At 45.3% G+C, this 144179-nt stretch overlaps 2 protein-coding genes across 2 annotated transcripts; both read left to right on the forward strand.

Moving 5' to 3' along the window:
• Positions 1–10214: 10214 nt before the first annotated feature.
• Positions 10215–74018, forward strand: PDX1 (pancreatic and duodenal homeobox 1). The gene is made up of 2 exons (XM_068265012.1): positions 10215–10672; positions 73384–74018. The coding sequence occupies exons 1-2, from the start codon at positions 10273–10275 to the stop codon at positions 73791–73793; spliced, it is 810 nt and encodes a 269-aa protein (XP_068121113.1). The 5' UTR covers positions 10215–10272; the 3' UTR covers positions 73794–74018.
• Positions 74019–119824: 45806 nt separating this feature from the next.
• Positions 119825–140039, forward strand: LOC137543953 (homeobox protein CDX-2-like). Its single transcript, XM_068265013.1, has 3 exons — positions 119825–120347; positions 133876–134027; positions 139213–140039. The coding sequence occupies exons 1-3, from the start codon at positions 119921–119923 to the stop codon at positions 139387–139389; spliced, it is 756 nt and encodes a 251-aa protein (XP_068121114.1). The 5' UTR covers positions 119825–119920; the 3' UTR covers positions 139390–140039.
• The last annotated feature ends 4140 nt before the right edge of the window (positions 140040–144179 follow it).

Here is a 144179-nt window from a genome sequence, read left to right on the forward strand (position 1 = left end):
GTGATGTGGACCCTTTCACCGACCGCGTGCTCCAGCTCTCGCTCCACATTGGCCATCACAAAGCGGTGCAGGCATGACATGGCGGGCAAAGAAGTGTCTGCTGGGGAGCTGCCAGTCTGGGGCTGCACAAGCAAGCAGCGCACGCATGTCGCTCCCCTCCTGCACGAGCGTGTACGGCAGGAGTTGGGAGCACATGGCCCGTGCCAGCAAGCCGTTCAGCTCCCGCACGCGACGGCTGCTGGGAAGCAGAGCCCTAACCACCCCCTGGAAGGACTCGCTTTTGCTGGTACAGGAATCACTGGAGGGAGCAGAGGAGGCCACTGAGGACTGGCTGCCAGAACAGGCCTCAGTGTCGGCAGCAGGAGTTGCAGAGGGGGGAGGAGCAGTGCGTTTCCGCACTCCTGCTGATGGTGCTGGAGGAGCAGGAGGGCGGGTGCTGCTGCTGAAGGCTGTGCAGTGGTGGGTGTGGTGCCACTGCCAGCGCCAGATGCCTTCAGCCTCTTGAACTCCTCATGCTGGTGGTAATGTTTAGCAGCAAGATGGTTCAGAAGAGAGCTGGTGCTGAACTTTAAGGGGTCTGCACCTCTGCTCAGCTTCCGCTGACAGTGGTTGCAAGTGGCGTACTTGCTGTCAACTGTGGGCATGGTGAAAAATTGCCAGATTGGTGATGTGAAATACCCCCTATGGACTGGAGCCGCTGCTGCCTGTCTCCCTGTGGTGGTTGGGGGGGGGGGGCTTGGGTTTGGCTGGTGGTGGTACTGGCAGATGCTGCTGCTGCTGCTGAGCCTGAGACACCAGCAGGCTGTGGGACCTGCCTACTGCTGCCAATGCTTGCAATGATGCGCCTCCTTGCAAGGCCCACAAGCGCATCCTCCTCCTCAGAGCTGCTGATGATGACATCTCCAGGAGGTGGTGGCACCCAGTCTTTGTCCGTCACCCTGTCGTCATCATCATCCTCCCCCTCCTGAAACATGTCCTGCTGGGGTGATGACCCCCCAAACTCCTCTCCTGATGCCTGGATGGGCTGCTTGACTATCGCCACAGTCTTGCTGTCCAATCCCTCCTCCCCCAAAGTGCCCATCAGCATCTCCTCCTCAAAATCCCCAACAACAGCAGACAATTCCCTCATGATGCCTGGGGTCAAAATACTGCTGAATGACAGGTCGCCAACTTGTGATGGTGAACTGGCCTCCTCCCCAGGCCCTGCTGGGCGGCTGCTGCGAACAGGGGTGGTGGTGAGGGTGGAGGCCTCGGATGCAGAGCTGATGGCGGGCTGCTCATCCTCCGTCATCAGTTGCATCACAGTGGCTGCATCCTTTTCCTCAATGGGACGTTTCCGACCCGGCTGGAGGAAAATAGGAGCGGGTACTACACGCTGCTGCTGCTGCTGTGTCTCTGCAGCGTGAGTTGCAGATGGTCCTGCTGGGCGACCAAGGCGTCCACGGCCAGTGGCTATAGGCGGAATGTTAGCCACTGACGCAGCTGCTGCTGCTGCGGAACTGTGCATGGTGGCGCGGCTTGCCACAATGCTGCTCCCTCTCCTCCTGATTCCCTTGCTGCCCTTCCCCTTGCCCAAACTGCGCTGGCTGCCACTTCTCCTTAGATGTTTTTGGCCTAAACAAAAAAGTTTTTTAAAAGGGCGGGTGAAAAAGTCGGGTACTTTAATGGAGTGGGTTGGTGGGTGAGGTGACACTAATCACTAAGTGATTAGATCGCTAAGTGATTACTTACAAAATACAGTACAAATACAAAATACAATAATCAGTAATCAGTGAGTGTGAACAGTGAACAGTGAGTGTGTCCCCTAGTTCACTAGTACAACTAGAAAATACAATAATCAGTAGTAATCAGATTCAGTAGAAGGAAATAGAGTGTGTGTACTGTACACTACAGACAGTGCATGCACACACACACGCAGGAGCTATGAACAGTGACAGTGAGTGTCCCTAGTACAGTACAACTACAAAATACAATAATCACTCAGTAGTAAAGGACAAGACAGGGTAGAATACACAGCAGAAACACAGGTATAGATGAGAAATAAACAGAGGACAGGAGGACAGCTGCCCACACAGGCAAGGCCCTGAGGCCTAAAGCTGTAAGCTTGCCTGCAGCAGCAGCTGTCTCTATGTAACACACGAGCTACTAACTAAAATACAATCTCTATCTAGCTAACAACAATATAGGTGTGTATAGCAGGTGTATGTGAGCAAAAACGTTAGGTGATTGACCACAATAGAGCACTTGCTAAGCCAAAGCACAAAGGAGCAGTTATCTCTGTACAAGTCTCAAGCAAGGACGGAAAAACCTAACATGGCAGCCGCTATTTATAGGGTAGGGGATGGCCAGGGTCCCCCACTGTGATTGGCTGCCGTCAGAGGGCCTGGGAGCCCTCTGATTGGCTCTAAGGACATCAATCTGGGCTATGACGCTATTCGAGCTCGGTATTAGAGCTCGAATACCGCTGTTTGCTCGAATAGAACGAATAGTGAATGGGAAATTCGAGTTCACTCGAATAGCCCATTCGAATAGCTGCAGCTATTCGAGCTCGAATACCGAGCTCGAATAGCTGAAAAAGAGCTCGAGTATTCGAGCTACTCGAATATTCGAGCTCTGCTGAGCATCCCTGAAAGGGACCCAAACTGAGGAGGATATGGATTGTTCCTTTTAAAATAATACCAGTTGCCTGACTCTCCTGCTGATCCTGTGTCTCTAATACTTTTAGCCACAGCCCCTGAACAAGCATGCAGATCAGGTGCTCCGACTGAAGTCAGACTGGATTAGCTGCATACTTGTTTCAGGTATGTGATTCAGCCACTACTGCAGCCAAAGAGATCAGCAGGAGTTCAGGAAAAATATCCTGCCCCATGATATACTTACCCGGGGCTTCCTCCAGCCCCCTTCAGCTGACATGTCCCGACTCCCACACAGCATCTATGCACGCAGCTGACATGTCCCACCCTCTCACTTAAAAAGAAACCGTAACCAAGAATTGAACTTCATTCCAATCAGTAGCTGATACCCCTTTTACCATGAGAAATCTTTACCTTTCCTCAAACGAATCTTCAGGGGGGTCTGTATGGCTGATATTGTGGTGAAACCCCTTCCACTGTGTGATGTCAGGACCATGGTCCTGACAGTTTCCTGTCTGTGAACCTCGTTGCATTGTGGGAAATAACAGCTGTTTACAGCTGTTTCCAACTGCCAAAAAAGCCAGCAGCATCTCCTTCCACTGACATCACCTGCCAACAGTAAAAATATCTCCATGTGATAAATGTCAGAATGTTAATCAGGGAGAGGAAAGATTTTACAATGGGCAAACACTGACTAAATCAGTTATACATTATTGCAAAAGCCCTTTTTTATTACATTATTTTCAGTGGAGTTCCTATTTAAGCCCGCTTGCAACTCTGCAAGGAGAGAGGAAGGAAAAGAGGAGCGGAGTGAAGCACTGCCAGTGCCAGGACCTGGCCCTGCCAGTATTAGGTAGCAAGATCTGTGGCAGATTTCTAACAAAGTTAGAATATTAAAGTCTTGCTAATCATCTTTTATCCAACAGCTGAGCAGATCCCAAATCTGAATAGCCAGACCACATTTTATGGTTCCTGTTGAACTGGAATTTGCATATTTGTCTACTTTTCTGATCATCGTCACTAAAAGGAACCTGAAGCACGGAGGCTGCCATATTTATTTTCTTTTAACCAATACTAGTTGTTTTGCAGTCCTGCTGATCTCCTGCCTTCTAATCCTGAATAAGCAGGCAGCAGATCAGGCGTTTCTGCCATTTTTGTAAAATCTGCCAAGATTAGCCGCATGCAATAGCACCTTCCAGGCGCCCAATTCCATCTAGTACCTCCAATCGTGGTTTTCATCAGAGAGGGAGGTTAGGATTTAGGCGCCACGGGGGCGGGGCAGGGAGGGGGTTAGGGTTAGGCATCTGTGGAGCGAGGGTTCTGTGTGAGAGTAGGGTTAGGTTAGATCATTGTAAAATATCAGTGAAGATTACAGATATTTTACTATTGGAAGAAAGTAGAAGAATATCAGTAAATTTTCAAATAGTTGCAGTCCCCTGCACCTTCTTCTCCAGACGCCTTTATTACATGTATGCCCCAGGGGCCCTCCATAGATTTTGCCAGTGTAGCGACTTACCGGTCCTGGCTAACACTTTCTACTATAAGTCTGGAGGTTCCCATATTTATTTCCCTTTTAAACAATACCAGTTGCCTGGCAGCTTAGCTGGTCCATTTGGCAGCCTCCATATCCCCTTCACTTCAGTTGTTCTTTAACTGGGGGGTGGGGGGATACATCTGATGAACTATACTGCGGGCTACATCTGGCTACCTATCCTTGGGGAGCTGCATCTGGCTACCTAATACTGGGGCTCCTCTAGCTACTTATACTGGGGGGGGGGGGGAGGCTGAATCTTGCTAACAGTGGGGACACTTCTGGCTACATTTAGGGCTGGTTCAGACGGACGCTTGTGGAGCGTTTACTGCCAGCGTTCGGGGCTTGGCGTTAAACGCTCCCATTCAAGTGAATGGGAGCGTTTCTACCAAGCTTTCACGCGCGTTTACACGAACGCGGCGTTCGGGTCCCGATTTTCACTGGCGTTCAAGGAGCCCCTGGAAGCTACATGTTGCTTCCAGGGGCGGTTAACCGCGACGGGTAATGTCCCCCTAGGGGAAGAAAAAACGCGACCGCATCCAAACGCAATGCGAACGCTGCTGAAAGCACGAACGCATTGCCACCGCGACGCCAATGAACGCGACGCCTCCAAACGTCCGTCTGAACCAGCCCTTACTGTGGAGCTACAAATGGCTACATACTGGGGGATACAACTAGCGGCTATGTCTGGCTACCTATCCTTGGGGGGCTGCATTTAGCTACCTAATACTGGGAGCTCCTCTGGCTACCGATACTGGGAGTCCCATCTAGCTACCTATACTGTGGTTGGAGGAAGGGGGGCTACATCTACATAATATTGGGGACCCCTCTTGCTACCTATTACTGGGGCATTAAATCTAATAGATTTCGCCTGGGGGACTCTCAGGCTACAAAACCTCCTGAGCGGCGTAACGCTCAGGAGGTTAAAGTGGCAACAAAAGTCAGGGCCGGGCCGAGGCATAGGCTGGAGAGGCTCCAGCCTCAGGGCGCAGTGTAGGAGGGGGCGCAGAATTCATTCAGCTGTCATTCCGAATTGTGTTTGAAGCAGAAAGAAATAAGAAAAGGGGATACATGGCAGTGACCAGGGCCGGATTTACCATAAGGCACTGTAGGCACGTGCCTACAGGCGCCTGATGATGGAAAGGCGGCTCAATTCCCTCCCCGAGCCCCTCCTTCCCTATGCAGAGTGCTGATGAGAGTGTAAATGAGAGGTTACTCACCCTGCTTTTGGCATTACACCGTCAAGATCTCCCTTTAGTCAGGGGCACCACTAGCTACTTAATACTGAGGTTCCTCTAGCTACCTAATACTTAGAGGTACCTCCAGCAACTTAATATTGAGGGTACTTCTGGCTACCTTATACTGATGGGCACCTGTAGCTACCTATGACGGGTAAGGGAAGTAAGGGAAAAGTGACAGCTGGGCCTGCCAGCACACTTGCGGTGCAGTTCGGTGGGGGTTTGCAGGTTCATGGAGGGCGAACTCCAAGGTGACAGAACATCTGTGCCTACAGGCTCCTGTGAGATAAATCCGGGCCTGGCAGTGACTGCAAGCCATATAACTAGAGATGAAGGTGTTGGGGAGGTTGTGGGCCCTGGGGCGCCTCTTAGTCTAATATCAATCAGTGTGTGATGGCTGGGGTGGGAGGGATGGAGGGGCGCACTTTGCTGTCTCAGCCTTGGGTGCTGGAGGACCTTGTCCCGGCTCTGACAAAAGTTTGCAATATGGTCCTTAAATTGGAAGCCTGTCCAATATCTAAAGCTACGAACACGCATGTGATAACCATTGACTGAAATAGCCGATAACTGCTATTTCAGCCAAGGATCGTTATGTGTGGACAGTGTCCACTGAATCATTTTGCTTAGGCATCGTTTAAGGATCCGTCCTGATGGTTCCTTAATGATTGCCATTGCCCAAACATGACCAATTTACAATGCTGTTTTCAACCCCAGCACTAGCAAGAAACCTCATAGCGTCTCTCGCCGCCGGTCTTTTCCTCTCTGCCTACACGCTGATACACACGCTGCTTCCGGCAGCGTGTGTATCAGCGTGTATACAGAGAGGAGACCGGCGGCGAGAGAGCAGCGCTTGGAGCCAGGGAGGTGAGTTGTAAACAGCGGCACTTCCTGCCTGATTATGCATCTGAGGGGGGAGCACGGAGGGCAGCCCAGGAGAGGGAGGGAGAGGTCGGGCTGCCCTCCCCGCGGCTCCGGCTCCCCCCTCCATTACAGCGCCCCCCTCCCAACAGCGCCCCGGGCGGCGGCACGCCCCGCACGGCCCAAGAAACGGGCATGCCTCTTTTGTCTGCCTCTGTTCCCCCAGTGTCACCTCTTGTCTCCTTCTGTCTCAGCTTGTCCCCCAGTCCCCCTGCCCTAGCCAGGTATAAATGCCCCAGTATAGGTATCCAGGCATAGGTGCCCCCAGTATAGGTAGCCAGGTATAGGTTCCCTCAGTATAAGTAGCCAGCTATAGGTGGTAAAAAAAAGAGACACCGAGAGCCCAATATAGTGTAGTATGTACTGGAATATGGAAGGATGAGAAAGTATAAGTGTGTTATACTCACAAACATGGGTTACCTCCAAGGCAACAATTGTATAGGCAGGTGAGGAGTTCAGCCTGTCCCCACTCAGGATTAAGAAGTTGCTCTCTGTAGATAAGAAAAAAGGGGGATCCCCTCCACCAAGGGTGGATACAAGCTATGGGTGGTGCCCAAGTATAGGTAGCCTGGTGTAGATGCCCCCAGTATAGGTAGCCTGGTATAGCTGGTGCCCCAGTATAGGTATTCAGCTATAGGTGGTGGCCCAGTATTGGTTGCCTGCCGGTAGCCAGATATAGGTGGTGCCCCAGTATAGGTAGCCAGGTACAGGTAGTGCCCTCAGTATAGGTAGCCAAGTATAGGTGGTGCCACAGTATAGGTAGCCAGGTATAGGTGGTGCCCCAGTATAGGTAGCCAGCTATAGGTGGTTCCAGCCCCAGTATAGGTAGCCAGGTATAGTTGGTGGCCCAGTATAGGTAGCCTGTAGCCAGATATAGGTGGTCCCCCAGTATAGAAAGTCTGCTGTAGCGGGCTCACTCATCTGCTCCCCATGTTCAAACGCTGATGTCACTCTTCTCTCAGTGCCGGAACGCGGTGTGCTGGTTAGTGAACCACAGGCCCAAAACGAGCACAGCGATTCCAGTGCTTTAGGTAGGACCAGGGCCCCCAGAAGCTCTGGGCCCCTCACTGCAGTGTCAGTTGCCCCCCCCCCCCCCCCCCCCCCGATGGCTGCCCTGAGTATGGGTGTAGTTTACTACAACCTATTAGTAACCTTAGTAACCTAGTAGTTTGAGTGGGTTCTGTCCATCCACTCGAACTGCTAGGTTTCCAATAGGTTTTGTTGTCCACCCAGTCACTGAATTTCTCTTTGAAGCTTCCAGCTGGTTCCCCTAAAGTAGACTAGCACCTCACCCCCTGCTGACCGATTGAAAAGCGGATGACGCTAACTGATTCAATACGCTCTGTTGTCCGCCGATTGCCGTCCCTCTGCCCCCCTACATCACAACAAACACTTCATTAGCCTCAAGGCTAGGGATATGTCTGCACAGCATTGTTCCCTGAATTGTCTCAGAGGAATAATTTCTCAATCCCCGATCGGGGAAAATTGTTGCATGTATGTACTTAGCTTAAAGTCGGTCATACACTTATGGATTTTCAGCAGATTCGACCTTCAGATAGATTTCTGTCAGATGCCTGTCAAGTAGAATCTGACAGGAATCTATCTGATGTGTGCCACACACTAGGGACCGATTTCCAATACATTTCAGAATGAAATCTATTGGAAATCAATCTAAATGCATTATTGGACCATTAAGCCCCATCTACACCATACAATTTTTTGTTCGATTCAATGATTCGATTTGATTCAATCTGACATGTCCGATCAGGATTCGATTCCATTTGATTCAATTTGCCATTGTTTTGCAATGGCAAATTGAATCGAATCCCGATCGTACATGTCAGATTGAATCAAATCGAATCAATGAAGCGAATCGAATTGAATCGGACAAAAAATTGTATGATGTAGATGGGGCTGTATGGTGGGAATACACGTTACGTTTTTCACGTTCGAATCTCCGCGTGATCTATTAGCCATTCGAGACTCTGCTCGATTCTTTTTTCCATTCACTTCTATGAGAAATCGAGCGGTACAGAATCGAGCGGAGAATCGGACATGTCTGAATTTTATAATCGAAGGCATCTATCAGAACGATTCCCCGTAAAAAACGTAACGTGTATTCCCAGCAGTAGATGCAATGCAACTCTATGGGACATCAATCTGCTGCCAGTAGTAGATCGACCTAGATTTTCCATCTTGTCAGATAGATCAAATCGATTGAAATCGGCCGCAAATCGATTGATAGATTTGATAGAATCAATTTCCGATCGATCAATCGATTCCATAGAATCGATCGATCGATGGCTGAAATCGACCAGTATATGGGCCTCTTAAAGAGAATCTGTATTGTTAAAATCGCACAAAAGTAAACATACCAGTGCGTTAGGGGGCATCTCCTATTACCCTCTGACACAATTTCGCCGCTCCTTGCCGCATTAAAAGTGGTTAAAAACAGTTTTAAAAAGTTTGTTTATAAACAAACAAAATGGCCACCAAAACAGGAAGTAGGTTGATGTACAGTATGTCCACACATAGAAAATACATTCATACACAAGCAGGCTGTATACAGCCTTCCTTTTGAATCTCAAGAGATTATTTGTGTGTTTCTTTCCCCCTGCATCTCTCATTCACTGAAGTTTCAGGCTGCTTGTTTCTTCCTGCAAACAGCTTTGCCCTTGTCTGTAATTCTTCAGTATGTGAAAGCCCAGCCAGCTCAGAGGACGATTTATCCAGCTTGTAAAAGATAAGAGAGAAGAGAGAAGCTGTTCTAATCCTAAATAAAACACAGGCAGTGTGCATACAGGGGCCTGGAAGGGGGAGTTCATAGCAGAACCACAACACTGAAGAACTTGGCAGCCTTCCAGACACAGGCTGACAAGTCTGACAAGAGAGAGATAAGTTGATTTATTACAGAGATGGTGATAGTAGAACGTGCTGCAGTAAGCCAGAACACATTAGAATAGCTTTTTGAACTTGTAGGATGATAAAAAACAGAATGCAATTTTTGTTACGGAGTCTCTTTAAGTTTGTGAGATATAGAGTTCCCACACACCATCACTTATCCCTGCATAAAAAAACATACCTGTCATTACAGGGATAACACTAAGGGCCCTTTTCCACTTGCAATCGCTAGTGTTCACGCTGAACGCTAGCTATTGCTGAATCGCAATTACCGGCGATTCCCCGGCGTTCGCCGCCGCGATTTTGCTATGCTATGCACTGTATAGCAAAATCGCGGCAATTATCGCTCCGCCGCGCGTTCGCGTTCCCGACAAAAGCGAATCGCGGTAGTGGAAATGACCTACCGCGATTCCTATGTTAAAAAGCAAACCGTAGCGATTGTAAAATCGCTAGCGGTTTGCGGTTTTGCGATTCAGCCAGCGCAAACGCGCTGGTGGAAAAGGGCCCTAAACACTCCAACAACAAAAAAGTGTTTTCAGCCACTCTGTTATGAACTCCAAAGTAGTTTCATTGACAAGTTTCTCAAACAGGGTGAAGGACGCTAGAGCTGGCAGTTTCAGTGATAAGCCAGAGCAAGTTATCATCCATCCTGATAGACCTCCATAGCTGATAATAGGTTTATGGATGAGGTGTGGAGAGGGAAGCTACCTGGCCAGATCTGAGGTCTCATGAGGTGTTTGCAGTGTCTAATCACAGCAATCAGTGCACTTTCACAGGCTAATCCCGGCAGGCAGCTCTCAGCACAGACTGATAGTCAGATCAATGCAGAGAAGTTATAGCTGAGAATGAAGGAAAAGGGCTACACTTACCTTGACTAAGCCACTCCTATCTGATGCCCATGGCCAAATCACATGAGCCTCGGAGTGACCAATGTGATAGGAGGGCTGAGGCAAGAGGGCCATTCCCTTCAGGTGAAGCTTACCTGTCATCTAAGCAGTAGAAACTTCAGAGAGGAGGACTCTGCGAGCCCTGATGTTATCCGGCCACCGCCATGAACGCGGAGGAGCAGTACTACTCGCCAGGTCAGCTCTACAAGGACTCTTGTGCCTTCCAGAGGGGCCAGGACTACAGTCCCAGCCCCCCAGCCTGCCTGTACATGGGCCCCCAGCAGCCAGCCACCACTTACTCCAATTCCATGATGACCCTGGATGCAGGAAGCCCTCCAGATATCTCGCCCTACGAGGTGCCCCCCATCGCTGAGGAACCAGTGATGCCCCATCTCCATCATCACCACCGCCACCACCACCCAGGACTCCACCACCCCTACCAGCAAGCCATGCCATTCCCTGAGGATGCCGACCCCGGACTGCTGGACGAGAGGAACAGGACCATCTTACCATTCCCCTGGATGAAATCCACCAAGTCACACGCCTGGAAGGGGCAATGGGCAGGTGAGAGTCCGTCCAGAACAGGGCATGTGGCTGAGAAGGGTCGGGGAAGGCTTTGTGTGGGGTAGGTGGGAATGTAGGGGTGCTCATATGGCATTGTGATGTGCTGCCCCCGGGGAAACTGGCAGGGGTCATACCCACTGAGAGCAGGGTAGGAAGATGGTGCCCATACCTTCCAAGCGGTGGTACAGAGCCTGTGGAGAACAGGAAGACAAGTGACACTGGTATCAGATACTGGCAGGCTGGTTGTGGTTCTATAATGAATAGGGAGACCTGAGGTTCTGCACTGAATATGGAGACCAGTTACTGAGGTTCTGCACTGAAAAGGGGACCAGTGAGGTTCTGGACTGAATAGGGAGACCAGTGACTGTTTTTCTGGACTGAATAGGGAGACCAGTTAGTGTGGTTCTGCACTGACCAGTGACTGTGGTTCTGTCCTGAACAGAGGGACCGTTACTGTGGTTCTGTACTAAATAGGGAGACAAATTACTGTGGTTCTCTCCTGGATAGGGAGACCGGTTATTATGGTTCTGTATTGAACAGAGGACAGAATTAGACTGATAATTACCAGCCCAGTGCAGGACAATAAGACAGGCATCACTGGTACCAAGGTCTGTGTAGCCTGCAGCAGACTGGTACAAGCTTATGCAGTGGGACACAGTGATTAGTACAGTGGGACTTAAGTGAAAGTAGAGGAAGTCATATATACAGAATATGACACTGCAACCACATAAGAAGTTACTTTCACTGGAACTGGCTGGTCTGTGCCTCTGCAGGCGGTCATTGCTGCTGCTGTATAATGTTAGGAGTATTTCACAAAAAGGGTCTTCTCCAAATCTGGTACCTCTCTTCCCACCTAGGGCAGCAATGGCTCCCCAATACTGAATAAATACCCAGGCCAGTACTGTGGAAACACACAGCATGTGAACACTGGTTGCGGTTAAGCAATACAACCAAAGTTCCTCTCTGTACAATGAAACACCATTCTATGTACAAAACAGAGCAGGGCTGGAACTAGGTGCAGCGTAACTATGTGACACTATTATTCCTCTGTGTATGAACATAACACACGTGAGAGTCTTATCATCCGTATACTGGCCTGGGAACTGTGATACGGAACTAGTGAGGAACAGTGACACAGCACAGAGTCCCAGCCGCCTGCATTGCATTATATCCGCCCAGAATAGTGACAGGTATGCCTAGGCTAGTATATTTCCTCTGATTCTTAATGGCGTGGAAATACAGAATGAAACCACATGGTGTAAAGTTCCATAGAGCAACCATCAGATTTTAGCTGTTAAAACAAGGATTCTTATTGGTTGCCCTGGACAACTGCCCTCACTAATTATTTTTAGTTAAAATGTTTGATACCTTTAATGACTTACTGTACAAGATTTCTTTGCAAGCTTTCGAAAGTTAAGTTTCTTCTTCAGGCATCATACAGAACTGGATCAAAATCTACAAAAGTAAAGCTTGGTACACACTTTCAATTAAAATTGGCTAATCGCTGACCAATTTTTCCACCTCCATGTAGTATGAGGTTCAACACATATTAAATACTATAAGTAGATTGTGTAGGTAAATCTTCATATTACTTGGAGGTGGTAAAATTGGTCAGTGGTTGGCCAATCACAATAGTGTATATCAGGCTTACCTTTTGTATGGATCTGATCCAGTTCTTTATGATGCCCAAAGGAGAAACTTTAAAAATCTTGCAAAGAAATCTTGCACAGTCATTGAAACAACTTTTGTTATTTCTATGTACTGTATGAGCTCTGAGTACACGTGGCTTTTAGAACTCAATTTCTTCACATCAGGAATGTTCTATGAAATGCCATTCATTGGTGGTATTTCATTGCAGATGCAATTTTCAATGTATGCTCCCTTATATGCAAATGTAATGTGGTTAAAAAAAAACCTCGACTAATAAAATGACACCGCAGCCAGCAGATGCTTCCAATATCTTCAATTCCATACCCCTTTACATTTGCATGATATTGGCACCAACACGGAATTATTTGTATGCCAATGGCCATTGGTAATTACCACGTGACTGGTATACCGTGTTGGACACAACTAGGAGGTAACATGTGGTTCTACTCTATTGTACAGGTCATCAACACGAATGTCAGAATAGTCATTTATTATACAGGGAAATGGATAATATATGTGACGTTCGGATTGGATGATCAGATCGTTTATTAGCGTAGATCTCGCACACATAAGCTTTTTATGACGGGGTACATTATATATAATAGGGTTATGGTGGGATTGTGGTGAGCATGGCAGCAGTGCTGAGCTCCTGTGTCTTTCAGGAAATGGCTGGAGTGATTGGCAGCTCTTAGGCCCATAGTCTGTCCATAGAGAGGGCACAATATGCCCCTATCTAGCCGCACAATGTTATCTCTCGGCCTATTATGCGCTTTTTGTCACACCTGTAAAGTCAATATTTTTTAATCACCATTGTGCAAACAGGACTGTTGAAAATGTATATTCTAGTAATAGTATTGGCAGATATTTCTTCCATCCCCTGCCCTACTACATGTTCTGCTTTGTTCCCTTTGCAGCTCCATCAGACGTGATGGGCAGGCAGGCCTGGGACGTGGAATCAAATAATACCTTCTATATATCAAATAATAGCTTCTTATGTTACCATTTTACACTCTATAAACATAGTATACCGAGCGAACGGGTACAGATTGTATTAACCTATGTGGGTTGCAGATGACCTGAAACATTTCATTTTACATTTAATTTGTATTATTCACATATATGATTTTATCTGATTGCCATCTGGAGTCAGGAAGGATTTTTTCCCTTTTGGGGCTAATTGGACCAGGCCTTGTAAGGGTTTTTTCGCCTTCCTCTGGATCAACAGGGGTATGTGGGGGACGGGCTGGTGTTGTACTTTGTACTGGTTGAACTTGATGGACGTATGTCTTTTTTCAACCAAAATAACTATGTAACTATATTTAACTATGTGTTATTATTTCATGCAGAAAGTAAGTTCCACTGATGCATTAAGTAATACGTATACTTTAAATAATATATATTTATATTAGAGAAATATTTGTAATAAATATGGCTAAATAAATAATATTTTCTACCACCTATTTAGATTTTCCCTTGTTTGGGGGTAAATGGATGACGTGGATTATATAAAATGATTCACACTACAATCATTAGTTTGTGAGATCACTTTCCAGTGTGATTGTTCACAACTTTATGACATTTGTGTGTTTATTCATTTTGGGTTACCAGCAGTGACGCTGCCCTTGTCCAATGCATAATATTATTATTAATAATAATAATAATAATAATAATAATAATAATAATATTCGCACAGATTAATCATTTGTCCAGGTATGCTATAATTCCACACATCACAGGGTAAGAAAATTGGAGAAAGTTTCCTTTGACAATGTTGCTTACAAACAGCAATACCCTGCAATGTAACTTATACATAATTCATGTGGAAAAACATCTAAACAATTCGTGTTGCCAGGCTCGTGTGTATAGTAAAGAAAATATAAATACATTGTATTATTTTTTGTAATAATAATAATAATAATAATAATAATAATAATAATAATAATAATAATAATAATAATAATAATAATAATAATAAAAATAATAATAATAATAATAATAATATTTTTTTCATTCCACACGAGCACTCACATGTATGATGGCATCATCTACAACTGAACTGACAGCCCTTATTATTACTAACACCACCATAGTCATAGTCAGATGATACGTCTACCATGCTGGGCTACTGATTTTTGGACCACTCACTGTACATCCAGGGGCCAAGTTCCTAAATGAGAAGTTTGAAATAAAATTAAGGACAGGACAAAATAAAACGAAATAAATCAATTACAGGCGTCCACAAGCCCTCCCAGACTATTACAGCAGCACAACTTGCACTCCCTATAGAGAAAGTGATATGACTTCCTGCCCTCATATGTCGGCTTAATTATTCAGCTCTGTAAAAATCGCTGTCCAGTCCAAAAATACATAAATAAATACAAATAAATAAAACAGAAAAAAGGAGAATTAATAAAGCAAGTTCTCCTTTATTGTTTATAAATATTCATAAATATTACAATAAATAAAATGGTAAAAAATCTATTTCCCAGAGCGCAGACTGAATGACCGTGACGTCAGCAGCAGAGCTGTCTCTGCAGGAGCTGGGGGTCGGCCAGCAGGCTATAGACCAGAAGTATCACGTGATTTATTCTCAGCATCTCTCTATACTATAGTGTATAGAGAGATGCTACTGAGAATAAATCACGTGATAATATGTTGCCGCTTTATAAATCAATAATAATAATAATAATAATAATACTTCTGGTCATTCCAGTATAGCGCCTCAAAGTAAAACTCAAATGGAACAAGCAAGATGATGAGAACATGACATCACTATTCATACTCAAACTATTCAAACTATTCAAACTCAATTCAAAGGAAGTGCAGAAGCGATGTTTAGTCGGATTCCTATAATACCAGTATACTTATGGGCTAGGGCTACTCGATATTAATGTAAGACATGATGGGTTTGTATAGTCAGACATATATATATATATATATATATATATATATATATATATATATATATATATATATATATATATATATATATAATTATATATATATATATATATATATATATATATATATATATATATAGATAGATATTTATTCCTCATATCAGAGTCTTCTACCAGCCGTTTGTGTGTTACAATTTTAGCCATGCACGAGGCTCAGTAATGATAGTTTTTTTTTTTTTTTTATTTCTTACATACTTGCCAAATCCATATAGCAGAGGGCTAAGCTAATATAAAGTACTTTCTATGGATACTTAGCTTGTTCCTCATATTGCATAGAAATGGTAAGAATGTACAAAAAAATTGTATCATTCCTGGGTATCTACTGCTAGCTATGTACAATCCTCCAATCCTTAAAAAGGTGCACACATAGCAGATACGCTAGCGTTGTAGAAAACCCTGCGTTTTTGCCTCTAATGGAAGTCTGATAAGGCCGCAGGAAAAACTCATATGCGTTTCTGATGTGTGCGTTTTTAAAAATGCTGGTTTTGTTGCATAATCTTCAAAAATGCATGAAAATCGCACATAATGAAAGGGAACGCAATGGTATGTGTTTTTCATACTTTTTTTCCCTAAAAAATTGTTTTGTGAAATATTTCCGCTTCCTGTTGTATTCCTAGTGATTTGCATAAATAGAAATTTAAAAAGTGCATGAAAAACGCATACAAAATGAATATTGCGTTTTGTATATGCGCACCGCAAATGCATTAAAATGCATGCAGAAGCTTGAAAAACGCATCTGCGGTAAAAAACAAACAAACTATAATACACACCAAAAATGCACAAAAAAAACCGCACACAACATTAACATAAAACATGACATAAAAAGCAGCTTTTCATGCTATGTCATTTGTGCACCCAGCCTAAATATAATGACATCTCACTAGTCCTTTAAATATTAATCACTAAACTGCAGTATGCAAAATAATCTGTGTAATTAAGTCATACTGCACAATGGCCCATATATGTGATTCACTTTTTTCTTGTAAGTTTTCTCCTAGATGATAATTTTTAACTTTCACATTAAAATGGCTTTTTGGCCACCAGCGAGCAGGAAAATAGTCTGAATTATTTTGACAGGACTTGTTCACCTACTTTTTAGTATGTTTTCAATTGCAGAATGCTAAAAACTTATTTTGAACATAAGATGAAAAATGATCTCCTAGGAGAAAACAGAGAAGAAAAAGGGAATTTCCTTTTAGGTCCCTGTCTCAGGCCTGGAACCCACTACTACAAAGCGCTATCGCTAATCGCAATGACTAGCGTTGTTAATGAGCGTTTTGTAAGCGATTTCATGAGTGTTTTCTGGTGATTTTACTAGCGGCTTTGGCAAGTGTTTTGCCAGCGATTGTGTAGCGATTAGCGTTTTTATTTCTGATTGGTACTTTCAATTAATCTTCATTTTTTAACAGTGTGCAGTCATTTAAAATCGCTCTGTGTAGGTTTTGATGAGCGATTACACCAGCATTTATTTACTTTGCAGAAACGCTAAACGCTAGAAATGCTGCATGTCCTGCGTTTGCGATTTTGTTAATCGCAATCGCTTCAGTGGAATTTGTCCCATCTATTAACATTAGCTGAGCATTTAGGGAAATCGCTAGCATTTTGAAAATCTCCCTGAACGCTCACAAAATCGCTCTAGTGGGTTCCAGCCCTTAAAATGCCTTTTTGACCATCAGCAATGAAAATACTCTATATAATTTCTCTATGAATAGAGCAGAATGCAGCACATTACATGGAATCCATTCATTACAATCTACTCATCATTTTGCTTACCACAGTTTAGTGAATCCACCCCATTGAATGAAATAACAAATCAGTCTTTTAACATATGGAATGAAGTAAAACCTTTGTGTACGGACGGACATACAATTGTGATAATATGCTGTCGGTAAAATCACTCCAGTGTACAAAAGAATCTAATTACGTGTCTGGCTGCGTTCACAACAGTGCGGTGTAATAGCCATATTGAAATGCAGCTGGCCGCTCTGCAATGCACCACCTGTGCAACGTTCACAGTGTGGTGTGTGAGGTATAACAGCGTGCATTATTATTATTATTATTATTTATTTATTTTTATTTATATACATCTTCCATAGCGCTGTACATAGTACAAACAAATAATGGGGAACAAATATAGATAGGAAATACAGGACACTGTACAGTCATGGCACTGAATAGTAGAGATACAAATACATACATAGTTGATGTGTAGTTGGTACATGTACATATGTTAAAATTACAGCAGTATGAGAAATACTAGGAGGAGGTCCCTGCCCTTGCCAGCTTACAATCTAGAGCAGGCAAGGACAAACTCGGCCCTCCAGCTGTTGAGGAACTACAAGTCCCACAATGCATTGCAGGAGTCTGACAGTCACAGTCATGACTCATAAAGGCAAATGCATTGTGGGATTTGTAGTTCCTTAACAGCTGGAGGGCCAAGTTTGCCCATGCCTGATCTAGAGGGTAGTCTGTTAGCATAAAACCCACATTAACCACCTTAGCGGTATGGACGAGCTCAGCTCGTCCATTACCGCCAGAGGGTGCCGCTCAGGCCCTGCTGGGCCGATTTTGATCAAATAAAGAGCAGCACACGCAGCCGGCACTTTGCCAGCCGCGTGTGCTGCCCGATCGCCGCCGCTCTGCGGCGATCCGCCGCGAGCAGCGGCAAAAGAGGGTCCCCCCAGCCGCCTGAGCCCTGCGCAGCCGGAACAAATAGTTCCGGCCAGCGCTAAGGGCTGGATCGGAGGCGGCAGACGTCAGGACGTCGGCTGACGTCCATGACGTCACTCCGCTTGTCGCCATGGCGACGAAGTAAACAAAACACGGAAGGCCGCTCATTGCGGCCTTCCGTGTTACTTTTGGCCGCCGGAGGCGATCAGAAGAACGCCTCCGGAGCGCCATCTAGTGTGCTTTCATGCAGCCAACTTTAAGTTGGCTGCATGAAATAGTTTTTTTTTTATTTAAAAAAAACCCTCATGCAGCTGCCCTGGCGATCTTAATAGAACGCCAGGGTGGTTAACAGCGACAGTGGCCTCAATTCACGGAGCATTATCAAACGTTTATCAAACACTTTATCAAACGTTTGATAATTTACCTCATGGGTAAAATCTCATTTTAAATTCACTAAAGTGTTATATATTTATCAAATGTTTTACCGATAAAACGTTCAACAAATATATAACACCTTAGTGAGATTTTACCCATGAGGTAAATTATCAAACATTTGATAAAGTGTTTGATAAACGTTTGATAATGCTTCGTGAATTGAGGCCAGTGAAGCATACTTTTAATTGACTGTATGTGACACAAGGTACGGATAATGCCCCTTACCTGTTCCATCGTGTTCCTGCTGTTATAGGAAATGTGACTCTCACTGTGAAACTAGTATATAGTCTGACACACATACAATTTTGTTTGGCCAATCACTGGTCTACTTTACCACCTCACAGCCTTTGAGGGCTGATACCCACAAGAGCGTTTTTTTGAGCATTTTGGCAGCGCTGAGATACGCTAGCGTTTTGCCAAAACGCTCAGCTGATGTTAATGGATGGGGCAACTTCCACAGGAGCGTTTGCGTTTCCCAGAAACGCAAACGCAGGACCTGCAGCATTTTGGGAGCGTTAGCGCTTCAATGTAAAGTATTGAAACGCTAGCAGAAACGCTCAGCAAAACCTAAACTGAGCGGTTTTGCTAGCGTTTTGCGGTTCAGCACACTGTAACAAATTTAAAAATAATTCACAGGACCAATCAGGATAAAAACGCGAAACGCAAAACGCTACACAACCGCCGAGGAAAAAAATACACTGTTGCAAAACGCGACCAAAAACGCACATGAATCCGCTTGCAAACCGCTCAGACAAAACGCTAGCGGTTGCGTTTTGCGTTTGCTGATTTCAGTGGGTTCCAGGCCTAATGCTTTGAACAGATTGTGTAGGTAAGCTCTTATACTGCATGGAAGTGGTCAAATTAGCAAATCAAAATTGGATGTGTGTGTCAGGCTTTGTAAATGTAATTAATTGTAATTGCATCAGGTTAGCAATCTTGTCTGACGCGACACACCATAACGTCGATTCAGCCCAATGTGGCTTTTTGACCCTCGGCCGCTCTCTCCAGCACTGATTCAGTAAATAAGGCTACTTTCATACTGACACGCTGCGTTGTGTCAGACAATATAATCGCATATCAATCTTGATATGATCATATTGTAATGGTGCGGTCATGTCGATACGTCAGGAGTGCAATGGAATCTTTCAGGATAACGTGAGGCATGCTACGCAGTACCAGGCGATGTTCGTATCCACAGTGGTGAAGCATACTTTTAATATGCTGTATGCTTTACTGTATTCCTTGTGAGTCGTAATACACGATATGACCTTTCCCCCTCAGTTGTGCTGCATTCTTGTTTCTGCAGGATGTGCCTCAGTGCGAAACTAGACTCAAACAGAACAATCGATAATTCCGTGACTGAAAAATCAGACAATATCGATCGTTTTACGATCTTGCACCTCTTGATACCCAACAGATTTCAGCAGAAAAAAGCGGTCACTTTGTACTGACTGATGCTGTGTGGATGTCAGTGTTCCTTACACTCCTGCAGAACTTTTATAATATGAACAAGCATTTCTGTTCATTATTTGATAAAACTGTTGTGAGATGCCTAGTTTTAAATACATTTTCATTTTATTTAGTGTTCTTTCCTCCCTTTAGGCTGCTTTCACAGTGCGATGTTAAAGGCGCACGTTATAAAAAGGAATAACGCAGACTAACGCACAGCAATACAAAGTCTGTGCGACATTCACAGTGCTCACGTTGCGTTGTGTGTGACGTGTAGCAATATTTAGAAAGTGCTGCTGTGCGTTCTCTGCGTTATTAGCTACGTTGGACTTTTTGCACATGCTCAGTAATGTTTTTTATTTTTTTTTAAATGTGACGCATGCGCCGTTTTCGTTCTATCAGTATGCAACGAAAACGGCGCACCAAGAGATGCATAACACAGTTCAATATAACGTCCAACTTCAAAACTAACATGCGTTGCATTAGGCCCCGTTCACACTTGCGTTTTGGCATGCAAACGGACCGGATCCGGATCGGATCAGCACCTGATCCAGATCGGAACCGTATGGTTCCGTTCCGGATCCGGTCCGTTTGCATCAGGAATGTATCAGGCTGCCATCCGGATCCGTGTGGTAAAAACAGCGAAATTACTAATAAAATTGTTGGGGTCAGCAGAAGGTGCACCTGATGCACCTGTAGAATCAGGTCCTCCGCTGTTTAGGCCTCACCTCCACCTCCGACATACTGCCAAACAGCTCCAGCACGTTAGTCACTGCTGCTCCACTGCTTCCCATGTGTCCCCATCCGAAATCTCCGCTAGAATACGCATAGGAAGTGGGGTAGAACGTCAGGTGTTTGTATCCTGTGTGTTCTGTGCTTTCCGTTCCCCATAGGTTTCTATTTCCGCATGGTGCAGTCAGGCTCCGGTCCGGGTGCGTGGGCCGGATGATCCAGACCCGAAAAATAGCGCATGTTGGAAAAGTGTCCGGAGTCCGGATCCGATCTGGCTCCGTTCTGTACGGAACGTACGCATGTGAACGTCCGCATAGACTTTGCATTGCTATGCGGAACGTACGTTCTGTTTGTACAGTATATGGTCCGGATCCGATCAGGCGGATCCGGGCAGGGAACGCTAATGTGAACCAGGCCTTAGGGGCACGTTGTGCGACCTTAACGTCGCATCAAACGCAACGTCTTAGTGTGAAAGAGCCCTTAATTTCGAAGCCTTTTTTATACAATTTTTCCCCAAATATAAGTCCAGGGCCCATGAGCAATTCACTTTTTCTCCTGGGTGTTCTCCTAGGTGAAATTTTCACATCTTGTCAATAAAATGCCTTTTAAGCCATCAGCAAGCAAGAAAATACTAGAAATAATTTTGGCAGCTCTTTTTTTACCAACTTTGTGTCACTTTTGCAATTTCAGACGAGGAGAAAAAAATAGGAGAAAAGAAGAATTACATATGGCCCAGGGTCTTCTATTAATATAATTAACACTCAATCTATAATTATTATTGGAAAAAAATATTATCATCATTTATTCAACTATAGTCATGTCATCACATTCTGGAACATCGTCTTAAAGTAAACCAGAGATCTTAAAAACCAAAGATTTGATACTTACCCGGGGCTTCCTCCCGCCCTATAAACACGTCTGAGTCCCACGCCATCCTCCTGCGGTCTACCGTTCAGCCGCGATCAGCCCCGGTAACTTGCTCAGTCACGTCAGTTTGGGTCTACTGCGCATGTGTGGGAGGTCCACGCATGCGCAGAAGACCCAGACTGGACCCGAATGAGCCTGTTACCGGGGCTGATCGCAGCTGAACAGCAGACCGCGGGAGGACGGCGAGGGACTCAGGCGTGTTTATAGGGTGGGAGGAAGCCCAGGGTAAGTATCAAATCTTTGGTTTTTAAGATCTCTGGTTTACTTTAAATCTCCAAACCCTGAATTTTATAATTTGATTTTTTTTTTACCATTTCCACGTACAAAATCTTTACAGAGAGTCTGGCACTTGCCAACCATTATTGTTTTTAGTTTTGTGGGGTCTTTTGATTGTGATTCTTTTGAGGTTGTCTGCTTTCCTTGGTTAAGGATCTATTCATTCTGCTGCCAATTGATTTTACTTTTTTACATGTATATCGTAGTTGCCTGGACACTATTTAAATTTACTTTTTAATTAACTGTAACTAGGTCTTATTTTTGGAATAAGGCTTGTATTTTGAGCATCCTCAAAAACCCTGAAAGAACCATGATAGAGATTATTTTTGGAATAGGTCTTATTTTTGGGGAAACAGATTATATTTAAAAAAAAATGCTTAGCAAATGTCCTAACTTCCCCATTAACTTTTGTGTCTGGTGCCTACTAAGGATCACAAATTGCCATCCCAAAAGGTTGTTGTTTCCTATCTGTTACACAGGACACCACAATTTTTGCTGCGATTTTATGCTTTCACCCTGTATTCCCTCACATGCGATTGCTCCACACACGCTGATTCGCTGAAGGCAGATCCCTAATTGCAAGTGCGGGCAATTTCAGTCATGATATCCCCCTCAGAGGGTTCTACTCTTGTAGCGTTTTACTGATCACAGGCAATCGCCCATGACCGCCAAGTGCTGGAACAGCTCTTCTAGTGGGTCCCAGCCCTATATCCATATTTTCAATGCGCTAGATTGTAAACATTTATTTATTGAAGTACTTATATAGCAACGACATATTGCGCAGCGCTTTACAGAGTATATATTGTGTTGTCACTAACTGTCCTTCAGAGGGACTCACAATCTAGTCCCTACCATAGTCATATGTCTATGTATGTAATGTATTGTGTAGTGCATGTATCATAGTCTAGGGCCAATTTTAGGGGAAGCCAATTAACTTATCAGTATGTTTTTTGGGATGTGGGAGGAAACCAGAGTGCCCAAAGGAAACCCACGCAGACACGGGGAGAATGTACAAACTCCTTGCAGATGTTGACTTGGGGAACCCGGGAGCCAGCGAGAGCACTACCCACTACGCCACAAGGAGTGTTCACGTTTGCCCCGTCAGGTGAACACATGGCGTGTTTGATCCGCCCCTATAAATCAACATTGAGCGAAACACAGTCAGCGGGCACATGGCAGCCAATCAGCTATCCCTCCAACCTGGACCGCCCCCACCTATCAGAAAGCCAGCACAGAAGCCATTTTGCAGTCTGTGTTTGGCTTCTGTGCTAGGCAGATGAGGGACAGTGTGTTGTGACAGGGAGAGAGTTAGGTAGGCCTGTGTTCATTGTCCTGAAAAGCTAAGCCCTTCTTGGGGGTGATACATTGTTTTTCTTGCTATTGTATTTCTCTTCTATGGCCAGTGCACAAGTTAGCTGTTGGAGACAGGTCTGCTGGTCCTAGTAGTGCACCGACCATAACCCACCTGCACACCACTACTGGCATCTAGTATCCACTGGCGCCTGTGTAAAACCTCAGTGCTGTAGGAGACATTTCCGCTGGTCCTAGTAGTGCCCCGACCATAACCCAGTAATCCTTCACTCCAGTACTGGCATCTAGTATCCACTACTGGCCCCTGTATAACACCTCAGTGCTGTTGAAGACAGGTTTGCTCTGCTGGTCCAAGTAGTGTACTGACCCTAACCCAATAATCCTTCACCACCACTACTGGCATCTACAGTAGTATCCACTACTGCCCCTGTATAAGGCCGCAGTGCAGATTCAGTGTTTTTTTGGTCACTTAACTGTCATTGAACTACCTCAGCCTGACCATAGAGGCTGGAAAACCGCAATCACCTGCACTCACATGATTGTGCACACAAGCGTGGTGGCCACTACACACCACTATCAAAAAGGTCGCAGCAGAGAGGACTAACATTTGTGTCCTGGAGGCGTCAACTGGTAAAAACAAAGATATGCTCCCCTGATGTAATCACTTAGGCTACTTTCCCACCAAGACGTTGCGTTTTGGGGGACGTTATGGTCGCATAACGTGCCCCTAACTAGAGTTGAGCCGAAATTTTCGTAATTTCGCATTACTAAAATTACGCATGCGAAATTTGCGATTACGATGCGAAATTACGGTAGCGTAATTGCCATTAAAATCGTAATTGAAAATACCGTAAGCATAATTTTCAACGCGTAATTTCGCGTTTCGTTCATGCCGTAATTTCGCATTAAACGCTATCGTAATTTCGCGTTAAACCGTAACGCTCCGTATAATATAAAAAAGCCGCCAACTTTAAGGGTTAATAGCAAAGCCCCCTTAAATGCTAAGAGCCTCAAATTTGGAGAATATATTAAGGAGATCAGGAGGAATAAGAGGAAAAATTTTTTTCAAAAAGACCTTATAGTTTTTGAGAAAATCGATGTTAAAGTTTCAAAGGAAAAATGTAAACATTTAAAAACCCGCCGACTTTAACGGTTAATAGCAAAGCCTGCTTAAAGTTTAGGAACACCAAATTCCCAGGGTATATTAAGGGGATCAGTGGGAATAAGAGGACATTTTTTTTTTTCAAAAAGACCTTATAGTTTTTGAGAAAATCGATTTTTAAGTTTCAAGGGCGAAAATGTCTTTTAAATGCAGAAAATGTCAGTTTTTTTTGCACAGGTAACAATAGTGTATTATTTTCATAGATTCCCCCAAGTGGGAAGAGTTTTACTTACTTCGTTCTGAGTGTGGGAAATATAAAAAAAAAACTACGTGGGGTCCCCCCTCCCAGACCTCTTTAACCCCTTGTCCCCCATGCAGGCTGGGATAGCCAGAATGCGGAGCACCGGCCGCGTGGGGCTCCGTACCCTGACTATACCAGCCCGCATGGTCCATGGATTGGGGGGTCTCAGAAGGGGAGGGGCAGCCAAGCTTTCCCCTCCCCCTCCGAGCCCTTGTCCAATCCAAGGACAAGGGGCTCTTCTCCACCTCCGATGGGCGGTGGAGGTGGAGGCCGCGATTTCCTGGGGGGGGGGGGGGGGTTCATGGTGGAATCTGGGATCCCCCAGATGCCCACCCCCCCTCCCAGGAGAAATGATTTGAAGGAACCCCATTGGTCTGCTAAGGACCAATGGGGCTCCTTGGAGCCCAATTACAAAGATGCTTAGAGAGCTCTGAGCTATATAGCTCAGAGCTCTGTCGGGTCCGTGCAGGACGCTAAGTCCCCGCCGGCTCCGCTGCCCTCCCCGCCTCTCCCACATGTCACCCACATGTCACCCACATGTGGGTGACATGTGGGTGACAGATGTGGGCGGGGTGGACGGCGGGAGCTGCGGGGACTTAGCGTCCTGCACGGACGCGTAAGTGTATGCGGCGGCGGCGAGTGACGTCGGGTGCGGCATAGTTACAATGTAACAAAGTTGTTACATTGTAATAACTTTGTTACATTGTAACTGATAGAACATTTCCGAGGCTATTTCGAGGGATCATTTATTTAAAGGGACAGGTAAGTATTAATGGTTAATTAAGAATATTAAAGGACTTTTTTCGTGGTTATGTTTTTTGTTCAATTAAAATACTTTTTCTAAGTGTTTGTGTGTTTATTTACTTTTAACTCTTAAAGGAAATGGGTAAGGGGTACAAGTACCTCTCTACTCATTTCTCCTGGGAGGGGGGGTGGGCATCTGGGGGACCCCTTTTTAAAGGGGACTCCCAGATTCCACCATGAACCCACCCCCCCAGGAAATCGCGGCCTCCACCTCCACCGCCCATCGGAGGTGGAGAAGAGCCCCTTGTCCTTGGATTGGACAAGGGCTCGGAGGGGGAGGAGAAAGCTTGGCTGCCCCTCCCCTTCCGAGACCCCCCAATCCATGGACCATGCGGGCTGGTATAGTCAGGGTGCGGAGCCCCACGCGGCCGGTGCTCCGCATTCTGGCTATCCCAGCCTGCATGGGGGACAAGGGGTTAAAGAGGTCTGGGAGGGGGGACCCCACGTCGTTTTTTTTTTATATTTCCCACACTCAGAACGAAGTAAGTAAAACTCTTCCCACTTGGGGGAATCTATGAAAATAATACACTATTGTTACCTGTGCAAAAAAAAACGGACATTTTCCGCATTTAAAAGACATTTTCGCCCTTGAAACTTAAAAATCGATTTTCTCAAAACTATAAGGTCTTTTTGAAAAAAAAATTTTTCCTCTTATTCCCACTGATCCCCTTAATATACCCTGGGAATTTGGTGTTCCTAAACTTTAAGCAGGCTTTGCTATTAACCGTTAAAGTCGGCGGTTTTTTAAATGTTTACATTTTCCTTTGAAACTTTAACATCGATTTTCTCAAAAACTATAAGGTCTTTTTGAAAAAAAAAATTTTCCTCTTATTCCTTCTGATCTCCTTAATATATTCTCCAAATTTGAGGCTCTTGGCATTTAAGGGGGCTTTGCTATTAACCCTTAAAGTCGGCGGCTACCTAACATTGATCCATGCGTCAACTTTTCCGCTCCGGGAGCATGGCCATACGCATTAATTTCATCATACCCGTTGCAATGCGAAAATTACGCGAAAATTACGCTTACGCGAAATTTCACGAAATCCTTCTTCATTGCGATTATGTACTTACGGCCATAAACGTAATTACACTAATTACGCGAAATTTCGCGAAATCGTAATTACGCCATTACGCTCATCTCTACCCCTAACGCAAAGCATGGTGGTGTTGAAGTTGGACGTCAGATTGAGCTGCGTTACGCAGCTCTCAAAGCAGCCGCTCCAGGTTAGTGATAGGAAGTCCAGATCTATTTAAGGATTCGGATCATTTGAATCGGATCATTGAAAAGATTCAGATCTTTGAACCGAATCACTTGAATCATTTTACTAGGCAAGCAGACTGGGTGAAATGACTAGCAGGACAGGACTTTCCCTTCCACTGTACATTCTGTATGTTCCTGTTTCTTCCAGACAGACATCCCTTGTGAACCGAATCTTTCATTGTGATGATCCGGATGATTTGACTCACAAAAAAGATCTGGATCAAATGAACGATTCGTTCATGATCCGGACAACACTACAGTCCCACCACGAGTCACCACAGTGCAGTGAATATTAATTAGTCATGTGGCTGGCAGCTGAGGAGGAGGGGAGACCTCCTCCTCCAACATTACTGAGTACAGTGCAAACAGTCTAACATGGCTTAGCCCAGTATAACGTACAGCATGCAGCACTTTGTTTAAACGTGCTGCGTTACTATGTAACGCAACGTGTGCACTGTGAACAGCACATTGATTTTACAGTGCTGTGAGTTAGGCTGCGTTACTGGCTGCTGTAACTTGGGACTTTAACGTCCCACTGTGAAACCAGCCTAAAGGTCTTTGCGGTTGTTTTCAGACTGCGGTGCGTTAAACACAGCGTTTCGTCTGTCAGTGTGAAGTGGGCATAACCCTTACACTACCTAATCGACATTTACACATGCCGGATGTTTTAAAGCACTTTTCTCCACCAGTTTAGGAATGTAATGTGATTTCTGCCCTTTAGCTATTAAAACACGACTCTGCGTCAACTCCGTAATTTTTGGCGGGACTTTTGGCATGCACCCCCATCCAGCATGCCACAGTCCAGGCGTTGCGCGGCTTAGGCCCCTTGAAACAACCTTCCCATCACTTTTGTGGGCAAAAACAGCCTTTGTAGGAATTAAAATTCTCCTGCCCATTGAAGTCTATGGAGATTTGCCATATTCGCAAACTTTTGTAGAGATTCGGATTCGAAATTCACAAACCCAAAATTTGATGTTCGGCCCAACTCTATGTATTTGTACTTGTGTTGCTATGGGTGGATGGGGTCCACGTTGTTGTTAGTACTGTACAGCACCACAGAATATATAAAAATAAAATAACATGAATAATGGATGGCAAGGTGGACAGCACTCTCATCACGGGTCTCAGGCTCATGCCATCATGCTATCTGCAGGGCACTGTGTTTGTGGCACCTTCCAATTGACACTTCCTCCAACATTCCAAAATCATACAGATAATTGGTATAACTCCACTCCCTGCATTGCGTTCTGATGTGACGCTAATGTTGCAATGCAAAATTACAACGCAACACAAGAAAAAGTTGTAATGCAGATTAACGCCGTGTTAATCAGGGGTGCTCGGATACCCCCGGATCCGGATACCCAGATATTCGGATCCGGATCGGATATCCGGATCCGAACTTTTGGGTATCCGAATAGAATCGGATATCCGACCCCAGTATCCGGGATATCCGGGCGGATTCGGATATCTGGATAGGGAAACCGGAAGTGGCCTTTAAATTGCTTTTAAAACATTTTTAAGGGTAAATGAGGCATGTAGCATCATGTTTTTTTAAAGGGAAACACAAACTGATGATGTGGGGACTTAAAATCCCCCCCCCCCAAAAAAAATGGCTGTCAATTAACATCAGGACTAGGTTCCAGATAACGGTCGTGCAGCCCACATAGTGTCCAAAGTCTAACCGCACATCTGGGACATGACTGTTTTCAGCCCAGACACCTCCAAAAAATTACACAACAATTGCAAAGTTCCAAGTGCAAAGTGTCATGTGCAAAGTGCCAAGTGCAAAGTGCCACGTGCCAAGTGCCATATGCAAAGTGCCAAGTGCAAAGTGTCAGGTGCAAAGTGCCAAGTGCAAAGTGCCACGTGCAAAGTGCCACATGCAAAGTGCCAAGTGCAAAGGGCAACGTACCAAGTGCAAAGTGCCACGTGCCAAGTGCCAAGTGCCCTATGCAAAGTGCCACGCGCAAAGTGCAAAGTGCCACGTGCAAAGTGCAAAGTGCCAAGTGCAAAGTGTAACGCGCAACGTGCAAAGTGCCACATGCAAAGTGCCACATGCAAAGTGCCACGCGCAACGTGCAAAGTGCCACATGCAAAGTGCCACATGCAAAGTGCCACGTGCCAAGTGCAAAGTGCCACGTGCAAAGTGCAAAGTGCCACGTGCAAAGTGTAAAGTGCCAAGTGCAAAGTGCCACGTGCCAAGTGCAAAGTGCCACGTGTAAAGTGCAGAGTGCCACGCGCAAATTGAAAAGTGCCACGTGCCACGTTCAAAGTGCAAAGTGCCACGTGCCAAGTGCAAAGTGCAGAGTGACAGTCAGACACACACAGACACATAGCAGCTGCAGCAGCCCTGCAGCACACACTCTGACTGTCACTCACTGAATGAAATCAAGCTAGCTGCTACCTAATTAGCAATATAACAATAGTGTAGTGATAGTGAAGGGGTTAATCACTGAACAGCTTCAGGTTTATCACTGTATACAGCACTTGCTAGGCCAGCAGCACTGGAGCTTGTCTCCCAGTGAGCATTCACAAGCAAGGACAAGATTTCTCATCATGGCAGCCCTCCTTATTATACAGGGGGGCCTTGCCAGGGTTCCTTCCTGTGATTGGGTGTCAGGGTTTAGGCTGGGAGCCCTCTGATTGGCTGAATGAGGTCAGGGGGGCTGGCCAGGGTTCCCTTCTGTGATTGGTTGCTAGGGCTTCTGCTGGGAGCCTTCTGATTGGCTCAATGATGTCATCTCCTTAGTTACAGTATTGGGATCCAGATATCCACTGGATATCTGCGGATATCCGGGTATGCGACCAAATATCTGCAGATAGCTATCCGGATTTGCACAGAAATCCGGAATCCGAATCCGAAATCGAATAGCTGAAAAAAGGTTGGATATCCGGGTTACCTGGATATCCGGAATCCGGATGAGCACCACTGGTGTTAATGTCGCATACAGTAGATACAGTGAAGCATACATGCAATGAAAAGTAAGCTTCCCTGTTTCTGTTAAGGTGTGTGTTTAGAGGTAATGCAATGCTGCGGTGCGTTACAATAACGCAACTTTTACAACGCAAAGCTAACATCGCACTGTAAACGTCGCATAGCCTTGTGATAAGCATCATTATATGACTTTATAACGCGGGATCATAACATCCCACTGTGAGCCTAGCCTCGATGTTTGGGTTACAGCCTATCTGTACAGACATCCTCAGATTTCTGCTGCTGCTCCAGCAATAAGCTGGATTGGATCTTGTTTACCAGATGCTGTTGTATTCCCCAGCAGTGGCTGTTTTGCTTGTCCTCCCCTCCCCCTCTCCAGAGCACAGAACATGCTACCTGCAGGAAGCCCAGCCATGTCCCCATACAGTGATGGCAAACTATCACCTTTAAAATCAGGACTGATCAGACAAGAAATGAATACAGTAGTTTGTATCAGGCTACATTCACAGTGGGAGGTTGCAGAGCTGCATTATAAAGTTTTATAACGCAGCTTACTGCACTGCAGTGATAAGCCTATGGCATAGCTCCCAACTGTCCCTCTTTTGGAGCAACAGTCCCTATTTAGGAACCCAATCCCTCTGTCCCCCTCATTTGTCCCTCTTTCAGGACTGATTTACAGATCTATGTAAATATATGTATTTTTCTACTGAAAAAATGTGTTGTTTTATTGTCGCATTGTAACGTAGCGTTATGGTAATGCACTGCTGCAGTGTGTTACCTCCAAACACACACGTTACCAGGTACAGGAAAGCATACTTTTCATTGCCTGTATGCTCCACTGTGCCTACTGTATGCGACGGTTATGCAGCATTAATAAGCTTTACCACCTTTTTTTGCGTTGCATTGCAATGCTGCGTTGTGACTTTAACGTCACATCACAACGCAATGTCCCGCTGTGAATAAGCCCTCAAGCTTCAAATTGTATTGTAGTGTTGATTGTAATGAGTCATTTAGGTTTTGTCAAATTTAGCGTCATTTTCACAATTGCGATTCCGATCATAATAACTATTTCGTAGGTAATCTTGATTTTGTGCAATTTTGCTGAATATTCATACAAACGCATTGACGTTTATGAGGCATATAAGATAATACTTTTTAGGATACATGCACTAGTTTACGGGCATGAGAAAGTTATATTTTTGCGAAGTTACACGTCATTGCGAAATTATGGATCATAATTAAGATTACATGTAAAATTAATTTTGCAATAGTCTGAAATTTCACATTAACGCTTTGCAAAGTAATGCAGACTTTTGCTGTGAAATAATTACTATTATGGAAACTTCGAGCTCATTGCTGCTGTATTGTGCATCGGGCAGGCCTGCTTCTCTGTGTCATGTATATGCATAATTTTCACCGCCTGGTATTTATTATCCAGTAGGGATGCTCCTTCAGGTTCCTTGGAAATGCTACCCATTGACAGCCCGCTGTTTTAGACTTCTCAGTCTTTCATCAAGCTGGACAGTCCCACGCTCAGCCCCATACTGCCTGCAACTTTTATTGATTTTTAAGCTGTTTTAATAAAGAGCTATGTTTTATATGTAAAAGACCATGCTCTGTACACACTGCTGCTCCATGCTCTGTACACACTGCTGCTCCATGCTCTGTACTCACACTGCTGCTCCATGCTCTGTACACACACTGCTCCATGCTCTGTACACACACTGCTGCTTCATGCTCTGTACACACACTGCTGCTCCATGCTCTGTACACACACTGCTGCTCCATGCTCTGTACACATGCTGCTGATCCATGCTCTGTACACACACTGCTGCTCCATGCTCTGTACACACACTGCTGCTCCATGCTCTGTACACACACTGCTGCTCAATGCTCTGTACACACGCTGCTGATCCATGCTCTGTACACACACTGCTGCTCCATGCTCTGTACACACACTGCTGCTCCATGCTCTGTACACACACTGCTGCTCCATGCTCTGTACACATGCTGCTGCTCCATGCTCTGTACACACACTGCTGCTCCATGCTCTGTACACACACTGCTGCTCCATGCTCTCTACACACTGCTGCTCCATGCTCTGTACACACACTGCTGCTCCATGCTCTGTACACACACTGCTGCTCCATGCTCTGTACACACACTGCTGCTCCATGCTCTGTACACATGCTGCTGATCCATGCTCTGTACACACACTGCTGCTCCATGCTCTGTACACACACTGCTGCTCCATGCTCTGTACACACACTGCTGCTCAATGCTCTGTACACACGCTGCTGATCCATGCTCTGTACACACACTGCTGCTCCATGCTCTGTACACACACTGCTGCTCCATGCTCTGTACACACACTGCTGGTCCATGCTCTGTACACATGCTGCTGCTCCATGCTCTGTACACACACTGCTGCTCCATGCTCTCTACACACGCTGCTGCTCCATGCTCTGTACACGCTGCTGCTCCATGCTCTGTACACACTGCTGCTCCATGCTCTGTACACACTGCTGCTCCATGCTCTGAACACGCTGCTGCTTCATGCTCTGTACACACGCTGCTGCTCCATGCTCTGTACACACACTGCTGCTCCATGCTCTGTACACATGCTGCTGCTCCATGCTCTGTACACACGCTGCTGCTCCATGCTCTCTACACACGCTGCTGCTCCATGCTCTGTACACACACTGCTGATCCATGCTCTGTACACACACTGCTGCTCCATGCTCTGTACACACACTGCTGCTCCATGCTCTGTACACACGCTGCTGCTCCATGCTCTGTACACACGCTGCTGATCCATGCTCTGTACACACACTGCTGCTCCATGCTCTGTACACACACTGCTGCTCCATGCTCTGTACACACACTGCTGCTCCATGCTCTGTACACATGCTGCTGCTCCATGCTCTGTACACACACTGCTGCTCCATGCTCTCTACACACGCTGCTGCTCCATGCTCTGTACACCCTGCTGCTCCATGCTCTGTACACACTGCTGCTCCATGCTCTGTACACACTGCTGCTCCATGCTCTGAACACGCTGCTGCTTCATGCTCTGTACACACGCTGCTGCTCCATGCTCTGTACACACACTGCTGCTCCATGCTCTGTACACATGCTGCTGCTCCGTGCTCTGTACACACGCTGCTGATCCATGCTCTCTACACACGCTGCTGCTCCATGCTCTGTACACGCTGCTGCTCCATGCTCTGTACACACTGCTGCTCCATGCTCTGTACACACTGCTGCTCCATGCTCTGAACACGCTGCTGCTTCATGCTCTGTACACACACTAATGCTCCATGCTCTGTACACACACTGCTGCTCCATGCTCTGTACACATGCTGCTGCTCCATGCTCTGTACACATGCTGCTGCTCCAAGCTCTGTACACATGCTGCTGCTCCATGCTCTCTACACATGCTGCTGCTCCATGCTCTGTACACACACTGCTGATCCATGCTCTGTACACACACTGCTGCTCCATGCTCTGTACACACACTGCTGCTCCATGCTCTGTACACATGCTGCTGCTCCATGCTCTGTACACACGTTGCTGCTCCATCCAAAGTCAACTGTAGCAGGGAAAGAAAGGGGGCGGGGCTGTGAGCTGCAGGATACCTGCAGATATTCTGGTGTCTCAACTGTTCCTGTCCCCAAACACTGCACTGGCCCCGGGCTGAAGGGTGATTCCAGGCAGCTACAATCCCCCCCCTGCGTTTGCCTATGAAAACGCTCCAAAAATAGCCAGGCATAGCTAGAAAATCACTAGCCACATGCCTAGAATCGCTAGCACTTTTAGGTGTGCACCAGCCTTAAGGTTGAAATTTTAGCAGAAAATGTGCATTAGCAAAATTCTGTAATTTTAAGCCAATCAGAAGACTCAGAAAGTGGGAATGAATAAGGCAATCAATCTTAAAATAAATAAACCAATCAGAGAATGCAGAAATTTTCGCGGAAGGTTGTGGCGGAAATCTACATCAGAATGCAGAAATACGCGGGAAGCAGAAAGCGGTCGCAGTAATCAGCATTGTTGGTAAGCGGAATTTCCGTGGATTGGGAAATTGTGATTGTTCAGCAGTAGGGATGGTGTTCATAAATGTTTGCAGTAGGATTTGCGCATTTGTGAAGTATTGCATGCGTTTGCTGTTGGTGAACATTTGAATTTGTGAACTTTGCAGAAGTTGATGTTCGCCTGGCAAACCACACTGTGACTGGCAGAACTTCAGCCATTACTATCCTGCACTCTGTGTTATGTTGGCACATAAGAAATAAATGCTGACTGTAATGAAATCTCCCCTACTGCCTCCACATGCTCTGGACAAGTGACTGAAGCTGGCTACTCTTTGGGAAGTTTTATCACCTAAAACAATCACTTGTGATCATTTCAGATGACAGTGAGCCAACATCAGGGCTCAGGGGCAAAAGTCACTTGGGGGCCCCCCCAGCACAGCCCCACCCCCACTCCCGTTAAAGTCGGCGGGTTTTTAATCACGAATACCACTCATGATTACATGCAGTTATTCGACTCAAAACCGCACTCGAGTTGCATATCCCTTTCTACTCATGATCAATTCGTAAGTGGGCGGAGTCTAATTCATGATCACTCGAATTCGTGATTGGGGGTATCCGAGCACCTCTGGTAGTGAGGCAAAAGAGTGATATGCATGGATTGAATACCAGTGAATTCAGCACTGTACCAAGTAACAGAAAACTGACTGCCATATTCAAACTTCAGTAGAGTATCAAGGAGGTCCGTGTAATAGTGGACATCTGCAAAATATAAAAGATTCTGAAAAACGACTTTTTATTTTTAAATTGCATAACTTTATTAACCTAATAAACCCCCCCCCCCCCCTAAAAAAAACCCCATTTGGCCTCGTTCACATTGCATTTCGCTTGCGTGGCCGCTCGTGTTGGCTGTTTTTGGAGGAGTCTTTTTTTCTCCCCCCGGCTGCTGTTTTTGTAAAGCGCTTTTTCAGAGCGATTGCGTTTTTTTTCACTCCCTGACGCAAGTCAGGAAGTGAACTCTTTGACCCAAAAAGAATAAATACTATGTATTTATTCTTCAAAACGCGAACACAATCGCTGCACAAAGCAAATTTGTGTGCGTTTTGCGTTTTTCCTATACCTTCCACTGCCCCGAAAATGGTCCCCACACCACTTTGCTGTCTGCACAGAGCACGACCCGCGCTGATATGAACCTTCTCATAGACATTCATAGCACAAGCATTCGGGGGGCGTTTTTAAAAAGCGCACGTGGATGGAAAAAGTAAGAAACCGCCTGCAGTGTGAACGAGCCCTCACTGTGGAAATCTGTAATCGGTATTGTAAAATCGGATCGCTGCAGAATCAGTAATCTGCAGTGTGAACGAGCCCTCACTGTGGAAATCCCCCACCTGCTACAACTCGAAGAGGGAAAAGTATTCAGCACAAGCCGGGAGTTCCTGTAGCAGCAGGGTGGGCCATCTTTTGGCTTCAACAAGCACCAAAACTACACTCTTATAGCTTATAGTGTACCAGAGAGGAGTAAGTATAAAATATTTATACATACCTGGGGCTTCCTCCAGCCCCCTCCGCACGGATCACTTCAATGCATCTTCCTCCTCCTCTTCGTTCTCCCGTTATCGGCCCCGAAAGTTTGGCCAGTTGCGTCCAGTCGGCGCATGTGCAATGCGGCTTCGCTCGCCCCCCATCTCGCTCCCTTGACTGGGAGCATTCTGCGCCTGCGCAGTGTGCCCCGACTCACAAAGCTATTGGGGCTGCTAATGGGAGAACGAGGAGGAAGACGTATGGGAGTGATCGGTGCAGAGGGGGCTGGGTATGTATGAATCTTTTATACTTGCTTGTGTCAGGGTCACTTTAAAGGAGATATCAGGGGAAAATGTACAAATGAGCTTTACTTACCTGGGGCTTTCTCCAGCCCCTTGCAGCCGACTGTCCCACGCTGTCAGCTCCGCTCTCTGCCGCTGTCCCGCTCTCGCTGCTTGGTATTCAGGCTGACCGCGGGGTCAGCATTACTGCGGCTGTGCGAATTGCCGCTGTCAATCATGGCCACGTGGGCCGCGGCGAACTGCGCAGGCGCAGTAGTTCTGCACCCGCGCAGTTTGCCGGGGCCCAAGTTGCCATGAATGAGAGAGGCAAAAGTCACTACATACCTAATAAAAAAAAAGTCACCACAAACCTAATAAAAAAATAAAATAAAAGTGTAGCACAGCTCCTGGGAGTGGTTATCCCAGAACTCCCTTGTTTCCCCGTTGTGTGCAGTTATGCAGAGAAGTGGAGAGTCCGGGAAGTGGAGAGTCCAGCGGCTGTGGCTGAGGATGAAGGCTGAGATCAGCCCAGAACAGGTGAAAATGCGCCTTCTCTGCATTACTGCACATAGAGGATTTGGGGGGGGGGGGGGGGGGGGGAAGCATTAGGGCCACCTTCCACCTTCCCATCCCACTAATCCCTCATCACGAACTCCAGGCAGCCGCGGCCCTTAATGCAGGGGCAGGAGGTAGTCCCGGGAAAAAAATCCATCCTCCCCAGTCCGCGACTGCTACAGTACTGTTTTTATCAATGTTATAAGGAAAATGGAATTTCCCTGTATGTTTTTACATTGCCCCATTGAAATGTTTCATGTTTGCTTCCCAGTTGGTGTACAAAATGTGCCCACCAAAGTCCTATCATCCTCCTGCATAGGTGTTTAGCTGCCCAATGCAGATAACATGAGAGCTGATTTCAGGGCCGGTCCTAACCCTGAACCCTCCTGCCTATACGTTTCATAGTGAATGTAGGAAGAATCGATGGGTAGGTTGTAACCCGATTTATCTGTTAGCACTCGGCACCCGGCTGAATGGAATTCACCAGACACTGACTCAGATGAAATTATCAAAGATTTATTTGTGACCTAACAGTGGTCACTGTAGAAATGAATCAAGCAAATACACTTCAATGTCACAACACACTTTCCTTGCACATCAAAGGTCAAATACAATCTCCTGGTCTTCACAGCGGGTGCACTGGTAAAAGCTGCGGAATAAAAAGGTTAGTTACATACAAAGTATTTGAGCTACAAAGGTCTTCTTGTACAACAATCCACTTTACAGCATATACACAGTACCGTTGTTGGGCGGGGCTGGGGGTAAGGGGCTGGTCTACTGAGCAATTCAGTTCAGTTCCTAAACAGTTCTCAGTCCCTTTTAACCAAGTCCAAGCTATATTGCTCAGCAAAACCTTGGGGGAACTCGTGACAGTTCTTGAGATGGTACTGAACAATTAACAATTTTGCTAGTTGGTCCTGAGTAGGACGTTCAACTTGTTCACAGATCTGATAGGCTCTTTACTCTTTGTATGGTAACACTCAGTTCACTCTATCTCCCAACACCTCCCCTTGGGATAGGGCCTCCCCAAAATAACAAAGAAAATAAAATATCAAATAATCAGAAAGGGTTAGAGCAAAATAAAAGCAAAGAAGATAAAATATAAATTGACCAATGCACCCCCTATACCATCAATATCACCCTCCTACAATATAACTTTGTTTAAGTGCACTTTGAAGTCAAGGCTGAATAAGCTCAAATTTAGAGTTGATGCAGCACACTTTAGTATCACAAGATGCATGTAACTCCTCCTGCACTTATCTTCTTTAGGGCTGACAGGTTCTCTTTAAAGAGAACCCGAGGTGTGTTTGAAGAATGTTATCAGCATACAGAGGCTGGATCTGCCTATACAGCCCAGCCTCTGTTGCCATACCAAACCCCACTAATGTCCCCCTGCACTCTGCAATCAGACATAAATCACAGCGGGCTGTGTTGACATCTGTAGTGTCAGTCTCGGCTGCTCCCCCCCCCTCCTGCAGAGCTCAGGTCCCTGCCCCCGTCCCTTCCCTCCAATCAGCAGGGAGGGAAGGGATGCAGGCGGGGACTGGAGTTCTGCAGGAGGCAGGGAGAGCAGCAGACTGACACTATAGAGATAAACACAGCCAGCTCTGACAAGCTGCTTGTCAGCAGCGTGGCTGTGATTTATGGAGGGATTGCAGAGTGCAGGGGGACCTTAGGGGGGTTTGGGATAGCAACAGAGGCTGGGCTGTATAGGCAGATCCAGCCCCTGTATGCAGATAACATTCTTCAAACCCACCTCGGGTTCTCTTTAAATATTAAACGCTTGGTAATTCTGCAGAACACATCAGTTGAAGCACTCATAACTTTATCTCCTGACTTGAAATGGACTTGACAGGAACAACGTCTCTTTATATACCAGGACTTAATGCAAAGCGGGGGCTGAGTCAGCTATGCGGGTACTTTAGGGAGGCTACTAATGTCTTTCAGCAGCAGCAAGGCCTGAACACTCAATACACTTCTTGTAATCAACAGTAACTTCACTTAGCACAATGTCGCTGTGCGTGGATAGCTTTCTCACACTAACAGTCTCTAGTAACACCACTTTAGAACAGAATTGGCCTCTTCAGGTTCTGGGCTATCTTCAGCAAGCCTCCACTGAACACTGGCTACTATCTGAACACACCCTGTGGCTTGTAGTTGGCACTCAGGCCTGTACTCATCTATCTGTTGCCTCCGGCCTAGCTCGGGTCTGGGCAGGGTCTGCTGCCTCCAGCCTCCGGTCACTGTCCAACCTGCTGCCGCTGTCCTAACTGGCTCTGCGCTGGTCACCGTATGGCCGCCGGGGCACCCTCTCACTCTCCGGGCAACTGCTACGGCCTCTCTCTCGGTCCACCTCCTTCCCACTCCGCACCGCTAGCTCCTGGCTCTAAGTCATGTCCTCTCTCTCTCCCAGCCACGCTCTCTCTAGCTTCAGCCAGTTCCCTCCAGCTACACCCTGTTATCTCCGCCCCCTGCGCAACAGCCTCTGACAGTCCGCGCAGGGCTTCTGGAAAGTTCCAGCAAGTTCCACTGCTTTGCATACTCTCGTCGCTTAGCAACAGTCTATGCGACCAAACTGACGCTTACACTCCTTTCTCATGCGCTGTTTTAGTTCCACAACCTGGTGTCTAAGGCTTAAAGGTGCTACACACATAAAAATACATTAGCACTTTGTAACCCTCTTTTGGGGTTTACAAGGTTATTTCGTCAGCGCAGTGGGCCAAGGCAGAGAAGAGAGAGGCTCGAGCCTCAGGGCGCAGTGTAGGAGGGGCCGCACAACTCAGCTATCATTCCCCTATTGTGTTTGAAGCAGAAACACGGTTGGGGGGCCCTGAGGCACCTCTTAGTCTAATAGCAATCAGTGTGTGACGGCTGGGGTGGCAGGGATGGAGGGGTGCACTTTGGAGTCTCAGCCTTGGGGGCTGGATGACCTTGTCCCAGCACTGGCTGATTTACTAATTGCTATTGCAATTGTTGCTTTCTTGTTTTTTCGGTGGGGTATTTTTTGGGTGGGGAGGACCACAAATTGCTGTTATCTTGTTTTGGGAGGTGGGAGGGATGGGGAGAGTCAGGGGACAACTTGCTTCATCTTGTGGGGGGTGGGGGGATTGAGAGGAGCTGAAGCTGACAAATATGTCCCCTTTTTTAGAGGATCCTCTGCTTGGCCCTGAATGTGTACGATAAGGCCCGGTTCACACTTGCGGTGGCCCTCCGGAATCGCCGTGCCGGAGCCGCACCGCTTGCAGAACGGACGGAACGGACGCACGGCATAGCAATGAAAGCCTATGCGTCCGTTCACATGCGTCCGTTCTGCCGAACCGGAGCCGGACCGGATCCGGGCCGGATCCGGACTCCGGCCTCCGTTCCAACATGCGCTATTTTTTCATCCGGCTCCTCCGGCAGCCGTACCCGGGGCGGAGCCGGACTGCACCATCCGGCCAATACACACCAATGGGAACCGGAGAGCGCACAACACACTGGCTGAGAAATCCGGATGTTCTACCCCACTTCCTATGGGGATTGTTGCGGCGATATTGGATGGGGACACATGGGCAAGCATTTTGGAGTGGAGCAGCACAGCTGGATCCGGATCCGGAGATGTTGGCAGCATGTCGGAGGTGGAGGTGAGTGCTAAACAGCAGAGGGCCTGATTCCACAGGTCCCCCTTCTGCTGACCTCCCAGACCCCAACATTTTTTTTGTTTTTAACGTACTTTTGCCAAACGGATCCGGATCGCATCCTGATGGACACCTGATGCAACCTGACCGGATCCGGATCGGATCCGGATCAGAACCGTACGGTTCCGATCCGGATCCGGTCCGGATCCGGTCAGGTCATCCGGTCCGTTTGGCAAACAACCGCTAATGTGAACCGGGCCTAACAGTTGCTGTGAAGCATACCTTGTATGTACTGTTTGCTTCACTGTATGTGTTGTGCCGCATATGGGCAGTGTTACGAGCCTGAACGGAGAAACTGGGATTGATCGCAGTTTGCAGCAACACAGACACTGAGACAGGAATATACTATGCAGGAAGGTTTATTTACAATCGTGCATACAGTATTATGCAATTTCAATGCAGCAGCATGCATAACAACTATGTACAGCAGTCAGAGAATATGGTGGCAACTATATACAAGAACGCAACCACCACATGCATACACACCATACAACCAAAGCAAGGTGCAAAACCCCCAAAACCCTATCTATCTATCTACCTAAATATATACAGGATATATATACACATATACACAGGACAAATATATACAATATATACACCAATCGCAGTACAAGGAGGCAGGCACAAAATCAGTGTCAGAACAAAGCATAAGTCGGCAACAATCGAGCAATCACGGTACAAAAGGAGCAGGCAGTAAACGAGGTCAGACAGCATGATCGACAAGCAAAGTCCATAGAGAGCAACCCTTGCAGTGGCAGAGCTGTCTCCAGCCAGCATAGAGCCACACAGTGGTGGAACAAGGAAAGTTCAGGTCATGCAAAGTCTCTAGAGCCACCTGCTGGTGGAATAAAGGAAGTTCATCAGAGTTCAACACGATGCTACCACCAGCAGGCAGGAAGTGGCATGACCATATTCCTAACAGGCAGGGGGCAGAGGAACAGCACCCCGTAGGTAAGTAATGAGGCTCGCCTCTTCTCCCCCCCCCCTTCCCCACTTTCCCCAATAGCAGACAACATTACATTGCTCGGGTCGCTTGTCCATTCTGGATTAGATCACTAGTTGCTGAGACCTGCAGCCAAACTATTCCTCCACTTCACCAACCAGCGGAAGCAGCAGGTTCTTCCCTATCTCTGGAAAGAGGATGATCTCTAAACAATAACAGAGATTTTACAACATGGAAAATCCCTATCGGTGATAATGACGGCTTCTGGCGCCTGCCAGTCCTCATTATCTCTCAGGAGCTTCTTCACCACCCTACCGACAAAGCTGGAAGGCGTCATATCAGGTGTACATATCAGGTCACGCAGAGCAGGCCTTTCTCCTGCAGCCTGCAAACTAGCAATGAGAATCCAGCTGGAGTGCATGAGGTTAGCATAGTTCCCAACTGTCCCTCTTTTGAAGGGACACTGCCTCTGTTCCCCTTCATCCCCATTTGTCCCTCTTTCAGGACTGTTGTACAGATCTGTGTAAATATATTTTTCTACTGAAAAAATGTGTTTAATTGACTCTAAACTTTATTTCTATCCTTTACAATATGATATATTTCCTATTTTCAAATGTTAATATAAAGGGAAATGAACCAGGTCGAGGATAGACAGAACCAGTGTCATGCCATAAAGCCAGGGGCGTTGTTAGGATCCTGGGAGATCCGGAGCACCCTTGGGCCCCAAGGGAGCGTGAGCATGCGGTACGTGTGGCCATTCATTGGTGTGGTTATGGGTGGGGCCAAACAGGGCCGGGCCGAGGCAAAGGCTGGAGAGGCTCCAGCCTCAGGGCGCAGTGTAGGAGGGGGCACACAATTCATTCACCTGTCATTCCTAATTGTGTTTGAAGCAGGAAGAAATAAGAAAAGGGGATACATGGCAGTGACTGCAATCAGATAACTAGATATTAAGATGTTGGGGAGGTTGTGGGCCCTGTGGCACCTCTTAGTCTAATAGCAATCAGTGTGTGACAGCTGGGGTGGGACCGTGGGAGGGATGGAGGGGCGCACTTTGGTGTCTCAGCCTTGGGTGCTGGAGGACCTTTTCCCAGCTCTGGGGCCAAATGTACATGAATGTAGCAGTGGTTTAACTTAAATATCATAAATAGGCAGCATTTCACCCAAGTAGGCAGAGTTCCCTCACCTGGCTTCTGTCTTGTCCTCGGCTGGCTGGCCTCGGTGCTGTCTTTGCAGTTATGCTGTGCTGGCGGTGATGCTGTGCAGGCTGGGCTGCTTGGCCTGGCTGGCGGTGATGCTGTGCATGCTGGGCTGCCTGCCCTGGCTCGTAGTGATGCTGTGCTGGGGCGGGTTGGTGGTGATGCTGGGCTGCCTGGCTGGCGGTAATGCTGGGCATACTGGGCTGCCTGGCCTGAGGTGATTGATGCTGTGCTGGCCTGGCTGGTGGGGATTCTGTGCTGGCCTGGCTAGTGGTGATTTCTGAGGCCTGGCTGGCTGGTGGTTATGCTGAAGCCTGTATGGTGGTTATGCTGAGGCTATGCTGAGGCATGGCTGGTGGTTATGCTGAGGCCTGGCTGGTGATGATGCTGTGCTAGTCTGCCTAGTGGTTATGCTGTGGTGATGGTTGCCTGGCTGACAGAGATATTGGGCTCAGGGCTGGCTGGCTTGCTGAAGGATACCTGCAGCGTGCCCACCGGCAGCAGGGCTAGATTTGTACTTTATACCACCCAAGGCCCACTATCACCAGCTGCCCCAAGGCAACAGCAGGGTTAGGATAGAGTTATTGGACATGAGAAAGGAGGGAGGTTAGGGATACGGTTAGGTCAGGGTTAGGCATTTACACAAAAAGGAGTTAATGTTAGGGGGGAGAAAAAAAAACATAAATGTGGTAAGAAAAGATTAAAGGCTAGACTCTAGGGCAATTTAGGGTGAGGCTAGGAATTTCATAGTAGAATTATGGGAAAAAGGAATGAAATTAAGTATCAGGTTAAGGTTATTGATCACGATGATTAAATTGACGAAAGACTGTCAGCGACATGACTATGTGCTCTGTAAAGTGCTGCTGAAAATATCAGAGCTATATAAATTCATAATAATAATAATAATAATATGGAAGGACATTAGACTATGACTATGGTAGGATTAGACTGTGAGCTCCTCTGAGGACAGTCAGAGACATGACTATGTACTCTGTAAAGTGCTGCCGAAGATGTCACTGCTATATAAATAAATAATATTGTATAACATAAGACTGACTAGAAAGGGAAGAAAAGGAACAGAATCAGAAAGAAGAGAGATGGCAGCATGAGCATAACAATAGCCCCCTCCAATACTGGAGGGCTCAGGTTCTCCATGGTTATCATTATTTAGTATTTATATAACTCCTGTCAGGGCCGTGCAGAGGGTCCTTAAGTGGGGGGTGCTCAAATTTAAAAACAGGGCCTGGCAATGCCTTCCCCCGCATGCCCCCCTGCTCCTCGTTTCTGGCTAGGGGGTGTGATGAAACGCAGAAAAGCAGCCGCCTCTGCTCAGCGTGAGGCGGCTGCTTCTATGGAGAACAGGGCGGAACGCGGAAAAACCGCCGCGTCTGACGCGGCGGTTAGCGCGCATGGCCTCGTTACTGACACTCTGAGGCCGCCGCATGTGCTGTGAGCGGTGCGACCAACCCCGCGCATGGAACCGCAGAGACATTGCAAAACAGTGTCGGTGTGGCTGGGACTCATAGTCCCTCTAGGTTCAGAATGACGCGCGTGCGCGCGGAGAGGCAGAACTTATATGGCAGCCAGAAAAAGGTCAGCTGACCTGGTCGGTCAGCTGACGACTCTGCTCCTTCCCATTGGTCCAGCACTTAGGGAGGTGCTGGAGAATGTCTGTGTATATATACTGCCGGCTGTTCAGTTGCTGGTTGTCTGGCGTGCGATCATTACGTGGTAGCACTCAGACCTGAGTCAGATCCTAAAGTGTGCCGGGACCAGCTGGAGCTGTAATCCTACACTTAGCTAGATTCTATTGATAGTATAATGTACTAGTTTGATTGTGATTATCTGTTATGACCTTCTGCCTGCCTGACAATTCTTCTGAACTCTGATCCTGTACCTTGCCATTCTGATACTCTGTTGCCGAACCCCGGCACGTCCTTAGACTCTGCATCTGCCTCCTGATTTTGTACCTCGATATTTCTGATACCCTGTTGCCGAACCCTGCCTGTACTTTAGACTCCGCCTCTGCCTTCTGAATCTGTACTTTATCTGTCCGTGTGTTTTCGACTTGGCTTGTCCGACCTCGAGAACTGACCTTACTGTTAGAGGCAGTTCCTAGATCTGTTAGTGACACCCCCTCCAGGGTGTCACTCCCGTTCTGTCCTTCCTACCTTCAGCCTGACTCCTCCCCCGGGAGAGTACAGGTCTACGGAAGGAATCTGTATTTGTGCAGTACTCCTTGCTGTACGGAACTTGTTCCTGAGGCTCAGTCCTCAAAGTATTACTGTTGCACCAAACACTCTTACTCTACTCAGGTGTCCAGAGGTTAGCTTATATATCTGATTATCGGTGATACTGCAGATCATCAATAATCTGGTATATATCTGTATTCCCAGTGATACTGCAGATCACCGGTAATCAGATCCTCTCTGTGTTACACCGATCGTTACAGGGGGGTATTGATTGTCATGCTGCTGAATGCAGATGATGGGTGCCATGTGGGTTCTGGGTGTAAGTACTAAGTGTCATGTGGGTTCTGGCTATGGTTGGGTATCGAGTGTCATGCGGGTGTTGATTGCGAGAGTTTAGTGACATGTAAGATCTGGGTGCATGTACTGGATGTCATGTGGGTGCTGGGTGCAGGTACCGGGTGTGACATGGGTGCGAATACTTGGCACCATGCCTGTACTGGGTGCTGGCTATGGGTGGGCTTTGGGCATCACATGGGTTTTGAATGCAGGTACTTTGGGTGCGGTTATGGGTTAAGTGGATACTTGGTGCAGATAGTGGGTGCCATGTGGAAGCTGTGTGCAGGTGTGAGTACTGGGTGCAATTTTAGGCCTGGGTGCAGATACTTGGTGTCATGTGAGTGTGAGTACTGGGTGCCAGCTATGAGGGGAAGGGGTGGCTGATGGGAAAAGTAGAGGTCAGTGTGGGTGCTGCAGGAAGGGGCAGGGCCATGCAGAGGATCCTCAAGGGTGTGGTGCTCAAATTTAAAATCGATAAATCGTGCTAAATTGTGTATGTAATACCCCCTCTCCATAAAGCATAAGGCAGTCTTACCCCCCCCCCCCCCACACACACACACACACACACCTTTATAGCACTCTTTTGGTGCCACCACCCTCAAATCAGCAGTGATAGGTGCCCACTGTTAGTGGGTTAGAGTGGGCACAGTAGAGCCCAATGTAGAGGCACAGACTCACCTTTCATTACTGGGACCCCTGTCCCTCTTGATCAGCACCCAAGTCTCTTTGCCAGACAAAGAAGTGGTTACCAATTATGCAGTGGTTGCTAATCATTAGTAGATGCAAAACTGCAGTAAGTGCCAAGGTGCAGTGGGTGCCAGGATGCAGTGGATGGTAAGACGCAAAGGTTTACTTTGTGGTAAGTTGCAGTGGGTGCCGAGATGCCAACGTAAAGTCTGTGTCAAGCTGCTTTGGGTACCAAGATCCAGTTTGTATTGGGTGGTTATTTGCAGTGGGTGCTATGCAGTATTGGGTGCTGAATGAGTAGCAGATGGTGATAAACAATAGTGGGTGCCATGTGAGTGCTAATTGATACAGGGAGCCATGTGAGTGTTGGACATGAGTGAGTAAGGAGTACCATGTGTGGTCTGGATCAGGGCCGGCCCTAGACTTTTTGCCGCCTGAGGCAAAATTAGAAAAAAAATCGCTCCCCCCCCCCCCGTGGGTGGGGGGTAGGTGGTGCCGCCGAGCTGGAGGGGTAGCTAGCAGAAAGGGGGTATTGGGCCTAGCGGCGGGGATGGGGGTCGGACCCCCCCCTCCCTCGCCTGGGTCCCCCGATCTGCGCTCCTTCTCCAGCGTAAAGTACCAGCCAACCTGCATATGAGAAGAGGCAACGGGCGGGGGAATCACTCACCTTCCGCGTTCCATCGTGCGCTCCACCGACGTCACTTCCTGCAAGGCCGTCCACTTACAATACAGTGGGCGGCGTTGCCGGAAGTGACGTCAGTGGAGCACGCGATGGAACGCGGAAGGTGAGTGATTCCCCCGCCCGTTGCCTCTTCTCATATGCACGCTGGCTGGTACTTTACGCTGGAGGAGGAGCGCAGATCGGGGGACCCAGGCGAGGGAGGGGGGGGGTCCGACCCCCCTCCCCGCCGCTAGGCCCAATACCCCCTTTCTGCCCGCTACCCCTCCAGCTCGGCGGGCGGCCCCAGCGTCCATGGACGGGCGGGTGCCGCCCCCCCAGATCTGCCGCCTGAGGCAAATGTTTCACCCCGCCTCATGAGCGGGCCGGCCCTGGTCTGGATGTGTGCCATGGGAGAGTACTGAGTCTCATATGGGTTCGGACCAAGGACGGGTACTGGGTGCTATTTCGGTGCTGGCCATGAACGGGTACTAGGTGCATATAATGACTTGGGAACTTGGTGATGTGTGAGTACTGTGCCATGTGGGTGTTGATTATGGGGGTATGTGGGTCTTAGGTGCAAATACTGAGTGCCAAGTGGGTACTGGGAGTGAGTACATGGTGACATATGGGTGATGGGTGCTGGCTAGTGGGATATTTGTTGTCATGTGGGTGCTAAAGGCAGATGCTGGGTGCCATGTGGGCACTGGGTGCTAGCACAGGGTGTCATGTGGATTCTGGCTGTATGGGTGTGTATCAACCATCATGTAGGTGTTGATTGCAGGTACTCAGTCCCTTTTGAGTTCTGGGTGCAAGTACTGGATGTCATATGTGAGTGCTTGGTGTGGGTGCTGGGCACCAAGTGGAGGCTTAGTGCAACTGGAACTACTGCAGATGAAACATGTGGGTGTTGGATGCAGGTACTGGGTATCGCAGAGGTGCAAATACTTGGTGCCATGCCTGCACTGGGTGCTAGCTCTGGGTGGATGTTGTGTGTCACGTGGGTTCTGAGTGCAGGTACATCGGGTGCTAGTACTGGTTATGTGAGTGGGTGCCATGTGGAGGCTGTGTGCAGGTGTGAGTAGTGAGTGACATGTCAGAGCTAGGTGCAAGTACTGTGCCATGTAGGTGTGAGTACTGGGTGCCAGCTATAGGGTGAAGGGGTGCAGGTATTGGGTGTCATGTGGCTGTTTGATGCAAGTACTAAGTGCCATATTGAGGCCAGATGTGAGTATTGGGTGCAGAGTGCTTGGTGCAAGTACTGGTTGCTTGCTATAGTGGGGGTTACTGGTTGAGTGTAATGTGGGTGCTGAATATTGATGGGATTGCTGTGGGTGCAGGGGGTGGGAGGTCACTGTGGGTACTGCTATGAATGGCATAGTTGCTGATAGGGGAGGTCGAGGTCAGTGTGGTTGATGGGGGAAGGGTAGGTCACTGTGGGTGCTGGGGGGAGAAGGAACTGTGGGTGCTGTGGAAAGTAGAGGTCAGTATGGGTGTTGGCGGAAAGGGAGGTCACTGTGGGTCCTTTGGGGGAGATCACTGTGGGTCTCGGCAGGTAGAGGTCATTGTGGGTGCAGGAGGTGGGAGGTCACTATGGGGGCTGCTATGAATGGCATAGTTGCTGCTAAGGGAGGTAGAGATCAGTGTGGGAGCTGGGGGAAGGGTAGGCCACTGTGGGTGCCGGGAGAAGTCAGTGTGGTTACTGGAGGAGGGAGTTGATGCTGGGTGTTGGGAGAAGCCACTGTGGGTGCTGGCAATGGGAGAGGTCACTGTAGGTGCTGCTTTTGAGATGGGAGGTCCCTTTGGGTGCTGCAGGGGACAGGAGGGTAGCCACTGGGGGAGGGAAAAATCACTGTGGGTGCTGGGGGAGGGATAGGTCAGTGTGGGTGCTGGGGTAGGCAGGATCACTGCTAGAGCTGGGAAGGGAGAGGTCACTGTGGGTGCTAGGTGGAGGGAGAGGTCACTGTGGGTGCTGGGGGAGGGAGAGGTCACTATGGGTCCTAGGTGGAGGGAGAGATCACTGTGGGTGCTAGGTGGAGGGAGAGGTCACTGTGGGTGCTGGGGGAGGAAAATGTAATTGTGGGTGCTGGGGGAGGGAGAGGTCACTGTGGGTGTTGGGTGGAGGGAGAGGTCACTGTGGGTGTTGGGTGGAGGGAGAGGTCACTGTGGGTGCTGGGTGGAGGGAGAGGTCACTGTGGGTGCTAGATGGAGGGAGAGGTCACTGTGGGTGCTGGGTAAGAGAGAGGTCTCTGTGGGTGCTAGGTGGAGGGAGAGGTCACTGTGGTTGCTGGGGGAGGGAGAGGTCACTGTGGGTACAGGGTAGGGAGAAGTCAGTATGGGTCCTAGGTGGAGGGAGAGGTCACTGTGAGTGCTAGGGCAGGGAGTGGGGTGGGGGAGCTTCCAGCGGGTGGGCGGGGCTTATCACGGCCGGGGGCGGAGCTTATTTTGCGCAGCGAGAGGGGCCTTTTTTGAAGATTTTAAAAAGGGGGGTGCCTGAGCACCCAGAGCACCCCCCTGTGCACGTGCCTGATTCCTGTACATTTTCCGCAGCGCTGTACAGAGTATGTATAGTCTTGTCACTAACTGTCCCTTAGAAGGGCTCACAGTCTAATCCCTACCATAGTCATAGTCATGTATGTATTGTGCTGGGAATGTGTATTGTCTACGGTCAATTTTTGGCAGAAGCCAATTAACTTATCTGTATGTTTTTGGGATGTGGGAGGAAACCTGAGTGCGCAGTGGAAATGCACATAGATATTGGGAGAACGTACAAACTCTTTGCAGAGAGTGCCCTGTCTGGGATTCGAATGTGAGAGCGCTAACCACTACGCCACCATGCTGCCCCACACAGCAGCAGTGGAGCACTACACATTACCTGCTCTTGGCTGCAGGACAGGGCCTGTTAACTCCTCTTCAGTGTAGCTCTTTGCCGCACTATGCAGCCAATCACCATGTTGCGCACAAAAACATGCATCAAGAGCCACATGGTGATTGGCTGCACAGCATAGCAATGAGTAACACTAAACAGGAGAGCAGAGGACCTGTCATCCAGCCTTTTTTTTTTTTGGGGGGGGGGGGGGGGGTGGATTGGAAGCTACTGCCATGTGGGTGGCGGTGGGCAGACTTTTTTTTTTTTGGGGGGGGGAGATATAGATATGCCCCTAGAGGGTGAAGGGGGGGAGAGAATGATAGGAGAAAGAGGATGTAGAGAGAGAGAGTGCAAGATGGAGGGGGAAGGGAGGTATAGGAAAACAGAGGGGGGGGGGGGGGAGGAAAGGGGAGAGAAAAAGCTGCAAGTTTTACCACCAGCCTTCACAACTGCACAATCTTCTTGTGTCACACAGGATGCAGAAGTGCAACAGTCAGTCTGCCTGTGCATCTGCCCATCTCAAGTCTCTCTGTCCTTGTACACTTTAGGACAGCTCGTTCAGAGGGGAGAGGGTGGGGCTGCACTGCACATTCTCTTCCCTACTAGCACAGTGTTCAATATCACGGCTGGGGAGAGAGAACAGGAAAGCCCCAGGCAGCAGCATCGGAGGAGAGCTCCAGAACATAGGGAGCTACACATCCTCCTCACACAGCAGGGGGGAGAGAGCAGAACAGCCTGCAGTGAGTGAATGTGCAGAGCAGCAGGGTGAGTGGAGAGAATGATTGCTGTGCTGCAGCTGGGACATTAGCAGGGAGAGGTGTCAGGATGTGTTTAGTGCTTCAGGAGTTGCCTGTCATGAGTAGCTATGTGCACTGGCTGCTGTAATACCAGAGTGCCCTAGACTATTGATTATTTATCCTGATCAGAGTAATTCATCAATAATGAAGGGCAGTCTGCTGTTGCAGAAGCCAGCGATACAGGTGCTGACAGATGACTTCTGTAGTGAGCAGAGAAGTAAGCTCCAAGCAATTTGGATGAGCTTGATTGCAGGTAATCTTAACTCTTTTTGCAGCTCCCCCTCCCACCCTGTTGTCTTCCTCCATGACCCTTTCCTCTTTTCAGATTTTAGTGGTTTCTTTTAGCAGCATGTCCCTGCCAAACAGCACTGGTGATGTCTGCAGTCCTGGTGAGAGGTCTTCCTGCCATTTCTCCTCTTCCACCAGGCTCAATGTCTTGTGCCTCTACCTCTTTATCCCCCTTTCCTCCTATGCATCCCCCTCTTTCGTATGTTCCCCTTTTTGGACCGTCCTCCTAGGAGCTCACAATCTAATCGTACCATAGTCATAGTGTAATGTCCTGCCACATTATTATTGTGTATTTATAGAGCAAGCCACTGACATCTTCTGCAGCATTGTATAGAGTACAGAGTTTCATAACGGTTAGCCTCGTCCACAACCTGATGACTCTTTTTAGCCAAAAATTCTGCAAAATTTGCAGCGACACGTTCGGCACCCTAACCTATCAACCCTGTTTTGGGGGAGGTGTCTGTAAATAATCAGCACCGGGTGTCAAATCCCCCTGGTATGTCACTGACTGAGGGCGTCACATCTGAAGAAAGGAAGTGCCCTAATTGATCTGTTCACAGGAAAAATTGATCATTATTGATTATTTATGGTCCCGCAAATCTGCTCAAATGATTGCATCTGAGAAAACTTTGTACCGTTAATGGGCACCTTAGTAGCCTTCTCCAGTAGCCTGGTTGCCATGCCTACCCATTGGTCTCGGTACTTTCAGACCTGACCTTCCTGGCTCCATATTTGTCCCAGGTCAGTGGGCATTCTGCAAAAGGATCATGACCACAATCTGACAACTACTGATCTCAGAAAGAGGTCAGCTATGACAGTTTCCATATTTGTATTATTATTACCGGTAATTTGATTTTTATAGTGCCAACATATTACGCAGTGCTGCACAATAAATAAGGTTACAGACAATGATAATGGGGGGACAGTTGGGAGCTATGAGCAAGATGCATAATTGGGTAGGATACAGGGAGGGAGGGCCCTGGCAAAGGCTAAATGCCCATACCCACCACATGATTTTGCTGTTGATTTTTCCAGTGACCGGTGAATTTTTTTTTTGAGCGGTCGTTTACAAGATCTAACGAACAATATTTGGTGATGTGCACTGATGACCGACACGGTCGATCAGATCTTTAAGATCCCCAATGACTCCACGCAAACTACCGCGACTTCCCGTTCGCGCCTGTCATGTGCCATCGTAAGCAGGAAGAGGAATCACTGAATGCTTGCTGTCAAGGGGACGTCACTGGGCCTGTCGTGTGGTGGTGAGTATTCAGGCCCATACACACGTCGGATTTTTCTGAACGACGGGTCGTTTGAACGTCCCGTCGTTCAGTCGTTCGCACGTGGAATCAGACGTGTGTACGGACTATCATTCGCGTGATAAGACTGGTTTCCATGGAAACCAGTCTTATCACCCGAACGATAGTCTGTACACACGTCGGATTTGACGTGCGAACGACTGAACGACGGAACGTTCAAACGACGGGTCGTTCAGAAAAATCCGACGTGTGTATGGGCCTTTCAGCTTTACAATCTAAAGGGAAGGGGTGGTGACACATTAGGAGGGGGTGCAGGTCTGTCCAAAGATAACACATCATTTTTTTAAGCACAAGTTTATTGATCTACAAAACTGTAAGAAAGACATATCATTATCTGGCAAGGTTGAATTTATTTGATCAAGTATTATATTCTTTGTAACAGCCTCCAGTGACTTTTCCATGCCCGTCAGCTCATGCTGCTCTGCACAGAGGTGAACAAGCATGGCTGTACAGGGGATCACCATACACACTTGAGATAAATTAGGCGTAATCTGACTTATCTAAAATAAGTAGACAGATTAAGGCAAGATCTATAGTCCTGTCACACAGGCTGTAAAATTACCCATTCACAGAATGTTACAGGATTATAAAGTTCAGTCATTACATATTGCTTACAAAAACTCACAAGAGTGGGATTTAAAGGAGAACTCTATAAAGTGTTATTTAATTATATAGGAATAACATTTGTAAATTATGCCTTTTTGGGGTTGAAAAAAAGTCCTTGTAAGATTTTAGCTGTAGGAGTTGGCAATGATCTTGATGGGCAACTCAACCGTTTGAGTCAGGGGAGAAACAGAGCAATAGATTACCAGAGCCTCCTGCAAACAAGGGTGGTCCTAAACGACTTGCATCAGACGGCATCTTTCAAGGGGAGGCATCTGCCTCCTCCCTCCCTGGCCGCCGTTCGATTACCTTCTCAAGTTGGCGCCCCTCCACCCGTGTCACCCTCACTAGTAGAGATGGGCCAAACTTCAAATTTTCAGTTCGCGAAGTTCAAACGCGAATTTCCACAAAAATTTGCGGGCTCCCTAGACTTTAATGGCAGGCGAACGGCCACCGACATTAGCGGTTAATAGCAATCCCCTTACGTGCTAGAAACACCAAATTTTCAGGGTATGTGGAGGAGGACAGGGGGTACGAGAGGAAATGTTTTTGCAAAAAAACCTTATAGTTTTTGAGAAAATCGATTTTAAAGTTTCATAGGAAAAAAAATTTAAATTTAGTAAATGACAGATAATGTAGCAAACCTAACGGTAGTGTAAATTTACATACAGTAGCAACAAAAAGTATGTGAACCCTTTGAAATTATATGGATTTCTGCACAAATTGGTCATAAAATGTGATCTGATCTTCATCTAAAGGTTGCATTCACGTCAGATTTTTCCAAACGACCGGTCGTTTGGACGTTTGAAGGTCCGGTCGTTTGGACGTCAAATCAGGCGTGTGTATGGTCGGTCGTTCACCTAATAAGACTGGATTTGACTGATCCAATCCGTCAAAACCAGTCTTATCAGGTGAACGACCGACTGTACACATGCCCGATTTGACGTCCAAACGACTGGACATTCAAACGTCCAGACGATGGGTCGTTTGGAAAAATCTGACGTGTGTACGAGCCTTAAGTCACAACAATAGACAACCACAGTTTGCTTAAACGAATACCCTTTTTTGAGGTCATGCCACAGCATCTCAGTCAGGTTGAGGTCAGGGCTCTGAACGGGCCACTCCAGAAGGCGTATTTTCTTCTGTTTAAGCAATGCTGTTGTTGATTTACTTCTATGCTTTGAGTCATTGTCCTGTTGCAACACCCATCTTCTGCTGAGCTTCAGCTGGTGGACAGATGGCCTTCAGTTCTCCTGCAAAATGTCTTGATAAACTTTGGAATTCATTATCAAAGTTTTGTTGGGGGGCCTCATCATTGCACTGTTTTCTCTGGACTGTTAAAGAAAACCTGCATTAAAAAAAGGGCCCCTGTGGGGTACTTACCTCGGGAAGGTAAAGCCTAACGAGGCTTCCCCCGTCCTCCTCCATCCTTCCATTTCAGTGCCGAGTTCCCCCGAATAGCGGCGAGGCAAATATTTACCTACCGCGATCCTGTGCAGGCGAACTACCACACTTCGTTAGGGTCTAAGGCGGAAATAGCCTTAGCTGATCGATCTGCTCTACTGCGCAGGTGCGAGCCCTTTGCGCCTGCTCAGTAGAGCAGATCCGGGTTTGGCTATTTCTGCCTTAACTTGAATAAAGCCCCTGCACAGGATCGCGGTACGTAAATATTGCTTGCGCCCGCTTGTAAAGCCTTGTCGAAGGCCTTTTGGGGGGAGCCATCGCTGGATACCCCCAAGCTATACAGGATGAGGAAGACTCATTGGGACCCTGAGCTGAGGCTTCCCCTTCCTGAGATAAATATATCCCCCAAAGGGTTTTTTGTTTTTTTATTACAGAGTTTCTTTAAACCTCCTCCTGCAGGTGCTTTTACCATCCATTTTAGATAAACAGATCTAGTTCATGTTTGTACAGTAAAAGATCCTCAAAGTCAACTTTTCAGACCGCATTTAACTAATAGAGGAAGTGAAAATCTTGTTTCTGTTGGTGTAACGCTGATTCCATAACTTGTACTTTCTCCTGAGTTATGGAACTCCCATTACATCAGACAGCCTGGATCGATGATCAACACCTTAACCAATCAGGGTGTGACTGCTTAAAACATGAAGGCAACTACACTGCTGTAGCTAAACTCTTCTGGGATGGACGAAATTTAGCTGCAGGATGTCATTGTCCAGCTACCCCCCAAAAACAAACAAACCTCAAAATTAATTAATTTAAACAAAGCCAACATGTGAGTTACTTTAAATTAGTGATCAGGCTACATACTTTGCAGTTTTAAAGGAATCATTACTCAGCTGGGGCCTTCTTCAGCCCCTTGCAGCCGACTGTCCCATGCTGCCGGCAGCTCCGCTCTCCGCCGCCATCCCTGGCTCCCTGCACGGTGCAGAGGCCGACCTCAGGGTTGTCCTTACTGCGCCTGTGTGAAGTGCCGCTGTCAATCATGGCCACATTGTCCGCTGTGTACTACACAGGTGCAGTAGTTCTGCGCCTGCGCAGTACGCCGCGGACAACATGGCCACGATTGACAGCGGCGCTTCACGCAGGTGCAGTAAGGACGACCTCGAGGTCGGCCTCTGCACTGTGCAGGGAGCCCGGGACGGCGGCATAGAACAAAGCTGACAGCATGGGACAGTAGGCGGCAAGGGGCTGGAGAAAGCCCCAGGTGAGTAAAGCTGCTTTTTGATTTTTTAGCTGATGATTCCTTTAAGGGGCCCATACTCTGGACAATTTCAGCCATCGATCGATTCTATGGAATTGATTGGTCGGAAATCGATTCTACCAAATTAGCCAATCGATTTGTGGCCAATTTTGATCGATTTCGATTGATTTTATCTATCTAACAGGATGGAAAATCTAGGTCTATCTGCTGCTGGCAGCAGATCGATGGCCCATAGAGTTGCATTGGATCTAATGGTGCAATAATGCATTTAGATCGATTTTCAATATATTGGAAATCTGTTCCAAGTGTGTGGCACACATGAGATAGATTCCTGTCAGATTTGACTTGACAGGCATCTGACAGAAATCTGATGGTGGAATCTGCTGCAAATCTATAAGTGTATGGCCACTGTAAAGGTGGCAACAGAATCGATTGATGGCTGAGATAGACCAGTGTATGGGCCCCTTCACCACCATACCTTCACAGCATTGTTGCTTGTGTGTAGAACTCGCTGAAAACCAAGTGATTTTGTAAGGTCGATTTGCATGGGCACATGTTGGGTAGATCGCAAAGGTCTCCTGGGTAGATCTCGCACCTCCCACCTGAGTGACATACACGTCGTACTCTGTCTCTTTGACTTGGATGAGTTTAATGTGATATGCTGTCTTAAAGTGTTCTACAGCAGTGTAGAGGATTACAATGTTGCAAGTAGTGTTGGGCGAACAGTGTTCGCCACTGTTCGGGTTCTGCAGAACATCACCCTGTTCGGGTGATGTTCGAGTTCGGCCGAGCACCTGATGGCCACATGGCCGAACTAAGAGCGCATGGCCGAACGTTCCCCGAACGTTCGGCTAGCGCTGTGATTGGCCGAACGGGTCACGTGGTTCGGACCCAAACGCGCTCTGATTGGCCGAACGGTCACGTGGTTCGGGTAAATAAATACCCGAACCACGTCATATCTCCGCCATTTCTCTGTGGGTTTAGCTTTGGGTAGGCAGGCAGGGTAGTTCGCTCTCCAGCCACACTAGCCAGGGTCCCCCCCAGTCATTGTGTGTAGCTGCAGGGAACAGTAGTACACCGCTCGCTCAGAACCACTATATATAGCATTGTTTACTGCCACTGTGTACCTCGCTCAGCCACACTATATATAGCATTGTTTACTGCCACTCTGTGTACACGGCTCAGCCAGACTATATAGCATTGTGTGTACTGCCACTGTGTACCTCGCTCAGCCAGACTATATAGCATTGTTTACTGCCACTCTGTGTACACCGCTCAGCCAGACTATATAGCATTGTGTGTACTGCCACTGTGTACCTCGCTCAGCCAGACTATATAGCATTGTTTACTGCCACTCTGTGTACACCGCTCAGCCAGACTATATAGCATTGTGTGTACTGCCACTCTGTGTACACCGCTCAGCCAGACTATATAGCATTGTGTGTACTGCCACTCTGTGTACACGGCTCAGCCAGACTATATAGCATTGTGTGTACTGCCACTCTGTGTACACCGCTCAGCCAGACTATATAGCATTGTTTACTGCCTCTCTGTGTACACGGCTCAGCCAGACTATATAGCATTGTGTGTACTGCCACTCTGTGTACACCGCTCAGCCAGACTATATAGCATTGTGTGTACTGCCACTCTGTGTACACCGCTCAGCCAGACTATATAGCATTGTTTACTGCCACTCTGTGTACACCGCTCAGCCAGACTATATAGCATTGTGTGTACTGCCACTCTGTGTACACCGCTCAGCCAGACTATATAGCATTGTGTGTACTGCCACTCTGTGTACACCGCTCAGCCAGACTATATAGCATTGTGTATACTGCCACTCTGTGTACACCGCTCAGCCAGACTATATAGCATTGTGTGTACTGCCACTCTGTGTACACCGCTCAGCCAGACTATATAGCATTGTGTGTACTGCCACTCTGTGTACACCGCTCAGCCAGACTATATAGCATTGTTTACTGCCACTCTGTGTACACTGCTCAGCCAGACTATATAGCATTGTGTGTACTGCCACTCTGTGTACACCGCTCAGCCAGACTATATAGCATTGTGTGTACTGCCACTCTGTGTACACCGCTCAGCCAGACTATATAGCATTGTTTACTGCCACTCTGTGTACACCGCTCAGCCAGACTATATAGCATTGTGTGTACTGCCACTCTGTGTACACCGCTCAGCCAGACTATATAGCATTGTGTGTACTGCCCCACTCTGTGTACACCGCTCAGCCAGACTATATAGCATTGTTTACTGCCACTCTGTGTACACGGCTCAGCCACACTATATAGCATTGTTTACTGCCACTCTGTGTACACCGCTCAGCCAGACTATATAGCATTGTGTGTACTGCCACTCTGTGTACACGGCTCAGCCACACTATATAGCATTGTGTGTACTGCCACTCTGTGTACACGGCTCAGCCACACTATATAGCATTGTGTGTACTGCCACTCTGTGTACACCGCTCAGCCAGACTATATAGCATTGTGTGTACTGCCACTCTGTGTACACCGCTCAGCCAGACTATATAGCATTGTTTACTGCCACTCTGTGTACACGGCTCAGCCACACTATATAGCATTGTGTGTACTGCCACTCTGTGTACACCGCTCAGCCAGACTATATAGCATTGTGTGTACCGCCACTCTGTGTACACCGCTCAGCCAGACTATATAGCATTGTTTACTGCCACTCTGTGTACACGGCTCAGCCACACTATATAGCATTGTTTACTGCCACTCTGTGTACACGGCTCAGCCACACTATATAGCATTGTGTGTACTGCCACTCTGTGTACACCGCTCAGCCAGACTAAATAGCATTGTGTGTACTGCCACTCTGTGTACACCGCTCAGCCAGACTATGTAGCATAGTTTACTGCCACTCTGTGTCTGCTGGGAACAGTAGTACACCGCTCACCCGCCACTGTATAGCATTGTGCTCTGTGTCGCTGCTGGCAATAGTGGTACACCGCTCACCCACCACTGTATAGCATTTCTGTACTGCCACTGTACTGCTGCCAGTCAGCGTGTACTTTAAGGATAAGTGAAATGAGGAAGAAATCCGGTGAAAGAGGGAGGGGCAAGGGAAGAGGTGTTTCCCCTGACGGTTCACGTACAGGCCACAGGGGAGCACCCAAGAAAACCCACTCAATACCGCCCATGTTGTCCTGGACAACAACCCTCACAGATCCAAAAGAACAGGACCAGATAATTACTTGGATGACCTCTCAAGCGTCCAGCAGTGGGTTAAGCAGCACCAGCACATCACGCACGAGGTCCGAGTCCTCAGCCAGTTACAAGGAGCCAGTGGGCACAAAGCTGACACAACCGGCAGCGACACCACACACACAACTGCCAGATAACCAGTCCGATGAATTACCTCAGGACACAATGGGGTATTCGCAGGAGCTATTTCCAGGCCAACAAACTTCCACCTTTGAAAGGTCAATGGAGGAACAGCCAGAAATGTTGTGCCCGGATTCACAACCATTAACTGTGGGAAATGCACCGGGCACTGAAATACAAGGCGAGTCCGAGGACTTTGAAACCCAAATCCCAGAGCAAGTTGGGCAGGAGGGGTTGCAATTGCAGGAGGTCGGCCGAGAAGCTCTGGAAGACGACGTTGGAGTGAGCTGCGCAGAGGTTGTTCTGGGGAGTTCTACTCCACGGCGGCGGCCCCCCACAATGACATATGACGAGTTTGAGGAGATGGAAGAGGAGGGTATGGACAATGTGGACAGAGACCCAGATTTTGTTTGTGAACGAGAACATCGCCGTCGTAGCAGCAGCACAGATGAGTCTGTTGAAGAACCCACTGCTGCACGAGTTCGCCTTGTGCCACAAGGTAGGCGGCGCGCAATTTCAGGCACCACAAGCGTGGAAGTTCAAGTGAGAGGCAAAAGAGGAGCAAACAGAAATCGCCAGCAAGGCAGGTGCTCCAAAGTCTGGGCTTTCTTTGAAGACTGCACTGAGGATGTTACCATGGCGATTTGCAAGGTGTGCAAGACCCGCCTGAGCAGGGGGAAAAGTATTAACAACCTCTCCACCACCAGCATGAGCCGCCACATGCTATCCAAACATCCCACTCTTTGGGCAAACGCGGCAGGACAGGGTACCAGCAACACTGCCTCCCTTGGGTTCACCAGACTCACCACCAGACCCGCCTCAGCAGCAGCAGTAGCCCAGCCATTGCGTGGTTCACAACATTCACAAACATCAGATGACGCTGACACTGTCACTTTCCGGAGTAGTTCTCTTGAGGTCTCCCAGTGTTTATCAAACACAACAACCTACAGCCCTTCCGTGTGCAGTGCTACGGTTCAGTTGTCTGTGTCGGAGATGTTTGAGCGCAAGAGGAAATTGCCAGCAAATGACCCCCGGGCCGTGGCAGTAACAGCCAGCATAGCCAAGCTTCTGGCCTGCGAAATGCTGCCATATCGAGTGGTGGAGACAAACAGCTTCAAGGGCATGATGTCAGTGGCCATCCCACGTTACGTGGTTCCCAGCCGCTACCACTTTGCGCGCTCTGCAGTGCCTGAGTTGCATGAGCACGTGGTCAGCAAAATAACCCGAAGCTTGAAGAATGCCGTTGCCTGCAAGGTTCACCTCACCACTGACACCTGGACGAGTGCGTTCGGCCAGGGTCGATACATCTCCCTTACCGCGCACTGGGTGAACCTTGTGGAGCCTGGCAGCGATTCCTCACCTGCTACGGCGCGGGTGTTGCCCACGCCGCAAACAGCTGCACCGCCGTCCCTCCCACTGGATAACAACAGCAGCACCTACCTCTCTGACTCCTTCTCCTCCAACGCATCTCAAAGCTGTACCTCATCCGGAAACGCTAACCCAGCAGCAGTAGGATCGTGGAAGCAGTGCAGCACAGCTGTTGGCATGCGTCAGCAAGCGTTGCTGAAGCTGATCTGCCTTGGGGATAAGCAGCACACAGGGGAGGAAATTTGGATGGGAATAAAGGAACAGACGGATTTGTGGCTGGCACCGCTGGACCTGAAACCTAGCATGGTTGTGTGTGATAATGGGAGTAATCTCATTCGCGCTTTAAGGTTGGCTAAGCTGACACACATCCCTTGCCTGGCGCACGTGATGAACCTAGTAGTTCAGCGGTTCCTGAGGACATACCCAGGCGTGGCCGATCTTCTGTTGAAGGTGCGTCAAGGGGCCAAACATTGTAGAAATTCCAGTACTGCTTCGGGGGCACTCGCCAAGATGCAGGAGCGCTTCAATCTCCCCCACCATCGCTTGCTGTGTGATGTCCCTACGCGCTGGAATTCTACGCTGCACATGCTAGCCCGCTTTTGTGAGCAGAAGAGTGCAGTGGTCCAGTACATGACGGCGCAGTACCGAGGCGCATCCGGACAGCTGCCAAGCTTCTGTGGATCCGATTGGGCCAACATGTTGTACCTCTGCCAAGTCCTCCAAAATTTTGAGCAATCCACGTTGCTTGTGAGCAGTGACAACTCTTCAGTCAGCATTACCATACCACTGCTGTGTTTACTGAAGAGGTCAATGTTGAAAATCAAGGAAACAGCTGTCATGATGCAACTGGGGGAATCTGAAGGAGAAAACGATCAGCGTGATGGTACCAACATCAGGCCATCCGCCTCAGGAAACGCTGGCCCCAGCAGCTATGACGAAGAAGAGGAGGAGGAACAGCTGGAGTTGGAGCAGGAATTTCATGCCACCACTGACGAGGGCCAGAGCGGTGCACGTTGGACTTTCACAATTCAGCGCGAATGCTCAGCAGAAGCAGACCAGGAGGAAGGTGACGACTATGATGCATCACAACAACTATCACAACGCTCACAAGAGGATGATGAGGATTCTGGTAGGACTCTGGCACACATGGCTCAATTCATGCTAGACTGCATTGAACGCGACCCACGCATTGTGCGCATTCTGGACAACACCAATTACTGGGTTTATACCCTTCTGGATCCACGGTACAAACACAATGGCCTCAATTCACTACCCTTAACTCCTGTCTTTAATAACTCTTCTGAGCTGTTTTACAGTTATCACCATGGTGATATAATTGTGATAACTGTAAAACAGCTCAGAAGAGTTATTAAAGACAGGAGTTAAGGTTAGTGAATTGAGGCCAATGTTCCAAAACTGCTTAAAGAAAGAGTCAGACAGGTCAAAATGGAAGAATACCAGCAGGCCCTTGTGGAGACTTTAGAGAGGAGATTGACATCCTCCCCCTCCTCTAGCCAGTTGTACGCCCACAGACTGACTTCCGCAAACCCAGGACGACCAGGAGGGCAGCAAACAACGCAAGCCACAGCTAGTGCCCAAAAGGGAATGGTATCGGCAGTGTCCTTGGAGTGGGAACATTTTCTGACACCCATGCAGCAGCAGCCCACTGAACAGCAAGCGTGCAGATCCACCTCCAACACCGATCGCCTGGAGAAGATGGTCAAGGACTACATGTCAGATGACGTAGCTGTGTCGAACAATCCATCTGCACCCTTCAACTATTGGGTATCGAAGCTAGACACCTGGCACGAACTGGCAATGTACGCAATAGAGGTGCTGGCTTGCCCGGCAGCCAGCGTTATGTCGGAACGCTGTTTCAGTGCTGCCGGAGGCATCGTCACAGATCGGCGTATCCGCCTCTCCACAGAAAATGCAGACCGTCTGACTCAAATTAAAATGAATCAATCCTGGATTGGAAACGACTACGCAACACTCCAGGACCCCAACCAAGTAACATGACCAATGAACATCTGGGATGGTTTAGCGTTTCCGGTCCCTGTTTATTGAACCTCTCATCTGTATTACATTTATGACTGCATGGCGGTACAAAGCATGCTATCCGCACGCTTCTTGTCCTCATGCAAGGCCTGGGTTGTTGTGTCTCACAAAGCGTGGCCTTCTCCTCCTGCGCCTCCTCCTGTTCCATCACGTCTGCTGCTGCTGGGTTAGCGTTGCCGCGTGGTCCCTGTTTATGGAACCACTTATCTTTATTACATTTATGACTGCATGGCGGTACAAAGCATGCTATCCGCACGCTTCTTGTCCTCATGCAAGGCCTGGGTTGTTGTGTCTCAAAAAGCATGGCCTTCTCCTCCTGCGCCTGCTCCTGTTCCATCACGTGTGCTGCTGCTGGGTTAGCGTTGCCGCGTGGTCCCTGTTTATTGAACCACTTATCTTTATTACATTTATGACTGCATGGCGGTACAAAGCATGCTATCCGCACGCTTCTTGTCCTCATGCAAGGCCTGGGTTGTTGTGTCTCAAAGCGTGGCCTTCTCCTCCTGCGCCTCCTCCTGTTCCATCACGTGTGCTGCTGCTGCTGCTGCTGCTGGGTTAGCGTTGCCGGTCCCTGTTTATGGAACCTCTTATCTTTATTACATTTATGACTGCATGGCGGTACAAAGCATGCTATCCGCACGCTTCTTGTCCTCATGCAAGGCCTGGGTTGTTGTGTCTCACAAAGCGCGGCCTTCTCCTCCTGCGCCTCCTCCTGTTCCATCACGTCTGCTGCTGCTGGGTTAGCGTTGCCGCGTGGTCCCTGTTTATTGAACCACTTATCTTTATTACATTTATGACTGCATGGCGGTACAAAGCATGCTATCCGCACGCTTCTTGTCCTCATGCAAGGCCTGGGTTGTTGTGTCTCAAAAAGCGTGGCCTTCTCCTCCTGCGCCTCCTCCTCCTGTTCCTTCACGTGTGCTGCTGCTAGTGCTGGGTTAGTGTTACCGGTCCCTTTTCCTGGAACCTCTTCTCTGTATTACATTTATGACTGCATGGCGAAAAAAAGCATGTTACCTGTGCAAAGAAACATGACATTTTCCACATTTAAAAGACAGTTTTTCCTTTGAAACTTTACAATCAATTTTCTCAAAAACTATAAGCTCTTTTTCAAATATTTTTTTTCCTCTTGTACCCACTCCCAAGGTGCACATACCCTGCTAATTTGGGGTATGTAGCATGTAAGGAAGCTTTACAAAGCACGAAAGATCGGGTCCCCATTGACTTCCATTATGTTCGGAGTTCGGCGCGAACACCCGAACATCGCGGCGATGTTCGGTGAACGTTCGCGAACCCGAACATCTAGGTGTTCGCCCAACACTAGTTGCAAGGTAGGGAGCCATACACTTAAGGTGGCCACTAACGGTCCAATTTGTAGCGAAAAAATCATTTGATCAATCAGAAAATTCTGATCGGAAGAAAAATCGTTCACTACATCATCAACGAACCAATCTTTGCTTCCTATCTATGGCAACCAACAAGAAAATCCAAATTTTGATTTGATGAAAATCCAATCGGACAACCTTTTTTTATGATCGTTTGTAATCGATTGTGCGCATCAACAGAAATTAATTACAACCAATCCGATCAGAATTTCTGATCGCTCAAACGATTTTTCGCTAGAAATTGGATAGTGAGTGGCCACCTTAGGAGCATTTTGTGCTACTGCTGAGTACAATTTTCCTGGACACTGAGCATGATATTTGGTCAAGTAGCAAACACTGTTCTATTTGGATTACTGAGGAGGACTCTGATTTGCACTTAATCAAAATCGCCCCAAAAATGGAACAGGATGAAACGCGCTGATATTAACCTTCTCATAGAGATTTATTGCACAAGTGTTTTGTGGGTGATTTTGAAAATCGCCTGCGCTTGTAAAAAGGCCAAAAACGCCCTAGATGTGAATGAGCCCAAAATGTATCTTATTTGCATCATAAACATTTGTAATAGTGTGTGAAACCTGATACCAGAGCCATTGCATATAACTCTGCTTCAATATTACACTGTTCTTAGCATGTCAGACTTCAGAGATTCACCTATGCAAATGGGACATTCAGTGCCATGATCCATGTTTCAATTCTGTTCATTAAATGTCTTTCCCAAATCTACATGTACCAGAGTCCACATTAATTAGTTGAGACTGTCATTGAGGTGCAAAAAAAATTGAGATGATTAATAATTATTATGATTTAGAATTATGCTAATTATTATGAATATGTAAAATATCAATCAACTAATCAAATCTAGCAGTGAAAGCATTTGATTGGTCCATTTCAAACTGCATAGATTTGCATTTATTCAAGTACTGGGTATCGTACATGGAATTATTGTTGACACATAAGACACAGCAACTTACAAGGGCACACATATGGGTACATACTTGGGTACATGTTAAACAAAGAGATGCGCACACATTACACAGGGGGGATTGCTATTTGAGTGGGAGGGGCAAGGACAGCTTGGATTAAAAAAAAGTTCCTGCGCCTGGAAGGCCTGTTGGAGATGGTCCTGAAGCAGCGACCCGAAGGACATAGTTTGAGTTAAGGGGTCCTTTGCAATCCTGACGGCCCTGGATCTACAATGATAGAAGAGCAGAGGATCAACTCGATAGTGGCAGAGTAAAGGCTGGTCAGAAGTGCATGAGACATTCCAAACTTTTACAGCTGGCGACGAGGAAGCAGCTGCTGTTGGGTCATTCTCTGCATTTTGGAGGCGGTACCTTGAGTCACTGGAGATGGTGGTACCTAGGAGGCTAATGTTGGGGACTCTGACGACCTTGGTGCCCTCAATGAGAATTTGGGGGAGTTCGGAGTGGGAGGAGTGTTTACTGAAGTCGATGGTCAGTTTGACTGTTTTCGCCGAGTTGAGCACAAGCTTATTGCACCAGTTGCAGATCTTCTCAATCTCCTGGCGGTAGGCTTTTTCACCACTCTTGTCCAAGGGGCCTATCATGGTAATATCCTCTGCTGAAGTTCGTGTATAGGGAGAACAACATTTGGCGACAGGACACACCCTTGCGGGTTGCCTGTGTTGAAGGTTTGCACTTGCAAGGAGAAAGTGTCGAGCTTCACCACTTGGGATCTGTTTGAGAGGAAGTCCTTCAGTCAGAGGGGGGGATACATATTTTTTTGTACCAGTTTGTTGTCGAGGGTGTTGGGGCTGATAGTGTTGAAGGTGGAGCTGAAGTTGAGGAGGAATCTTTGCATAGGTGTCCGGAGTGTCTAGATGGGAGAGTATGTACTCCAGGCTAATGGTAATAGCATTGTTTTCAGACCTGTTTGTTCTGTAGGTGAACTGGAGAGGGTCGGTCAGGTCACTGGTGATTAGTTTCAAATGTTTAGAATCTCAAGCCCAGTAGAGTCTCCATTGATCCAAAACTTTGTACCAAACGCCTTTTGATATCCGTTTCAAAGGAATATGGGGAACAAAAACGCCTGAAGGAAATAGCTTTGTACCAAAACGACTTTAGGCCTGGAACCCACTAGGAATGTAGTGATTCCTAGTGCAATTGCGCTCGTTCTTCTCTAATGCTTAGAAACGCTCCAATTTGGCGATTCACGTTTTTTTATTTTTTTTTAAATAACACTTTATTATACTTACCAGGTTACATTTTTTTTTACATTTTTAGGCGGATTGGCCCTTTTAAATCAAGAATTGTCCTTGGTGAACATATCATTCAAATGTAGCAATTTTTAGAATTTTTGTATATGACCTTTTAAACTGATTTTCATACTATAAATAAAGAACAGTGGTTGAACAGCATATACTGGTAGTGTGTTGGTGTTTTGTCGTATACTTACCAGGTGTCTGACTTTCCGTCTGTAGCCCCGACTCCTAAAGGAAGAGGTCATTGGTGCTTCTCTATGACCAATTAGAATAGCGTCTGTGACCACTTCCTTTAGGGGTAGGGGCTAGAGACGGAAGCAGGCAATCCAGACACCTGGTGAGCATTATAAAGTTTATTCAAATCATAATCGCTTGGCTCCCCAAAGCGTTGCAAAATCACTTTGAAAAGCAATTTTTCTGTGCTTATATACTTTAGCATTGAACGCTAACAATTGCCCCAATCGCAATCAATTACCCCAATCGCAATCACACTAGTGGGTTCCCCACCACACACTTTCATTGGCCAAGCATTTTGGGGAATCGCTAGAGATTGTCGGCGATCCCAAAACGCTGCCAAAATTACCCTGGTGGGTTCCAGCCGTCAGACATAAGTGGCGTATGGGTGCGTTAACACAAAAATGTCTAAAGACAGCCGTAGCAGTCTAAGGGTTAATAATGGAAATACAGTGGCTTGCAAAAGCATTCGGCCCCCTTGAAGCTTTCCACATTTTGTAACATTACTGCCACAAACATGGATCAATTTTATTGGAATTCCACGTGAAAGACCAATACAAAGTGGTGTACATGTGAGAAGTGGAACGAAAATCATACATCATTCCAAACATTTTTTACAAATAAATAACTGCAAAGTGGGGTGTGCATAATTATTCAGCCCCTTGAGTCAATACTTTGTAGAACCACCTTTTGCTGCAATTACAGCTGCCAGTCTTTTAGAGTATGTCTCTACCAGCTTTGCACATCTAGAGACTGAAATCCTTGCCCATTCTTCTTTGTAAAACAGCTCCAGCTCAGTCAGATTAGATGGACAGCGTTTGTGAACAGCAGTTTTTAGATCTTGCCACAGATTCTCGATTGGATTTAGATCTGGACTTTGACTGGGCCATTCTAACACATGGATATGTTTTGTTTAAAACCATTCCATTGTTGCCCTGGCTTTATGTTTAGGGTCATTGTCCTGCTGGAAGGTGAACCTCCACCCCAGTCTCAAGTCTTTTGCAGACTCCAAGAGGTTTTCTTCCAAGATTGCCCTGTATTTGGCTCCATACATCTTCCCATCATCTCTGACCAGCTTCCCTGTCCCTGCTGAAGAGAAGCACCCCCAGAGCATGACGCTACCACCACCATATTTCACAGTGGGGATGGTGTGTTCAGAGTGATGTGCAGTGCTAGTTTTCCGCCACACATAGCGTTTTGCATTTTGGCCAAAAAGTTCCATTTTGGTCTCATCTGACTAGAGAGCCTTCTTCCACATGTTTGCTGTGTCCCCCACATGGCTTGTGGCAAACACTGCAAACAGGACTTCTTATGCTTTTCTGTTAACAATTGCTTTTCTGTTAACAATTGCTTTCTTGCATTTCTGATCAGCACTCTCCTTGTACGGCCTGTGAGTTTAGGTGGACGGCCTTGTCTTGGTAGGATTACAGTTGTGCCATACTCCTTCCTTCTGAATGATCACTTGAACAGTGCTCTGTGGGATGTTCGAGGCTTTGGAAATCTTTTTGTAGCCTAAGCCTGCTTTAAATTTCTCAATAACCTTATCCCTGACCTGTTTGGTGTGTTCTCTGGACTTCATGGTGTTGTTGCTCCCAATATTCTCTTAGACAACCTCTGAGGCCTTCACAGAGCAGCTGTATTTGTACTGACATTAGATTACACACAGGTGCACTCTATTTAGTCATTAGCACTCCTCAGGCAATGTCTATGGGCAACTGACTGCACTCAGACCAAAAGGGGCTGAATAATTATGCACACCCCACTTTGCAGTTATTTATTTGTAAAAAAAATGTTTGGAATCATATATGATTTTCATTCCACTTCTCACGTGTAAAGCACTTTGTATTGGTCTTTCATGTGAAATTCAAATAAAATTGATTCAAGTTTGTGGCAGTAATGTGACAAAATGTGGAAAACTTCAAGGGGGCCGAATACTTTTGCAAGCCACTGTATTCATGAAACCTGTATTTCCTCTATGAGCACAGAGGTGTTGATTGTATAGTGATGATATTTCATGAACTTTACCATTTATATTTATCTTGAAAAACATAAGTAAAACCAGGCAGAGTGATAAATGTGTAACTCACATCAATACGTCAAATTTTGCTAATAACTATAATCAAATACATGTCAGGCTCTGCAAAGATTTATTACAGAATAAAGTGTTTTGTAACCAGCATGCAGTACTTTAGAATTTATTGATTGAAATTAATAATAGAACTGGAACCTTGGACTGCTGTTTTCCAAGAATCTAGAACACCTACTGGCCGAATAAAATATAGAGAAACCGAGAGCCCAATACAGTGTAGTATGTTAAAACATAAACGAAGTAAGGCAAATCAGTGAGAAGAATATACTCACAAAAAGGTGCTACACCTGCTACTGCTGGAATTCTGTTTTGTCCCCACTTTATTACCTGATGAAGCGGGCTCGGCCTGCAAAACGCGTTGCACTTTTGGGGTACCATATAATAAATGTGATTACTATTATACAGACAGACTTTCGTGTCTGCTTTATGGAGGTAAGTCCACCACTTCCTCCAAGCAAATTTTAAAGCTTTTATCCACTTTTATTCTGCTGGCGCCTCTGTTCTCCTACTGCACCTACTGGCCGAAGGATCTGCCCTGTAGTTTTCATTTTCATATTTATATGCTATCAGCATATTCTGCAAATCATTGAGTCAGTCAAACCAGTTTCTGTACCGCTTAAAGGAGTCATCAGGGAAAATTTAATAGAATAAGTGCTACTTACTAGAGGCTTCCTCCAGCCCCAAGCTCCCAGCATGTCCCTCGCTGCAGCTCTCCCCGCACCCGTTCGCCGCAGCTCTGTCCCGGTCCCCGGCAATGACGTCAGGGTGACCTCCAGGTCGGCCTGTACTGTGCCTGCGCGAGCGGCACTGTCAATCACTGCCACGTGGGCCGGAGCAGACTGCGCAGTCTGCTCCGGCCCACGTGGCAGTGATTGACAGCGCCACTCGCACAGGCGCAGTACAGGCCAACCTGGAGGTCGCCCTGACGTCATCGCCGGGGACCGGTACGGAGCTGCGGCGAATGACTGAAGCCAGAGCTGCGGCGAGGGACATGCTGGGAGCTTGGGGCTGGAGGAAGCCCCCGGTAAGTAGCACTTATTTTATTAAATTTTCCCTGATGACTCCTTTAACCACTTGAGGACCCACCCTTTACCCCCCCTTAAGGACCAGCGCTGTTTTAGGTGATCTGTGCTGGGTGGGCTCTGCAGCCCCCAGCACAGATCAAAGGGCACTCAGAGCGATCAGATCGCCCCCCTTTTTTCCCCACTAGGGGGATGATGTGCAGGGGGGGTCTGATCGCTCCTCCTGGCTGGCATTTTGCGGGGGGGGCACCTCAAAGCCCCCCTCCGCGGCGAAATCCTCCCCCTCCCTCTCCTACCTGCCACCCCCGGGAGATCTGGGCTGCACAGGACGCTATCCGTCCTGTGCAGCCAGTGACAGGACGTCCCCTGTCACATGGCGGCGATCCCCGGCCGCTGATTGGCCGGGGATCGCCGATCTGCCTTACGGCGCTGCTGCGCAGCAGCGACGTACAAATGTAAACAAAGCGGATTATTTCCGCTTGTGTTTACATTTAGCCTGCGAGCCGCCATCGGCGGCCCGCAGGCTATTCACGGAGCCCCCCGCCGTGAATTGACAGGAAGCAGCCGCTCGTACGAGCGGCTGCTTCCTGATTAATTAGGCTGCAGCTGGCGACGCAATACTGCGTCGCTGGTCCTGCAGCTGCCACTTTGCCGACGCACGGTATAAGCGTGCGGTCGGCAAGTGGTTAAAGGGATCCCGAGGTGAGAGACATATGGAAGCTATTTATTTTTAAACAACGCAGATTGCCTGACTGTCCTGCAGATCTTCTGACCCTAAAACTTTTAGCCATAGACCCTGAACAAGTAGGGTCAAGCAGTTGGTAAAAACAATGCCTTTGGTGGTGAAAAAATGATCCCAGCCCTGCCCCAGCCAGGGAAGCCAGAAGAAATCTGGAATGAATATTAAACCCAACAGACTATTCTTCTCAGCAGTGCCAGCCCAACATGTGGTGTGAGGTTGATACCAATCAGGGCCAGATTTACCATAAGGCACTGTAGGCACCTGCCTACAGGCGCCTGATGATGGAAAGGCGGCTCACTCCCCTCTAGTGCCTCCCTCCCTCCTTCCCTATGCAGAGTCCCGAGCTGAGCAAAAATGAGAGGCTACTCACCCTGCTCTCTGCTTTCCACTGATGAGATCTCCCTTCAGTCTGGGGCATTTCCAGCAACCTAATACTTGGCTGTTCACCATTCACGTTTAACACAATTTTAAATAAAAAATAAATTGCATACGCATTTCTTACATCGAAGTGAATAGCCACCGAATTTAGCGGTTAATAGCAAAGCCCCCTTACATGCTAGAAACACAAAATTTGCAGGGTATGGTAAGAAGAACAGTGGGAACAAGAGGGACATTTTTTTAAAAAGACCTTATAGTTTTTGGGAAAATCGATTTTAAAGTTAGAGGAAAAAAGGCGTGATTTAAATGCGGTAAAATGACAGTTACTGTATTAACATGTATGTATTTTTTTCTATATCCATGCAACCAGTGTTGCTGGAAACAGACCAATTAGCCAAGGGTTTTGGGTGCCCTCTAGTGTAAAGAGTGCAATGCTGCACCATATGTATTAATGTAATTGTTTCAAGCAGTCTGCAGGACACAGCTATTGCAGCACTCTTCCAGTGCCTCCTATAGTTTAGTTCTTGGCTGCGGATATCTTACTTATCCTGAGAGAGAGATGTCACAGGTTGTAGTGTCTAGGCACCAAATAGGTTAACAACAGCCATTCTAACATTTTAGCAAACCTCTATGTCCAATATGAACAAGGCAAAGGTTATTTTTTCTTTTTTTTTACATTCTGCAAAATTCTTCAGTGTTCTCCAGTTCTGGAGGACCTTGGCAATCCTAGCATGGCCAGTGTGCTGTATCTGACATGTTCATCACAAACTCTATGATAGTGCAGACCTCTACATTATTATCCTTGCAGCAAGTATGTGGGGCAAAAATAATTCCTATTCTGGAGATGTTTTCTGCAGTACATTATTGCATTTGTACATCATTGCATTTTGTTAGAAAATGGTTAAGGCAAAAAGTTTTGAATTGGGAATATGCTATTTATTGGCTTATTTAAAAGATTCAGAGTGTCAGACTTTGTGCTTAGTGTCCTTAAAATCATAACCTATATGCAGCTGAACATCTAAAAGGAACACAGGACTTATTTTGCTAAGCACATAAATGTTAATAAGGTGTTGTAAAGTTAAAGAGAATCTGTATTGTTAAAATCGCACAAAAGTAAACATACCAGTGCGTTAGGGGGCATCTCCTATTACCCTCTGACACAATTTCGCCGCTCCTCGCCGCATTAAAAGTGGTTAAAAACAGTTTTAAAAAGTTTGTTTATAAACAAACAAAATGGCCACCAAAACAGGAAGTAGGTTGATGTACAGTATGTCCACACATAGAAAATACATTCATACACAAGCAGGCTGTATACAGCCTTCCTTTTGAATCTCAAGAGATTATTTGTGTGTTTCTTTCCCCCTGCATCTCTCATTCACTGAAGTTTCAGGCTGCTTGTTTCTTCCTGCAAACAGCTTTGCCCTTGTCTGTAATTCTTCAGTATGTGAAAGCCCAGCCAGCTCAGAGGACGATTTATCCAGCTTGTAAAAGATAAGAGAGAAGAGAGAAGCTGTTCTAATCCTAAATAACACACAGGCAGTGTGCATACAGGGGCCTGGAAGGGGGAGTTCATAGCAGAACCACAACACTGAAGAACTTGGCAGCCTTCCAGACACAGGCTGCCAAGTCTGACAAGAGAGAGATAAGTTGATTTATTACAGAGATGGTGATAGTAGAACGTGCTGCAGTAAGCCAGAACACATTAGAATAGCTTTTTGAACTTGTAGGATGATAAAAAACAGAATGCAATTTTTGTTACGGAGTCTCTTTAAGACATTCAGTGCAAGCACGTTGTCTGTTAAAACACAGCTTTTCTGAATTCTAGCATCACCTACAGTTATTAGCTGGTATTGCAGCAAAAAAAAAATTAAAGCAACACAGTGGAAAACGACTGTGGCTGATTAAAATGAATTTTGGGATAAAGACTATTTTTGCTTTTAAAGGGAAGGTCCAAGCAAAAAAAAAAAAAATGAGTTTCACTTACCTGGGGCTTCTACCAGCCCCATGTAGCCATCCTGTGCCCTCGTAGTCACTCACTGCTGCTCCAGTCCCCCGCTGGCAGCTTTCTGACCTCAGAGGTCAGGGCCACATTGCATACATTTTTACGCATTCCAGCTAGTGCAGGAACAAAAATTTACGCGTTGCACCACTAACGCACCACTAACGCGTAAAAATGTATGTGTTAATGTTTCTGCACTAGCGGGAATGTGTAAAAATGTACGCAATTCGTCCCTGACCTCCGAGGTCAGAAAGCTGCCAGCGGGGGACTGGAGCAGCAGTGAGTGACTACGAGGGCACAGGATGGCTGCATGGGGCTGGTAGAAGCCCCAGGTAAGTGAAACTCATTTTTTTATTTTGCTTGAACCTTCCCTTTAAATAATTAATATTACCCTGAGTATATTCCTAGTGTAGGGGATACGGTTTGCTACACTTTAGTTACAGTTTACCATAGGTAAAGCTCAAAACAATAATATGTGTTAACCTCTGTTATCAGTGACAGTGTATATGGTATTTGTTATAGAATGTAAACTTTTACTTTCTTTATTGGCAACTAACTACTTTCAGTTGCAAAATGTTTATTGCTTCTAATCAATTTACAATATATTAAAGAGGAAGTTTTGTAAAAGTGTTGCCTTTTTTCTATTTTAATTAATTCCTAAGAAAAATAAAGTGTAGGCTTTTTAATCTTCAACATGCATCCAAGAGCAAATTCTTTTTGTGTTGTTTCTATTTGATTAACCCTTGGCATGGTGCATGTAGATTGATTTATTATACATGGAACTTATAGTTTTGATGATAGAGATATTTAAAGGTTGGCACAGACACAGGATGTGGATTTTAATTTCATTTATATTACCTGCAACTGTGTCAAACTCAGGGCTTGTTTCTGTAAAGAATAGGAAAGGTTTGGAACTAATCAAAGGCATATTTCTGTTCTGATCAGAGAGCACTTACATCACTTCCTGTCCCAGACATACAATAGGAAGTTAGGACAAATTTTCTGAAAATGGTGAGTTGTCACAGAGACAGGTGTTCCATCTTGGGAGACTTTTATCCAACTGTTCTGGAGACAGCATCGCATTCTGGGATGTTGCCACAGAAATCTGGGATGTTGCCACAGACAGAACATCTAATTGTATCCTAAACAAGGATGCATTAAAACATTTAAGAAAATAAAATTAACCAAACTATGCAAATCCCAATAGCCAAGTGTTTATCAGCCCTGTAGTATATTTAGTTGAACACATTGACTACAGGCACTCCAACCTAAGATAGGCAATTTGGGTGCTGGAGGCTGAGGGGTACTTAAGTTCCTAAGTTAACAGCCACCTGCTTTTTGTAGCCGCAATTTGGGCAGCCCTGTGCCCAAATTACCACTTGTAGCTGCTAAACATGGCTACTAACATATGAGCAGTGCCTAAACTACTGCATTGCCTCTGGTGCCCGATATATTTGTAGCCACAGTTTAGTTAGGGTTAGTTATTGCTTGTGGGATTGGTTAGGGTTAAGCATAGGTTAGCGGTGTCAGTAAGGGTTAGGCATAGGTTGGTTGGTCTGTCAGGATTAGGCATCGGTTGGGGGGGGGGTCTGTTAGGGTAAGGCATAGATTGAGGGTAGGTTAGGTATAAATTGGACGGCAGGATTAGGCATCAGTTGGGGGGGGTCTGTTAGGGTTAGGCATAGATTGGGGGTAGGTTAGGTATAAGTTGGGGGTCGGTTAGGTATAGATGGGGGGTTGGTTAGGGTTAGACATGGGGAGGTTGGTTACGGTTAGGCATCGATGGAGAGAAGGTTCAAGTGAGAATGGGGTAAGGTTAGTGAAATAAAGTAAAATATAGTTTTTAACTGGTATTTTAAAATCGTAATTAAATAGTAGAATGTTGGCAATTTTACCGTCATTCCACTAGCCGCTATTTCCGGCACCCAAATTAACACGGCACCCTTTTCACATGTATATCTCCAACTATGTCCTTAACACTTGTGGCCTCCAAACACCATTGATGTGCCTGTAGATATCTGAGATTCCCTCTAAAAAGGAGTACAGTTTAAAAGCATGTAACAAACATGAAATGCATTTGAGACTTTCCATAAAGAGGTGCAAACAAAGTTTGAAGGTGTTTAATAAAATGAGATACTTGAGTTTCACTACACAAACTGGCGAGATTTGAAGAAGTCTGAGTCTTCCAAACCTGTCCTCAGGTGCCACCAACGTTGCATGTTCTGTTGAAATTCACAAAGGTAGTAATCACTGCATTGCTTAGAAGCTATCTACCCTATGTTTGTGTATTTGAAGTTACTGCAAACATGAATAGTTGATGTAGTCTGAGGACTCTTTAGGAAAACAATGAATTAGCAAAAGAGGAGAGGGCTTAGATTTCTTGACCAAAGACCATGAAACAATGTTTTTCTTGTTACTGCAGGTAGCTCTTACATGATGGAACAGGAAGAGAATAAGAGAACGAGGACAGCATACACAAGAGCTCAGCTTCTGGAGCTAGAAAAGGAGTTTCTCTTTAACAAGTACATCTCCAGACCTCGAAGAGTTGAGTTGGCAGTCATGCTTAACCTGACTGAAAGGCACATAAAGATCTGGTTCCAGAACCGTAGGATGAAGTGGAAGAAAGAAGAAGACAAGAAAAAAGGGAAAGGAAGTGATCCAGAACAAGACTCTGTGGTATCTTCTGGAGATATTATAAAAAATGAGTGTTTGGGGAACACACAACCTCCTCAAGACTTGGTGCTTTCACCTTCCCTGCCAACCTCCTCATCCCCACATGTCCATTCCTTGTCTTCTACTACTGGGTCCCTCAGACAAACTGAGAAACGATAGAAGGATCACAATGCTGTGGACTATAACAAAAGTATTATTTGTAGGGCATTGGTAATGCACCCTGGACTAGATTGCAAAATTGACATGTGAACTATGCTTTTAAGTTGTTTATAATGAAAAGACATTGCATTTTATGTACATTTTAAAAGGAATTAATGATGTAAGTAAAAATAGACCGTGTGTCACCTGATCCACCATGAAAGTGTTCTAAGTTTGGATGCACAGCGACTCATGGAGGCGGAGAGAACTCTTTTGTTTATTTACTGTAGCGAAAGGTAGACAGTGATGTAAGATGAGCTCTTCCTAATATCTGATAATTATATTTAAAGGGGCACCATGGCCAGGCTCATTCAACTGCATTCATGGAAACTGCCTACCGGTGGGGTTCAGATTAATAGTATGATGGGGCCTTAAAGCAAAATGAATAAAATACACCCACACTCAGCAACCTCTGTCTGCACCATAGAAACCTGCATACCGGTTCCTAAATAATGTTTTACATTTGTACAAGTTATTTGCCAAACCTTGCCAAAGCACAGTCACTACGTACCCATTATTGGGTCAGCATTGCATTTGGGTCATGTATTAGATGCATGGCTTGCTATGGCTATAGTAGCCCTTGATTAGGCCACATATGTAAGTACCTATTTTTTACATTGTTGCACCATTACGCACACTTTAGTGTATGCGGCAGAATGCATTGACAGGGAAATTGGAGGCACCCCACCTTCTAGAAGTCACACCCTTCAGTCACGTGAATAATGCTGGACAGGAAGTACGTTATCTGAATGTCTGCATCTTCTCATGTGCACGGCACACAGACCAAACTTTTTTTTAAAAACTGCACATAACCATTGACTTTAAAGGGACCCTGAGCTGTTGTTAAAAATGAAATTGGTACTTAGCTGGGGCTTCCTCCAGAACACCATAGGCCACGAGGTCCCCCGGCATCCTCCTGGATCCTCTCCCAGTCCTGCTGGTGGCTCCATTACTTTTGGGCTGAAAGTCATCTGTATACTTTCTGAAGTCCACGCGTTGCGTCATCACGCCGGCCTCTACGCTTCATCACGATTGTCACACTGGCCATCGTGATGAAGCGTAGCGGCCAGCGCGATGACGCGGAGCGTGAACTTCCAGGAAGTATACAGATGACTGTATACAGACGAAAGTCGCCGTTAACTGAGCCACCAGCAGGACCCAGAGAGGAGCCAGGAGGATGCCGGGGGACCTCGCAGCCTACGGTTGGCTGGAGGAAGCCCCTGGTAAGTACGTATTCAATTTTTAACAATTTTTTAATATCCTATGAGGATATACTGTATAAGATGTAAATTCTCAAGTGATAAAACATGGACATTGGCGCATTGTTCATGCAGTGATCATTTGTGAGAAGAATTATTTGGCAGTTGGATCATATTGCCACATCTCACACTCCTATTTATGGATAACTCAGCATCAGTGTCAAGGCATAATAATCTATAAAACTAATCAATATCACCTATTGATCACTTTCAACATGGATCCCTCTGTTATTTTCAGTCAAACTCCAGCACCAAAACTAAGTGACAACCATAAAATTGTCAGGAAGGCGACACATTATTGGGTCAGCTTTCACAGAAGGAGTGGTCAGGATGGGGAGGGTGAAGTAGAATAGCCAAAGCAGAGATGCTTCCATTATACTATTTGCATAGCTGGAGTCATGGAAGGTATTCCCTGTTGTGTCCCTAAACTCCGAACTCACTCTCCCCACCCATGCAGTAATCTCAGGGCAATACATACAGGGAAGCACTATGAGGAGGGAGGCTACAGAAAGCACAGCTGCCATTCACGCAAATATCTACTGTAGCTATCAATCTGGCTACCTTATATAACCTAACATCACCTGTCCAGCAGCAGCAGGGAGAGGGAAAATAGAAGAGAAAAGCAGTACATGGGATGCCTACACCTGTTCCCCATGCATTATAAAAGGAGTGGGCCATATTCCAGTAACAGTCATGATGAAGTAATGTAACATATTTAAAGCAAAGCTAAGAAGTAATATAAAAAAACACATACCTGTGGCTTCCTCTAGCCCCTTTCAGGCTAATCAGTCCCTCCCCGTCCTCCTGTACCACCTAGATCGTCTGGTAGATGCCCCATTATCCCCGACGGTTGGGGTGTACTGCACATGCGCGCCCCATCCATCATGCTCCCGTTTCCGGGAGCTTGCCGTGCCTGTGCAGTATTATTGCGCAAGCGCACGACGCTCCCAGCTACAGGATAGAGATGCGAAGTTTGCATCTTTTCAATGATCCGGATGATTCGAATCGGATCATTGAAAAGATCCGGATCTTTGATCCGAATCTCGGATCATTTTACAAGGGAAGCATTCGGGGGTGAAATGACTAGCAGGACAGGAGAAGGGGAGGGGGGTGGACACACAGAGAAGGGGAGAAGATGGACAGAGGGCAGGGAGTGGACAGAGAAGGGAGGAGGGATGAGCAGAGAACAGAAATGTTTGTTTGCACACAATACCCACATGCTGCAATCATAAGCTTTACATATATTTCACCTACATGTTCATCTGTGTACTCCCAACTCCCATTCACCAAAGCATTCCCAGAAGTAAAGTGCTGCTGTATAGAGCACGGCAGGAGGATCATATTGCACAGCAATCACAGTGCCTGCCCTGTCCTAGCCCAGCATGCTGCCTGTAACGTTACTGAGCTGTGCCAAAAGTTTCCAATGTGTTCACTGTGCACAACTACGGAACAGACAGCCTATAATGAGCAGCACATTATAGCCAGTATGTGTGCTCTACACATATCTGGCCGTGGCACCGATGTCCCCTCTCTCATCTACCTGTGGCTGTGCAAGGCTGCCTCCCCTTCAACAGAGCGATCCATCTCTGCTCTGCTTCCAGGACCCCGCTGCCCGCTGAGGGGGCGTGTCGCTCCTGGCCCCGTCCCCTTTGCGATCCGAATCACTCATTTTGATGATTCGGATGATTCGACTCACAAAATAGATTCGGATCAAAGATCCGAATCGTTCATGGTCCGGACAACACTACTACAGGAGCGAGACGGGGGAGCGCGCGGAATTGGATTGCACCTGTGCAGACTGGCGAAGACAACGTGGCATCTACCGGATGATCTAGGCAGTGGAGGAGGAAGGGGAGAGACCGATTAACCTGAAAGGCGCTGGAGGAAGACCCAGGTATGTATAATTTTTTTATATTACTTCATCTCAGGTACCATTTGAAGTGTACCTGTAGCAAAAAAAGTGCCCCTAAGGGCTACTTACCTCAGGAGGGGGAAGCCTCTGGATCCTAAAGAGGCTTCTCTCGTCCTTCTCCGCAGCCACGTTCCAGCACTGGGTCTCCCGAAAAAGAGCTCATCAACAGCTCACTCAGGCATGCTAGCACCATCCTGCTTGGATGTCTCCAGAAGCCAGATCCGTGCTACTGCGCAGACGTGAGCCATCTGCTCCTGTGCAGCAGCACGGACCCAATCGGCCACCGCCTCTGCTATTTCCACCGGAGTCTCAGCAGGACAGTGCTAGTGCATGTGCGAAGGAAGGCCACTCTTCAAGGGTCCCATCGCTGAAAAGGGCTGGCTCAAGAGGACAGGGGAAGTCTCTTTCAAGAAGCTTCTCCCTATAGAGTAAAGTATCATTTTTTTATTCTCCCAACTGACCTCACAAATTTCCTTTAAGATGGTGTAAAGCACGTCATCAGCCTATTCATACAAACTATGCTTAGTAAATATTTTAAAATATATTAACCACTTCAGTACTGACATAAAACCACCTTAAGGACCACAGCAATTTTGACATTTTGACGTTTCAGCTATGTCCCTATTCAGTCAGCAATTACATTATTACTACTTAAAGAGAAACCGTAACTAAGAATTGAACTTCATTCCAAACAGTAGCTGATGCCTCCTTTCCCATGAGAAATCTTTTCCTTTTCACAAACGGATCATCAGGGGGCTCTGTACAGCCGATATTGTGTTGAAACCCCTCCCACAGTGTGATGTAAGGACCATGGTCCTGACAGTTTCCTGTCTGTGAACCTCATTGCATTGTGAGAAATAACAGCTGTTTACAGCTGTTTCCAACTGCCAAAAAAGCAAGCAGCATCTCTTTCCACTGACATCACCTGCCAGCAGTAAAAATGTCACCATGTGATAAATGTCAGAATGTGAATCAGGAAGAGGAAAGATTTTACAATGGGAAAACACTGACAAAATCATCCTATATGATAAAACCCTAATGTTTCTGCGTCCGTGTCCCTGTGTGTGTTTTTGTACTGCGCATGTGCAGGGAGGGACGCAGAGACACTGAAGGGGAGGAAAGGGCGGGCGCACGTGCAAGTGCGTGCGCGAGCGGCGGAGACAGACCTAGCCCGTTTTTAGGTCACTAGTCTATACATAATTATTGTAAAAATGAAGCACTTTTTTATTGCATTATTTTCACTGGAGTTCCTCTTTAAACTCCCTAGTGATGTATACTGTAAATATATTAGTTTTTTTGGGGGAACAACTAGTCTTTGTTTGGGACGTATTTTCTTCCAAGAATGAGGAGGCAAATGTGGCACAGAGGGGGATGCTGAGGGAACAGGGGGACAGAGGTGACACAGAGGGGGACACTAGAGGCATAGCAGGGCACAGAGGAAGAACAGGGGGCAGAGATGGCACAGTGTTCCGACTTAAAAACGGATTCATGTTAAGAATGAACCTACACTCCCTATCTCGTTTATTAACCGGGGACTACCTGAATAAGCATTATAAAGCTCATATTGACATTCACTGATTATCTTTCAGGGTCAGGCTACAGCTACTATATTTTTCAGGGAAACTTCCTGGAAGCCAGTGCACCAGAATACCACAAGGTACTAAAGATACCCAACGTCTGCACCAAGCAGAAAGTAAAACGATTAGCTCTCTACACACACTTATAGTTTGGCTGGTTTACTGTAATAACAACACTTTCTTTTACCCTGATTCTGATTTGTCTGCAACCTGCCCTTGACGCATTACCTGTCTGACTACGAGTTCTGCAACACAGAATCAATTGTTTTACAATCCCTTGTTAGAGTTTCCCTGGAGACAGGCCCGGATTTATATCACAGGAGCCTATAGGCACAGATGTTCTGGCACCCTAGATTTTGCCCTTCGTGAACCTACAACCCCCCCGCCGAGCCATAAGTGTGCTGGCTGGCCCAGCTGTCATTTCTCTTCTCTCTCACATTCTTTGCCTATCATAGGTAGCTACAGGTGCCATTTAGTATTAAAGCGGACTGAAATGCTCGGAAGCCATTAAACCTGAATGAACTAGAGATGTTTTGTAAAGAGGAATGGTCCAAATTACCTTCAGCCAGAATCCAGACTCTCATTGGACAGGTCTACTAAATATTGATTTCATTTCTTGTTTGTGGTGCCCAAATTTATGCATCGTTTAAACAATTATTGCACACTATCTGTAAATCCAATAAGCTTAATTTCACTTCTCAAATATCACAGTGTGTGTCTCCTATATGATATATTTAACTGACATTTTTTATCGTGACAACTAAGGATTTATACAGGAAAATCGTGACAGTTAAAAAGATTGCCCAAACTTTCGTATCCCACTGTAGAGTCTGCACTTTAGGAGAATCTCGCCTTGGGGGGAGGTCAACAAACCACCTGAAGTGGTCACAACAATCACTAGTCCAATTAGGTAGCAATATGACAAAGATAAGACAGCATCAATAACTTGGTTATACTTTTATTAAAGCCAGATGCTAGTGTTGCTGTTCAAATTCGGGAGGTTGGAGTCAGAAACCCGAATTCTCCTGCACACCACACTTCAGCACCCAAAGCAGTGGACAGGGCCATGGGCCAGTTCACTTATTTTACCCTGTCCACTGCTCTAGGTGCTGAAGTGTGTTGTGCAAGAGAATTCGGGTTTCTGACTTTAATCCCCCCATTTCATTCAACAACACTACCAGCTAGTACCAGAATAGCTGAAAAGCATAACCATTTTTCATTATATAAAATGACAAATTGCAAATGTACAACCCATCCATTTTTCTACTTTAATTTCAAGCAAACCTGAAGTGAAAAAACTTATGATATAATGAATAATATGTATAGTACAGATAAGGAATAGAACATTAGTAGCAAAGAAAAGAGTCTCATATTTTTATTTTCAGTTATATAGCTTTTTTTTTATAACATTGCATCATACTGCCACACTGTCTTTTAACCACTTTAGCCTTCATGACGTAATATGCATGCTGGACGTAGGAGCTACATCCATGAGAAAGCGGAGCTGCTGGGGTTCGCAGGACCAGAACCGCCGGGGTGTACGGGCCGCACGTTAACCTGGAGATCAATGAATGTAAAAGCAGTCCATACATTTTCATTAAAATGAATAGACATTTTTACATTTAAAATTAACTGTTTACCTCCCACACACCCAAAATTATTTAAATAAAATATTTAATTAGAAAAAATTACAATCAAAAAAAGCATAAATAGTCACCTAAGGTTCTGAACTTTTTTAATATGCATTTCAAGAGGTTAAATTACTAATATTTTTTAAATTATAAGCTGTAAATAGTGATGGACGCAAAACGGAAAAAAATTCACCTTTTTTTCCAAATAAAATATTGGCGCCATACATTGTGATAGGGACATAATTTAAATGGTGTAATAACCGGGACAAATGGCCAAATAAAGTACGTGGGTTTTAATTATGGTAGCATGTATTATTTTAAAACTATAACGGCAAGTCATGATTCTTTTCCATTTCTCTCTTAATATTCCCGTAAAAATGCATTTAGAATAAAATATTTCTTAGCAAAATGCACCACCCAAAGAAAGCTTGATTGGTGGCGGAAAAAAACAAGATATAGATTATTTAATTGTGATAATTAATGATAAAGTTATTGTTGAATGAATGGGAGGTGAAAATTGCTTGGATGCATAAGGTGAAAAAACACTAAAGGCTGAAGTGGTTAAAGGATACCCGAGGGGACATGTGACATGATGAGATAGACATGGGTATGTACAGTGCCAAACACACAAATAACTTATGCTGTGTTCCTTTTTTTCTTTCTCTGTCTGAAAGAGTTAAATATAAGGTATGTAAGTGGCTAACTCAGTCCTGACTCAGACAGGAAGTGACTACAGTGTGACCCTCACTGATAAGAAATTCCAACTATAAAACACTTTCCTAGCAGAAAATGGCTTCTGAGAGCAGGAAAGAAATGAAAGGGGTCAATAGTTCATAGATTTTAGCTCTGGCATACTTCAGTGAATGTGTCATTGAGCAAAAACAATAAAACAGTTACAACTTAAAAGTAGATTTACACATAAAATAAAACTGCGAAATATCTTAAAAAGTCATTTTTAGGAGAAGGAACATAGATACAATAGTTTAATTAATTTGTTTCTTTTCACCTCGGGTGTCCTTTAAGCTATAAAACAAAGCAGAAAGAATTACTCTTTTCTTTGCTACTATTGTTCTATTTCTAAAGGTGGCCATACACTGGTCGATTTGCCATCAGATTCGACCAACAGATAGATCCCTCTCTGATCGAATCTGATCAGAGAGGGATAGTATGGCTGCCTTTACTGCAAACAGATTGTGAATCCATTTCAGCATGAAACCGATCACAATCTGTGGAGCTAACGCCCCCCCAGCATACATTACCTGATCCGGCCGCCGCAAGTTCTCCCGGTCACCGCTGTTTCTTCTCCGCTGGGTTCCGCGTTCCGGTCCGGCTGGCTTCACTTCTTTCTGTCCGGGGAAGTTTAAACAGTAGAGAGTGCTCTACTGCTTAAACTTCCTGCCAGTACAGGAAGAAGTGAAGCCTGCTGGAGTCGGAGCCCAGCGAAGAGACGGAGCGGCGATGACAGTGGGATACGCGCTGGCCGGATCAGGTAATGTATTACCGCTATATTGCGTCGGTCGTCGGGCATTTAAACGCCACTATTGATGCACTCCCGACCCGCCGGTGATCGAGAAAAATCTTCCGCATGGACGGCTCAACGGGAATTGACGGGAACGATTGATTTCGGATGGAAATCAATCGTTTGCGCAACGATTTCACAGCAGATTCGAGCACAATGATCGAATCTGCTGTATATCGGCAGGAAAATCGTTGGGTGTATGGGCCCCTTTAGCTGTACTACACATACAATTCATGATATCATAAGTTTATCTTCTCTTCAGGTTTGCTTCAGAGAGACTCTGTAACTTTAAAAAGTGCTCCTGGGGGGTACTTACCTCAGGAGGGGGAAGCCTCTGGATCCTAACAATGCTTCCCCGTCCTCCTCCATCCCAAGGTGGTCTCGCTGTGCCCCTCGGAAGCCACAGCCAACAATTTTTTCAGGCTGTGGCGTAGGCGTAGCAGCGCCTGCAATATTTACCTTCCCCGGCTCCAGCGCAGGCGCAGTAGCGGCTCTCAGCTAGGGATCAGGCGGAAATAGGCGATCCCAGTCGGGTCCGCTCTACTGCGCAAGTGCAAGTCTCCTGCGCAGTAGAGCGTACCGAACTGGGATCGGCTCTTTCCGTCTGATTCCGAGCCGAGAGTAGCTACTGCGCCTGCGCTAAAGCCAGGGAAGGCAAATATTTGCATGGCTGCTGTTCGGAGCGGCCAAGCGAGACTACTGTGGGGCAGAGCAGGACGGGGAAGGCTTGTTAGGATTCAGAGGCTTCCCCCTCCCGAGGTAAGTACCCCCCCAAGGGAACTTTTTAAAGTTAGAGATTCTCTTTAAGCAGGGCTTGGCCGAGACAGAAGTGAGAGAGACAACTGCCTTGTGGCAGTGGTGAGGTGTTAAGGGCTTGTTTCCACTAGAAGCATGCAAATCTGCATGCTATTTTTTGGACTTAAATTCAAATACGTCCATTTTTACATGCAAATTCGCATGCGTTGTTTTTTTTTTGCATTTATTTTGACAAGACATACAACATTTATAACCTGCTTTTCTCCTGCCAGACCCAAAGTGCCAGAGCTGCAGCCACTAGGGTGCCCTCTATTGGCATTAGGAGTGTTGGGGAGTCTTGCCCAAGGTCTCCTTACTGAATAGGTGCTGGCTTACTCAACAGGAAGTGCCGAGATTTGAATTAAGGTCTCCTGTGTCTTTACCAGTACACTATCCAGCCACTTTTGTTAGATGACAGTAAAAGACAGCATGCCCGCTCCTCCTGGCCCCGTCCTCCTCTGCAAGTTGTGTCATTCCCGCAGCAACCTCCTCAGTGTCTCTGCGTCCCTCCCTGCACATGCGCACAACAAAAAAAAGACACACAGGGACATGGGACGCAGAGACACTTGCGTTTTATTAGGTAGGATGTGGATATTTAATACTGATATTTTACTATCAGCCTTTAGTGGGTGTCCAAATTTGCTTTAAAGGGATACTGTAGGGGGTCGGGGGAAAATGAGTTGAAGTTACCCGGGGCTTCTAATGGTCCCCCGCAGGCATTCTGTGCCCGTGCAGCCACTCAACTATGCTCCGGCCCCGCCTCCGGCTCACTTCTGGAATTTTAGACTTTAAAGTCTGAAAACCACTGTGCTTGCGTTGCTATGTCCTCGCTTCCCCTGATGTCACCAGGAGCGCATGGCGCAGGCACAGACCATACTGGGCCTGCGCAGTACGCTCCTGGTGCCATCAGCGGGAGTGAGGACACGGCAATGCAGGCACAGTGGTTTTCAGGCTTTAAAGTCTGAAATTCCAGAAGTGAACCGGGGGCGGGGCCGGAGCATTGGGTAGTGGCTGCACGGGCACAGGATGCCTGCGGGGGACCATTAGATTTCAATGTTTTTGAAGTAACAGTATCCAAAATGTTTATTCCTAAACTGACACCCACTTGTAACAAAAAAAAAAGCTTGCCCAAGGCCCCTTCCCCATCTGTACATTATCAGCAGTGGCTTAGCAATAGGGTAGGTAAAGGTAGCGACTGCACCAGGGCCCCTGGACCAGTGGGGCCCTCCTTCAACTACTTTATTAGCTCTTTATTGGTGCTAAGCTGGTAATGATCACCTCTATATGTGCTTTAAATTAGTTGTAACCATTAATAGACTGTTCACCCTCCCCCTGCATACACCCCTCTGACACTGCAGCTATCCTTAGCAGGTTTTGGTGCTCCATATCCCGCCCATGATGCCAAGTGATGCATTTCCGCCAGGTGGCATACGTGCTGGAGGGGCATCTCCCCCGCCTCCCTCCCACTGCACTGTTTGATGTTTCCATCCATGCATTGCTACTTAACGCAGTGCAATTCCAGTCACAAATGAATGAGATCGCAACTGCATTGGGGTGAATCTCCGAACAACACAAGTACCGTGCATTGCTGCAGCCACCTGGGTCCCATGGAGTGGGGAAGGCAATTGAGTGACATCTAGAGGGAAACATTCCAAAAAACGACCACTGTGCTGTGATCACACTAAGGTTCTACCTAGTGGCCAAAACTGTCATTGCACTCTAGCAGTCTGGCCCTATATTCTTCAGCTCTGCACATTTTGGCCATCTATGTACAGCTGATGGAACCAGTACAGCAAAGTGTAACATGGCAGTGAATTAAAGGATATCCAAAGTCATATTTAAAAAATAAGTTGAACTTACCTGGGGCTTCTTGTAGCTCCCTTGAGGCCTCCTGTGCCCACAACGCCCGCCCGAGTCCCTCTGGCCAGCAGTGGTGACCCCCGCTAAGCTGGCCAGCCACACATCTCATCACGCTCCCGAGGCTGGGAGCATTCTGTGCATGCGCATTACGCCAAAAACACTATAGCGCATTTTCAGAGTGCTCCCAATCGCAGGAGGGTGGTCAGGGTGCGCACAGCTCAGGGCCACACATGCGCAGTAGCCGCCAATTGGCGGCGACCAGCCAGCTTAGCCAGGGTCACCACTGCCGGACGAAGGGACTTGGACTGGCGTCGTGGGCATAGGAGGACTCCATGGGGCTTCAAGAAGCCCCAGGTAAGTTCAACTTATTTTTTATTTAGACTTAAAGGGAATCCGAGGTGGGTTTCTGACATAAATATAATGCTGGGAATACACGGTTCGTTTTTGAGCCATTTAGATGGCTCGATAGATAATTTCCATCATGTCTGATTTCCCGTTCGATCCTTCTGCTGCTCGATTTTTCATAGAAGTGAATAGAAAAAGATAAGAAAAACGAACGGAAGATAAGAGAATCGACTGCAGAATCGAGCGGCGAAAACGATTTAGCTCAGAATCACGCGGCAGAAACGAACCGTGTATTCACAGCATTAGGACACAGAGGCACATTCGGCATACAATGCCCAGCCTCTGTGTCCTTATAGTGCGCCCCCAAGCCCCCCTGCGCTCTGCTGTCCCCCAATAAGAAAACCGCCACACTAGCGACACACAGATTGTCCCTAGCTGGCAGTTTACATTGTAGCTGTTATTTACTGCCGCTCCCCCGCCTCCTGCATATCGCCACTCCCCGCCTGTGTCCCCTCCCTCCCTGTCTTTGTAAGCCGATTGGAGGAAGCTTACAGAGGCGGGAAGGGACGCAGGCGGGGGAGTGGCAGTAAATGACAGCTACAATGTAAACAGCCAGCTAGCGACAATCTGCGTGTTGCTGGCGTGGCGGTTTTTATATTGGGCATTGTATCCCGAATGTGCCTCTGTGTCCTAATATCCACCTTGGGTTCTCTTTTAAGTCTCCCTTTAAGATCAATTCATTTTTTTGTTTCATTTGTATCCAAAGAAATGCCCATCAACAGACAATAACTGCACTTAATATTGCTCTTTTGAATTATTTAAGGAACCCAAGCATGGTTGCATCCCTCTGCATCCTCTATTGCTATGCCAGGTTATGCTTTAGATAAAGATTCTTTAGTAGTAAGAGTTATGTGGATGCAAGAAAGGTCAGTGTAATGGTAATATCAACCGCAAGGTAAACACACAATGACACCTTCTGGACTTTGAGAAACCTTCAAGGAACAATAGGACTGGTCAAAACCAGAGCAAGAGAATCTGGAGCAGAACTAGAAGCCAAAATAGAGCAGATGTCCAAACCAAGGGTTCTTACTGGAAGGCAAGGATAACCCCCACCCCAATATAAAACACGTAAAAACCATTTAAAAGGTAAGAGAAGCTTACCGTAAAGGACCGCAACTGAGAACATTTGTAAAATGTAAAATATATGTAAACACATACACATAAAATGTATGGTTCTTCCAGAGTAAAATAAGCTATAAATTACTTTTCTCCTATGTTGCTGTCATTACAGTAGGTATTAGAAATCTGACAGAACTGACAGGTTTTGGACTAGCCTATCTTCTCATGGAGGCTTCTCAGGATTTTCTTTATTTTCTAAAGCACCTAGGCTTTGTTTTGCGATTTTGTGAGTGTTTTTTCTTTTAGCGCCTGCCGGCACTTAACTGTGTGCTACAATTTTTTGGGAATCGCTTTTCTAAGAGCTTTTGCAGAGTGATTTGTTTGTTCACTTCCTGACCCAAGTTATGAAGTGAACTCTTTGACCCGGAAAAGAATAGATAAAATGTATTTATTCTTAAGAACGATCGGGAAATCGCTATAAAAGCGCTTTTTCAAGCGTTTTATGATTTCCCTATACCATCCATTGAGGCAAATTGCCCCAAAAATGGTACAGGCAGCACTTTGGTGAGTGGAACGGAATCGAACCGGTCAGAAGTGAACACCCTCATAGGTAAGCATTGCACAAGCGCTTTCAGGACGATTTTGAAAATCGACGGCGCTTAAAAGCCGAAAACACCCTAGGTGTGAACAAGCCCTTAGTGAACAACAGGTGCTTAGTACAACTGCCAGAATACTGTGCAAACAGGCAGGGGGGCGGCCTGCGTCTTTGTATAGATCCTCTCCAGGGAGAGCTTTTGTAATGAACAAATGAAATACTGAAAATCCCCATGAAGAGATAGACTAGTCAAAAACCTGTCAGTTCTGTCAGATTTCGACAAACTATTGTGACTATAAGTGACAGCAACATAGGAGAAAAGAAGTACATATTGTTTTGCCGTCATTCGGCTCTCACCGCTGCCGCTAAACTCCGAGGCGGCGTTAAATACTATTCTCCCCCTCCGAGTTGTCGCAACTGGGAGGGAGATGTAATTCAGGGTCTGGCAGCCACCAAAGCCAACAATTACCGCTACGTGGGGTGCGCAGCATTGCACCGCTGCTATGACAGTGCCTACGTGGGGTGCGCAGCATTGCACCGCTGCTATGACAGTGCCTACATGGGGTGCGCAGCATTGCACTGCTGCTATGACAGTGCCTACGTGGGGTGCGCAGCATTGCACCGCTGCTATGACAGTGCCTACGTGGGGTGCGCAGCATTGCACCGCTGCTATGACAGTGCCTACGTGGGGTGCGCAGCATTGCACTGCTGCTATGACAGTGCCTACGTGGGGTGCGCAGCATTGCACTGCTGCTATGACAGTGCCCAGCTTCGGCGGTTAGCCTGCTCCCTGCTTTGGGAGAAAAGTGCTGTAATGTATGTCTCATTTTACTCTGGAAGTAACATACTTCTTATTTGTAAGTGTTTACATGTATTATAAATGTTTCAATTCTTCCCAATAGTGGTTCTTTAAAGTGGACCAGAACTCTTCCACAGGACAGAAGGAAAACAGAGAGAAATGCACCCTGTATGTATTTAGAGAGATTAGGCTGTCTAATTCTCCTTAATCTGTGACTAATAATAACTGTAATTTGATTTCTCAGCTGTGTCAGCTCAGGAATCTCATTCACCTTGGTAGAGTAGCTAATTTGTAAACACAGGATATTAACCTTATGTCTGCTTCCATGAACGCCGGAAGTAGACACACTGCAGATGAATTGCAGGATTTGTATCAGCTGTCACAAATAAATAATAGGATAACAGAGGCGCCAATAGGATAAAAATCACTAAAAGAACTTAAAAACCCATCTTGGTAATAGAGGAGGCAGTGGTGGACTCACCCCCTCCAAGCAGAACACACGACTGTGGATTTTCAGTCAAAACTATTTTATTGGATACTCCAAATAAAGTGCAACGCGTTTCACGGGATACAAACCCGCTTCATCAGGCAATAACAGATAGGAGTAAACAGCATCTGCCAGTATCATCAACACTGAGCGCCTCTGTCACAGAGGCGCTCAGTGTTGATGATACTAGCAGATGCTGTTTACTCCTATCTGTTATTGCCTGATGAAGCGGGTTTGTATCCCGTGAAACGCGTTGCACTTTATTTGGAGTATCCAATAAAATTGTTTTGACTGAAAATCCACAGTCGTGTGTTCTGCTTGGAGGGGGTGAGTCCACCACTGCCTCCTCTATTACCAAAATGGGTTTTTAAGTTCTTTTAGTGATTTTTATCCTATTGGCGCCTCTGTTATCCTATTATCTACATCAAGTCCACCCTTGGTGGAGGGTTGTACCCTTCCTTCTTCAACTACAGAGAGCGACTTTTTAATCCTGAGTGGGGTCAGGACAATCTCCCCACCTGCTTTGACAGTGGTTGCCTACTTGGTAACCCTGGTTTGTGAGTATTAAATTAATACTATTACTCTATCAATTATACCTTACCAGTACATACTACACTATATTGGGCTCTTGGTGTTCTCTCTTTTTCTCATCCTTTGTCACAAATAAATGTTTTTCTTAAAAAGTTATTATGCTGTTGCTTATCTTTTAGATAAATTCTGAGTTCAGGTCCGCTTTAACCACTTCAGGTTCTGGGGTTTTTATCCCTTAAAGGAGTACTGTAGGGGGGTTGGGGGGAAACGAGTTGAACTTACCCGGGGCTTCTAATGGTCCCCCGCAGACATCCTGTGCCCGCACAGCCACTCACCGATGCTCTGGCCCCGCCTCCGGTTCACTTCTGGAATTTCAGACTTTAAAGTTGGAAAACCACTTCGCCTGCACGGCTGCACCCTAAATCCCGCTGACGTCATCAGAAGAGTATTGCTTAGGCCCAGTACAGTCTGCGCCTGCGCAGTACGCTCCTGGTGACGTCAGCGGGATTTAGGGTGCAGCCGTGCAGGCACAGTGGTTTTCTGACTTTAAAGTCGGAAATTCCAGAAGTGAACTGGAGGTGGGGACCGGAGCATTGGTGAGTGGCTGCGCGGGCACAGGATGTCTGAGGGGGACCATTAGAAGCCCCTGGTAAGTTCAACTCTTTTTCCCCCAACCCCCTAGAGTATTCCTTTAAGGTTCCTGACAATTTTGGTATATCAGTATCAATAGCAAGATATTGACACAGCAATAACGTTTTATTACCTCTGTCATGAAAGTGATACATGTATTTTTTTTATTTTTTTTAGGACAATCTAGGCTATCTTTGGGTAATATATATTTTCCTGCAGGCCTGTGGAGTCTAAGTCGGAGCAATTTTGGGTACCTGGAGTCGGTGGTTTCATAAACTGAGGAGTCAGAGTTGGGAGTTAGATGATTTTTGTACCTACTCTAAAGCCCTGGTAAGTATTAGACTATGGAGTCGGAGTCGAGGAGTCGGAGCCATTTTGGGTACCTGGAGTCGGAGTATTAGTTGGAGTCGGTGGTTTCATAACCTGAGGAGTCGGAGTTTGAGTCGAATGATTTTTTGTACTGACTCCACAGCCCTGGTTTCCTGCTACCTAATTTTTACATGACAAGTGCCACAGTTTTAAAACACCTCAATAACATTATTTGGTTAAAACGATACCATACATGCCATGCTTGGGCACAGTGTACCCGCTCAGTATATGCTGAAACGCACCATTGTGCTTCTGTTCTCAAGTGTGAGCCTAGCTTCAGGTGGGAGGTTAGTGTTAGGAGTAGGCAGGGGTTAGTCTTAGGAGTAGGTGGCAGCGTCTGGCGGCGGTCAGTGTTAGATAGATAGGGGCGAGGGTTAGTGTCCGGTGTAGGTAGGGGCAGGGAGTAGTATTAGGTGTAGGTAGAGGCAGTGGTTAGTGTTAGGCATAGGCGGGGGTTAGTGTTAGGCATAGGTGGAGGTTAGTGTTAGGTGTAGATATGGGCGAGGGTTAGTGTCAGGCATGGTAGAGGCAGGGAGTAGTGTTAGTTATAGGTAGAAGCAGTGGTTAGTGTTAAGCTGGCCACTAACTGTCGAATTTCTAGCGAAAAATCGTTCGAGCGATCAGAAATTCTGATCGGATGAAAAATCGTTCACTACACCATCAACTAACCAATCTTTGCTTCCTATCTATCACGACCACCAAGAAAATCCAAATTTTCATTCGACGAAAATTCATTCGGGCGACATTTTTTTCACTCGTTCATAATCGATTGTGTCCACCAATGGAGATTATTTACAACCAATCCGATCAGAATTTCTGATCGCTCGAACGATTTTTCTCTAGAAATTGGACCGTTAGTGACCAGCTTTAGGCATAGAAGGGGGTTAGTGTTAGGAGTAGATAGATGGTTTGCATTAGGCATAGGTAGGCGGTAGGATTATAGTGAGAGATAGGTTGGAGGATAGTAGCAACATTACCAATATGCTACTATCGGCAATATCCAGCACCCAAATTAGCAAGAACAACTGGTTACAACTAATCAAAGCACATATAGAGGTGATTATTAGCAGCTTAGCACTAATATAGAGCTAATAAAGCGGTTGAAGGAGGGCCCCTCTGGTCCAAGGGCCCTGGTGCGGTCGATACCTCTTCATCCCCTATTGCTACTCCACTAGATGTATGACTGAACATACACATTCAGCCCTCTGGAGGATGGGAGAGGAAGAGGAGATCTTTCATTGCAGGAGAGTACAGTAGAGATCAGTTGTAAAAATCTAGACTTTGCTAAACCCCTAAATTGTTGGGAGATACAGACAAAGCACTGTAATGGTGGCTGTACATCTAGCGATGATGGGCAGATGACCAAGAGACAGATTTCTCTCTGACCAAATCTGATTAGAGAAAGAGATCTGTCAGCTGCCCATACATCACAAGCCGATTCCCGATCAATTTCAGCATAAAATCTCTTGAAAAGCGTCCGAGTCCATCGTGTCCATTGCCTCGCCACTGACCCCTCCCCCCCCCCCCAGTGTATAAATGTACCTCCCATGTTTGCATGTGTGTTGCTTACCGCGCAGTGCCCATCCGTCTTCGGAATCCCAGTGCTCCATCATCCTATACACACCGCTGGCGTTTAGCACATGGCTTAAGGGTAACACATGCCACATGCTATACACACCGTCTGTGTGTATAGTGCTAATGGAGCAGCGGGAAGATGGTTGGGCACCGCGCGGTGGGCAACGTAGGACAGGTAATGTATAAATGCGCACAAGGTGGGCACATTTATACAATAGCGAGAACAGAACGGGGGGATAGTAGGGGGTTTGTCACGTTCAACACTCGTCCCGATCTCCATTACCACACCCAATCGACCACGGTGGCCCAACAGCTTGCAGCATGTCGATACATGGTCATAAATTGGTCACATTGTTGATCGAGTGTGCTCTTCGCGGCACCGATTTTCATCCGGTTTGATTATAATTATCGGTTGGTCGATCGGCCACCGAGTCGAGAGATTTATGGCTACCTTAAAGTACTGAAGACACTTGGAGAAATGACGGATCTCTGCCCATCCCCTCCTTTCCTCCCTAAATGCCCCCGGAAACCTCTTCTGGCTCTGGCATTAGTGCGCAGGTGCCTGGCGTGGATGCGTGCGTCCTACGCGGTCAGCCGTGAAATGCACATAACGTAATCCTGATGTCATGTGCAGTGTGCTCCCAGCTCCTCGATTTAGATTGCCTGTGCGCTAATCCCAGACCCGGAAGAGGCTGCTGGAGGCCAGGAGGGCATTTACGGAGGAAAGGAGGGGGACAGATAACGGGGAGCGGTGGGCATCAGCACAGCATCCCCTACTTCCATGCTACAGCCCCAGGCCCCCCCACCCCCCATTTTTCTCCAAGTGTCTTCAGCTCATAATAACCCAAGCAAAAGAGATAATGATGAAAGTTAACAAACCAGTCTCAATGCATCTATAAAAATGCCCCTTGGTAACTCTCAAGTAACATGTCTGCCCATCTGTTGCTGCAGAGTTATGTATTTCTGTTAGGCTGGCATCATTGTCCCCCAGACTGCTGTGAAACAAATGTCAGCTCTGCCGCTTTCCCAGGGCAGCCCAGACTTTCGGTCTCCATGGCAGGTTTTGTCAGGCAGCCTCTAGTATCACTCGCCATGCAGGTGACAGTGGCCTCGGTCACACTTCCTCCGTTCCCATTCATTGAGGCCACTGCAGGCTCGTGCAGAGGTGACAAGCCAGCGGGGGGTGTCCCCAGGAAACCCCCCCTGGCCGCCCGAGCCCTCTCACCTCCATATCAATGCTCTGCTTTTCACACTCACGCGTTCCCTTTGAATACAGTAGCGGAGCCTTTGTCGCATTAGGAAATTGCAGGGCTGTGTTACTGCCCTAGAAACAAAGGTCATAAATTCCAAACTTGACAGTTATATTAGACAAGTCATGAAAGGTTCCTCTCTGTGCAGGGCGACGCTCAGTTTAACGCGAGTCAACACTGCCATCTAGTGGGCATAAGCAGAAACTGTGTTGTGTTATTTCCATTTATTCAGAGCAGGGGTGCCCACACTTTTTCGGCTCGCAGCTACTTTAAATTTCGCCAAGGCCAGAAGATCTACCGACGTTTCAAATGCAAGTATAGGTTAGCTGCAGGGGCGTAGCAATAGGGGGTGCAGAGGTAGCGACCGCATCGGGGCCCTTGGGCCAGAGGGGCCCCGAAGGGCCCTCCCTTAAAGTGAACCAGAGACGAAGCACCCTTGTGTATTTTACCATAGAAATCAGTGGGAACATTAGAGAAAACATTTACCATGCTCTCTGTTCCATCCTCACTGCTAAAAGTGTCTGTTATCTAGCTGAGATAAGAATCCCGGACTGAGCATTGATTCTGGCTTTGCTATAATGACTCAGCTATAATGATTCCTGAGCAAAGCCAGCAGGGGGCAGGCTTGGACTTGAAGACAGCAAAGAACACAGTCTCAGCTATAATTATTCTGTAGCAAAGCCAGACCGACTGCTTAGTCGGGATTCTTATCTTAGAGGTGATAACAGGCAAATTAAACAGAGAACAATGTAACAAAGAGCAGATTAGGTGTTTACTGTCATGTTCCCACTGATTTATAAGGTAAAATACATGAGGTTGCTTCATCTCTGGTTCTCTTTAACTACAGAATTAGCTCTATATTGGTCCTGTGCTCATAATAATGATTTCTGTAGATACTTTGAATAGTGGTAATCATTAACAAACTGTCCCCCATCCCCTTCCTGCACCTCTGACACTGTAGTTGCCATTGGCAGATTTTGGTGCGCCGTATAAATTGTTATGTATAGAGTGCTTGGGGGGCCCCATTGTAAAACTTGCATCGGGGCCCACAGCTCCTTAGCTACGCCACTGGTTAGCTGGGCATATGTGCCTGTAGTATAGGTTAGCTGGGCATATGTGCTTGTAGTATAGATTAGCTGGGCACACGTTAGTACGCTCCAGCAGTGGCATCCTGGTTTTCATTCCCAATTCGGCGGCTGAGGGGTGCTGCTGGAGTAAGTTGCGGCGGGCAGTGCAAGTGGAGGTGGAAGTATTGCTTCCAGCACCGCCCCCAGTCATGACACTGCGTCATGGCAGAGCCACCCCTGGCCTCTCAGCCACGCCTCTCTCCTCCCCGCGAGATCAGTTCCCAGCAGCAGAATCTGACAGCTGCTGGCCGCAAAAGTCAATGGGACGCGGCTATGAGGCCGCGATCTACCAATCAGGCGGTTGCGATCTACCGGTAGATCGTGATCGACCTATTGGGCAGCCCTGATTCAGAGTATGTGTAACTGGTTTGGCTACATCTTTTTTGTTGTCCTGTCACTGAAAGAAACCTGAGGTGTGAGACTTATGGAAGCTGCCGTATTTATTTCCTGTTAAACAATACCAGTTGCCTGGAAATCCTGCTGATCTTTCTGCTTAATGCTGGGAACACACAATACGGTTTTCACGTTCGATTCTCCGCTTGATAGTTTTTTCAGCTCGAGTCACCATTCGATTTTCTTATCTTCCGCTCGTTTTTTTTTATCTTTTTCCACTCACTTCTATGAAAAATCAAGCAGTAAAACAATGGAGAGGAGTATCGGATATGACAGAATTTATCAATCGAACGCATCTATCTAACGGCAAAACGCATCATGTGTTCCCAGCATAACTCATACTCTACCTTTAGTTTATATCTGTTGGGCTACTCCTAACTGATCACCATCCTCAATGCCTAACTCTAAACCCCTCCCCCTTCCCCCACACTCAGGTGAGCTCCTTCCTGGTGACTAACCCTAATCTCCCTTCCTAACATTAATGCCTTCCTGGAATCTGAGCCTAACATCTCTCTGTAATGTTAACCTTTTCCTCAATGAGATTCCTACACTGGTTAATGTTGAAGGAAAATAGCAAGAGAGTGGGAAAATATATCTAAAAGTGCATACACACCTGTGACTACTGCAGTCTCACCCGATTTCAATCAAGTGTGTGTATGGGGCCAAAGCCAATTGACCCCTTAAGCTACCTACACACAGGTACACAGGTCAATAGCTGCCCAAGTACCCAGTACCCAGTACCCATCAGATCAGCTGGATGGCGCACTGGTAAGGCTTCTGCCTTTGATTTAGGATCTGAACTCTTGACCAAGGTTTGAATCCTGGCTCAAACCAATTTGTTAAACAGTAAGGAGTCTTTGGGCAAGGCTGTGAAGTGTGCCCTAGTGGTTGCAGCCCTGAAGTGCTTTCCTGACTGCCAGGAGAAAAGCGCAATATAAATGTTCTGTGTCTTGACTACAGGCCCGTACACACGCCGGACTGGAGGCAACGACGGGTCCGTCGTTACCTCCCGCTAGGTGGGTGTTCCAACGACAGTCCGGCGTGTGTACGCACTGTCGGCGGACTGATACGGCTGTTTCTGAGCGATCCGTCGGGCGGATCGCTCAGAAGCAACCGTATCAGTCCGCTGACAGTGCGTACACACGCCGGACTGTCGTTGCAACGCCCACCCAGCGGGAGGTGACGACGGACCCGTCGTTGCCTCCAGTCCGGCGTGTGTACGGACCTTACCACTCCATTTTAATCTGATTCCAGATAGGATCAAAGACTGATAGAATGGCTGCTCTGCTAGCTTTGTACAGCTTGATGTCTACTCATTGGTCCTCTGCCCACCCCTACTCAAAACATACTATATACCATTTCCTCTAAAGACAGTTTCAACTAGCACACCTGCATAAATCATCCCCAATTAATTTCAAGCCTCTTCCCAAGAAAATATGGGAATTAATCTCTCCACACAACCAGCCCATAAAGCCTAAGGGACAGATTTCCATTTACTATAAATTCTTAATATCCTCCACAGGAAACCCACTCCAACAACCATTAAAGAGGTGGGACTTAGACCCACAAGATCCAATAACACAAGACTGTCTTAGGAAAGCCGGATCTAAAACATAACTCTAAATGCATCACACATCTAGAAACCACAAAAAAAATATTGTTTAATTGGTATCTGACCCCCAGGGCCGGGCCGAGGCATAGGCTGGAGAGGCTCCAGCCTCAGGGCGCAGTGTAGGAGGGGGCGCAGAATTCATTCAGCTGTCATTCGTAATTGTGTTTGAAGCAGAAAGAAATAAAAAAAGAGATACATGGAAGTGACTACAAGCCAGATAACTAGAAATTTAGGTGTTGGGGGCCCTGGGGTGCCTCTTAGTCTAATAGCAATCAGTGTGTGACAGCTGGGGTGGGGGGGATGGAGGGGCGCACTTTGGTGTCTCAGCCTTGGGTGCCGGAGGACCTTGTCCCGGCTCTGCTGACCCCAACAACATTGTCCAAATTCTCATCCCAGTACTCTCCCCTATGCTGGAGATCATGTAACCAACAAGGTTCCTTAGTCCACATACTATGGGATTGCCCCTGCATCACACCATTCTGGTCCCAAATCTTCAAAATAATATCTCTAATTACATCCCAGGTCACCCCCCCCCCCCCCCCAAACCCTTTATTAGGATTGTTGCTAATTAAAGTGGAAACTTTCCCGGCTGCACATAGAACAAAAATCATCCACATTATTTGTGCGGCCCGTCAGCTAATACTCTCCAATTGGGGTAACAACCAAATTCCATCATTAGCCCAACTCCGTAACCTGGTGGACCATAACTTAAACATGGAAATCTTATTCATCAAGCGTTCCTCCAACTGATCACCTGCAGATTCCGTGGGAAGAGATATCCCCTCACCTGTCCTCAAGATAGCTCTCCAATCCCTCAGGAAGGATTGCCCCAGAAAGATAAGACACAGGAAAATTGGAAAACCCAAACTTCATTTATTAACTGAAAATAAAGTGAAATATGGATTCCAGGCCCCCCCCCCCCCCCCCTCTTCCTCCCCTGACTAGATAGACCAATCTAAAACGCTGCCGCTCGTGTCGGGTAAAGGACACGTCCTGGTGCAACTTTTCTACTTACTCATAATGGTTGCTTCTATTTTCTAGCAGTAGTGATATTAGTTAACAGAGCTTAAACTGTCTTTGGTTATGTTTTGTAATATTCTTGGTACTGTATTCTCCATTATTGAGCTACCTTCTTATCCGCTTTCAAAGTTTGATGGTACAGCATGTCAGAAGACTGACATGCCTTGTTGTATGTGATGATTACCCAACATGTAACTCGCTTATAGATCTATAAGACTGTGTTGGTACTGTTGTACTGTGAAATTAAAGACAGTTTCAACTGATAAGCATGTCAAGGTTTTGGTTGTAAATTGGAAAGCAGTAGACTATAGGCAGATTCTAGAAAAGTGATTGTATCTCTGTCTATTGCTAATATTAGACAGGGGATGTCAGAGAGTTGTTACCGTAAATACAATATCAGTGACATATACAATCATTTCTCAATTCAATCCTAAATTATGGAATTGGGTGCTGATTATCTTAAAATTAAAGATACTTTTAGATCCAGGGGAATGTGTATATATATTCTTCATGTGTCGACAGGGTTGGATTTCAGCAAAGGCCTCATAGGCTGTGGTCTAGGGCAGCTATGGGACAAGGGGTGGCTGGGCATGGAAAGGGGTGGGTGTGGCATATGGAAGCTGTGGCTGCAAATGAAATAGGGAGGCTTCAAATGGGATAAACACATGGAAGAGCGGAGCTGTACATAAAGAAGGGGGGCGGAGGGGCTACTGTAAATGATGCTTACACATGGAACACGGGCCAGCCCATGGAGTGGGGTAGGGGCTGCTGCACACAAAGGATAGTGGCTGAACAAAGAAGGGACGCTGTACACGGATGTTACACATGGAAGAGGGGGATCTACCAGAGCCGGGACAAGGTCCTCCTCTAGCACCCAAGGCTGAGACACTTCAAAGTGCGCCCCTCCATCCCCCCCACCCCAGCTGTCACATACAGATTTATATTAGAATAAGATTCACCCCAGGGCCCCCAACACCAATCTCTAGTTATCTGGCTTGCAGTCACTGCCATGTATCCCCTTTTCTTATTTCTCTCTGATTCAAACACAATAGGGGAATGATATCTGAGTGAGTTGTGCGCCCCCTCTTACACTGCGCCCTGAGGCTGGAGCCTCTCTCGCCTCTGCTTCGGCCGGCCCTGGGATCTACATAAAGTGGGAGGGGGGTTGCTACACACAGAAAGTGAGCTAATACAGTTGGCTTAGGGGAAGAAAAAGTCTCAATTCGGACTTGTGTACAGACAGTTCAGCTGACCCTGCTGACACACTGTTCCCAGGAAACTGAATGAATGATGCAGTCGGGTCACAGGCATGTCTGTAGGGGCATTGCTTATACTGCTAAAGCACACAATAGCCCTGCACATTTGTTTGTTTGTGAATGCCTGTGTGTAACATGCTGATTCACAGGAAGTAGGAGGAAAGTCTGAGCCATACACATAAATCATACATTCATGGGAGATCCTTTCATACTTACAAGGGAAATAGCCGGTGTGGTGACACAGTTTGTGACCTATAAGATTCTGCATCTCCCTGCGCATGCGTACTGTATAGACTTCGCATTACTGCCCATGCGCGGCTTCTTTTCAGAATCCCAGCTGTAATTTTTGGCCAACTGCTTTTTTTTTTACATTTTTTTCTTCACAGTTAAGGTTAGGCATTGGCAGGGGGGTAGTGAAGATTAAGTGTGTGTGTGTGTGTGGGGGGGGGGATTGGTTAGGGTTAGGCGTGGGGGTGGTTAGGGCTAGGGATGGGGGGTAGTTAGGGCTAGGCATGGGGGGGTAGTTACGGTTAGGCATGGGGTGGTTAGGGCTAGGCATTGGGGGATAGTTAAGGGTTAAGGTTAGGCATGGAGGTGGTTAGGGCTAGGCATGGGGGGTTAGTTAAGGTTAGGCGTGGGGTAGTTAGGGCTAGGCGTGGGGGGAAGTTAAGGTTAGGTGTGAGGGGTGTTTGGGGCTAGGCATGTGGAGAGTAGTTAAGGTTAGGAATGGGGGTGGTTAGGGTTAGGCGTGGGGGTTTTTAAGATTAGGTATGGGGGTGGTTAGGGCTAGGCATGAGGGGGTAGTTAAGGTTAGGCGTGGCTGGAGTAGTTAAGCTTAGGCATCTGGGGTGGTTAGAGTAGGCGTGGGGGGTGGTTAGGGCTAGACATGGGGAGGTAGTTAAGGTTAGGGCTAGGCATGGGAGGAGTAGTAAAGGTTAGGCGTCGGGGGTAGATAGGGTAGGCATGTGGGGGGGGTAGGGTTAGGCTTGGGGGGGTTGTTAAGGTTAGGTGTGGGGGGTGGTAAGCGTGGGCGTGGGGGTTATGGTTAGGCCTAGGGGGTGGTTAGGGTAATTGCCAAAAAGCCTTTTGCAGTAATCTCATGCGTGTACAAAAATGTAATGAAAGCCTTGGTACATACACATATAATGCATCAACAATGTCATTTAAAATCTTCCACACAGCCCTCGCAACCTTGCAAAAAATCTGACATCATCCATATCCACTCTTCCATACTGGGAGCTTCAGGGTTCTTCCAAGATTTTGCTATAAGTTTCCTGGCCACAATTGCTGCAGGGGTTACTAGTTTATTTGCATGTCTTAATCTGTCAGGTTCCATGCAACTCAGCAGAGCGATACTGGGATGAAAAGGGGAAGGGAGTTTAATAAAATTTCCTATCTCTCTCCAAAAGTTCTGTATAACCGGGCACGACCACCACATATGCATATATGAACCAAACTCGGTAAGACATCTCCAGCAGTTCCCATTCCCGCCTTTAAATTTGACCATCTTAGAGGGTGTGAAGTACCATCTCGTCATGAGTTTATAATTAACAAGTTGAAATGAGGTATAGCTGGGGGTCCAAATTTCCTGGAATACTGTTCCCCAATCCAAGTTTTTGATATGATTTAGGTCTTGTCCCAGCTTCTACAGAACTTAGGTAGAGGATCAGTTTGGCAACTGTCAAGAAGAAAATATAAATCTGCTGTCATTCCCTTCCCCACCCTCGAATGAAGAAAACACTTTTCATAAATATTTATGGTTTTACTTATATTATCCTTGTGTTTGGAAAGGTAGCTCCTGACCTAGAAGCTCCACAGCCCATTATCCATTCTGACTATGTTATAGATCTCCCTCAATGTGGAATCTCTGTGGCCAACCAAGTCTAGGATTCTAACATCTCGAGGGAGCCCACTTTCCTTGAACCACCCTGAGGTTAGGCCAGGTTGAAAATCTGTGTGGAAGATGCGGGCACCAACAAACAAATGGAGGAATGGAAAATTGCATGGGAAAAAATAAGTAACATATAATATGAAGTTAATTATTTGAAATAGGAAAGATGAGGAGAAAAGAACCAAATAACCACTATATTCAGGGGCAAACCCAGGATATTCAAGGGCAGGATTCCTGAAAGTTCTCCTTCAGCCACACACAATACAGTATAATATGGTAGGACATCAGGCTGGATAAACATAATGCATTTTCCCGTCCAACCAACCAAATGGGATCAATCAGGAGCAGTTTGGATACAGATAATAATGAGGACAGCCAACATTGGTAATGAAGGGGAAAGTAAAGCATTCACACAGCAGGGGCACAGGGCTGTGCTCATACCTGACTCTGTTAAGGTCTCCAGGGCTGCTCCATGCTCTGTACACACACTGCTGCTCCATGCTCTGTACACAAGCTGCTGCTCTATGCTCTGTACACACGCTGCTGCTCTATGCTCTGTACACACGCTGCTGCTCAATGCTCTGTATACACGCTACTGCTCTATGCTCTGTACACACGCTGCTGCTCTATGCTCTGTACACACGCTGCTGCTCAATGCTCTGTACACACACTGCTGCTCCATCCAAAGTCAACTGTAGCAGGGAAAGAAAGGGGGCAGTGTGGTGAGCTGCAGATATTCTAGTGTCTCAACTTGTGTCTGTCTGCAGACACCGCACCGGTCCTGGTCTGAGGGGGGATTCTGGGCAGCTGTAATCCCCCCCTGCGTTTGCCTATGATATTACCAACTGAAATTGTAAGGATAAATGGATGGATGAATGTGCAGCTGCATGGATATATGTTGAAGTATAGAAGGCACTTATATGAATGTGTATGAAAGTTGAAATAAGAGTAATTGCTTTGCTTCTCAGCTTAGATATGTGACCTGTTTGTGCATGCGGCCTGTCCCTCCCACTCGGCTCGCTCTGGACCTGATGGCTCATGCATGGAGGGCATGCCCATAAGGGATATTAACCACTTAATGATAAGATGGGTAGGTGGAGTTTTTTTTTTTTTTTTTTGGTGTTTGTGTTTTTTTTTTTTCCTTCCTTTCTTTTTCTCTTTTTCACTATAATCAGTTTGATCTGAGTCACTGGCGTAATATTTGATATATTGTAGTGATGATGGAATGAGGGAGGGGGGGAGGAGAGGAAAGAAAATCAAACTATGATGCAGACCTGAGACCCACGTATGATGGCTTCACAGCTGTCACATGGTCATATCTGGGTCACATACCGGCTGAGTTTGAAAAAACAAACAAACAAACAAAAAACAATGTCATTTAAAAACCAACACATACATAAAAACAGGAGAATCCTGGATGGAATGTAGACAGCACTGGGAATTGTTGCCAACAGAAACAAAGAAATCAGAGCCCATTTTCAAAACCAGGGAAAAATCACTGAGCCCAAAACATTTGTGGCTAGAGTTGGTTAATAAATCCAGGCCAGTTTTGTGCAGCCACTGTCGCGAATATCTTAAAATTTAAAACACCTACAAATAAGAAGTACATTTCTTCCAGAGTAAAAAGAGCCATAAATTACTTCTCTCCTATGTTGCTGTCACTTACAGTAAATAGTAGAAATCTGACATTACCGACAGGTTTTGGGTTAGTACATCTCTTCATGGGGGATTCATTTCTCAGCATGGCCTTTATTCTTAAAGACATTCCCTGAAAAATATTTATACAAAGATGCTGTCCAGCCTCCCTGCTCGCTGCACACTTTTTTGGGCAGTTGGACGGAGCATGTGCCATTCATGTGCTTTTAAAAATAAAGAAAACCCTGAGAACCCCCCATGAGAAGATGGGCTAGTCCAAAATCTGTTGGTTCTATCAGATTTCTACTACTTACTGTAAGTGACAGCAACATAGTAGAAAAGTAATTCATGGCTCATTTTACTCTGGAAGAAACATACTTCTTATATGTATATGTTTACATGTATTTTACATTTTTAAGGTTTTCACGACAGAGGTCCTTTAAACAAGTGGTTGCACAAAAAACGGAGTTGCCATGACATATTTATATTCAGACACAATTATAATTACTTTCAAGACTCTATGAGCTAAATTTCAGGTTTCAGCTGTCAGTCACACAAGTGCTATTTATTAACTAAAAATCCTATAGTGGGTGACCTTTAACCCGGGAGCTTGTAAACTGCGAGCTGCAAGCCTGCATATTATCTTACTCCTATAACTGTGTGGGGAAATCCTGTACATATTGTGCTTCTGTACTGCTGGGACCTTAGGGCCAGACACAGCGGGCAGCAGTTTTATCACTGCAGGGTTTATATGTGCAGTATTCACTTAGAGTGAACCCAAGGTTAGAGTGATATGGAGACTGCCATATGTATTTCCTTTTAAACAATACCAGTTGCCTGGCAGCCCTGCTGATCTATTTGGCTGCAGTAGTGTCTGAATAACACCAGAAACAAGCATGCAGCTAATTTTGTCAGTTCTGACAATATTGTCAGAAACGCCTGATCTGCTGCAAGCTTGTTCAGGGTCTATAGTTAAATGTATTAGAGGAAGAGGATCAGCAGGACAGCCAGGCAACTGGTATTGCTTAAAAGGAAATAAATATGGAAGCCTCATATGACATTTGGGATGCACACTTTTACATTAAGTATCCTGGTTTCCGCATCAGAAACACTTCCTATATGTATAAATTGCTGTATTTAGTATGAAGCCCTGCCTTACCAGCGATGTCACAGCCTAGGCTTTTTGTTATGCAGAATTCTCCTCCCAGAGCATTCTGGGAGACCAGGTATTATTTCTACTGGCTTCAGAACACAGACTAGAAAAAAAACATTCCGCAGTGATGCACCTGCCAGCAGTAAAGATGTGGCCACATTTGATACATTTCAGAATGTAATTCAGGGTCAGGGAAGATTTTACAATGGGCAAACACTGGCTAAATAATTTGTAAAGTAATACTGTAAAAAAATAAGCAATTTTATTTATTATGTTATTTTCAGTACAGTTCCTCTGTACCTAAGAACACGCTATAGAATTTCCTCGGGTGAAATGATTGTCTGTGATGGAACCTCTGTGTGCACCTGACAGGCAGCTAGGATGGGGGAAACACCAGAACGCTTCTATGTCACTTGTCAGGCATTGCCACGCCTACTTCATAATTGATTGCTGTTATAAACTATTCCAGACTGTTGGTGAATTATCTCTACCTACTATTCTAGTGCTATTGACCTCAATTCACTAAGCAGTTTAGACTAGTCTACTGATGGTTTTAGTGTACTGATGGTTTGGTGTAAACCAACAATCAGTCGCATCAAAAAGGGAATTTACTAATAATTACCGAATGTTTTAGACCTGATTTTAGACCTGGTCTAAAACATTCGGTAATTAGGTCTAATTACCGTACGAGGTCTAAAGACATGAGTAGCTATGACTGACATCCTTCTCCTCTGACGAGCTCGCCTCTGGATACAATTAAACTCCTGCATAATTAATTCAAAAAGCTCCATCCTCAAGTCTAAAATACCTCACAGAAGTACTTTACCGACAGAAATCAGCTGGTGTAATCTCTGTCAGGAAAAGTGGGCGTGATAACTCCTTGTTTGCCTTTGTGAAATTACTGAATGTTTTAGACCAGGTATAAAAACAGGTCTAAAACATTCGGTAAATATTAATAATTCTTAGTGAATTCCCTTTTGATATGACTGATTTACACTAAACCATTAGTAGACTAAAACCATCAGTAGACTAGTATAAACTGCTTAGTGAGTTTAGACTAGTTAAGCCAAATTATTATTTTACTGTGAGGCCTCATTACATACAAGGGTCAACCAGAAAGTAAGGGCTGGTGCACACCGAGCGGCTTTTTCAGCGTTTTGCGATCCGCTTGCGGCTGCGGATCCGCTTGGTCAATGTATCTCAATGGGTGGTGCACACCAGAGCGGGAGGCGTTTTGCAGAAACGCATACTCCCGGGGTGAGGCATTTTTTGGATTGTGGATGCATTTCTGCCTTAATGTTAAGTATAGGAAAAACGCAAACCGCTCTGAAAACCGCCAGTTCAGAGCGGTTTTGCAGGCGTTTTTGTTACAGTAGCTGTTCAGTAACAGCTTTACTGTAACAATACATGAAATCTACTACACCAAAAACGCTTCACAAAACCGCAAAATGCTAGCTGAAACGCTACAGAAAAAGAAGAAAAAGCGTTTCAAAATCTGCTAGCATTTTGCGGATCTGCTAGCGGTTTTGGGTGTGCACCAGGCCTAACAGTCATTTGTGTTTACCTGCCACACAAGGTATTCTTTCTGTGTAATTTAACTTGCATCTCTCAGGTTAACCTCTTCTCTCGCTTGTCACATGACTGCAGAATGCTGGTATTTGTTTGTTCAGCATCATTGACATGAAGACAAGATAAGACACAGAACATTTATATCATGCTTTTCTCCTGGTGGACTCAAAGCACCAGAGCTGCAGCCACTAGGGCGCACTCAGTAGGCATTAGCAGTGTTAGGGAGTCTTGCCCAAGGTTTCCTACTGAATAGGTACTGGCTTACTGAAGAGCCAAATTTAAAACACCCATCTTCATTCCCAGTAATCCTTAGGTGTGGAATGTGATGCTACTACAACAAAGGGAAAGAAAACCTTGTAAACAGATATGATGATGATAAATGCATAAACAAGGGGGTGATTAAGCAGATAAATAACCAGAAGACACACTGACCCATATGCAATTCATTTTTTCTCCTAAGTTTTCTCATAGGTGATATTTTTTCACAACTTGTCATAAAATGCCTTTTAAGCCACCAGCAAGCAAGAAAAAACTCAAAATAAATTTGACAGCATTGATAACTTTTTCACAAACTTTTAGGTACTTTTTCAATTGTAAAATGCTGAAAAGTTAGTTTAAAGAGAAAATGAAAGTTATCTCCTAGGATATAACTCAGGTGAAACGTTAATTGCATATGGGCCAGTGTTTCTAAAACAAAAATAAATAAAATGTTTCCTTATCTGATTAAATGAAAGTGACTGTTACTTTATAGATGGCCCTCATAGAATTGCTCAGTTGCAACACCTCAAAGAAGAACTTTACTCAGTTGCGCCACCACAAAGACCACCACAAAGATAAAAGCTTCTCAGTTGCACCCCACACACAGCGTTGCACCCCACACACAGCGTTGCACCCCACACACAGCGTTGCACCCACACACAGCGTTGCACCCCACACACAGCGTTGCACCCCACACACAGCGTTGCACCCACACACAGCGTTGCACCCCACACACTGCGTTGCACCCACACACAGCGTTGCACCCCACACACAGCGTTGCACCCCACACACAGCGTTGCACCCACACACAGCGTTGCACCCCACACTGGATGATGGATCGGGGAACCCTCAGTGACCCGACAAACTAGCGTTCCGCGATCCATCTTTCTACCCGTGTGAACAAGAGACGCCACACGATGGGTGTGAATGAGAGTTCCAACGATTGCGGAACTTTTCACAGGAGTCATCAGGGATCTTAAAGATCCATTCTGCCGTGACGGTAGTAATCGCGGCGCAACCAAAACATTGTTAGCTTAATCGTGCGCATGTACCTGTGTCACAAAATTGCAGTAACAATCGCTTGGTGCTCAAAAAATTGCCAGTCGCAGGAAAAATTGCTTGTAAAATTGCGACATGGGTACCTGTAGCTTCAGTGGGAGCATTCCTGAGTGCAAGTACACTTGAAAGTACCTGTTAAATATTTTTGTCTCAGGAGCTTAAAGGTGGCCACTAACGATCCAATCTTTTTCATCCAATCTTACCAAATCTATGTAGTAGAAGAGTAAACTGAGTGATTATACTTGAACAGATACTATAGGCAGTTCCTTATATTACATACCGTCTTTCCCCGAAAATAAGACAGTGCCTTATATTAATTTTTGCTCTAAAAGATGTGCTAGGGCTTATTTTCAGGGGATGTCTTATATTTCTATTAGAAAGTGTCTCTCAGCAGAACATTTTCTGTTCCGTTGTACTGTGATGTTCATGGATTTGAAAGTATGCTACTGTACTGATCAGGCACCTGCCCTGTCATCCCTGCACACAGCTGATAACCTTGCTGTGTGCTGGGATGACAGGATCAGTGCCCGATTGGCACTGCACCACTGTTTCTCCACTTACTGGCTGCCTCTTCCTCCTCTTTAACTTCCGCTAGGGCTTATTTTCAGGTTAGGGCTTATATTTCAAGCATGCTCAAAATTCCAGCTAGGGCTTATTTTCAGGGTAGGTCTTATTTTCAGGGAAAGAGGGTAGAAATGGTAAGATTGGATAAAAAAGATTGGATCGTTAGTGGCCCCCCTTAGACGGACCCCATGTGGATTCTAGAGCTATTGAGTGACTGCAGTCAGAGCACACTGTGTGGTGATGGCTCTGTAAATGTAAACCCCCAGTCTGGCCAAGCGCTCCTGTTCGTTTTGAGGAGAGGGGACTGGGGAATGGCTGGTTTGCATTCGTAAAGCAAATTGCGAACGCAACCGCTATTGCAATTTTGCTTTGCTGCGATTGGTGTTTGAGATTCCCCTTCAACAGAATCAGAGTCATTTCTCGTTCAACAGAGCGAGAATCACATCGCAATCGCCCCCAATAATACTGCATGCAGCACGTTTGCGATTTATGCAAATGCTAATCAAATTGCAATGCAAGTTTATGCAAATCACAAATGCTACAGTGAGAATTATCCAATGGGATACATTGGTAACAGCGCTTTGCTAATCGCCATCGATCAACAAAGGGCTGAAAAGCGCCCAAGTGTGAACCAACCCAAACTGTGACCAGACCTAGATAGCTAGCACTACTCCCAAAAGAGGTAAAATAGTGGTAATCAGCCAAGAGTCAAAAACCATGATGGTTACAGTCTCCCGCCTCCACCTTTGCTCATCCAACAATATCAACCATAAAGCCCACAGACATGAAATTGTTAAAATTCAGTCAGAGCCAGATCATCCACAAGGCAAACCTAGGCAGTTGCCCAGGGCCTGGAGTAGGTCTAGGGGCCTAGTGGATGCTAGCCACCACCAAATCCTACTAAAAAAAAAATGGTGACCAAAACTGGTGCAAAAACTGTTGAAAGGATTGTGTTAAAATGGACCTGAACTCTTGCAGAGTACAGAAGGAAAACAGAGAAATGCACACTGTATGTATTTAGAGAGTTTAGCCAGTTTAATTCCCCCTCTTCTGAAACTAATCACATCTGTAATTTGATATCTTCTGCTGTGTCAGCTCCTGCCACAGCAGAGAGCTAATTTGTAAACACAGGAAGCTTACAATATGTCTGCTTCCATGAAAGTAGGAAGTAGACACACTGCAGATGTATTACAGGACTTGTGTCAGCTGTAAAAACTAAATGTTTTTCTTTCAAGGTCATTATGCTGTTGCATATGATTTAGAGCAGCAGAGAGGAAGTTCTGAGTTCAGGTCCGCTGTAAAGCAATTTGGTGACAGTGACACAGCACTTTGCTGTCACTGGTGTTGGACTACAGTTCTCATGTAGCAGGCATTTCATTCCTGCTGAGGTGGCTGAAGGTATAATCCCTTGCTGCAGAACAATGCTGACTTTTGAACCTCTAACCGCTCTGCAAACAAACCTTCTGCTCTACATTGCCGCCAAAATGTTTATTGACAGTTGTTAATCGTACAGCAACACATAGCAACTACCTGTGCATAGAGGGATCTCTGATCTGACTGTGTGAGTTGCTAACAGAGCAGGATTATCCAAAAGGCAACCTAGGCAGGGGCCTAGGGTTCGGTGGAAGGGGGCCCAATTGACACTCTCTTTGACCCTTCTCCCATCTTAGATTACCAAGAGGACCGTCTCTCGTAGCTAATGCTAGTTGCCTGGATAGAACAAAGCAGTTTAACCTCCTTAGCGGTAACTCCGAGTCAGACTCGGGCTTAAAATCCGCAGCTGAGAACGGTAACCCGTGGTAGCCGCTGTGAGTTGCAAATGCCTGCACACAGCGGGTGTTTGTAACTGACTTCCCCTGCATCCAGACGCTGGCAGCCATTCTTCTTCCGGTCCTCGGGTGAGATCTCTGTCTGTCACCATGATGACAACTGGTGATCTCACTACAGGGGTCAGCGCCACCAGGTGGACCGCTTTTAGACCCTAAAATACGGAAGTAATCATAATGCCAGGGAGGTTAATACAGCAATGTTTAACTGGTCTCATATATCATATATAGGGCAGCACGGTGGCGTAGTGGTTAGCGCTCTTGCCTTGCAGCGCTGGGTCCCCGGTTCAAATCCCAGCGGGGGCACTATCTACAAGGAGTTTGTATGTTCTCCCCGTGTCTGTGTGGGTTTCCTCCGGGCATTCCAGTTTCCTCCCACACCCCAAAAACATACAGATAAGTTAATTGGCTCCCCCCTAAAATTGGCCCTATACTACAATACATACATGATATATACATAGACATATGACAATGGTAGGGACTAGATTGTGAGCTCCTTTGAGGGACAGTTAGTGACAAGACAATAAATATACTGTACAGCACTGCGTAAGATGTTGGCACTATATAAATAATAATAATAATAATATATTTATTATTTGTAATCCCTCAAGCGTCCAGGAGCACCACCAAGGCTCAAAACAAAGAATGGCGTGCCAAGGTCCTCGCCCCAGTACCAAGGGGCCACAATCAGCAAACACACGAAAGGACCGGCACCACTCCGTAGAATTATAGCTCTTTTACAGCTTTATTGATGCCAACATGATAAGCAACAACAGACTGCTGTTTCGGCCTGCAATGGCCTTTGTCAAGTTGCTAAATGATCATATAAACACATAGTGCCCAAGCATATACATATATAGTGCAAAACCCTGCCCACAAACAGACCAGTGACCAATCATAGGAAGTATGTACAGGAGGACCTGGTGGAAGACTACACACGTCCAAATGGACCAATGGCAACTAATATGATATAAATTCAAAAACTCACCAGTCAGGAGTGAGGTTCCACCGCTGCCTACAGCGCCAGCAGACAGGTAGGCGCATCAAAATGCCGGAAGATCGCCGCCTCCATTCACGGAGGAAAGCGAAATGACGTCACAGCCATGTAACCCAGTCACATGACTGAATCAGCTGAGCGGCAAAGCCAATCACTTGCGCCCAGACGCTGCCTGGCAATACAGCAGCCCCTGCATCATCACGGCGGGCGGTGCTAAGGCGGCCAGGTAGCCGCCCACAATTGCCTTAGCAACGGAGCGCGCCCACACAAACAAATAGACCGCAGCACTCACCAAGCCGCTGCAGGGTTAAAGGGGAACTCTTCACTCCTCCAAATACTTCCCACGAATGATCTGGATAAAATAAAACAAGATAAAAATTAAAACAGTAACAGAGCCACAATATCAGAACATAATAAACAGAGGTACTCAGTATCAAATACATATCAATTAAATACAGAATCCCAAATCCAACTCCCGATTGAGTCCCGCCCTCCCCATAGCATCCAATCGCCTGATCCAACCCGCCTCTCTTCGCAATAACTCTTTGAGTCTATCTCCTCCCCGCCACCGTGTAGGTACCCCATCAATGGCCATTACCCTAAGCTGGGAAACAGTATGTCCACAAGCCTTAAAATGTTCCGCCACTGCCTGTCCCGCCGTGCCTTTCCGAATCGTAGATTTATGTGCAGAGATCCTCATCCTCAGGCACTGCGTAGTCATGCCAACATAAATAAAACTACATGGACACTTAAGCAAATAAACAACAAAACTCGATTCACAAGTATAGTGCCCTCTGACATGATACACAGTGCCCAAGGTGGGATGAGTAAATGTATTACTACGTATCACACTGTTGCACATATGGCAGGACAGGCAGGGGAACATACCAGGTCTACCACAGTGTGCCTGCACAGAAGGTGCCGTTTTGGGTCGCAATTTGTCACGGAGCGTAGGTGCACGTCGAAATGACATCCTCGGGGGGTAATTAAATTCCGGCACATTGGGGAAACCATCCCTTAATAAGTGCCAATGGCGTCGCACCGCCCTTGCGATCACGTCGCTACATGTATTATATGTCGAGACAAAAGGGATACGTGGTACCCTCCTATTGTCTCGAGCTCGACGAGATCTCCCATCTTGAAGAATTCCAGATGGATACCCCCTTTTCTTGAACTTATCACGTAACTCATTTATCCGATCGGCACATCTGTCAGGATCACTGACAATCCTTTCCACCCTAGAAAACTGACTTCCAGGAATCCCATCCCTCACACCACCAGGATGAAAACTATCATAGTGGAGGGTGGAATTCCTGTCCGTCGGCTTGGTGTATAAATCGGTGGAAAGTATCCCACCATTATTGCACACCATGACATCGAGAAAAGGCAATTGTTTGGTGTCCCAATTGACAGTGAGCTTAATCACTGGGCACCGTTGGTGCAACTCCTCAACAAATGAATCAAGGGTACAACGTGGCCCCCTCCATATGCAAAACACGTCATCAATATAACGCCACCAGCATAATGCATGCTGACGAAAAATGGGGCTCAGATAAACAAACGACTCTTCATATAACCCCATAAACAGGTTTGCATAGGAGGGGGCCACGTTGGAACCCATCGCGGTCCCCCGTAACTGTCCATAGAATCGCCCCTCAAACTGAAAGTAATTCTCCTTGAGTACAATTTCTAGCAGCTTTATCAAAAACCTGCGTTGGGGGGTAGTGCAATCAGAACATGTCATCAGGTACCAGTCGATCGCCTCCACACCCCCATCATGTGGGATGGAGGTGTAGAGGCTCTCGACATCCAAGGTAACCAGGGCCACATCCCCCTCTAAAGGTGGCAACTCTCTCAATTTGCTCAAAAACATTCCTGTGTCCTGCAAGTAAGAATCAAGGGAGTGCACAAACGGTTGAAGTAGTTTATCCAAGTATTGTGCTATTGGTACAAAGACCGAGCCCACCCCCGCCACAATTGGACGTCCAGGAGGACGATATAAGGTCTTATGTATCTTGGGAAGAATATACATATGTGGCGTGGTGGGATTGGTCTGTTGTAAAAATTTAAATAAAGGTTCATCAATAACATCCCTAGCCAGGGCATCACGTAATACCTTCAAGATCACTCCCTGAATCACGGGCAACGGATCACCTGATAACTCAACATATACACATTGATCAGACAATTGCCTATAAATTTCACCAATATAATCCTCCCTATTTAATACAACAATGGCTCCCCCTTTGTCAGCAGGACATACAACAATATCACTATTATTTTGTAGGGCTTTAAGGGCAATATTCTCAGACTGGGACAAATTGTGAGAGACACGAAACAAGCCACTCTTATGGTCACGTTCAATTTTTGCTAGATCGTCCATCACTTTAGAAGTATAAGAATCAATGATAGCATGACTAGGGGGTTTGAAAGTACTAGGATTACGTAAACTAGTGTCTCTTAACCGTAACGCATCACAGCCCATATTTCCCTCAACTCTAGGAAATAAAGCTTGTGGGACAGTACCAAAGTAGTGCTTCAGTTTAATTGAACGGAAAAAACGATATAAATCCATCTCTAGTTTGAAAAAGTCAGGCAAAAAGGTGGGACTAAAGGATAGACCATAATTGAGCACACGTTCCTCAACCTCAGATAACACATGGGAGGAAATATTTACCACCAGATTAGGCGAAGTTATCTGCCCCTCCTGGGCCTGAGGTTCATCGGATTCCTGGGAGGTTTGTTTTTGATTCCTCCTCCTATATTTACGACCCCCTCTCCTCCTCCTGCGCCTTGGGGGTGAGCCGGGGAGTTATCCCTTGATGTGGCAACATCTTCGGAGCCTGATGTACCTGCTCCTGAACCACTCCCCCCTGGAACACCACGACCCGGCAACCTCCTATAGCGACGTGAAGGACGATTCTGAGATGGTGTCACCTGTTTTTGCCAGGGGTATACGTAACCTGACACGTAATCCAGTTTGTCACGGTTAAACTTGGATCGCTTGGTGTCCTCCTGAACTTTCAAAAATTCTACCATTTTCTTATCAGTGGATTCACAGAACTTAATATACTCATCTCCCGGCATGTGCTCTTTAATCTGTTGGAGAATGGGTGTCATCTTTTCATCAAGCACAGGAATCTCCTTTTGGATCCTAACGATGGTGTGCAGCATCGCATCATAAGATGCCTTGTTCCATATGCGAACCCACACCTCGCAAAACTCTGGATCCTTAGGGAAAAGTAGTGGTGCCACGTGTGATCGAACAGCACGTGGTATCCTGTGGGCCCTGCAATACTCCGCCAGTGTTTTAGCATGAACCTCCAGATTGATCCTTGTTTTTCTCAAGGCCTCATATTCACTTTGTAAAGGTTTGACATCTGGTTTCAAGAGAAAGGTAGTGTCAGTATGAACGGAAGCCAGGATGGAGGCGGCTTGGGTCCCAGAGTAATAAAAGGTATCTTCAACTGGTACCTCCAAATCAGCCATGGTGCTCGACCGGTGATGGTACAATAAACAATCCCTCAAGCGTCCAGGAGCACCACCAAGGCTCAAAACAAAGAATGGCGTGCCAAGGTCCTCGCCCCAGTACCAAGGGGCCACAATCAGCAAACACACGAAAGGACCGGCACCACTCCGTAGAATTATAGCTCTTTTACAGCTTTATTGATGCCAACATGATAAGCAACAACAGACTGCTGTTTCGGCCTGCAATGGCCTTTGTCAAGTTGCTAAATGATCATATAAACACATAGTGCCCAAGCATATACATATATAGTGCAAAACCCTGCCCACAAACAGACCAGTGACCAATCATAGGAAGTATGTACAGGAGGACCTGGTGGAAGACTACACACGTCCAAATGGACCAATGGCAACTAATATGATATAAATTATAAATTATAATTATAAATTATAATTAAAAATTATTTGTAGGGATGGTCGCCGGAACTGCTGAATTCCAAATCTAACAAAACAGGGCGGATTTGTACTTTTTACCGCCCAAGGCCCACTATCACCACCTTCCACCGGACTAAAAGCTTCCTAAACTCCGCCCATCCTCAACTCGGCGGGGATTAGATTGTAGACTCCTCTGAGGGCAGTTAGTGAAGTGATGACAGGAAGTACATTATCAGCTCCTTAAGAGGACAGTTAGTGGCATGATAGCAGGGATTAGATTGTAAGCTCCTTGGCGAGCTGCACAGTTGGTGAGTGACAGGCAGCTCAGAGATCACTGTAAGTGCCTGTTTGCTTCCCATTCATCCCCCGAGTGCCAGATCTGCCAGATCCCATTGTTGGTAGCCTCCCACCATTATGTGCAAACTCTGTGTAGCAGGACAAATGTTCAGCAGGCCAACTGCACCGGCATTCCTTCGGCCCACAGCCCGCCCCTTACTTTCCTGGTGCTGTAGGCCATGGCCTTTGTGGCCATGCCTGAAATACGGTCATGCTAACAAAATCTGTGTGCTCATCTCTAATTATTTGGCCGGGGGGGGGGGAAGTAACAGAGGCAGAATTGTTGTGAAACAGGTAAAAGTAATTAAACCAGTTTGAGACTGCGGCAGCTAGAATCTACGCCACATCTGTGGCTCTCTAATTCAGATGCGGCGTAGATTATACGCCGTAGCATTCCGCTGTCCTAAGACTATCCCTGCTTGCCGCCGCACATTTGCCTGTCATGTGACAGCCAAGCTTCTTCCTGTCGGTAAGGAGCCAGTTTCATTGAACAGACAGCAAAATGAAACAAAGGCTCTGGTCCTTTCTGACAGATTTACTGTCAGATCGATTATTTCCAACATGTCTGATCTGATTTCCGACTTTTCCGTTTCTGATCTGATTCCGTTTTTTCATAGCAGTGAATGGAAAATCGATTGAAAAATCGATCGGAAGTCAGATTGGACATGTTGGAAATAATATGATAGTAAATCTGTCAGAAAATTGCATTGTGTGTACTTAGCATTAAGGGCCAGACCCTGCCATCCTAAATGGGTTAAATAAAAAAATAGTTTTGAGACAGATGGCAGAGACAAAAACTGCTCAGGGGCCTATTTATAAAACTCCTTAACATGAACCTGAACCAAATAAAATTATTTCAAATAAATACATGATATACCTGCAAATTACTGATACATACTTACCTCGCAGTCAGTTCCTCGCAGAACAACAATTCCTTCCACTTGTCTTGTCTCTCCGGAAGCTAAAAGCCTTAGGGCCCTTTTCCACTACATTAGTCATTGTCTGCTATATCACTGAAAGGAAAATGGATGTGCAAGATATTGCTGGTTAACGGAGTGCTCACCTGAAAGCTGTTATGGGGTCATCACTATTTTTAATTTGTAGGACGGAGAATTCCATCAATTACAGTGGACAAACAGGATGCGGGAGAGGTGTAGGCGTCAGGACTCAATCCCTACGGTGACAGTTTGAAAGCCGCATGCTGTACGGACGCCTTTAACTGCTATACAGGCACAGCTCTAGACTTTTTGCTGCCTTAGGTAAACTTGTGAGGATACACCGCCCCGGTTTGCAATAATCACACAGCTCCTGACAATTTGCAACTCGCGTTATAGCCACGGTGTGACAAAAAAAATAAACACCCTCAGTATAGGTTGATAGGAAGCCAGGTATAGGTTCCCCCTGTATAAGGTGTCAGGTATAGGTGCCCCCAGTATATGTAGCCAGGTATAGGTGCCCCCAGTATAGGTAGCCAAGTATAGGTGCCCCCAGTATAGGTAGCCAAGTACAGTTGTCCCCTGTATAGGTAGCCAAGTATAGGTGCCCCCAGCCAAGAATAGGTGCCCCCAGTATAGGTAGCCAAATATAGGTTCCCCCAGTATAGGTAGCCAAGTATAGGTGCCCCAGTATAGATAACTAGGTATAGGTGCCCCCAGTATATGTTAGCCAGGTAGAGGCCTCCCCAGTATAGGTAGCCAAGTATAGGTGCCCCAGTATAGATAGTCAGGTATAGGTGCCCCAAGTATAGATAGTCAGGTATAGGTTCCCCAAGTATAGATAGTCAGGTATAGGTGCCCCCAGTATAGGTAGCCAAGTACAGTTGTCCCCTGTATAGGTAGCCAAGTATAGGTGCCCCCAGCCAAGAATAGGTGCCCCCAGTATAGGTAGCCAAATATAGGTGCCCCCAGTATAGGTAGCCAAGTATAGGTGCCCCCAGTATAGATAACTAGGTATAGGTGCCCCCAGTAGAGGTTAGCCAAGTATAGGTGCCCCAGGATAGAAAGCCAGGTATAGGTGCCCCCAGTATAGGTAGCCAAGTATAGTTGCCCCCTGTATAGGTAGCCAAGTATAGGTGCCCCCAGGATAGATAGCCAAGTATAGGTGCCCCCAGTATAGGTTAGCCAGGTATAGGTGCCCCCAGTATAGGTAGCCAAGTATAGTTGCCCCCTGTATAGGTAGCCAAGTATAGGTGCCCCCAGCCAAGTATAGGTGCCCTCAGTATAGGTTAGCCAGGTATAGGTTCCCCAAGTATAGGTATCCAAGTATAGGTGCCCCCAGTATATACAGTGGCTTGCAAAAGTATTCGGCCCCCTTAAAGTTTTTCTTTTTTTGTCACATTACTGCCACAAACATGAATCAATTTTATTGGAATTCCACATGAAAGACCAATACAAAGTGTTGTACACGTGAGAAGTGGAATGAAAATCATACAGGATTCCAAACATTTTTTTACAAATAAATAACTGCAAAGTGAGGTGTGCATAATTATTCAGCCCCCTGAGTCAATACTTTGTAGAACCACCTTTTGCTGCAATTACAGCTGCCAGTCTTTTAGGGCATGACTCTACCAGCTTTGCACATCTAGAGACTGAAATCCTTGCCCATTCTTCTTTGCAAAACAACTCCAGCTCAGTCAGATTAGATGGACAGCGTTTGTGAATAGCAGTTTTCAGATCTTGCCACAGATTCTCGATTGGATTTAGATCTGAACTTTGGCAGGGCCATTCTAACCATGGATATGTTTTGTTTTAAACCATTCCATTGTTGCCCTGGCTTTATGTTTAGGGTCGTTGTCCTGCTGGAAGGTGAACCTCCGCCCCAGTCCCAAGTCTTTTGCAGACTCCAAGAGGTTTTCTTCCAAGATTGCCCTGTATTTGGCTCCATCCATCTTCCCATCAACTCTGACCAGCTTCCCTGTCCCTGCTGAAGATAAGCACCGCCAGAGCATGATGCTGCCACCACCATATTTGACAGTGGGGATGATGTGTTCAGAGTGATGTGCAGTGTTAGTTTTCCACCACACATAGCGTTTTGCATTTTGGCCAAAAAGTTCCATTTTGGTCTCATCTGACCAGAGCGCCTTCTACCACATGTTTGCTGTGTCCCCCACATGGCTTGTGGCAAACTGCAAACGGGACTTCTTATGCTTTTCTGTTAACAATGGCTTTCTTCTTGCCACTCTTCCATAAAGGCCAACTTTGTGCAGTGCATGACTAATAGTTGCCCTATGGACAGATTCCCCCACCTGAGCTGTAGATCTCTGCAGCTCGTCCAGAGTCACCATGAGTCTCTTGATTGCATTTCTGATCAGCGCTCTCCTTGTTTGGCTTGTGAGATTAGGTGGACGGCCTTGTCTTGGTAGGTTTACAGTTGTGCCATACTCCTTCCATTTCTGAATGATCGCTTGAACAGTGCTCCGTGGGATGTTCAAGCCTTTGGAAATCTTTTTGTAGCCTAAGCCTGCTTTAAATTTCTCAATAACTTTATCCCTGACCTGTCTGGTGTGTTCTTTGGACTTCATGGTGTTGTTGCTCCCAATATTCTCTTAGACAACCTCTGAGGCTGTCACAGAGCAGCTGTATTTGTACTGACATTAGATTACATACAGGTGCACTCTATTTAGTCATTAGCACTCATCAGGCAATGTCTATGGGCAACTGACTGCACTCAGACCAAAGGGGGCTGAATAATTACGAACACCCCACTTTGCAGTTATTTATTTGTAAAAAGAGTTTGGAATCCTGAAGGATTTTCGTTCCATTTCTCACGTGTACACCACTTTATATTGGTCTTTCACGTGGAATTTTAATAAAATTGAGTCATGTTTGTGGCAGTAATGTGACAAAAGTTGCCCCCTGTATCGGTTAGCCAGGTATAGGTGCCTCCAGTATAGGTAGCCAAGTATAGTTGTCCCCTGTATAGGTAGCCAAGTATAGGTGCCCCCAGCCAAGAATAGGTGCCCCCAGTATAGGTAGCCAAATATAGGTGCCCCCAGTATTTATAACTAAGTATAGGTGTCCCCAGTATAGGTTAGCCAAGTATAGGTGCCCCCAGAATAGATAGCCAGGTATAGGTGCCCCCAGTATAGGTAGCCAAGTACAGTTGCCCCCTGTATAGGTAGTTAAGTATAGATGCCCCAGCCAAGAATAGGTGCCCCCAGTATAGGTAGCCAAATATAGGTGCCCCCAGTATAGGTAGCCACGTATAGGTGCCCCCAGTATAGATAACTAGGTATAGGTGCCCCCAGTATAGATTAGCCAAGTATAGGTGCCCCCAGGATAGATAGCCAGGTATAGGTGCCCCCAGTATAGGTAGCCAAGTATAGTTGCCCCCTGTATAGGTAGCCAAGTATAGGTGCCCCCAGGATAGACAGGTATAGGTGCCCCCAGTATAGGTAGCCAAGTAAAGGTGCCCCCAGCCAAGTATAGGTGCCCCCAGTATAGGTAGCCAAGTATAGGTGACCCCTGTATAGGTAGCCAAGTATAGGCACCCCAGTATAGATAGCTAGGTATAGGTGCCCCAGTATAGGTTAGCCAGGTATAGGTTCCCCAAGTATAGGTAGCCAAGTATAGGTGCCCCCAGTTTAGTTAGCCTAGTATAGTTACTCCCTGTATAGGTAGCCATGTATAGTTGACCCCAGCCAAGTATATGTGACCCCAGTATAGGTTAGCCAAATATAGGTGCCCAAAGTTTAGGTAACTAGGCATAGTTTTCCCAGTATAGTTAGCCAGGTATAGGTACCCCCAGTATAGATTAGCGAGGTGTAAGTGCCCCAGTATAGGTTGCCTGGTATAGGTGCCCCCAGTATAGGTTAGCCAAGTATAGGTGCCCCCAGTATATATAGCTAACTATAGATGCTCCCAGTATAGGTTAGCCAGGTATAGGTGCCCCCAGTATAGATAGCCAAGTATATGTGTCCCCAGTATAGGTAACAGGTATCGTTGCCCCAGTATAGTTAGCCAGGTATAAGCACCCCCAGTATAGATAAGCCAGGTATAGGTGCCCCCAGTATAGGTAGCCTGTTATAGTTGCCCCTGTATCGGTTAGCCAGGTATAGGTGCCCCCAGTATAGGTTAGCAAGGTATAGTTGCCTCCAGTATAGGTTAGCCAGGTATAGGTGCACCCAGTATAGGTTAGCCAGGTATAGTTGCCCCCTGTATAGGTAGCCAGGTATAGGTGCCCGCAGTATAGGTAGCCAAGGATAGGTGCCCCAGTATAGATAGCTAGATATAGGTGGCCCCAGTATAGGTTAGCCAGGTATAGAGGCCCCAGGTATAGGTAGCCAAGTATAGGCGCCCCAGTATAGATAGCCAGGTATAGGCGCCCCCATTATAGGTAGCTTAGTATAGGTGCCTCCAGTATAGGTTAGCCAGGTAAAGGTGCCCCCAATATAGGTTAGCCAGGTATAGGCGCCCCCAGTATAGGTTAGCCTGGTATAGTTGTCCCCAGTATAGGTTAGCCATGTATAGGTGCCCCCAGTATAGGTAGCCAGGTATAGTTGCCTCCAGTATAGGTTACCCAGGTATAAGTGCCCCCAGTATAGGTAGCCAGGTATAGTTGCTCCCAGTATAGGTAGCCAGGTATAGTTGCCCCAGTATCAGCTATGATTAAGAGCTGAGGTAGCTCGAAACATGTTAGCTTATTGATGCATGTGTGTATTGCTATACTGGATACGTCCTAAATAAAGACTTTGAATCCTGGACAAGTGCGGACCTTCTTGCTGTGTACTGTGGGCCTTGCTGACCTGGTCGTGCACGGTCCAGCGATTGTTGGGTCGAGCGGTGTTCACACAGACTTCATCTGCCCCAGTATAGGTAGCCAAGTATAGTTGCCCCCAGTATAGGTTAGCCAGGTATAGTTTCCCCCAGTATAGATAGCCAGTCTGTCCCCTCCTCCCCAAACCCCCCCCCCCCCCCATCTCCTGACGCCACTCATTTACCTTTCAAGACGGTGGCTGCCTACTCCACGACAGTCCCCGGATCACCCTTGCTGCCTACTAGACCTCAGGTCAGCAGTGACCCAAAGGGCCGCAGTGAAGAGACAGGAGAGTGCCTGTCCTTAAGTGCTAAAATGCATTACTAAAGGTTATACCCATGGCAAGACTGTGTTGTTCGTGTCCGTTGATGATCATTTGCTTTTCTGTATATCATGTAACCATTGTTTAAAGAAAAGATTGGCGATGGAACGGGACGATCGTTCATTTTGAAAGACTGTCATGACAAATCACATCAGAAACAATCATTAAACTACTTCAGCGGAAAAATCTTTGGTTTGAATTATCGTTTGCATGAGCATTCACGGCCCGTCATAACTACGATGTTGGAAGACATATCGGGGAACGATTGTCTGTCGGCAGATTTCCCCGATCTATCCTCTGCCCATTTCATGTTTAATGCTGGGAATACACCATGCGTTTTTCCAGCAGATAGATAGTTAGTTAGATAATTTCCGACATGGCAGATCTCACGTTTGATCCTTTTACCGCTAGATTTCTCATAGAAGGGAATGGAAAAAGATAAGAAAATCGAGTGGAGAATTGAGCGGCAAAATCGATCAAGCGGAGAATCGAGCGGAAAAAACGCATCGTGTATTCCCAGCATAATAGCCTCACCACAGACCACAGATGTAGAATAACTGGCTTTTCAGCTGGGCAGTTTTTGGTACACCCGGTAAGATTTTCCGTGTGATTTTGCGACCCGATCGTTTTTCCTGCACAATTCTGCACTCGATTCTGCGCTCAATTCTCTTATCTTCATTTGCCTTTATTATATTTTTTCATTCACCGCAATGAAAAATCGAGCGCTGAAATGATTGGGAGCAATGTCGGACATTATGGATTTTATCTATCGGATCCATCTATCGCACAGAAAATCGTACCGTGTGTATTAGGCAGTACATTGACACCTATGCAAGATTTGGAGGTTAAAGTGCAGCAGTTGGTAATGGAAGGAGGAAGCGCTTAAACAATAAGGGCTGGAGTATTCTCTGTGATCAGGTCACTGCCCTCTCCCTTATCTCACTTCATATGCAAATAGTGACAAGGGGGGGGACTCTATCAGGGAGCTAACCTCACCTGCCATTGGTGTGCCATTACTAGTAGAGCCTTGTAAACAGTGCTTAATCATGTAAGAGGCTGCCAATGGAGTCACATCTCCAGGAGTGAGTGAGGAGGACACTACTCTCTGCACTAGCAGAGCTGGGAAGGAGTACTGTGCATTATGCAGCTAGCAGGCTGCCACCATGTACGTCAGTTACCTTCTAGATAATAAGGACATTGGTATGTACCCTGGATCTGTGCGTGGCCACCCTGGGCTACAAAACTACACCACTGCGCCCCAATACCCAGACTATGGGGGGTACCCCGGACTCAGCTTAGACTCTGCAGCACCTTCCTCCGGATCCTCTCACTGGATCACACCCTATGGGGCCCCAAGGGACGACTGGGGCCACACAGCCTACTCTTCAGGACATACTCCCCTTAACCCGTCTCCAGGGGGCAGCTTGGGCTACAGCCCTGTCTCTGACTACCCCGTGGGCCAGGTAGGGGCACCCTGTGTTGGGGTGCTGCCAGCTGGGCATCAGTCTCAAATCTCTCCGGGAGTGGCAGAGGGGCATCGAAGGCATCATTACGAGTGGATGAGAAAGCCAGCTACACAAGTGACCACTGGTAAGACAAAATCTTTTCTTCTAATAATACAATAACATCATGTAAGAGGCTGCCGATGGAGTCACATCTCCAGGAGTGAGTGATATATATCTATATATAATATATATATATATATATATATATATATATATATATATATATATATATATATATATATATATATATATATATATATATATATATAATTTTTTATTTATTTTTTACTATCAAGCATTTAATTGCCGCTTTTGTTAAGGTATTTAGACGTAAGGTTTATTAAATTGTATTAGTACTAGAAAGTACAATTTTATTACAATGTAACACAGTCAACGGCCCATATGCAATTCCAGTTTTCTCCTATGTTTTCTCTTAGGAGATAATTTTTCATCTTCTATTTTAAATAATTTTCCAGCATTTTTCAACTAAAAAAGTACTGAGAAGTAAGTACAAAAGTATTATCAAAATTATGTTGAATATTTTCTCAAATCAGTTGAGCTGGTGGCTTAAAAGGCATTTTATTGACAAATTTAAAAATACCACCTTGGAAAAAACTCAGGTGAAAAAGTGAATTGCATATGGCCCAATATGTTCAATGAAAATAGGAACCATTCAAGTATTTAAATAATAAATCATTATTCTTTAGTGGTATTTGTGTAGATAGATAGATAGATAGATAGATAGATAGATAGATAGATAGATAGATAGATAGATAGATAGATAGACCCCTATTCAATTAACTATTTCTCCAAAGTTTTTTCCTACTTTAAATGATGATGATGATGATTATTATTACTATTATTGTTATCATCATCAGTGTAATGCCTTTTAAGCCAATAGCAAGCAAGAGAATACTCAGCATAATTTTGATAGGACTTTTTAACCTACTTTTTGGTACTTTTTTTAATTGCAAAGTGCTAAAAAGTTGTTTTAAAGAGAAGATAAAAAATGATCTCCTAGGAGAAACTGAATAAGGGTCATAGATAGATCAATTTTTGTTTTCCAAACTGCAGAAGGGTTAAATTATTATAATGATGATGATGATTATTATTGTTTTATAAAGCGCCAACATATCCGGTGGCGCTGTACAAAGTACAAAAAACATAACTAAAACCCCTCCCCCAAAAAAACGCTAGAGTCTATACGTGAAGAAATTGACAATCTATCCTTCATTATTCAATTTTCAAAAAAAAAAAAAATGGTCAGAAAAATAATCACTAGCCTAAAATCGATAAATACAATGATTTCTCATTCGGATGACAAAAAAAAAAAAAAAAAAACCTTTTGATTTTTCTGTACAACCAATAATTTTATTGAATTACAGTAAAATGTAATCTTTTTATTGTATCATGTGTGGGTAGGACACACACACATGATTATGTTAGGGATTAGATTGTGAGCCCCTCTGAGGACAGTTAGTGACAAGACAATATACACTGTACAGCGCTGCGTAAGATGTCAGCGCTATATATGTCATATACATACTTCAAAACATTTTGTATATATATATATGTATATATATATATATATATGTGTGTGTGTGTGTGTGTGTATATATATATATATATATATATATATATATATATATATAAATTTAGAAGGATTGGTTTAATATCTTTGTTGATATTATTATATGAATACCACCAAACATTATATTTAATTTATATTTATAATATTTCCTTAATATGTCATGTTATATGCTGTATATACAGCCATTGTGTTCTAGTTCACTGCAATAAAACCTGGTACACACATCTCATTTTGATTGGCAAATGACTGGCCAATTTTATCACCTCCATGTAGTAGGAGGGCCAACAGATTTTGAATACTATGAACAGATTGTGTAGGTTAGCTCTCATACTACATAGAGTTGCTAAAATTGGCCAGTGATTGGTCAATCAAAATTGGATGTTTGTACCAGGCTTAACACACATTTGAGAAATTGCTTACCCTGTAAGTTATAAGGCGCTTAAAGATTTTTATAACCAATTCCAATGTCATGAGTTGAGGGCACACATTAGTTTCTGACTCATTAAACTGATATCCGTGAGCCAGGAGAACAGATAAGGGTGGATGTTGGCAGAGGGCTGGTAGCCAGCAGATTTGGCATTGCCAGGCTACAGGCAGGGATGTCTGACTGGTGCTAAAAGAGAAGTGTCCTATAAATTCAATGATTAATTAAATCAAAGGTCATTATCGGAATGTAGAGACAGGTCACTGCATACACAGTATACCAGGATATTGTTTTTGAATTGGAAAAAGGTTTGGAGGAAAAACTCCCCTAAAACTCACAAGTACAATGTACAGAGCGATTTCCCTAAACGCTCTGCCAATGTAAATAAACGTAACAAATTCCACAGTAGTGATTGCGATTAGCAAAATCGCAATCACAGGACATGCAGTATTTTGTGAGCGTTTGCGCTTCAATGTAAAGTATTGAAGCGCAAACGCTTCTATCTTTTCCGCTTCCTTTGACCCAGACTCTGCTTGCCTCATCCTGGAAATTCTGCCTTATGCAACTGTGACATATTGGGAAATAGGCAATTAATGTGGTGCCTTTCACATCTAAAGAGGCTAAAGTACATATTTCTGATGTAGATATAATTGCAGCAGGCCATGCGAGTCTCTGTGATCTTATCGGCCAGCCTATGACACAAATAGCTGTATTGTGTTCTGAATAAATTGAGATACCTGTAGGGGTGATAAGCCCATTGATTGCCATCCGAAAGGAACAAAGCCTATATGTTACAAGACAAGCTGGTAAACAGTGCCGTGGCTACCTGTTAATATGTGGAGACTCAAGGTACATACACACGTCAGATTTTTCCAAAAAGCCGGTCGTTTGGAGGTTTCAATGTCCGGTCGTTTGGACGTCAAATCGGGCGTGTGTACGATCAGTCGTTCAGCTGATAAGACTGGTTTTCACGGATCCACTTGGCGGATCGTTCAAATCCAGTCTTATCAGCTTAACGACCGATCGTACACACGCCCGATTGGACGTCCAAACGATCAGACATTGAAACGTCCAACCGACCGGTCGTTTGGAAAAATCCGATGTGTGTACGACCCTTAAAGGTAGCCATACATCTAGCAATGATGGGCAGATTCGACCAAGAGACAAATCTCTCCGTAATCAAATCTAATTAAAGAGAGAGTCAGCTGCCCTTACACCACAGTCCGATCCCCAAAGAATCGGCCTTGTGACGCCGCATCCGACCACCCTGCCAACCTGACCTGTCCGCACTAAGGTTTCATGTCCCCCCCCGGTGCCCAATGCAAGTGATAAATTACCTGTCTGCTTGCCCTGGGCTTCCTCCACTGTCCATACTCGCGTCCCCCCATGTGGTTACGTCAGACGTCACGCATGCGCCCACGTTACTAGGCAACCACGTGGCACGCATGCATGGACGGCGGAGGAAGCCTGGAACAAGCGGTGGCCGTGGACAAGTAATGTATCACTTGCACTGGGGGGGGGGGGGGGGGGGGGGGGATTTTTTAACTGATTTGATAATTATTGGATTGGATGGTTGATCTGCCGCTAAGTCAATAGATGTATGGCCACCTTTAACCATAGCTCCCAACTGTCCCTCTTTTGGAGGGACAGTCCCTATTTGGGAGCCCTGTCCCTCTGTCCCTCTTTCCTCCTCATTTGTCGATCTTTCAGGATATATATTTATTTATCAAAAATGTGTTTGACTAAACTTTATTCCATCCTTTAAGTTGATATATTACTAATTTTAAAATATTAATATGAAGGAAAATGAACCAGGCTGGAAAGGACCATTGTGATTTGAATTATAAAACAACATATTTTTCTAATGAAACCTTTATGGTATGCATGCCTAGGGGTGTGATGGGGACGTGATCACCGGTGTGGCAGGGGCGTGGCTTAAATGTCCCTCTTTCTCATCTCAAAAAGTTGGGAGGTATGCTTAAGCATGAGGATTGCAAAAGGAAATGCAAGTGGTCAGCCATGTTTGTGTGTGTGGGCTTCCCCTGGCCAGTGGCCATGAATGAGAATGGGAGCAGATCAGAGCTGGGGGTGTGGAAGTCCAGAGTGTGAGGGGAGGTGAAGGGAAAGTTGAGGTTCCCATGTAAAGTTTTTCTTTCTGATGTCCTCTGAAGAGGTGACAAAGTCAGGCACCCGCTCCCTTGTCATGCAAATGTTCTCTTTGAGCTGCAGGCTGATTGCAGACAAGAGTGGACTGGCTGTACTACTGTCCCTGACCCCATCTGTCATGTAGGCATTGCTTTGATATACACCTTGCAGGCCTTTGTCTTTCCTGGTGACAGGAAGAGAGAAGACAGCAGAGCAGTAAATGAAGATTTGTGGTCTCAATTCCAACTTCCAGCATGTGCCCAGCATAGAGGTCCTGCCCAGTCCTGCACATAGCAAAACCACAGTGCTAGAGGCTGCCACTTCCTCACCTCTAAGGGCCGGTTCACACGGACGCCTGTGCTGCGTCCGCGTTTATAAGCGTTCAACCGCTGAACGCCGAATGACATAAATCATCATGTCGTTTGAACAGCGGCTGAAAAAACTGTTTGCCTGCGGTTGTCAGCGTTCGAGAGAGCGTTCGCGTTCAAAAGCGTTTGATAGCTTCCCTATGAATTCTAGTCCATTTCCTGTCAACCGCATACCTCCAGGACGTCGTTGGTGTGCTTGACGGCGATTGTACGGGTTTACCGCCAATGTTTGTCAAACGCAGCCAGCAATAGAAGTCGCATGAGGCGTCCGAAAGAACGCCATCTACCTCGACGCTGAAAAAAACGACCGCTGACAGACGATAGTAACATAAACGCTCTCATAGAAACCTATTACGAGCGGTTAAAACGCGACGTTTAAACTACCAAAAATAACAACGGCAGACGTCTGTTTGAAATGGCCCTTATGCTGGGAATACACGGTTCGTTTCTGCCGTGAGTTTCTCCTCTCGATCCTTTTTGCCGCTCAATTCTGCAGTCGATTCTCTTATTTTCCACTCGTTTTTCTTATCTTTTTCCATTCACTTCTATCAAAAATCAAGCGGCGAAAGGGAGATTGGACATGTCGGAAATTATCTATCGAACCATCGAATCACCTCAAAAATGAACTGTGTATTCCCATCATTAATTCTTAAGGTCCATACCCATGGCAAGATTTCGTCTGTCATTTTGACAGATGAACGTTCATTGCAGCCAACATCGTGTAACATTCGTTATGCAAAATAGCGGCAAATAACAATTAAAGACGGCCGACACTCGTTCATTTTGAAAGACCGTCATGATGGATCACATTGGACATGGTTGTCCAATGATGCCCATGTGTACAGATCATTAAATAATGTTTCCACTAAAGGGATCCTAAAGTCAAACAAAAAAATGATTTTCTCTTATATGGTGCTTCTACCAGCCCCTTGCAGCCGCCCTGTGCCCACGGCGTCATTCCACAATCCTCCGGTCCCCCACAGTGACAAAGTATTGCTTTCAGTGACAAAGCCAGTCGCCGGCCGCTGTGTCGGCCAAAGTCTCGTAATGCGCCTGCGCGGATGCACCCAGTGGCATAAGCGTGATCAAGGATGCGCGTGGGGACTGGATGATCGTTCCAAGACAACAAAGGCCCAGGGCGGCTGCAGGGGGCTGGTAGAAGCCCCAGGCAAGTGAAACTCTTTTTTTTTAGTTTGACTTTAGTTTCCCTTAATGGTTACAAAAGTTCCCCATTGTTTAACGATCCGATTGTTATAGTAATGTTCATCTATGTTTTCTCATCTGTCATAACTTGAACGACAAATCGTGTAACGATCGTTCATTAGCAGATTTAGTGTATTTATCTCACAGCTTTAGGGTATATATCTCACAGAGGAGTGGCTTTCACAGTGAATTCTCCGGAATAACACCAAATATCTCTCTCTCTCTCTCTCTCTCTCCTCTCTCTCTCTCTCCTCTCTCTCTCTCCTCTCTCTCTCTCTCTCTCTCTCTCTCTCTCTCTCTCTCTCTCTCTCTCTCTCTCTCTCTCTCTCCTCTCTCTCTCTCTCTCTCTCTCTCTCCACGATTTGTCCATCCTCTTATATCAACCAGTAAGGAATTGCAGATTTTCAAAACAGCTTATATACCATAGCTGGGATTTGAACCCAGGATGCAGTGTGTAGTAGGTACTAGGTATCTGTCTTACCCTCTAGACCATGAACCACACTACATGGTAAAGCTTGCCTAGCATAAACCATACTACCATTATGATCAATCCAATAGAAAAAGTTGCAAGATTAAGGATTGGTACTTTGTCTAGAATTTCAGTATGACGAAATGCGGAATTTTTATAAAGTCTGGTAAAACTTGTATCAAGACAATATACTGGGGCTAGTGTGATTATTATTATACAGAAACATGTAAGAAAAAAATATTTTTTTGTAATAAAGATGTCATGCCAGGAGTTCCACATGTTCTAAGCGTGCAATGGTGCAGCAATAGGGAATGCAGATGTTGCCACCACACCAGGGCCCTTGGACCCAAGTGAGCAACTAGGGCCCCTCCCTCAACTGCAGTATTAGCTCTTCAATGGTGCTATGCTGGTAATGATCACTTCTATGTATGCTTTGAACAGTAGTATCATTAGCAAACTGTTCCCCACCTCTCATACTGTGGATGCCCTTGGCAGGTTTTAATGCATCAAATGAATTGTTATGTTTAGAATGGTTGGAGGCCCAATGTGAAACTTCCTCCGATGCCCAAATCTCCTTAGCTACATTACCGTAAGCATGATTGTGTAGCAATGGATGTAGTTAGATAATTATAGTTGTATTTATTCTGTGGAATTGCTGGTAGAAAATGTGACATCAAAATAGAAGTCACATATGTATAAGGTAATACTGTAGTGTTTGGTTTACAAAGATTATCACTATCATATTACACATGTACAGGTATTGGTCCTTATTAAATTCACTTTTTCTTCTAAGTCTTCTCTGAGGATATCATTTTTCATCTTTTTTAACACTGCATTTGAAAAAGAACTAAAAAGAAGGTGAAAAAATACAGCCAAAATTATTCTGTGCATCTTCTTGCTTGCTGGTGGCTTAAAAGGTATTTTATTCATAAGGTAGCAAAATATAGGAGAAAAAGGGAATTGCATAAGGGCCATTGTTATGGGCAGCACGGTGGCGTAGTGGTTAGCGCTCTCACCTTGCAATGTTGTGTCCCTGGTTCATATCCCAGCCAGGCCAACATCCGCAAGGAGTTTGTATGTTCTCCCTGTGTCTGTGTGGGTTTCCTTCAGGCACCCGGGTTTCCTCTCACATCTCAAAAACCTCAGATAAGTTAATTGGCTTCCCACTAAATTGGTCCTAGACTATGAGACATACACTATATGATCCATACATAGACAAAATACTATGATAGGGATTAGATTGTGAGCCCCTCTGAGGGACAGTTAAGTGGCAAGACAATATATACTCCGTACAGCGCTGCGTAAGATGTTGGCGCTATATAAATACTAAATAATAATTATATACTGTTGTGGTTGGTTTATGACATCACAAAATAGGATTCAGTTCTGCAGTGTTCGTTGTCTGAAGCTTTTCAAAACTTAAAGAGAACCTGTACTGAGTAAAATTATTTAAAATAAACACATAAGGTAACTTCAAATGGACATTACATAGTTACCTTGCCATCAGTTCCTCTCAGAAGCTCACCATTTTCTTCTGACAATGATCCCTTCCAGTTCTGACAACATTTTGTCAGAACTGAAATATATCAGTTGCTGTCAGTTGTATATTGGTTGCTGTCAGTTACAGCTGAGAGGAGAACTGATGTGTCCATATTTCCCTATGGCTCAAGTGGGCGATATTACAGTTTAACTGTGTGCTGACCAGGAAGCTGTTATGGGGTAATGGCCATTTTCAAAATGGAGGACGGAAAATTCCATTGATCACAGTGGACAAACAGGACACAGAAGAGGAGAAAGAGATTGAGGTGCAGACTACACAGCAGGTAAGTATGACTTGTGTATGGTTATTTTGACTTTTAATTTTCACTACAGGTTTTCTTTAAACAACTTAGAACGATTATTAAAAATTTGGAATAGCTTGTTATATCTTATAAGCAGATCCACACCTGCTGCAAAAGGCGCCATCCTCTTGGGTCTGAGCAGATAACTGCAGTGCTGGATGTGTCAATACAACTGCTGACAGCTTGTTAGCTGATCCTGCTATAGACCCCCAGGGCATTAGAGATAGTAGCTTATTATTTGAAATGGCAACAGAAACTACCATTTACACTGTAATATTTAAAACTTCTCATGTTTGAATATGTTGGAAGTTATTCAAACTTGTGCCGGAGAAACTGCTGCCTATGTAAATGTAAATAGCCTGGGGATGAAAGTAGAGACCAGCAGTTGTTCAGTGGAGGTAATTCAAACAGAATAGGAACTTTCCTAAAAGCTCTTCTTTGATAAGGACTTCTTGTAGCCCATTGTCTGAGACTGTGTCCTTCATTCATTAGCACAGCCCAGTTTTCTCTGATCCTGCTTGTTGCTGCCCAGGGGGTCTTTGTAGAGCTCTGTAAAGTCTACCTGATCAGAGAGAGTCTGAGAGGCATTAAACACCTACTAGATCAGATAAACTGAGTACAAGAATATCCTGATCCTGATCTGTCCACATAGCTGACATGATTGCAAAAAACGCTGTAACAAATAAACATGACAAAGGTAAACTGCAAAGAAAAAAAATGTACATTTCCCCATACATCTAAATATGCAATGCATAATGTTAAGACTACAATAAACAATGCTAGCTGATGAAAAAGAAATAAATATAATATGTTTAAAAGAAATACAGAAAGCCATAATAAAGGCATTATTAAATCATCTACTAGTAGCTAACAATCCCAGCATTTTATTTTGGCAGCAGTTAATTATATATAACAAAGTACAGAAACAAAAAAAGGAGTAAAGAATAAATATTCAATAAATTATAAATGTGATAGCTCACATAGTAATTATTTAATTCATACTATAACAACAACTAACCTAAACAAATACACAAATGCACATTCAAGCATCAATAAATCAAATAATAAAACAGCTTAGAATATCTACAAAACATCTACGTACTAGTATGTTGTCATTTCATATTTTATGTAAGCAATTAAAAATAACCCTAATTTGTGGGTGTGGTATATTACAAATGTGTTATTATTTTATCATAAATAAAATAACCGCTCTGACTACATTAAACAAATCTACAATTACATAAAAGGATGCCATAATAAAGTGTGCTAACCCTTTGGTAAATATATAATAAACTACAGATAACAAGGAGCAGAAGAGTTAGCAATTACTGAATACATAGGTAGTAATGCATATAAGCAATAAATAACTAAAACAAATATTGAAAAGTAATATATGGATAGCGCAAACAGCTCAAAGTGCATTAAAAAGCATAATGAATGGCTAAAACTTAAGCTAGTAAACAAAGGCTAAAATAAATAAATAAATACAAAATCTAAAAGAGTAAATGGCAATTAAGAGTTGCTATTACAGAAACTATGGTTTAGTTAAAGTGTATTACAACATAATGCTAGACATTAATTTAAAAATACAGTTTACAAACAGCTTAAATGCAAGAGAACTAAACCAGTGTGTAGAACATTTTACATAAGAGCTACAACAACAACAAAAAATCAGCCACAAAGAAAAAACACCAGCACAAATCAGTTACATGGATATTTGTATAGCGGCTAGCAGGATATATGGTGTTTGTCTTTTTCAGGGAGGTGGAGGTAGTTAGGCCACCCAAGCAAGTTACTACTCTCTGATCTAGTCTGGTGGAACAGATCCTCCCAGATTTGGGGACAAGTTGTTCTCTTTTGTAAATTTAAGGGAATATATTGAGAATAGAAGAAAAGTGCAACTTCCTGAACAAATTGGAATTGATTGGAAATGACATTTGTTGAGCCCTATCTCATATTGTTCAGGTGCGTTCTGAGAGGAGGACGGATTTACAACAGGTAAATTCCCATTTATCAGAAAGCCAGCCGGGCCTTGTAAATTGTGGTTTTAAGATGGCCTGGGTGCTAATTGACCCTTTTACAGCACCCATCATATTAACAATGATTAGTAGGAAAATAGTGTCATTTATATGGCCTTTCTGGATAGCAGCTTTCCTTAAATAACACTGGAAACAAGCGATTGGCCCATTCCCATAAATAATGTGCTGTCCTTATGAAGTAGCCTGCTACTGCATTAATATGAGCAGCGGGACTGTGAGGAGGTGCTGCACAGCAAATGCTCCAACTGAGGACAGCAGTGAGGAAACTCTGTGTAATTTGCCAAGTGCACCGATAGACGATAACAGCTTTTGTGTAAAATAAGTTTACTTGGACATCTGTTTACTTGCTTTGGTTTCTAAAAAATAAATGAATAATAGTAAGAAGAAGTGGGATAATAAATAAAAATAGTAAGAAGAAGTCATGCTGGAGCTGACAACACATCCCCAACATACAGATAGGTTATTTGGCATCCCCGTAAAAAAAAAATATAAAAAATTGACCCCTGGACTATGATGGACATATATAGCTATTGTAGAGATTAGATTGGGAGCTCCCCTGAGGGACAGTTAGTGACATGACTATATATACTCTGTACAGCACTGCGGAAAATGTCAGTGCTATATATGGGTAAATACTAAATAATATTAATACTACTACTACTACTACTACTACTACTACTACTACTACTAATAATAATAATAATAATAATAATAATAATAAATAATAGTGGCAAATGTAATGTAAAGCTTTCATCTATTTATCATTATTGAAAATATGAGTACAAAAAACTGGCCCATAGACTAATGGTGGCCATACATAGTACAATTTTTTTCATCCAATCTTACCATTTCTATGTAGTATAAGGGTAAATTAAGTGAATATACTGAAAGGATAATTTAGGCAGTTCCCTTATACTACATAGAATTGGTAAGATTGGATGAAAAAAATTGTACCATGTAAGGGGACCATAAGATGGACATATGACTATTGCAGAGATTAGGTTGTGAGCTCCTCTGAGGGACAGTTAGTGACAATGACTATATATATTCTGTACAGCGCTGAAGAAGATGTCATTGCTATGTACCGGTAAATACTAAAAAATATTTATAATATATAATACTATAATATTATAATATTTTTAATAGTGGAAAAGAGGATAAAGTAAAGTTATTCTATATATATATATATATATATATATATATATATATATATATATATATATATATATATATATATATACACTTAGTAACAGCAGAAATAGTAATTACCCTTCACATTCTTTTAGGGCTATGTTTGCTGTTCCAAAAATTATAAAAAGTGATGATTTTATTTCAAAACTTTATTTTGTTTTACTAATTATTCTAGACTTTTATACATCACTGGCACATTTGCAGCTGGGCTTAACAAAAAAATGTTAAGCTCATCACTTCACTGTGTGACCTTCAAAGGGCCTTTTCCTCTAATGTCCCTACCACAGTTTGCTATGTTTGTGAGATGTTATTATTATTTAGTTATATAGCAAAGAAAAACAAAAGTTTGCTTTCTTAAAACAGAAAGAATTTGCGATAATTCAGGTTGGAGTGAGCTTGAGATAAAAATTAAAAAAAGCTTCCATGGTGCTATACAGAGTGTAAAACAGACAATAGTACACCTGGAACATCGGAGGAAATCGTACAGACACAGGGAAAATATATCCTTGGTGGCTCTTCATCCTACAAGCCTGACGCTACAAGACAAGAAAAGTAACCACAATACTTCCAAGTCACATCCTCAACCGTTTTATTTTTTATTTTGTTTACATAAAAATGCAGGAAAATAAGCTAATAATTTAAGATAACAAAATAAATTAAGGATCAAGATTAGAGACACAAATCTGAGCAAAAATGGAAAAACGTGTCATATTCAGGGTATTCGTTTTATTATATTCCCATGATCAGAAAAATTCCATTGTAGTTAAATTTGACTCAGAATATAATTCAGGTTGCATTTGGATGGATTCCAAATTCATTTTGGCTACATTTTTGAGTAATATCTGATCCCCTAAATATCCAATTGTCACTAAAATTGCTATAGAGATCATAGAAACATGACTCATGTATATTTTTTATATTTATTTTTTAATCAGAACGTCAGTCTTTTGGGATGAAAACTGTGTGTGTGTGTGTGTGTGTGTGTGCGTGCGTGCGTGCGTGCGTGCGTGTGTGTGTGTGTAGGTGGGGGCAGTTTTTAAACCAGTAGCATCTCCATGCTTCAATCGCCAAAGAAATAGACCCCCTACCCTTTCCTTTGGGGGTTGGGGGATGACTATTGACCAATTCTCCTGGCCTCTAAGCTGATCACCTCCTCTCATGCTCGCATCCAGGACTTTACAGGAGCATCATCCCTTATCTGGAACTCTCTTCCACAGCCTGTACGTCATGCTCCAAACCTGGACATCTTCAAATGCACTCTTAAAACACACCTTTACAGACAAGCTTATAACATTCTATAGCCCTTATTTACTTATCTGTCACAATGTAATCAGAGGCAAAGAATCACTGCCTCATCCATCCTCCACCCTCTTACCTAGTGTGTCCCCCACAACCCATTTGATTGTAAAGGTCTGTACACACGCCGGACTTTAGGCAACGACGGGTCCGTCGTTGCCTCCCGCTGGGTGGGCGTGCCAGCGACAGTCTGGCGTGTGTACGCTCTGTCGTCAGACTGATATGGCTGTTTCTGAGCGATCCGCCGGGCGGATCGCTCAGAAACAGCCGTATCAGTCTGACGACAGAGCGTACACACGCCGGACTGTCGCTGGCACGCCCACCCAGCGGGAGGCAACGACGGACCCGTCGTTGCCTAAAGTCCGGCGTGTGTACGGACCTTAAGCTCGCAAGGGCAGGGTCATCCTCCTAATGTTTACTGTTCTTGTAACAATATTTGTGCTGCTTGGAACTCTGCTGTACATTTGTTAGTTGTATCTATGTTCCCCTTGTCGTCTTATTGTGCTTTGTAAAGCGATGCGGAATATGTTGGCGCTATATAAATAATAAAAAAATAATAATAATAATAATATGCTCTTATGGCCTTTACAGAAATGTTGGTGACAATGGCTGTAATTATAGTAGGGATTAGATTGTGAGCTCCTCTGAGGTACAGTTACTGACAAGACTATATACTCTGTAAAGCACGCTGGAAGATGTTGAAGCTATATAAATACTAATTACTAAATAATATTCTTGTTAGGATATGGATTACTCCTATGATGTAACACAGTTTCAAGATCTGTGATATAAAATATGAATTATAAAGCAATATTGTATGTTGAAAGATGTTATGATGAGCTAATGTATGGCATGATTGTGGACTAATCATCTGAGCATGAGTTGCAGTGGGGGGATGCAGGATATATGTGCAGAGTGTTGGTGGGAATCTATCTCATGTGGGTTTAAGGGGTTTGCACAAGTCATGCTCAGAGTGGTGGGCAAAGCTGCCCTTGTGTACAGAGTGGGGCACCCTTCCTGCTTTGAACTAATTCTGTGTTCTTCAGTAGGGGGGAAAACTAGGACGAAGGACAAGTACCGTGTTGTCTACACCGACCACCAGCGGCTGGAGCTGGAGAAAGAGTTCCACTACAGCAGATATATCACCATCCGGAGGAAATCAGAGCTGGCAACCAATCTGGGACTCTCTGAACGACAGGTACGACCATGAGGGAAATTAATGTGATCCTAATGCTCCTGATAAGTTTCCTCTGTTGTCATAGCATTACCCATGACCTTTATTAAGTGCCAGAAGCTGTCTAGGAATGGGGACATTGAATGCACATCAATCAAGGGGGTATGTACGAGATTTCAGCACATCGCATGCCAGCACATCTATGCGCTAACACACTTTAACATGGGGGGGGGGGTGACTATTAGCCCTGATGGATATTAGCTCTAAAGTTGTTTACTGACAAGTAGATTATTTTTTAAGGAGAAACTGCACATAGTCATAAACTGGGGATGAGCACAGATTTCGCATTATCGTAATTTTGCATTGTAATTCGCAATAACGATGTGCAATTGTAATGCAAAGGTTGGGTTAAAATATTTAATAATTAATTTTGTTTGTAAATGTAATCAGGAATCGTAATTCCACAATTTCGCGTAATTTTGGGGTAATTTTGTGCCAACTTGAGCAGTTAATAGCAAATCCTCATATGCTGTCATCACCAAAATTGCTATATACGATAACGGTAATAGTGGGAACAAGGTTAAAAAAAAAGGCAGAATTTCTCAAAAAGACCTGAGAAAATCGATTTTAAAAATGAAAAGGAAAAAATGTATTTAAATCTAAACAATGACCGTTAAAAAACATTTTTCCTTTGCATTTTTAAATCGATTTTCTCAAAAACTACAAGGTCTTTTTGAAAAAAATATTTTTTTTGCCTTGCTCCCACCCTTCTTAACATATAGCAATTTTGGTAACGATAGCATGCATGGGGCCTTTGCGACTCGGTCAGCACAAAATTACACAAAAATATTGGATACCAAGATTTTATGGAAAGGAAAAATAGCTCTTGTAGCAGAATAAATCAATCAAGCCTATTTAATGCATCATCAATTAAAAGTTTTTTTTTTTAGTGTACTGTAATACTAGTGTATTACAGCACAATTAAAAAAACAACTTTTTTTGCTGGTAAAAAAAACAACAAAAAAAACAGAGAACTTAAATAAAGGAATTGGCAACTGAGGAGACAAAACAATTGTTGCTTTGGTGTGAAGAACAGTCAAGAAATATTTGATGCTGGCTCATATTTTCATCTTTGATTTTGATTAAGGTTGAGATGTAGGAATTTGTCCTGTTTGATGAAATACAAGTACCCAATGCTTTGAGTAAAAAATGATTGGTTATATTTTAATCAAAATTTTCAATCAACACCAAAAATGTAAGCAAAACTTTAAATTTAGCTTAATTTCAAACTTAATTTGATTAAAACAATTACTGTAGGTTCATCATAGCCTAAAGGTGGCCACACATGATACAATAAAATGATCCGATTTTACGGTAATTCGATAAAAACGATCGGATCTCCCGAAAAGATCGAAAGCTTTTTATTCATTCGACTGAAAAATCCGATCGGATTTCCCGCTTTCTTCGATTTTTATCGATCGGGAATGCCAGATATTTTTCTTCAATCTTTCTAAAGATTGTATGGTGTGTGTTAGATTGCCAATTTATTAATATACACACCCTAGCAATTTTGTCAGAGTATCCAATCATTTGTATGACGATTGGAGAAAAAAATTGAACATAGGTGTGTGGTACATTGGTCATATTTTTGAAATGTTACAATCAGTCAGAAAAATTGATTGCAATTCTTAAATTGAACAGATATTTAAAAAATTGTATGGTGTGTGGCCACCTTAAGGCTAATTTAGGGGAAATTCAGTTAACTTAATTGTATGTTTCTGGGAGATGGGAGAAACCAGAGTGTCCAGAGGAAACCCACGCAGACATGGGAAAAACATACGGATTCCATGCAGATAGTGTAGTGGCTGGATAGTGTAATTGTTAAGGGCTCTGCCTCTGACACAGGAGATGTGGGTTCATGGAATCGCTGCTATTCAGTAAGGAGCATGGGCAAGACTCGCTAACACTGCTACTGCCCATAGAGCGCACCCTAGTGGCTGCAGCTCTGGCACTTTAAGTTTGCCAGGAGAGAAGCGCAATATAAATGTTATTTATATAAAACGGCCTCCCATTTTTGCCTGAGTGGATGGGTAACAATGGTTGACTTGACCTTTACTCCTCCACCATCACTCTGCAGACGCACTATTGCCCATGCCCTGCCAATCACACTGGCAGTATTGTCTATGTCGCTAGCTCACTGCTACTAGTGCTCCCACTTGTGGTCATGGTGGAGATCACAGTGAAGGATCTTTGCGTTCATTAATCATTTTTTATAAAATTACTTAATTGTTGAAAACTGTTTTTGACCTTTTGTTTAACAGCTGTGGTGATTCTTATTATTAACCTCTTGAACACCACAGGTTTATACCCCCTCTTTGCAAGCATGCATTCTTTTAGTAAGAATTAAACCTTAAGAAGGGCTGGTTCACACTGCAAGTTCTTTTCTAAGCACTAGTGGTTTGAAAAGCTCTTGCTAATGTAATGTTATATGTGTGTTATCATTTGGGCGATGTGATTTATAAAAAATTGCATCTAGCAATACATTAACAAGAGCTTGCAGAAGTAACATTGTGAAACATTGCACGAGTCATTAATTTCTATAGAGAAAACAAAAACAGATATTAATTTCAGTCTTTTGTTACTTATGTTAAAAAAATATGTATTTTACAAAATATTGCATTGGACAGGCTGACTGATGGAAGAATAATCAAAACCTACATACAAGTGCAAATAAGAATAAGCACGAGATCAGGATCAAACAAGGATGCAAAGTGAAACGCCACACTTGTTCTCTAGGAAGTTTAGTAAATCAGACTATGTGTGACAGTGTGTGTATATATACAGTATATATATATATATATATATATATATATATATATATATATATATATATATATATATATATACAGGGCCGGGCTGAGGCAGAGGCAAGAGAGGCTCCAGCCTCAGGGCGCAGTGTAGCACAACTCATTTAGTTATCACTCCCCTATTGTGTTTGAGACCGATAGAAATAAGAAAAGGGGATACATGGCAGTGACTGTAAGCCAGATAACTAGATATTAAGGCGTTGGGGGCCCTGGAGGCCTCTTTGTCTATTAGCAATCAGTGTGTGACGGCTGGGGTGGGAGGGATGGAGGGGCGCACTTTGGTGTCTCAGCTTTGGGTGCCTGAGGACCTTGTCCCGGCTATATATATATATATATATATATATATATATATATAGTATTACTATATATATATATATATATATATATATATATATATATATATATATATATATATATATATACAGGATCTTCTCAAAAAATTAGCATATTGTGATAAAGTTCATTATTTTCTGTAATGTACTGATAAACATTAGACTTTCATATATTTTAGATTCAAATACACACAACTGAAGTAGTTCAAGCCTTTTATTGTTTTAATATTGATGATTTTGGCATACAGCTCATGAAAACCCAAAATTCCTATCTCAAAAAATTAGCATATTTCATCCGACCAATAAAAGAAAAGTGTTTTTAAAACAAAAAAAAGTCAACCTTCAAATAATTATGTTCAGTTATGCACTCAATACTTGGTCGGGAATCCTTTTGCAGAAATGACTGCTTCAATGCGGCGTGGCATGGAGGCAATCAGCCTGTGGCACTGCTCAGGTGTTATGGAGGCCCAGGATGCTTCGATAGCGGCCTTAAGCTCATCCAGAGTGTTGGGTCTTGCGTCTCTCAACTTTCTCTTCACACAATATCCCACAGATTCCCTATGGGGTTCTGGTCAGGAGAGTTGGCAGGCCAATTGAGCACAGTAATACTATGGTCAGTAAACCAGTAAACCATTTACCAGTGGTTTTGGCGCTGTGAGCAGGTACCAGGTCATGCTGAAAAATGAAATCTTCATCTCCATAAAGCTTTTCAGCAGATGGAAGCCTGAAGTGCTCCAAAATCTCCTGATAGCTAGCTACATTGACCCTGCCCTTGATAAAACACAGTGGACCAACACCAGCAGCTGACATGGCATCCCAGACCATCACTGACTGTGGGTACTTGACACTGGACTTCAGGCATTTTGGCATTTCCCTCTCCCCAGTCTTCCTCCAGACTCTGGCACCTTGATTTTCGAATGACATGTAAAAGTTGCTTTCAGCCGAAAAAAGTACTTTTGACCAGCAACAGTCCAGTGCTGCTTCTCTGTAGCCCAGGTCAGGCACTTCTGACGATGTTTCTGGTTCAAAAGTGGGTTCCTGCTTCCATCTGCTGAAAAGTTTTATGGAGATGAAGATTTCATTTTTCAGCACGATCTGGCACCAGCTCACAGTGCCAGAACCACTGGTAAATGGTTTACTGACCATAGTATTACTGTGCTCAATTGGCCTGGCAACTCTCCTGACCTGAACCCCATTGATAATCTGTGGGATATTGTGAAGAGAAAGTTGAGAGACGCAAGACCCAACACTCTGGATGAGCTTAAGGCCGCTATCGAAGCATCCTGGGCCTCCATAACACCTGAGCAGTGCCACAGGCTGATTGCCTCCATGCCATGCCGCATTGAAGCAGTCATTTCTGCAAAAGGACCCCGACCAAGTATTGAGTGCATAACTGAACATAATTATTTGAAGGTTGACTTTTTTTTGTTTTAAAAACACTTTTCTTTTATTGGTCGGATGAAATATGCTAATTTTTTGAGATAGGAATTTTGGGTTTTCATGAGCTGTATGCCAAAATCATCAATATTAAAACAATAAAAGGCTTGAACTACTTCAGTTGTGTGTAATGAATCTAAAATATATGAAAGTCTAATGTTTTATCAGTACATTACAGAAAATAATGAACTTTATCACAATATGCTAATTTTTGAGAAGATCCTGTATATATATAGTATTACTATGAGAGGGATTCGATTTTTCACCCCTTGAGGGACAGATAGTGACAAGACTATATATACTCTGTAATGCACTGCTGAAGATGTCAGTATATATGAATACTAAATAATAATAACAAAGAATATAGCAGTCTGTTGTCATGCTTTTTAATGGTAATTCTAAACTAGGGTATACAGTGTTTTTAGATTGAATTCTATGAGTACCGGAACTCAAGCAAACATATTACCTGTAATGATGTCAATTTTGTTCTTAGTTTAAAGCAAAAGCAAAAATACCAATAGATTTTTATGTAGTAAACTATGGCAAAGATTTTGATGTTTTGTTTCTTTTCAGGTGAAAATTTGGTTCCAGAATAGAAGAGCCAAAGAACGAAAGATCACCAAGAAAAGAATTCAGCAGACTCAGAATGGACAAAATGGACAGGACCCCCTTAGCCCAGTGCCCACTTTGGGACACATGATACCCATGTCTAGCAGCAGCATAGGTACAATAGCTAACCCTGTCACTTAGTGAAGCCTTCACTGTCTACTGTATAATGATGGAACAGAAGTTCAGGCCTTTCCTCCCGGGATTATTAGCCTTGGTGGAAGCTATGGACATCAGGCACTATGGTGCCAGTCTGCAGGTGGAGCTGTGGAGCAAAGGTTCTGAAGACCAGTGGCCCGCCCAGTAGAGGTTAAGTCGAGAACTGAAGGAAGAGTGGAAGCATAAACTGAGGATACACCTGCACATCTTTTTTATGAACCCGGCTCAGCAACCACTAAGATGAAGGTGAAGGTTTTGGACAAAGACGTCATATTACAGACTTGTTTTAATGTATTTGTCTGTATGTGGTATAGAGTGTTTACACAGTAACTAAAATGCTTCTTATACTTTTGTGAACATGTTGTAAATGTTTACAGGCCCACAAACAGGACTTCTCAAGACTTGCTACTTACATGTAGATTCCGGCACTGAATGCACCCCCATATTTCCAAGCACTGAATGGGCACATCGATTCATAAAACTCAATGGTGTACTTTGACTTTTGTGATGCTTCTTATTGCGTTAAGGGGCAAAACTTGATGACGACCACAATGCCGTGATCAGAGATTCAATGAAACATGTCATTATAAAGTTTTGTACAATGTCCTCGTTAACTATTTTAGCATGAGTTTAATTTGAGAACTTTTTTATTATAAATTATTTGAACTTACTTTTTGATGAGATTAATAAATAAAGTCCTTTCTTATAGACTTACTTTGTATGCTATAAGTAGTGCCTACTGGAAATGTCACGAAGAATCTTTTCCGCCTTTGGAGGATTACACGTGTTTACAAGAGATGCATAACTCTTAATGGAGAATTTCTACTGCAGAAGAATTCTTGGAGAAGCACATGATTGGTTTGATTAGGTGATAAAATTGTACTTCTCTGACTGGCCGGTCACAAACATGGCTCCATGATCCTGACTGGTGAATCAAACATATACAAATTGATTATCTGATCAAACCAGGCAGCCACGTGTTTCTCCGTGAATTCTCCTGCAGTAGGAACTCTCTAGGGGAATTGATCATCTCTAGCATCTGTATTTCTTATTCTTTAGTTTTGTTCTCAAAATTATGATCAAAGACCAGTGGTATACTGTTTAGAGGCAGAGGAGACTACGGTATATGATCTTACATCCCCATACACACACTAGATTAAACATGGCTGGGGCAGCCGATGAACACCGTCTCAGCTAAAGATATATGTATATAGCGGCCACCCGATGTTACCTCAAGACCTGACAGGGTGGATCTATAACGACTCACGAACAGCCTCCAATCACATTGTTCTCCCCCTCACCTCACCACTCCATTGGTTGCCGCTCGTTGTCCCTTCCCTTTTCCTCCATAGCAAGGGGCAAACCCAGGATTTTCAAGGGGGGGGGGGGATTTTTGAAAGGTCTATCTCAGCCACCCACAATACAGTATAATAGTATGGTAGGACATCATGCTGGGTACACATAATGCAATTTCCCGTCCGACTGGCAGGATCTGACAATTATTTCTTAAATGTCTGTTCTGCTTCCGATCGACAATGGGATCGATCAGGAAAAGTTTGGATACAGATAATAATGAGGACAGCTGACATTGGTAATGAAGGGGGAAGTGAAGCATTCACCCAGCAGGGGCACAGGGTTGTGTTCATACCTGACTCTGTACTCTAAGTTCCCCAAAGCTGCTCCATGCTCTGTACACACACTGCTGCTGCATAGAAAGTCAGCTATAGCAGGGAAATAAAGTGAGCGGGGTGGCACATAGTGCAGGCAGCAGCACAATGAAATGAGCTGCAGGATACCTGAAGACATTCTGGTGTCTCAACCTGTGTTGTCCGTAGGCAATGCATTGACCCTGGTTTGAGGGGGGATTCTGGGCAACTGTAATCCCCCCCCCCCCTGCGTTTACCTGCCTATGCAGATGTTTAACTAGACTGCAGAGTAGCGATGCATCTGTACAGTTTCAAGCCCCAGACTGTTGCCTGAGTCCTGAGCTCTGACGGGCAACACTCCTTGTAAGCTATATACCTCTTGTGGATGCACGGAGACCAAGGAGAATTGAACCTTTATCAGATACTCTGAGCTGCTGAACAAAGCAGAAGAATACATTTTAAAGACAGAGACAGAACTGTGCCATGAGGCTATCACTGTTTCCTATTGCACCAAACCCACATGTGAAGGAGGTGGCAACTAAGGAAACCTCTGAATATATCTGGTTCAGTTATGTGAATAAAACAGGGGTCAAAATGTGTGTATGTATGTATAGGGAGAACAATGTCCTACACCTAGGGAAAAGCAGTGCCCCCAGGGTCAGGCAGATAGATTGCTCTAGCCTGATGTCTGACAAATGGTTATACCCCAAGCCAATGTGGCTGACTTAGTGCTCTCTCCTCATTTCCTGTTCCTTTGGCAAGTTATTTTCTGCTTCCCTCCATAGTTAGTGGTCTCTCCTTTTCCTCCATTCCTGTGACAGGTTATCCCATATTTGCTATAAATTGTCACAGACTCCTCATTTCTTTTGTTGCTTGAAGGTGTCCTCTGACCTGACTCTCCACAACCTCACAGACATAGTCACAACAAGGCCTTCTGACCCTCTCCATTGTAACAATTAGTCCTCTAATTCCCCCTCCATGTAGTGCTCTCTATTTTTTCCTCCCTCGCTGTGATCAGCATCTCTCTAGACCCTTAATACTTTAGTGAGCTATCGTGAAAGGGATTGAGGCAATGGATAACAGTCCTTCTCAACCTCATAGTCACTAACACAATACTGTGTTGGTTGGGCCTCACGCAAATATCAGCAGCATTCCATGGGAAGAAGGTGGGGAAAGAAACGCATGACTCCCATGTCAAATTCAGGAAGACAAGTGATGTCAATTCCTTAACTTTATCAAGGAACTTTAGCTGTATCTCCACCATCTTTCCCATGTCACTGCTGATAATGTTTGCATTTAAGATGGATCGCAGAGGAGACCCATTTCAGTAGTGTGGCGTTTTGAGGCCATGGAGAGCTTAAAGGTCACCTGAAGTGACAGAAATACGGAGGCTGCCATCTTCATTCCCTTGTAAACAACCACACTTACCTGGTTGTCATGCTGAGCTTTTTTTGAGTCACACATACAAGCATGCAGCCAGTTGAGCCAGACCAAAGTCAAAGCATCTGATCTGTGTACTAGTTCTGGGCCAGTGGCGGAGGATGAGCACAGTAGTCAGGCAACTGGCATTGTTTAGTGCAATGCAACTGGATCCATTTGCCCACCATCTGGCTTACTGTACGCTTACCAGAATTACTGTGACCCAGATTATAAAGTCATATAGTATATAAAGTTGTCCTACAAATTCCTGCTCTTCACATTAAATTGGCCTACACTGGAGATGAGAGGAGATGCTGCGAACTGAGGATCCCAGCACCGAGAGGTGATGTGATGAATTGAGCACTTCTACAGCTCCGCTTCCAATTCTGCATGTTGGGGGGATGCCTAATACTGGGGGTACATTTGGCTATGTAAACTGGGGAGGGGGCTGCCTAATACTGGGCCACATCTGGCTATCTAACATGGGAAGGGGGTTATTTAATACTGGGGGATCACTGACTATACTGGGAAGGGGGCGTGCCTAATACTGGGGGATCATCTAGCTATCTAAACTGGGAGGGGGCTACGTAATACTGGGGGCTCATTTGGCTATCTAGGCCCCCTGCACACTGCAAATCCGATTTGCAATTCCGATTTTTCCTGGATGCTATCAAAAGAAAAACGCAGAGAAAATGCAGCATGCCATACCGATTAAAAATCGGAATCGCATGTGAAAATCGATTAAATATCGCAAATCGGAATCGCATGTAGTGTGTAAGAGGCCTAATACTGGGGGTACACTTGGCTATCTAATTTGGTTAGGGGGGATACATACAACTGGGGGCTCATCTGGCTATCTAAACTGGGGAGAGAGCTATCTAATACTGAGGGCTCATGGTGCTACCTAACTTGGGCAGAGAGGTGTAATGAATAGCGGAGATGCCGCCGCATGGGCTAGCGGCAGGGCGGCCATCTCCGCGTTCCAGCCGGCGGCTTCTGCCACGTGGCTACATGCTGCTGGTTCGCCTGGTCCTTCTAGTGCACACATGTTGAGAGCTACGTGCGCGCGTGCCAGGCGACAGGACCTTTATGTCAGTAGAAGGGGAGTCAGCTGATCAAACCGGTCAGCTGACTCCAGCTATGCTCCGGATTGGCTGAGTGACTGCGGCGGGGCTGGTGAGAGCTCTGGGTACTTATAGGACTTGCTTGTCAGTTGCAAGTTGTCTGCTGTTGCGAACAGTTACGTGTTAGCGCTCAGACCAGAGTCAGATCCCACCGTGTGTTAGAACCAGCCGGAGCTGGGAATTCACACTGAGTCAGATTCTTTTGATAGTTTAAAGTACTATTGCTTACTACTGTTTATGTGTTAGACTAGTTCCGGGGTGTTGAGACCAAGGACCTCACACCTAAGACTAGGTCATTACTGTCTTGTTACTGTTTATGTGTTAGACTAGTTCCGGGGTGTTGAGACCAAGGACCTCACACCTAAGACTAGGTCATTACTGTCTTGCTACTGTTATGTGTTAGACTAGTTCCGGGGTGTTGTGACCAAGGACCTCACACCCAAGACTAGGAGAGATCTATATTGTCACTGCCTATCCGTTAGACTAGTTCCGGGGTGTTGAGACCAAGGACCTCACACCTTAGTCTAGGACAGTGACATATCATTTGTTACCTGTTTTGACCTCTGGTTTTCTTGACTACTCTCCT

This window comes from Hyperolius riggenbachi, chromosome 2, assembly GCF_040937935.1.
Source record: "Hyperolius riggenbachi isolate aHypRig1 chromosome 2, aHypRig1.pri, whole genome shotgun sequence".
NCBI classification, from domain to species: domain Eukaryota; kingdom Metazoa; phylum Chordata; class Amphibia; order Anura; family Hyperoliidae; genus Hyperolius; species Hyperolius riggenbachi.

Bases quoted from the DNA above. Each gene is read 5' to 3' on its own strand.
- LOC137543953 (XM_068265013.1), top strand. From the start codon at position 119,921: ATGTACGTCAGTTACCTTCTAGATAATAAGGACATTGGTATGTACCCT. The intron at 120,348-133,875 runs GTAAGACAAAAT...TGTGTTCTTCAG, and splicing joins AGCTACACAAGTGACCACTG to TAGGGGGGAAAACTAGGACG. The intron at 134,028-139,212 runs GTACGACCATGA...GTTTCTTTTCAG, and splicing joins TGGGACTCTCTGAACGACAG to GTGAAAATTTGGTTCCAGAA.
- PDX1 (XM_068265012.1), top strand. From the start codon at position 10,273: ATGAACGCGGAGGAGCAGTACTACTCGCCAGGTCAGCTCTACAAGGAC. The intron at 10,673-73,383 runs GTGAGAGTCCGT...TTGTTACTGCAG, and splicing joins CTGGAAGGGGCAATGGGCAG to GTAGCTCTTACATGATGGAA.